This window comes from Salvelinus namaycush, chromosome 8, assembly GCF_016432855.1.
Source record: "Salvelinus namaycush isolate Seneca chromosome 8, SaNama_1.0, whole genome shotgun sequence".
In the NCBI taxonomy this organism is placed as follows: Eukaryota; Metazoa; Chordata; class Actinopteri; order Salmoniformes; family Salmonidae; genus Salvelinus; species Salvelinus namaycush.
This window is the reverse complement of record NC_052314.1, coordinates 26,734,251-26,878,429: the sequence shown is the minus strand read 5'-3', so window position 1 is coordinate 26,878,429 and position 144,179 is coordinate 26,734,251. Positions and strand designations below refer to the sequence as shown.

At 42.5% G+C, this 144,179-nt stretch overlaps 2 protein-coding genes across 3 annotated transcripts; both read left to right on the top strand.

Annotated features, from left to right (window-relative positions):
* The first annotated feature begins 32,958 nt into the window (after window positions 1-32,958).
* Window positions 32,959-44,531, top strand: LOC120052568 (protein NDNF-like). Of its 2 annotated transcripts, none has more exons than XM_038999551.1 (4): window positions 32,959-33,273; window positions 40,117-40,314; window positions 40,764-40,888; window positions 42,404-44,531. In XM_038999551.1, the coding sequence occupies exons 2-4, from the start codon at window positions 40,121-40,123 to the stop codon at window positions 43,795-43,797; spliced, it is 1,713 nt and encodes a 570-aa protein (XP_038855479.1). In that variant the 5' UTR covers window positions 32,959-33,273; window positions 40,117-40,120; the 3' UTR covers window positions 43,798-44,531. The 2 variants fall into 2 exon arrangements, with proteins under 2 accessions (XP_038855479.1, XP_038855478.1); XM_038999550.1 differs by lacking the exon at window positions 32,959-33,273 and adding an exon at window positions 33,611-33,975.
* Window positions 44,532-56,953: 12,422 nt separating this feature from the next.
* Window positions 56,954-121,392, top strand: LOC120052567 (PR domain zinc finger protein 5-like). Its single transcript, XM_038999549.1, has 16 exons — window positions 56,954-57,204; window positions 57,967-58,050; window positions 59,801-59,923; window positions 61,637-61,805; window positions 61,941-62,118; window positions 62,762-62,860; window positions 62,996-63,117; window positions 67,121-67,200; window positions 69,597-69,681; window positions 69,790-69,947; window positions 73,556-73,649; window positions 86,306-86,466; window positions 93,501-93,594; window positions 109,546-109,631; window positions 118,022-118,126; window positions 121,113-121,392. The coding sequence occupies exons 1-16, from the start codon at window positions 57,106-57,108 to the stop codon at window positions 121,275-121,277; spliced, it is 1,902 nt and encodes a 633-aa protein (XP_038855477.1). The 5' UTR covers window positions 56,954-57,105; the 3' UTR covers window positions 121,278-121,392.
* The last annotated feature ends 22,787 nt before the right edge of the window (window positions 121,393-144,179 follow it).

The window sequence follows — 144,179 nt, the reverse complement described above, 5'->3', positions numbered from 1 at the left end:
TTGATTGCCCCCCATCTATCTTCAGAGCTCGTGCTGCTAGGTTACCTAAACTGTGACATGCTTAACACCCCGGCCATCCTACAATCTGAGCTAGATGCCCTCAATCTCACACAAATTATCAATGAACCCACCAGGTACAACCCCAAATCCGTAAACACGGGCTCCCTCATAGATATCATCCTAACCAACTTGCCCTCCAAATACACTTCTGCTGTTTTCAACCAGGATCTCAGCGATCACTGCATCATTGCCTGCATCCGTAATGGGTCTGCGGTCAAACGACCACCCCTCATCACTGTCAAATGCCCCCTAAAACACTTCAGCGAGCAGACCTTTCTAATCGACCTGGCCCGGGTATCCTGGAAGGATATTGACCTCATCCCGTTAGTAGAGGATGCCTGGTTATTCTTTAAAAGTGCCTTCCTCACCATCTTAAATAAGCATGCCCCATTCAAAAAAATTAGAACCAGGAACAGATATAGCCCTTGGGTCTAGACCTGACTGCCCTAGACCAGCACAAAAACATCCTGTGGCGTTCTGCATTAGCATCGAATAACCCCCGTGATATGGAACATTTCAGGGAAGTTAGAAACAAATACACACAGGCAGTTAGGAAAGCTAAGGCTAGCTTTTTCAAACAGAAATTTGCATCCTGTAGCACAAACTCCAAAAAGTTCTGGGACACTGTAAAGTTCATGGAAAATAAGAGCACCTCCTCCCAGCTGCCCACTGCACTGAGGCTAGGAAACACTGTCACCACCGATAAATCCACTATATTTGAGAATTTCAATAAGCATTTTTCTACGGCTGGCCATGCTTTCCACCTGGCTACCCCTACCCCGATCAACAGCCCTCCACCCCCCACAGCAACTCGCCCAAGCCTCCTCTATTTCTCCTTCACTCAAATCCAGATAGCTGATGTTCTGAAAGAGCTGCAAAATCTGGACCCCTACAAATCAGCCGGGCAAGACAATCTGGACTCTCTCTTTCTAAAATGATTTGCCGAAATTGATGCAACCCCTATTACTAGCCTGTTCAACCTCTCTTTCGTATCGTCTGAGATTCCCATAGATTGGAAAGCTGCCGCGGTCATCCCGCTCTTCAAAGGGGGAGACACTCTAGACCCAAACTGCTACAGACCTATATCTATCCTACCCTGCCTTTCTAAGGTCTTCAAAAGCCAAGTTAACAAACAGATCACCGACCAATTCGAATCCCACCGTACCTTCTCCGCTATGCAATCTGGTTTCAGAGCTGGTCATGGGTGCACCTCAGCCACACTCAAGGTCCTAAATGATATCATAACCGCCATCGATAAGAGAAAATACTGTGCAGCTGTATTCATCGACCTGGCCAAGGCTTTCGACTCTGTCAATCACATTCTTATCGGCAGACTCAACAACCTTGGTTTCTCAAATGACTGCCTCGCCTGGTTCACCAACTACTTCTCAGACAGAGTTCAGTGTGTCAAATTGGAGGGCCTGTTGTCCGGACCTCTCTATGGGGGTGCCACAGGGTTCAATTCCCGGGCCGACTCTCTTCTCTGTATACATCAATGAGGTCGCTCTTGCTGCTGGTGATTCTTTGATCCACCTCTACGCAGACGACACCATTCTGTATACCTCTGGCCCTTCTTTGGACACTGTGTTAACTAACCTCCAGACGAGCTTCAATGCCATACAACTCTCCTTCCATGGCCTCCAACTGCTCTTAAATGCAAGTAAAACTAAATGCATGCTCTTCAACCGATCGCTGCCCGCACACGCCACCCCGACTAGCATCACTACTCTGGACGGTTCTGACTTAGAATATGTGGACAACTACAAATACCTAGGTGTCTGGTTAGACTGTAATCTCTCCTTCCAGATTCACATGAAACATCTCCAATCCAAAATGAAATCTAGAATTGGCTTCCTATTTCGCAAAAAAAGCCTCCTTCACTCAGGCCGCCAAACATACCCTCGTAAAACTGACTATCCTACCGATCCTCGACTTCGACGATGTCATTTACAAAACAGCCTCCAACACTCTACTCAGAAAACTGGATGTAGTCTATCACAGAGCCATCCGTTTTGTCACCAAAGCCCCATATACTACCCACCACTGCGACCTGTATGCTCTCGTCGACTGGCCCTCGCTACATATTCGTCGCCAAACCCACTGGCTCCAGGTCATCTATAAGTCTTTGCTAGGTAAATCCCCGCCTTATCTCAGCTCACTGGTCACCATAGCAACACCCACCCGTAGCAGGTGATCCAGCAGGTATATTTCACTGGTCATCCCCAAAGCCAACACTTACTTTGGCCGCCTTTCCTTCCAGTTCTCTGCTGCCAATGACTGGAACGAATTGAAAAAATCACTGAAGCTGGAGTCTTATATCTCCCTCTCTAACTTTAAGCATCAGCTGTCAGAGCAGCTTACCGATCACTGCACCTGTACACAGCCAATCTGGAAATAGCCCACCCAACTACCTCATCCCTATATTGTTACTTATCCTCTTGCTTTTTTGCACCCCAGTATCTCTACTTGCACATCATCATCTGTACATCTATCACTCCAGTGTTAATGTTAAATTGTAATTATTTAGCCTCTATGGCCTATTTATTGCCTTACCTCCCTACTCTTCTACATTTGCACACCCTGTACATAGATTGTTCTATTGTGTTATTGACTGTACGTTTGTTTATGTGTAACTCTGTGTTGTTTTTGTCGCACTGCTTTGCTTTATCTTGGCCAGGTCGCAGTTGTAAATGAGAACTTGTTCTCAACTGGCCTACCTGGTTAAATAAAGGTGGGAAAAAAATAATAAAAAAATAAACAGAATTTGATTCCCATAACAAAGTAACTTTGACATAATTTAATCTTTGACTGCCCTCTTGTGTTTGTTAGTGTGTATTACACTCCAACATGCATTTTGGGTTTAGTGAGGAGTGCATTTTACTACTCTGGCCAGAAGAGGGAGGTCTTTGCTTTCATGACATTTGGTTGTTTTCTCATATTTCTGACACCTGGAAGTCATTGAAATCTTGGAGTGCAAGTTTTTTTTACACAGTAACTCTTTGATTGTGTCATAGGAAGATATGATGTACAGACAACACAGCATGTGACTTCATACAGTTTGTAGGGTAAAGGTAATTTTTATAGCATTTTCATGTATTTACTGTGCTTCCGTTTAGTGTAGTCCTGACAGCGATTAAATTATATTTTCCATGAACCTTTTTCAGTCTGTGTTTGAGTAGTCTGTTCCTTTCTACCCATTCATATATTCTTTCAACTCTTCTTTGGCATGCTTGTCTAGACTGTAATGTTGATGTTTGATGTCTCTCAGAGAGGGCTTTATGGGGATTTCCTGTACAGCCCCTCTTTGGGAAGGACTGAAAAACCTCTGGCTGAAAAATCTGGAACATCCAATGTTTTTGTTTGACATTTTCCCTGACTATGACAGGGCAAATCTAATAAAAACTGAACTGATCTCCCCGGGATCTCTGATATTTTAATGATAGTAACATCCCAGCTAGCACATAATGTTCGGAGAACCATATGTTTCTTAGAGCTTGGTGAGACTGTGGTTGTCCTATGGTTATTTTGCATACAACCTTCCCACAACTTTCTGGATAGTTGTTGCTTGGCTTTGGAACATTCTCAGCACATTTAAGGAACTTGACCAAAAACGTTATTTTCTTGGTATTTCATTACTTTAACAGAACATTTCCTTGAAGTTCAAACGTGGTTACATTTCATTTCAAATTTGGTCATGTTCTAGGAACATTCTCCAACCTGTTTGACATTAGGAATGTTAAGAAAGAACCCACTGGGCACAAACGTCAATTCAATGTATATTCCACGTTGGTTCAACATATTTTCATTGAAATGACCTGGAAACAACGTTGATTCAACTAGTACGTGTGCCCAGTGGGAATGTTCTTCTGTGGGAATTTTAGTATATCGGTATGTTTCCTACAGGTTTCCTCATGGTTATATTAAAGTCATGTTCTCAAATTGTTCAGAGGACGTTCAGACAACTTTCACTAAAAACCACAAGAGAACTTTAGTAACGTTCTAAGAATGTTATTAAAAAACATATACATCCCGTTCTCAGCATCAGTGTCGACCTGTCATTCAGGGCAGGTGGGGCAGAGCCTGTTTTGTATGTTATTCTGGCATTAATTCATGTCACATATCAGTTTGCAAACAGTGTAAGAAAAAAAAGATTGAGTTATTAATAAAGCCGCATACATACATGGTCTCTTTCTTGAGTAAGGCAGCTCCGAAATGCAGGTGTTCCAGCCTAGCTCAGTGATTTCTGTGGCGGCATGGCAGCCAGCGGAATATACAGAGCGTAGGCATGGGTAATCTTCTCTAGTTGCGCTGTGATTTGGAACTCACATGTGAAAAGGTTAAAGCAAGTTTTCTGCAGTTCTACTCATTTTGCCATGGGGCAGAGAGAAAATATGCATTTTTTTAAACAAATTTTATCACAATTTATATGGCAATGTAAACGATCCCGGATAAAATGTATACATTTACAATGAGGGAAAGAAGTAGCATTTCGCCCCATCCTAAATTGGTTTAGATATGATTCTTCTCCCCACTGGCTGAGTATAGAGAGACATAAGGTTTTCTCCTATTGCTCCTGAAAGGACTGATCTTTATAATATATAAACACCTTTTGGAATGTTCATATTCTGAGCTAGCCATTAAAACAGTTTGGCCCACAATCTAATTGAATCTGAACCACATTTTAACTGAAACATAACATGGAAAAATATGACCTTGCCATCCTGTAATCCGAACCATCAATTTATACATTTTAAGTTTGTTCACAGACTGTATTTAACACACCAACAAAAATAATGACGATGAAATTGGACTCAACTCCCAACTGTTCACTGTGTCACCTAAATCAGGTAGATTCATTCCTTCATACATTGATGGAGTGCCCTGCAGTTAAATACTTCTATGGCAAAAGTTACAAAATTCATTTCGAAGTGCATTAATTTAAAGATGAAATGCTTTCCATCTGCTCATCTGCCTGAACGTGCCTTAGGCATGCTGCAAGGAGGCATGAGGACTGCAGATGTGGCCAGGGCAATAAATTGCAATGCCTGTACTGTGAGACGCCTAAGACAGCACTACAGGGAGACAGGACGGACAGCTGATCGTCCTCGTAGTGGCAGACCACGTGTAACAACACCTGCACTGGATCGGTACATCCGAACATCACACCTGTGGGACAGGTACAGGATGGCAACAACAACTGCCCGAGTTACACCAGGAACGCACAAATCCCTCCATCAGTGCTCAGACTGTCCGCAATCTATTCTATCGCGCCCAGAAACCTGCTCCTTTTACTCTCTGCTCCAAACGCACTAGACGACCAGTCCTGATAGCCTTTAGCCGATACCCTTATCCTACTCCTCCTCTGTTCCTCTGTTCCTTTGGTGATGTAGAGGTTAATCCAGGCCCCGCAGCTCCACTCCTACTCCCCAGGTGCTCTCATTTGTTGACTTCTGTAACGGTAAAAGCCTTGGTTTCATGCATGTTAATTAGAAGCCTCCTCTCTAAGTTTGTTTTATTCACTGCTTTAGCACACTCTGCCAACCCGGATGTCCTAGCTGTGTCTGAATCCTGGCTTAGGAAGACCACCAAAAACCCAGAAATTTCCATTCCTAAGTATAAAATTTTCCGACAAGATAGAACTGCCAAAGGGAGAGGTGTTGCAATCTACTGCAGATATAGCCTGCAGAGTTCTGTCTTACTATCCAGGTCTGTACCCAAACAATTCGAGCTTCTACTTTTAAAAATATACCTTTCCAGAAACAAGTCTCTCACCGTTGCCGCTTGCTATAGACCATCCTCTGCCCACAACTGTGCCCTGGACACCATATGTGAATTGATTGCCCCCCATCTATCTTCAGAGCTCGTGCTGCTAGGTTACCTAAACTGTGACATGCTTAACACCCCGGCCATCCTACAATCTGAGCTAGATGCCCTCAATCTCACACAAATTATCAATGAACCCACCAGGTACAACCCCAAATCCGTAAACACGGGCTCCCTCATAGATATCATCCTAACCAACTTGCCCTCCAAATACACTTCTGCTGTTTTCAACCAGGATCTCAGCGATCACTGCATCATTGCCTGCATCCGTAATGGGTCTGCGGTCAAACGACCACCCCTCATCACTTCAGCGAGCAGACCTTTCTAATCGACCTGGCCCGGGTATCCTGGAAGGATATTGACCTCATCCCGTTAGTAGAGGATGCCTGGTTATTCTTTAAAAGTGCCTTCCTCACCATCTTAAATAAGCATGCCCCATTCAAAAAAATTAGAACCAGGAACAGATATAGCCCTTGGGTCTAGACCTGACTGCCCTAGACCAGCACAAAAACATCCTGTGGCGTTCTGCATTAGCATCGAATAACCCCCGTGATATGGAACATTTCAGGGAAGTTAGAAACAAATACACACAGGCAGTTAGGAAAGCTAAGGCTAGCTTTTTCAAACAGAAATTTGCATCCTGTAGCACAAACTCCAAAAAGTTCTGGGACACTGTAAAGTTCATGGAAAATAAGAGCACCTCCTCCCAGCTGCCCACTGCACTGAGGCTAGGAAACACTGTCACCACCAATAAATCCACTATATTTGAGAATTTCAATAAGCATTTTTCTACGGCTGGCCATGCTTTCCACCTGGCTACCCCTACCCCGATCAACAGCCCTCCACCCCCCACAGCAACTCGCCCAAGCCTCCTCTATTTCTCCTTCACCCAAATCCAGATAGCTGATGTTCTGAAAGAGCTGCAAAATCTGGACCCCTACAAATCAGCCGGGCAAGACAATCTGGACCCTCTCTTTCTAAAATGATCTGCCGAAATTGTTGCAACCCCTATTACTAGCCTGTTCAACCTCTCTTTCGTATCGTCTGAGATTCCCATAGATTGGAAAGCTGCCGCGGTCATCCCGCTCTTCAAAGGGGGAGACACTCTAGACCCAAACTGCTACCAGACCTATATCTATCCTACCCTGCCTTTCTAAGGTCTTCAAAAGCCAAGTTAACAAACAGATCACCGACCAATTCGAATCCCACCGTACCTTCTCCGCTATGCAATCTGGTTTCAGAGCTGGTCATGGGTGCACCTCAGCCACACTCAAGGTCCTAAATGATATCATAACCGCCATCGATAAGAGAAAATACTGTGCAGCTGTATTCATCGACCTGGCCAAGGCTTTCGACTCTGTAGATTTATATTAGAAGTGCCCAATCAAGAAGACTCAAGGTTATTGGCCACAGATAAAATGACGTCAAATCACGTTATATCTACCGTAGCTTTGATTGGACTGATCATCTTACTTTCAAAATCTTAGCTAGCAGCCATCATCATGAATCACGTCGACAATCTACTGGCAAATCATTTTCAATCCTTATCATATGACATAAACATTACACAAAAAGAAAGCTAGAAATTGCAAATTCAACAATGAGTGGTTTGGAAGGAATCAATGGCTATCTGCAAGCGTTGCAAAGCAACTTGCTTGCTATTCGGTGGAGAGGATATGTGGTCCAAGTCTGGTTCTAAGGATTTAAAACATCTGACTGAAATGGTATATTTACCAAGCTTAAAAGGATAAAACATTCACTTGCAACATCATGGGCCAGAAAAGGTTGAATAGATTGGCCATGCTGCCAATCCAGCATGACTTCTGCAGTGTTCAAAACAACTGGGAATCTCAGACTTCAGTGAGTTCAAGACAACTGGGAAAATAGGTTTTGAACAGTCATCCAACTCAGACTTCCAAGCCGGGAACTTCGGCCTCTTTCTAGAGCTCCGACCTGAAGATCACTGACGTCATGATTCAACCTTTTTTTCCCAGACTTCTCAGCTTTCTTGAAAGCACCTTTGGTGACAAAATTTGCAGACAAGAAGGACCACCGCGCCACCTTCCTGTTCAAGTGAGCACAGCACAACAACAATGAATCCAAAAATGTTTTGTATACTGCTGCATAAATTAACTCATGTGCTTGTCATTCACGAGGAGGGGATACTATATAATTTTGTAGGGTCTGTAACCATGTTTGCCAGTGACAGCCATTCAAATATTTGTTTTCAACAAAAAGTTCAGTAACAGACCCATGTAATTCCAATTGATATTGTGAGGGTTGTTTTGTTTGTGCAATGAGTTGTCTGTGCATCTGTATATTGTCTATAAAAGTGGATCCTTGTGATTGTATTTTCCTTCCTTTTTAGACTACGTAGGCATAATAAAATACTTCAAATGGTAGGCTAACCGCATCTCTCTCTCTCTCTCTCTCTCTGTGTGGTGACTTAAAGAAGAGTAAAGTTAAGGCCTCAGCCAGGGGTGGAAGTAGCGAATTACAACTACTCACGTTCCTGTAATTGAGTAGCTTTTCTGTGTACTTGTACTTTTTTGAGTATTTTTCAAAGGCTGTACTTTTACTTTGAATAAAGTAAAGTACTTAAGTACATTTTCAAAACCATCCTTTACAGAGTACAATCTAGAAAAATTATACACATCATCATGGCAAGCACATAAAGTTTGCGCCTTTTGTAGCAGCTAGAACTGTTCACTTGTTTGTCAGTGACAAGTAACATGACCAGATGGACCAATACAATTCAATTTCACGCATCGCGCTAAAACGGCCCAATCACAGCTGTGTATGCAAACCAAATGATGATCGGTAGCAGGATTTTCTAACAGTAAAAAAAAGGTAGCTAAATGCTATGAAAAAAAAGGTTTCCTAATCAACTTGAAAAATAAGACAATACAGACACACACAGAGACAGAGCCAGTGGCCGAGTCTTCTGAAGACCATGAGGAAGGAAATCCCTGGCCGCATCTCAAAGAACACTTCAGCTTCAAACAGAGAAGAGGTGACAGTGTAGTTATGGAATGTAAGCTCTGCTTAGCAAAGATGGTGGAGGTGGCTGCCTATAAAAAGTCTGTGTCATATTGAGGAAACATGTAATGGTACGAAAAGTAAAGTTATAAATATATTTTATTGCCATGAATGGCGTTTGTTGTGTAGGCTATGTAATGTAGCTAACAAAGTGTTGCTACTAGCCAGTTGCATTCAATCTGTAGCATAATGCTAACGTTAGCTAGCTCATCCTGTTGCTAGCCAGTTAGAAGCTAACCCTGACCAACGTCTTTACAGCTGAAGGAACTATAAGCTGTAGTGCGGGCTACTACCGCATTGACATTATTGTGGCTAGTAGTTAGTTAGCCATCCCAATAATGTAAGTTGTTGGGGATAGCTAAAAGTGAAATTAAGGAACTTGTGAAGATAAAATAAATAAATAATTTTGAGACATGGGATTTTTCGGTATGTGCATTGTCTTTTTTTTGCTTGCTTATTACCTGGCTATATCTGGTTGGATCACTGAGGTTCGAATAATAGCCCAAAATCATGCTTGGTAAAACTATAGTTCTTATAACTGGAGAAAAGAAGAAAGAACAATATTCCCCAACATCTGTATGTATTTGGACAGTGACATTATTCAAAACATGCTGTAATTTCTAAATGGTTCATTTGATATGAATAAAAACTCCTTCTTATAGGTCTGCACTTTAACCCCGTTGTCATTGTATCTTTTAAAATCCAATGTGCTGGACTACAGAGCCAAAACAAAAATGTTGTCATTGCCCAAATACTTACAGATTGCACTTTATGATTTTTAATAGATAAAAAAAGTTGGTTGAAAATACACTTGCACTTACGAGCTTAGATTGCTCTCGAATTAATCAGGTCTCTGCATATAAATACTTAGGGATATGGTTGGATGATAAACTCTTTTAAAATGCATGTTGACGAACTTTGTAAACGGCAAAAAATCAAGCTTGGCTTCCTCTATAGAAACAGGACATGTTTGTCCTCTACAAATAGAAGACAAATTGTGCAAGCTACTTTTATGTCTGTTATAGATTATGGGGATATTATCTACATGCATGCTACGGCATCCACACTTAAATCGCTGGATGCTACTTATCATTGCACGCTTAGGTTTATTATGGGTGCTAGCTACAGAACTCACCACTGTGTTTTATATCAAAATGTGGGTTGGACTTCGCTGTCCATGAGACGAGAACAACATGCTCTAGTGTTTGTCTATGAAGCACTTCTGAATAAAGTTCCTTCTTATTTATCATCACTCATCAACATTAGAATTAGAATTCCTAAAACCAGGTCTCAAACATGGATTACACTTGAGGCCCATGCGATTTCCAGAGTTGGGTATGGCTGCCTTTTCCTGTTATGCTCCTTGCCTATGGAATAGCCTGCAGACTAAACTTAAACGTGAGACTCTTGTCCCCCTTGCCCATTTTAAATATTTATTGGAGGATTTTTATTTTTGTATTGCTTGTAACTGTTTCGGGTAATGCAAGTTATTGTGCTGTTAGGGGAATAACCAATGTGTAAATGTAACAATCTGCTGCTGTATTTTTTGTGTTATCTGTGATCGTTTTGTTTGTCTTGTGTAATTTCTTAATAATTGTACCTAAACTGTATGTGTAAACATATACATGTAAAGGAGACCTTGGTCTCAGTCTGTGTTCCTTGTTGAAATAAAGGTATATAAAAAATGTGCTGGTTTAAGTTATTTTGTATAAAACCAAACTGGTCAGGCTATGTACATTTTGCCCAGATTGACACAATAATTTTGTCCACAGAGGAAACATCCATTAAAGATGACAAACTACAATATGCTCACCTCTGCATCCACAAACAAACAAACCAAGGAACTATCAAACACCTCTTCAACTTGCAAGCAAGCAAAGATGTCTGAAATGATGGCAGTGGGAGGAGCCAGGTGCGTCTCACAGGCAACCGTTGACAAGTTTGTCATTAATTTGATCTGTGAGGGCCAACAGCTATTCTCTGTGGTCGAACAACCAGCTTTTAAAGAGTTGGTAACCACCCTGCATCCTCAATGCAAAGTCATCTCCAGACCTACTGTTTGTTCAAGTATACATGAAGCTGCCAATCACATGAAGAAGACAGTTATGGCACACCTTGGCAGGGTAAATTATGTTGCCACCACCACTGATTGTTGGACAGCTCATCAAAGGAGTTACATCGGGGTCATATGTCACTGGATAGCTGAAGAAACTCTGGTGAGACGTTCTGCTGCACTTGCTTGCAAGAGATTGAGAGGTTCCCACACATTTGATGTGCTTGCAGGTGCCCTCGATGACATCCATTGTGCAAACAGGATCAGGGGGAAAGTGGTAAGATCCACAACAGACAGTGGATCAAACTTCATCAAAGCATTCAATGTTTTTGGTGAGCAGAGCCAGGCAGTCGAGTCAGCAGACCGAGACTCAGATGCTGAAGAGCCAGCAGAGCAGGTTGAATACCAAGACACCTATTCCGTCCTGGAATTTGACAGTGGCCTAGAATATCAACTCCCTCAGCATCAATGGTGTGCATGTCACCTGCTGAACCTCATTGCAACAACAGATTCTGCGTTAGCAGAAACAAATAGTGAAAGCTACAAAAGGTTGTCCAGGTGGTCTTTTGCCAAATGCCAAGCCATGTGGAATAAAACGGGGCGGTCAACCTTAGCTGCTGAAGTTGTAGAGAATGATTGCAAACTGCAGTTGATCCGTCCAAATCAAACAAGTTGGAACTCAACTTACCTGGTTGTGGAGAGGATCACACGTATCATACAAGAGAAGGGGGAGGATGCCATAAGAAATGTGTGAGAAGTATTAGAAGTGAAAATGTGAGTAGCAATTCTTTGAATCAATGTAATGCTTTCCTATTACAGTAATATTTATTGTCCATCAAATGTTAGAATTCTGAGAGGTATTACATTTACCTTACCTTGTCTTTCAGGCTGAGCCTGGCAGAAATGTCCTTCTTAAATGAGTACTGCAAAGTGATGAAGCCTTTGGTCTCAGCTTTGTGCATTCTACAGTCTTAGACCAACATGCATATGGGGTGGCTGCTGCCAGTGATCTTCTTACTAAAAACAAAACTTCAAAGTCTGGAAGCATCTTGCCAAATGTGCCTACCACTTATCAGAGCCATTCAGAACAGTCTCCAAAAGCGCTTTGGCGAAATGATGGAGGAGCCACAGCTTATTGCTGCTGCAATCCTTCTGCCAAAGTTCAAGACGTCTTGAAAGCTGATGTCATCACAGCCGGTATGATTTCTTTACTCCAATAGTTTTTAACTTCATTGTCCATATGATGATATCTTTTGGTCTTTAAGTCTTTTCTTTAATTGTTTTTTGTTATGTTTTTCTTTTTTAAATTATTTAAGTTGCATTACAGGTGCTGGACAATCACCTTTGCGGATAACTATGTTTGGGTACAGCCAGACATGGACTCACCTCAACATTAGAGAATTTGTTAGGTCTGAATGTATTTGAACAACTCAAATCAATCTCAGTATCTTAGAATAACAAGTGTGGAAGTCTGTGTTAGAGCCATTGCAATGCCAATACTATGATTGTGTTGCCAGCCACAAACAACAGAGTTTGCTGAAACACTGAATATGTGAATGTTGTGTTGTTTCCAGTGTACAGGTTTGGCGTACCTGAAGAATCATCTTGACCCAATCACACAGGACGAGACTGAGCATCTAAGGCAGAATTCATCTGATGAAGAGAATTTCTTCTCATCACTGACAACCAAACGGTCAGAAGGTACAGGGGAGCTGGATGGGTATCTTGCTAGTCCATCGGACAAAATGGATTTACTTCATTTGTTTCCGTACATAAAGAAGTTTTCCCTCAAACTCAACACAGGCCTGCCTGCATCTGCCGCCTGTGAGCGTCTTTTTAGCTGTGCTGGACTGCTCTTCACTGCAATGCGAGCCAGGATAGACTCAATTAACTTAGAAAATTAGCTCCTACTGAAACTGAAAGGCAAATTCAGAAAGAAGTGAAGTGAGTTAAGGGTTCGATAGGTAGTTCCACAAAAAATATGCCTTTTGAACATTTCTTTGAACATTTGTATATATGTGAAGTTGAAGATTTAATATTAAAATAAGCTGTGCTGGATCTTATCTTGTTGGTTATTTTCTGGTGTTTTATGGAACATTTAGCCTGTCAAGCATTACATGAAACAATATTACATATACAGTAGTATATAGATAAATTATATTCATTTGTTTGTGAAGCTTGAACTTCCATTCTTGTAAAAGGAGAATAAAAATAACCATCAAAATTGAAATAGCTAAATATTTTAGAAGTAACTTAGTAACTTTTACACTGAGTACTTTTTAAATGTGCTACTTTTTACTTTAGTAGTTTTTTACACCAGTACTTTTACTTCTACTTGATTACAATTTCATTAAAGTAACAGTACTTCTACAGTACTCTTTACAGTACTCTTTCCACCCCTGGCCTCAACATCTTGCTAAGTTTATCTGAACTAACATCTATCTGAATTTCTGTTGATGTACATTTTGAAAGTGCTGAAGGAATACGTTGTTGCAGCTCATTTGCTTGCATTTGCTTATACTTAATGATATAAGAACAAACATCATGAATTTACTGAACATAAATGTAAAAATGTTTGTGTATGGTTCAAAAGTCAAAACTCCTGTTGGCGTTCGTTGTTATAGAAGGACAATGCAGTTCTTATCGAATTACACAAATCCACAAGGAATCAGTTCAAGCCACATTTGTTGAAGCAAGTCAGCCATATCAGCTATGGTTTTAAAAAGTCAGTAAATGAGGCTGAACGAACTGTTTTGCTGCCAGACGAAGCTCCGCTGATAGCCAGGTGTAGCGGTGGTAAGGATTCACTCCATGGTGCTGAAAGGAAAGCCTAAGAAAATGAATTTCCATGTGCTCTATCTGTGCTTGGAATTCAAGAAAGTTAACCCAAAATGAGCAAGCAATGTCAAAAGTCCTAGTGAAACATTCAGTGAAAGTTTTAAGGACGTTATTCACAAACCTCCAAATAACCTATAATTTCCGTTCTCAGAGCGTTAATAAATCCTCCCAGGAAACGTTCAAACAACCAGAGTAAAATTGTCACGATCGTCGTTGTAAGCATACTCAGACCAAAACGCAGTGTGATATCGGTTCGACATATTTTATTTATAAGTGAACCGCACAAAAAAACAATAAAGAATACACGACACGTGAAGCTCATGCAGTGCTCACAGGCAACTACACAGAAACAAGATCCCACAAAACACAGTAGCGAAATGGCTGCCTAAATATGATCCCCAATCAGAGACAACGATAAACAGCTGCCTCTGATTGGGAACCATACCAGGCCAACATAAACACACTAGATAAACACACTAGATCACCCACCCTAGTCACACCCCGACCTAACCAAAATAGAGAATAAAAAAGGCTCTCTATGGTCAGGGCATGACAAAAATGCTCTCAGAACAGACAAAATGTTCATTTCTGTTCTCATATCGTTTAAAAAACATTACGTTTTTCCAAAGAACCCCAAAAAATGTGCCAGCTGGGATACTAACTTTTCTTCAAACAGCCAGTAGAATCTGGGTGCTTCAAATTAACAGTCCAGTATTTTTCTCATAGATTCTCAGAGAACTTTGCATAAGTACACTGTGTAGCTTTCTCCTCATGATGCATAGTGTTATTTCTCGTGGGTTTCATAACCACGTCTTCAATAATACAAAACAATTCAATAATAATGAGACGGGAGACAGGAATTCAGTCCAACCATTTATATGGAACGTGCCCATCGACTACACATACAAACCCACATGATGCTCTGTGCCCCCCCAATATACCACATCTCCTCCCCTACTAGTTAAATTGACCCCATTAAAAAAAACAGTCCTTTGCAGTATGGACAGTGTAGGACACAGGATCAGTTTGAGCAGTGACTGTAGCAGGAACCCACTTTGGTCTGTTGAGGTAGTTCCTAGCTAAAGTTTGTGGTCATACGCACATCCTTAAAAACATAGGTGCTGGGCTAATGAAGAACACTAGTATAAAACAAGAAGGCCCGCACACTGTTAAAGCTCCCAATTCACAGCTTTATTGACAACGTTTCAATCCGACCTGACGAAGATCCGTTTCGGATCGAAACGTTGTCAATAAAGCAGTGAATTGGGAGCTTTAACAGTGTGCGGGCCTTCTTGTTCTATACTAGTAGTTCCTAGCTAAGACGGTTTCTCCAGGATTGAAAGCTCTGTCCTTTGCTCTTAGTTCACAACGTTTGACTTGACTCTACTGTTGATGTTGCACTGTCTCCTTTGCGATCGGAGGTTTGAGTTGGTCGAAGCTTGTGCGTAGCTCTCTTGTCATGAGTAGCGTTGCAGGTGAAGCCTTGGTGGTTGCGTGAGGTATGTTCCTGTAGGATAACAGGAAGCTATTCAAGCGTTGGTGCAGTGTGCCTTCACCCTGAGATGCTTTTAATGGTCTGTATGAACCTCCCCCTCACCCGTTGGCAGATACGGTGTAGACCTGATATGCTGTAAACCATTCACCTTTATGAACTTGGCCATTTCTTGGGACACTAGCTGCGGTCCGTTGTCGCTAATGAGTTGGAGTGGCGATGCGAACCGACTAAACACTTCTCTTGATGGTTTTCTAAGCACTAGTAGATCTCATGATGGCAACCTATGGCCACTTAATATGAGCATCCACGACCACAAGAAACATTCTGTCTTTGAATGGACCTGCTAAGTCAACGTGTATGCTTTGCTACGCCTCCTACGGCCAATCCCATGGATGAAGAAGTGCAAGTTGAGGTACATTGCGAACCTTCTGACATGAGGAACATGTTTTTGCTTTCTCCTCAATGCTTCCATCCAGTCCAGGCCACCAGAAGTAGATTTGTGGGATTTCCTTCATGCGAACCATTGCACATGACCTGTGGAACACTGAATTTCCTCAGGGAAGGCGCAATGATAACTCTCCTCCTACACAGCAGGGAACCGGACTGTACTGACGGCTTAGTTGTCCTGAAAAGGTACATATTCAGTTCTGGAGCATCTCCAGTAGCTTTACCTTTGATGACAATGAAGATCATCAAGGACCTTAACCACTCTAGCCACGACCTGTTCACCCCGCTACCATATAGAAGGCAGAGAGTACAGGTGCATCAAAGCTGGGACTGAGAGACTGATAAACAGCTTCTATCTCCAGGCCATCAGAGTGTTAAACAGTCACCACTAGCAGGCCTCCGCCCAGTACCCCGCCCTGAACCTTAGACACTCGCCATGTCCGAATACCCATACTTGAATCCTAAATAGTACGACGTTTGATAATGCAAATATTTTTTTGTTTAATAGTACGAGACCTTTCGAAAATGTTTGATACTTTCAATGCCCGGATGTCATACTCATTTCGGCTTTGACAACAGCTGATCAATTAAATATGGGGATGCCTACCGAAATCAACGAATAGCGGGAAAAAACTAAATCGCCCATGACGCAATCTAAGTATGCAAAAATACAAAGTTTTATAGTATGTGAATTATCGAAAATCAAGTATGGTTTAAATGCCAGAATGTTATACTCATTTCAGCTCTTAATCTAGTAGGTTTCGATGCACACTTTACCACAATGCATTGGAAGAGGTGGGCTGTTCTCTTCAAGTAGCCAAACAACAAAACTACGCTACTTAATTGGGAGGATGCCGTATAGCGAAGCTTCTGCGGTGATGTATGCTAAGTAGAATTTGTTCTCCTTAAAGTGATCACGAGTAGGCTATTGCATCATAGGCTACATGTTTGAAAACAACAGTCTTTTTTTTTACCCAAAGTGTTTTTCTGTTTTCTCATTGAAAAGGGTTTCTTGTTCTCTCGGCCTTTGTCAGAGCTTTTAAACCAAATACTAAACCATCTTTTGATTTCTGAACGTGTCAGCACCAGAGACTCTGGATGTGGCTGTGTTATTGATGTGATGTTAATCAGGCCTTTTGATTTGAACATATGGATTGTTTTGGTTTTGTAGACTAGGCTTAGCAATGATCAGTGCTTCAGTTTATTATGTTGCTCTCCAGCGGTTCTAAATTTGCGATGCACCCGACTGTCCACGTTTTTCTGTGCAATAGCCTTTTGATTTGAACATTTGGTGCGTGTACTAGGCTATTTAATTTAATTTATGTATGTTACAGCACTTTGGTTTCAACATAATAAATATGTTGAAATGGAACCAAATGATCTGTTTCTGTCTTCAGTCCTTTTTAAATAGGCTAGATGGGCTATGGTATAGGTTGAATGTGATAGTCTGCCTATAACCAGCCTGAGTAGGTCCATAACTCCATTCCTGTTCTATTTAGAGTTTAGAGAAATTAATCGAATTGTAAATGAGCTATTATCAGGGTGTTTAATGGAATGCATGTCTGTTGAATTTTGAAAAACGTATCCTCACTCGGCTCCACCCCACCTACTCAGCCAGTCAGGAGACACTACTGTGTTGTGGCCGTGTCATGCTGCATACCTTTTACTAAACGGTACGTGCTAAATAGTATGCAATGATGAATACATAGTATGCAGTTTAAGTATGTAGTACGCTAGTACGGGTATTCGGACACGGCCACTGTCACTAGCCGGCTACCACCTGGTACTTTACCCTGCACCTTAGAGACTGCTGCCCTATGTACGTACATAGAGTAATTGAACACTGGTCACTTTAAGAATGTTTACATACTGTTTTACCCACTTTATATGTATATACCATATTCTAGTTATGGCTCATCCTATATAACTACTGTTATACACACATTTTCTATTCACATGCTGTCCATACTGTCTTTGCACACCATTCACATATATATTTATATATATCCGGAAGCTAATTTCCTGTAATTCTATCCATTTTGCCATGGGATTTGTACTGTGTATTTAAATACTGTATTCTTGACATAGCTCATTCTAATATTTCTACGACTGTACATTGCATTTTAGTTACAATGTTAATACACACCTCATATTTATTTATATATTGGATTCTTGAAATAGCTTACTCTAATATATCTACTGCTTTACATGTCATTCTTAGTATATGTTGTGTAAATGAATCCGGTGTATAAACGTATAGATGCATTCGGACTACTGTAACATAAGCATTTCGTTGCACCCGCTATAACATCTGATAAACTGTGTACAGTACCAATAAACTTTGATTTCATTTTGATTTAATATTAATTTCCATCACTGTAGATAACACCAGGTCGTTTCTGGTGTTTCTCCACACTTGTGATGAAGTGTCTGTTGCGTTTTCCATTTGTCTGAAGTAGAAGATGTCAGCTTGGGGTGACTCCGGCTTGACCACAGGTAGTGGTAACCTGAAAAGTGCATCTGCGTTGCAGTGCCGTTCTGACTTGCGGTAGTTGATGTCGTAGGTGTGTGCTGACAACAACAAAGCCAACCTTTGCATTCTGCTTGCAGCAAGTGACGGAATTCCAGTATGAGGTCCAAAGATGCTCGTCAGCAGACGATGATCAGTAAGAAGGGTGAACTTCCTCCCGTACAGATACTGGTGAAACTTATGCACTCCAAAAACTGTGCCTAGAGCTTCTTGTTCTATCTGTGCGTAGTTCCTTTCTGCTTTTTTCAATGTCCTCGATGCGAAAGCGATCGGCTTCTCTTCATCAGAAGGCATAATATGGGACACGACTCCTCCCACACCATAGGGACTAGCATCACAAGCTAGTTGGATGGGCAATGACAGGTCGAAGTGCATCTACCTCAATTTCACTAGTGTTTCCTTGGTTTTCACGAATACTTATTTGCATTGTTATGTCCATTTTCATGTTTTGTCCTGACAAAACACCTGATGCAGCAGCTTCAGCTTCGTTGCTGAGCTCAGAATGAAGCTTTCATTGTAATTGAGTAACCCCAGGAAAGAACGTAGTTGGCTGACGTTCTGAGGAGCTGGGATGTCCAAGATCGCCTTGACCTTGGATGGAGCCTTGTAAATGCCTGTACCATCGATGACGTGTCCCAGGTATTCAACCGATGATTGGAAGAATGCATGTTTGTCCTTACGAACTCGCAGTCCGTAGTCCTTCAGTCTCTGTATGGTAGCATCCATGTCCGAAGATAGCCCTCTTCGTCCTTCCCAGTAACGAGGATGTCATCCAGGTATCATTGTACTCCTGGCAATCCAGTCAAGAGCGCTGGCACACTTGTGATTCCAAACGGTAGACAACAGTACCCAAAGAGCCCCTTGTGTGTCACAATGGTCAGCAGCTCTTTTTACTTTTCATCTGCAAGTAGGCTTGGCAGAGGTCGATTTTGCGGAACTTTTGACCCCAGCAAAACCCGTGAAAGGTATTTGATGGGAGGTAGCGGATACTGCTCAGCGGACAACACACGGTTAACTGTGACTTTAAAGTCTCCACATATCCTGATTCCACCATCCTTCTTAAGGACTGGTACGATGGGGGTTGCCCATTCACTCACACTGACCGGCTCCAGTACTTTGTTCTTGACTAAAGCGTCCAAGTCAGCCTCGACTTTTGGTCTGATAGCATGAGGTATGGGTCGTGCTTTCATAAACTTTGGTTTGCTGTCTGGGTTAATGCTAAGCTTCACTGTAATGTATTTCATGCTACCCAGCTCTCCGTTAAAGACTTGTTTCTTTAAGATGGCGGGTAGGCCTGTGTCTCCATTTGTCATTGTACGCACTGATAACCAGTCTAGTGTGATTTTCTCCAGCTGCAAACGTCCCAGTAGTGATGGATAGTCTCCTTTCACGATGTAGAGTGGCAGCTTTTCAGTTTGTCCGTTTAACTGAACTGTGACCTCAGTGATGCCTCTCACAACGACAAGTCTTTAACTCGATGTGTGCCGGTTGAATTGGAAGTGGTTTAAATGTATTTTCTGCCCCCGTGTCAGTCTTTATAGACACTGGTTGCCCCTCTAGCAGGGGAGAGACATAGTAGCCGTGCGGCCCCCCAGCAAGTCAGTATATTCAGTGTGACTTCCTCGTCTGATGAGTCACTCACCTCTGTGTGCTCTTGCGCAACAGCATGAACATGTCTCTTTTTCTTTTGATGGACTGTCTCTTTCTTGTTTTCAGTCTTTAAAGTTTTCTCTAATCTCTTTTTGTTTCTGCAGGCTTGTTTGATGTGGCCCTTTTTACCACAGGCTCTGGAATCCATGTCCCTACACCATCATGTAGACAGACGCCTGATGTCCCGCTTTGTCACAGCGGAAGCATGTGCATTGATTTCCCTGTCTCTGATTTTCAGTTGCAACTCAACTGCTGAGCCTCCTTAGCAGCTAGTTTGATGGACACACAGACTTGAATGGCCTTCAATAGCTTCACTCCGTAGCCCACATATTAGTCTGTCTCTCATGGTGTCATGTAGAACATCATTAAACTCACAGTGCTTTGATAGTTTCTTTAATGCAACAAACATTGTCACTGATTCTCCCTCTGATTTATTCTGTGGAACCTAAACCTTTCAGCAATAACTAGTGGTTTTGGTGAAAAGTGTCCTTTCAGTATTTCCACAATATCCCCATATGCCTTATTACCTGGCCTGTCTGGCTGTAGCAGGCTGCGTAGTAAATTAAATGTCTTTGGACCATAACACAAAGAAATGTAGTCACAATTTTGTCCTCATCAATGTCATTTGCACAAAATATTCAAACTGTTATGTATATGAGCTCCATTGCTCAACACCTTCATCAAACTGTCCAATATTTCCAACAATTCCAGACATGTTTTGTTTCTCAATAGGCTCCTGATAGTCACCCACTTCAATATTGGCCTCCACCACGGCAACGTTCTGTTCTGACACAGAAACATCTTCCTCAGTCACGTTCCTGTGCTGTAGATCTGAGCGGTACTGTAGATCTCAGTTTGCTTTTGGACTCAAAGTGTACTTGACTCAGAAAAGGTTGGTGACCACTGTCCCAGACTGTAGGCTACCATTGAAAATAACAGTTTTAAACTTAGAAAACCGACTTCTTCCAGACAGAATAGTTCCCGAAGGTTCAGACTTACTCGTCGCCAGTCTTTTGTTATGTCTCGTGGGTTTCATAACCACGTCTTTATAACAATTCAATAATGATGAGACGGGAGATAAGAATTCAGTCCAGCCATTTATCTGGAACGTGATCATCGACAACATATACAAACCCCCATGATGCTCTGCGGCACAACCCCAAAACACCACACATACTGTATTGCATAACCCTCTGTGCTTTTTACTTCTACATGCTATATACAGTCAGTGCATGTCTGATACATACAGTCTGATACATCATTACTGTGCTAATGAATACATATAGACCTGTTAGTTGCATAGATCTGGAGAGTTTCATCCACACTCAGTGTAAGTTCTGTTTGCTTAGTTAGTACTGCTGTGTATGATTGTATAGTAAGTGCTCTTAAACAGGTTTCATGAGAAACCCAGATGAGGTGCTATAAAGAACACAGTACAGCAGATAAGCAAGGAGACTCCGAGGAGGCACTAAATATGATGCCAGAAAAACATTGAGATCTGGAAGAATGGTTTCCTTTTTCTCAAGTACTTTTCCGGTTTCTCCACAGCAGAGCTCACTTTAACGGCTAGTTACATTCCTGTCTCTATGCAGAGCGTGTTCTACAGCTTGTGTTGGGGGGCTTTGTGTCGGTCTGTGTTTATGTGTAGACCGTGGGGGCTATACGAGGTCGTATCTGTGTGTGTACACAGGGATTACGGCACCTGACAGCATGTGTGAGGGTACGGTCATAGTTTCTGTTTGAGCGTATATGAGTTGTTCTCTCTAAGCTTAGAGACTAATATTTGTGTTGAGTGTTTGTGCTGACCAGGTCTGGTCCTGCTGTTCCAGCTGTAGAGGCTGACCTGACCCGGTACAGTGGTCCAGCTGGAGATGATGCTGACCTGGTCCTGGTCCGGTCACTGGCAGCTGTTCTGATGGACGATAGAGGGAGGTCAGGGCCCTGTCAACCACCAGGGGGCACTGTTCCCTAGGCATACACTGCATGGGATCAGAGAGAGAGAGAGAGAGAGCATGGTCAGTGATGAAATCAGTGGAGGCTGCTGAGGGAAGGAGCCTACAAAAAAGGCTAATCAGAGAGTTAGATTACTTTGTTAAATATAAGTAATTCATCATCTGATACTGATACAGCCAAGTGTCTTCCTCCATTAAGACTGTCGATGTGGAACCTTTCACATATGGAAGGCTAAGTGTGGGTTTGAGTCTGGACTGCGATAAACTTCTTAACAATAACTGCAATACTGCCGTCTGTAGGATGATAACGAGAGTGCAACCTGTAATCCTACTCTATTAGTCTTCGTAATGCTTGTTCTCCAATCAATTAACCATAACGCATATGTGACATAGTATATGATCATAAAAATGCATGTGAAACATTGTAGGCTTACATTTAGGTGTACACCTCCATGTAATATAGCCTGTGCAACATGATTATGAGGCCATAGCAGTGTGTTTGTCTGCAAGGCTGAATAAAGAGATAGCTCCTTATTAAATGAATTCTTAATCTTCATTTTCAACCTGTTGGCTGTAGGCTACATCCCTTCTACATACTAAAATAATAAATGCAATTATACATTTCAAATGGGGAAAAAACTTGTGAGATTTCAACCCCTGCCACAATCCATGACAATTACGAGGAGCTAGGCACTCTACACAGAGAGCAATGTGACCAGTCAGTCAAAAACATGTGATGTAGTTTTCAGAAAGTGCTGTTTGACTTACAGTACCTGTCAAAGGTTTGGACACACCTACTCATTGAAGGGTTTTTCTTTATTTTTACTATTTACTACATTGTAGAATAATAGTGAAGACATCAAAACTATGAAATAACACAAATGAATCTCTCCAGAAATAAGTCTCTCACTGTTGCCGCTTGTTATAGACCCCCCTCAGCTCCCAGCTGTGCCCTGGACACCATATGTGAATTGATTGCCCCCCATCTATCTTCAGAGTTCGTTCTGTTAGGTGACCTAAACTGGGATATGCTTAACACCCCGGCCGTCCTACATTCTAAGCTAGATGCCCTCAATATCACACAAATTAGCAAGGAACCCACCAGGTACAACCCTAAATCCTTAAACATGGGCACCCTCATAGATAAAAGCTTTCCAGAACTTGCAAACTGCTTTTTATACTGTTCAACATACCTTGTGTCAATTGAAGCTTATCCTCAATACTGACGAAACTAAACTAATGGTGTTTTCTAAAGCAAGAAATAGACCTCTGAACCTTTCACCTATTACTACCTGTCAGGGCAAAGAGATTGAGGTTGTAACCTCATATAAATATCTTGGAATTTTAATTGATGACGGCCTCTCTTTTAAATTGCATATTCAACAACTTACAAAAAAATTTAAGCTGAAATTGGGAATTTATTTTAGGAATAAGGCCTGTTTTTCTTTTGAAGCCAGAAGGAGGCTAGTATCAGCTACATTTATGCCTTTACTAGACTATGGGGATATTTTATATATGAATGCTTCCACTTAGTGTTTGAGATCAATTGACACCCTTTACCATGGCACTTTGAGATTTATTTTAAACTGCAAAACCCTTACGCACCACTGCACTTTGTATACCAGGGTTGGCTGGCCTTCTCTAGTCACTCGTAGGCTCAGTCACTGGTATACTTTTATTTATAAAGCCATTTTGGGTTTACTACCTTTTTATTTGGGCATTTTTATTGTTCAGAAATGTGGTGGGTACTCTCTTCGTTGGCTGGACTTTATCCTGCTAACTGTTCCAAATGTCCGAACTGAATTTGGTAAAAGGGCTTTTATGTACTCTGCGACATCGTCTTGGAACGCCTTACAAAATACTTTTAAACTGGATGAACTTGTCCCGATTGGTATTTTTAAATCACTGATGAATGATCTTGAGACTGATTCCCTGACCTGTCAATGTTTTTAATTTGCTGTTTTTGATTTTTGTTGTACTCTTGGGAATTCTATGGTTTTTACTAGATTACTTGTAGTTTTTCATGTTGTTTGTCTGTAATTTTTGTAATGACTTGGTGCTGCCTATCTTGGCCAGGACGATCTTGAAAAAGAGATTTTAAATCTCAATGAGCCCTTCCTGGTTAAATAAAGGTTAAATAAATAAAATGTAAATAAAAATATTATCCTGACCAACTTGCCCTCCAAATACACTTCTGCTGTTTTCAATCAGGATCTCAGCGATTACTGCCTCATTGCCTGCATCCGTTATTGGTCCGCGGTCACTGTCAAACGCTCCCTAAAACACTTCTGCGAGCAGGCCTTTCTAATCGACCTGGCCCGGGTATCCTGGAAGGATATTGACCTCATCCCATCAGTGGAGGATGCCTGGTTGTTCTTCAAAAGTAATTTCTACACCATCTTAAATAAGCATTCCCCTTTCAAAAAATGTAGAACTAAGAACAGATATAGCCCTTGGTTCACTCCAGACCTGACTGTCCTCGACCAGCACAAAAACATCCTGTAGCATACTGCTCTAGCATCGAAAAGTCCCCGCGATATGCAACTTTTCAGGGAAGTCGGGAACTAATACACACAATCAAATAAGAAAGCAAAGGCTAGCTTTTTCAAACAAAAATTTACATCCTGTAGCTCTAACTCCAAAAAGTTCTGGGACACTGTAAAGTCCATGGAGAATAAGAGCTCCTCCTCCCAGCTTCCCACTGCACTGAGGCTAGGAAACACTGTCACCACCGATAAATCCACGATAATCGAGAATTTCCATAAGCAATTCTCTACGGCTGGCCATGCTTTCCTCCTGGCTACCCCGGGCCAAAACAGCGCTGCATCCCCTGCAGCAACTTGCCCAAGCCTCCCCATTTCTCATTCACCCAAATCCAGATAGCTGATGTTCTGAAAGAGCTGCAAAATCGGGACCCCTACAAATCAGCTGGGCTAGACAATCTGGACCCTCTCTTTCTAAAATTATCCGCCGAAATTGTTGCAACCCCTATTACTAGCCTGTTCAACCTTTCTTTAAGTATCATCTGAGATCCCCAAAGATTGGAAAGCTGCCGCGGTCATCCCCCTCTTCAAAAGGGTTGACACTCTAGACCCAAACTGTTACAGACCTATATCCATCCTGCCCTGCCTTTCCAAAGTCTTCGAAAGCCAAGTTAACAAACAGATCACTGACCATTTTGAATCCCACCGTACCTTCTCTGTGCAATCCGGTTTCCGAGCTGGTTACGGGTGCACCAGAGCCACGCTCAAGGTACTAAACGATATCATAACCGTCATCGATAAAAGACAGTACTGTGCAGACATCTTCATCGACCTGGCCAAGGCTTTCGACTCTGTCAATCACCACATTCTTATCGACAGACTCAACAACCTTGGTTTCTCAAATGAATGCCTCACCTGGTTCACCAACTACTTCTCAGATAGAGTTCAGTGTGTCAAATCGGAGGGCCTGTTGTCCAGACCTCTGGCAGTCTCTATGGGGGTGCCACAGGGTTCAATTCTTGGGCCGATACTTTTCTCTGTGTATATCAATGATGTCGCTCTTGCTGCGGGTGATTCCTTGATCCAACTCTACGCAGACGACACCTTTCTGTATACATCTGGCCCTTCTTTGGACATTGTGTTAACAAACCTCCAAACGAGCTTCAATGCCATACAACTCTCCTTCTGTGGCCTCCAACTCCTCTTAAACGCTAGTAAAACTAAATGCTCTTCAACCGAACGCTGCCCGCACGCACCCGCCCGCCCGACTAGCATCACTACTCGGGATGGTTCTGACTTAGAATATGTGGACAACTACAAATACCTAGGTGTCTGGCTAGACAGTAAACTCTCTTTCCAGACTCATATTAAGCATCTCCAATCCAAAATTAAATCTACAAACAGCTTCCTATGTATCAACAAAGCCCCCTTCAGTCACGCTGCCAAACATACCCTTGTAAAACTGACTATCCTACCGATCCTCGACTTGGAGGATGTCATTTACAAAATATCCTCCAACACTCTACTCAGAAAACTGGATGCAGTCTATCACAGTGCCATCTGTTTTGTCACCAAAGCCCCATATACCACCCACCACTGCGACCTGTATGCTCTCGTCGGCTGGCCCTCGCTACATATTCGTCGCCAAACCCACTGGCTCCAGGTCATCTATAAGTCTTTGCTAGGTAAAGCTCTGCCTTATCTCAGCTCACTGGTCACCATAACAACACCCACCCGTAGCACGCGCTCCAGCAGGTATATCTCACTGGTCATCCCCAAAGCCAACACCTGCTTTTTCTCTCTGCTGCCAAAAATTGCTGAAGTTGGAGACTTATATCTCCCTCACTAACTTTAAGCATCAGCTATCTGAGCAGCTTACCGATCGCTGCAGCTGTACATAGCCCATCTGTAAATAGCCCATCCAACTAACTACCTCATCCCCATATTGTTTTTATTGACTTTTTTGCTCTTTTGCACAGCAGTATTTCTACTTGCACATGATCATCTGCACATCTATCACTCCAGTGTTAATTTGCTAAATTGTAATTACTTTGCTACTATGGCCTGTTTATTGCCTTATCTCCTTACTCCATTTGCACACACTGTATATAGATGTTTATATTGTGTTATTGACTGTACTTTTGTTTATCCCATGTGTAACTCTGTGTTGTTGTTTTTTGTCGCACTGCTTTGCTTTATCTTGGCCAGGTCGCAGTTGTAAATGAGAACTTGTTCTCAACTGGCCTACCTGGTTAAATTAAGGTGAAATAAAATAAAAAATAATAATACAAAAAATATTATTATAAAAATATTACAGCTCAAATAAACAAAGATAAACAACCATCTTTAAGAATTTCCTGTCAATCCGGGAAAATTTCAAGAACTTTGAAAGTTTCTTCAAGTGCAGTTGCAAAAACCATCAAGCTCTATGATGAAACTGGCTCTCATGAGGACCGCCACAGGAAAGGAAGACCCAGAGTTACCTCTGCTGTATAGGATAAGTTCATTTGACTTACCAGCCTCAGAAATTGCAGCCCAAATAAATGCTTCACAGAGTTCAAGTAACAGACACATCTCAACATCAACTGTTCATAGTAGACTGCGTGAATCAGGCCTTCATTGTCAAATTGCTGCAAAGAAACCACTACTAAAGGACACCAATAATAAGAAGAGACTTGCTTGGGCCAACAAACACGAGCAATGAACATTAGACCGGTGGAAATCTGTCCTTTGGTCTGATGAGTCCAAATATGAGATTTTTGATTCCAACCAAAAAGGCGGAGGGATGATCTCCTCATGTGTGGTTCCCACCGTGAAGCATGGAGGAGGAAGTGTTGGGGTGCTTTGCTGGTGACACTGTCAGTGATATATTTAGAATTCAAGGCACACTTCTTTTAACCTTTATTTAACTAGGCAAGTCAGTTAAGAACAAATTCTTATTTACAATGACGGCCTACCCCAGCCAAACCCGGACGACACTGGGCCAATTGTGCGCCACCTTCTGGGACTCCCAATCACGGCCGGATGTGATACAGCCTGGATTCAAACCAGGGACTGTAGTGACACCTCTTGCACTGAGATGCAATGCCTTAGACCACGGCGCCACTCGGGAGCCCATTTAACCAGCATGGCTACCACAGAATTCTGCAGCGATACCCCATCCCATCCGGTTTGCACTTCGTGGGACTATCACTTATTTTTCAACACACCTCCAGGCTGTGTAAGGGCTATTTGACCAAGAAGGAGAGTGATGGAGTGGTGCATCAGGTGACCTGGACTCCACAATCACCCGACCTCAACCCAATTGAGATGGTTTGGGATGAGTTGGACTGCAGAGTGAAGGTGAAGGCAGCTAACAAGTGCTCAACATATGTGGGAACTCCTTCAAAACTGTTGGAAAAGCATTACTCATGAAGCTGGTTGAGACAATGCCAAGAGTGTGCAAAGCTGTCATCAAGGCAAAGGGTGGCTACTTTGAAGAATCTAAAATATAACATGTATTTTGATTTGTTTAACACTTTGTTTGTTACTACATGATTCCATATGTGTTATTTCACAGTTTTGATGTCTTCACTATTATTCTACAATGTAGAAAAGAGTAAAAATAAAGAAAAACCCTTGAATAAGTAGGTGTCCAAACTTTTGACTGGTACTGTATATTAAGGATGCTTCTATGAACAAGTGTTGAAACACGTCCAACTACGTCTACGATTTTAGTTGGCTGATATGGAATTTGTTACAGGAAATAATCACGGCCATCTGGTGAGGTTAGCATAGGGCTAAATCTGCAGGTTTATGTAATCGGAACAGCTAACATGTAGCCTTTGATCAAATGCCTCTACGTCGACGATTTAAATTGGCTGATTCTTAAACATAACCTTGATCTTTTTCTAGTGTTTGCATGTATGGCCCCCCAGTGTTTTCCTGTTAGCAGCTCTTCAGCGACACATTGTTTATTTGAACTTCATCTTAATTCTGTAAATGGGTGAGTTGTGTAACCATGCTGCTGTGCTGCCAGTGATGAAATGCTTCCACTGAGTGTGTCCTCCTGTGGCCTGGACGAGAGGCAGAGTAGGAAGTCAAGCTCTCCTCCACTCGTCTCACTCTGACTCTCCCCGGCTGTGTTTACAATGCACATACCATGCCTCTGGCTGCTGTGCTCTAGAGTTGCAGTAAAAAGGCCTGGACTAAACGCCTGTGTGTATACAGTATATTTGTGTGTGTGTGTGTCTGTGTGTGATTGTGAATCCAAACTTTGGGCTATGTTTATGTCTACTGTCCCCTGGGTATTTTGGGTACCACTGACATGCTGCTCCATTATTGGATAATAAGATGAAGTCGGCCGCTGACACACCGCGCTCTTATTGGATAAGAGGAAGTTAGACACTGACACGATATTCACTCTTCACCCTTGTCTTCTTTCGTCTGACTTCAATTGTAGCTTTTCGTCTTCTACCTCAGCCCCCCGCACCTCTCTGATTCAGAGGGGTTGGGTTAAATGCGGAAGACACATTTCAGTTGAAGGCATTCAGTTGTACAATTGACTAGGTATCCCCCTTTCCCCATGATCGAAATATAATTTTTAGAGAGAATGAGGGCGGGAAGGATAGACGCATTTTTCCAAACAATTAACCATTCATGTCACTAAAAAGTCCAGTGATGTTTATCTGTGTGTCGTGTATCTGAGCATCTTCGGCTGCGTTTAAACAGGCAGCCCAATTCTGATCTTTTTTCTACTAAATGGTCTTTTTCACATCAGATCTTTTCACATCAGATCTTTTTCAGAGCTGCTTGGATTGTTCAAAAGACCAATTAGAGAAACAATTGATGGATTGCTGACACAACCAGAGATATATTAAAACTGTTAGTCCAACAGAAGGGGCTCTCCACATAGTTTATGTTTTACAGGTGTCTTTCATCTGAGCGATATTTACTGAAAGACAAGTTGTGTTCAGATAAAGTTTACTTACTGCTATCATCCTCCCCTGCCTCTTTCCTTACCTTGAACTGTAGCCCCCTTTGCTTCTCTCCCACTCTGCTCTCTTCCTTGGAAACTTTGTAACAATATATTTTGCCAAATGTCTTTGAATGACTGGAAGAAGAAGTAGTGGCCATTGGAGGTCAGAGTTCAGCCTTTATGCCTAATCCGTCCCTGGTCCCTCTGGTCCTGTCACAAACACAACAGGACAACAGGAAGGGGGAACCATAAATGGTGAAAGCTGTTTACACAGCAACTGTTGCCATGGCACAAGCTCTTGTCTGTCCAGAGTAAATGATTAGCTGTGATGTGTAGTGGAGTGCTCTGTTAGCCAGCAGGGGACACTGGCCAGGGAACAGCCTCCTAGTTAGCATTCCACAGCTCTGAGGAGGAGACCCATAGATAACCTAGAGAGTGTATGTGTGTGTATCTCATAGTGTGTGTTTCTGATTTCGTATGTTTATGTTTTTTGTCTGGTGTCCATGTTTCTCCCTAACAATTATCTTATTGTATCTAGTGTGAATACACCCCCCCCCCCTCACCCCACACCACTAGCCACCACATCCACACACACTAAATACATTCCAGCCTGATAAGCTATTGCATTCCATCCTCCCTGCATTAATAGCTATGGGGAGTAGTTGAGAAGTGTGTAAGGGGAACATTTAAAAGAGGTAACAATCAGTCATTGCCGTACAGCATCCCCCAATGCTAACAGACTCCAGGTCAATGATAGCAATGACTCTCAGAGAGAACGCACCTCCACTCTGACAGGCTGACCAATCCAAGATTAGGTTTATGGAGTTGCATGCTGATGAATGTTAGGAGTGGGCTATAATACTGTATGGGCTGAAGCTGACTCAACATTACAGTAAGCATTTGAATGGAATGTATGTCTAGAAAAAGTACACCACTTTAACATAATGTTTTTAATCACAATTGGCTATAGGTAGTGTAATGCTAAAAGGTGTCTAATAGTTTACCGGTATGTGCTTGGAATGCTTTTGTCAGTGAATGTGTGTGAAAATGAGATACTAATCAGCCCTGCAATGGGGCTGAAGTACAGTGGAGAGAATTATGCCATGAACATTTTTCACCTCTTTATCCCCCTCAGTCCTTTTCCCATCTGTGGTAAAATGTCCTTACTGTGGATACTTTTCCAAATCTTTGTCATGTCAATAGCCAAACTGTTTTCTGTCTCTCTTTCTCTCTCTCTCTGAGAGTGAGAGCAAGAGATAATGTGTGTTTGAGATTGTCCCTCCCCAGAGTGGATTCCTTTTCATAGCTCAGAGGTGTAGCCCAGAGCAGATTGAATTTGGCACCAATTTGAATCTGGTCTGTGTGAGTGTATGTGTATGAGAGAGAGAGAAGGAGAGAGAGAGAAGGAGAGAGAGAGAGAGAGAGAGAGAGAGAGAGAGAGAGAGAGAGAGAGAGAGAGAGAGAGAGAGAGAGAGAAAAGCTGGTCCTGGGGCTCTGTTCACAAACACAAACCGAACCCACAGAGCCCCAGGACAGCAACACAATTAGATCCAACCAAATCATGAGAAACCAATTACTTGACACATTGGAAAAATAACAAAAAATACAGAGCAAACTAAAAATATATTTGGCCCTAAACAGAGAGTACACAGTGGAAGAATACCTGACCACTGTGACTGACCCAAAATTAAGGAAATCTTTCACTATGTACAGACTCAGTGAGCATAGCCTTGCTATTGAGAAAGGCCTTTGAATGCAGACCTGGCTCTCAAGAGAAGACAGGCTATGTGCACACCGCCCACAAAATGAGGTGGAAACTGAGCTACACTTCCTAACCTCCTGCCAAATGTATGACCATGTTAGAGACACATATTTCCCTCAGATTACACAGACCCACAAAGAATTTGAAAACAAATCCAATTTTGATGAACTCCTATATCTATTGGGTGAAATACCACAGTGTGCCATCACAGCAGCAAGATTTGTGACCTGTTGCTAATAGAAAAGGTCAACCAGTGAAGAACAAACACCACTGTAAATACAACCTATATTTATGTTTATTTATTTTCCCTTTTGTACTTGAACTATTTGGACATCATTACAACACTGTATATATACATAATATGACATTTGAAATGTTTTTATTCTTTTGGAACTTATAAGTGTAATGTTTACTGTTCATTTTTATTGTTTATTTCACTTTGGTTTATTATCTATTTCACTTGCTTTGGCAATGTAAACATATGTTTCCCATGCCAATAAAGCCCCTTAGATTGAAATTGAATTGAGAGAGCGAGAGAGAGCGAGAGAGACAGAGAGAGAGAGAGCGAGAGCGAGAGAGACAGAGAGAGGGAGAAGGGCTTTGCATTATGCGGAGTGATAGCAGGATGTGAGATGCAAGGTCAGGAAGTCAGGGGTCTGGAGCTCTACTTCAAGTTGCTCCCAAATAATTTATCAAACTTGACACAACCTTCCCTACAGGATCCAGACAGTCCGGACCATGCGAGGAGCCAGGAGTGGCCAGCACTTGCCCACCTACCACTGTGGCAGCATAGTCTGTCCGAATGACTCCAACGCATAAAACCCTGTGCGCTGACGAGACTACTTCGCCATGGCGGCAGCCATGTGCCTGGAGAACCGTTAGTTTACAGTGGACATAACAAGAGCCATGTCCATAAACTTCGTGTGTTTGATGTATTTGATACCATTCCGCTCCAGCCATTACCACGCGCGCGTTCTCCACAATTAAGGTGCCACCAATTTCCTGTGATAGAAAGTCCACTCGGTAATTCCCTAGCCAGCGCGCTAACCAGTGTAGGCTAGTGTGCGCGGATTTACGCCTCCAGAGAGACCACTGACGCTAGATGATGCTGTTGCACCAAGGCGTCTCACTCAATGGTTTTTAATTTAATTGCGGTATGTTTGTTAGGCCTACTTACTGTCTATACTGATACTATAATGTCGAACGAATATGCTTAATGCGAAATTACGCATATATATTTGTTTTTGGCTGAAAAATATATAATATATAGAATAGGCTACGCATATTGAATTAGTCTGCATTAAATTATATGATTAGGCTAGAGGTCAAATTGGAAATGTTTGATGGAAAATTATCTACATATTTAGGCCAACTGCTCTTTAACATAATGTTAAATAATTGCCACGTTCTCTCCTATCCAACGTTGCTTTCCTTTCCCTCTCCCCTTTAACGAGGTAGAGTATGCTAACCCTTTATATAGACTATGCATTGTTGCTACACTTGTTCCTGCTAATGCGTCAAGGGATTCGGGGTAATGAAACAACAGTTTTAAACCGTAACGCTCTTATCTATTTTCTGAACGGGGTGGGATAAAGGCATCATTTTACTCGGGCTACTCTGCTGAGCTCGGCAGCCCCCATAAAGTCGTAAATTATTTACAATTCACATCACTGACAGAACTCAGTCAAAGGCTCTTATCTTGGATAAATATTTACTTCCCTGGGTTATGGCCCGGGAACAGACAAAAGCATCTCTGTACCGCCGGCGTTTTCACACCTTTAGGCTACACGGAATAATGTAATGTAAGCAACAAAAACACATTCGGCCCAGTCGAATTGGTTTGGTGTAAACACTCCGGACAAACGAAAGCAACCCAGAGAAAACGCTCTTTATGGATACATTACACATAAATTACACACGACAGATGAAGGAATAAAATGGTGGTGCTTACACATCTATCTAGGCTCATGATAAAACTTGCTCACTGACAACACAGAAAATATAACCCGAGGGTTGCGTGACTTTGAAAAGGGTCCTACCCAAGTGTGCTCGTTTTCTGCGCGCATTACGACGTACGTAAACAGCTCACAGGGGATCCCCGCTCTTAAAATAACAGAGGCGAAGACACCAGATCTATACCTTGTTTTGCTCTAGGTTTACAGACACGTCTCTCAAGTATTTCTGGTAAGTTCAACCTTAGTGTTCGCCTTGTAGGGATATTACCTTATTCGATGGGAAAATGTTTTTAAAGTTTTATTTTAAATGCAAAGAAAAAAGGTTTAATACAATGTATGTAAAACGTGTGTAATTTTCATCCAATTTATACAAATTAGGTCTACTTCGTATGGCTATATCCATTCAAAGTAAATCCAAAGTAATGTATAAATATAGGTTTTTCATTCATAAAGTGATGTCAGTTTAAGTTCATGTCTGTGATAGGTCCGTTGCTGGTTCTGGCTGGTCTCTGGTTGGTTTTTTATTTGTTGGGGTTGTGATGTCCAGGAGGAGTGGGCTGGTTATCGGAGTGCACCTAGGGAGAGCGCAGAGACAGAAGTTCGCACCAGTTTGCCAGTCGGAGTCTCAATAGCAGCCGCGCGGCAGGGGACGGACGCGCAGCCAGAACTCAGGAAACCTACCCACTCAGATTCTGAAACAAGGCTCAACCCTCCAGAACTGCCACCAACTAACCAGACCTGTAATCCGATTGCCACCACACAAGAACTGACTCGAGGAATCTATTGGACAGTGAAAAGGACAACTGTTTTGCATTTTTTTTCTTAATTTTTAACATTTTTTATTGTGGTCTCATAATTGTTGCGCTGGTTAGGAAAAAGCAACATATCCATACAACTTTCCAACTATTTTCATCATCCCTAAAACTGAAAGGTAAGACGCTCATTCACAAAATATTTAAATGTATCCGTGGCTCATTAGATCTCTGTTTTATATAAATATCCCATGAAATAGCCTAAACTTATGAATGCCAAATCACATCGATTAAAAAGGCTGCTTTCGGGCAACATGCTTGCGTTTTTGTAGTAGCCTGGTCTACTCTATATGGTTTGTGGAGCGCTTTTTGAACATAATGAGACGGTTCCATACAAAAGAAAAACAGAGAGGGACTCTCCGATTAAAGAACGCTTGCCTTTGAAAATACTGCCAGATAGAGAGGAAAGGGTTTTGTGGTGTACAACTCCGGGAAGTTAAGGTTTTCAAACACATTTCAATCAAGCCCGGGCTCTCATGCTCTTTTAATTTGGTTCCCTTAGTTTGGCTGTGGCCACTATTTCACTTTGCACGGTTAATGTCGCGCAAAAAGGATGAACTTTTGAGGGAGATGAAAAGGACACGCGGAAGACAGTGTCCACGGGCTCGGGGCTCTGGATCTGAGGCGCGCTGCTTTGTGCTCTTAACTGGGTTCCCATGCTCCCAGGGGTGACGGAGCACCCTCCAAAGCCGCCAGACGCAAATCAGCAAGATGCGTTATCACCCCATTCTATAGTGCGTGGCATACATTCTCTTCACTTGCCCTTTTTTATAGTGGTGCTGCCGATGCAACATGCCACACATGTTGGGACATCTGTTTTTTTTTTTTTAAATGGGACATCAGTTTTTGTAATAGTTTTCCTCAACCCTGTGCGAGCCCCCGCACCTGCACTATAACCGCTATCCTGCTCTGATTACTCTCTCACACAAATATATTCACATTTGGAGACCCTTAAAAATCCTATTAAATTTAAAACAAACTACTGCATTTTTTTAAACAATTGATCATTGATCATATTAATCCTCTCTTATTAACTTTTTTTGGAAATATATTTATTTGAGTCGTAATAATATATTTTTTATTTATTAAACGTGTTATTCGTTTATAAATTATTTGTATAAATTAATGCATTTTACGTTATGAATTTTACGCAAGGAAATCAGAAGGGAAGGAATTCCAAGTTCGGTGCTTCTGTTATTCACCTCATCCATCCCTTGGTGAGACTTGTTTTTTTCCTCAGCTGCATTCCCCATTGGGCTCAGGAGTATAATGAGAGACAGACTCAGAATGGGAATTTGAATAACTGTATTTAGTAGCAGAGAGAAGCCACACTGCCTCCCGTACTTTCTCAGGAGAATGAATCATGAACAAAAAGTCTGAAAATGGGAAGGTCTGTGTTGCATACCGTAACTAAACCGTGATTTGCATATGAAAACTCTGGGCTGAAAGAATTCCGCCAGTGTTGCTACTGCAATTTATGCGTCCGGAGAAGTGACGAGCTGCAGTATATACAGTCTTCTTCTCGTTGCGTTTGCTTTGTGCGGACCGCTGGAGTGGGATGTCACGTCCAGAGTCGTTGCTGGAAGATTAAGGACATAGCGACAGGTTTTTATTCCCTTCATTAAACTATTCATTTTATCCACCCACACCCTCTCCCAGTGTCCAAAACATTCACTCTGCAAATCCCTCATTATGCCTCTTAAAATGGACACAAGCAGAGGCAGTGCCCTCAGACTGACGGATCTCTCTCCTGAAGAAGGGGTCTGTGCTCTCTGCCCAGCGGAACATAATGGATACATGACTGCCTCATTTCCCACGATGCTGGTCTATGCCCTTATCGTTGATATGCTGATGGGCAGAGAGTGGACCACTTCTTTCCCATGGGGCTTTTTGTGAGCTAATCTTGTGTGCGCTTCCCTTTAGTCATAATGACAGCAACGAAGTGCACATCAGTCAAAGGTGCGCCCCTCATTTGAATGGCTCATTTGTTGTGCAGTAATAGAAAGTGCCCTATGACCTGACCCGCTCCACCAAGTAACATTCCAGGATGCCGTGCTAACCACTGCCTCGCTCAGAGATGGACCATAAAACAGAACAAGAGAGAGGCAGGCAGGCAGGGATGGAAAATAGGCTCCCCTTCCTGAACACGCTATTGTGCCAGCAGCAGCAAAGTCTTTGAGTCTTTGTGGGCTGATGATGATGATGATGTGGGTGGTTTAGAGACAGAATATGAGTGATGATGTAGACTTATACACACTCTGAGGAATTTGACGGTTTAGAAGACATACACAAACAGAGAAACTCACATTGTGCACAGACAAAAGTTCTGCCCCTGGACAGGAGCCTAAACCACAGTCTCTACCAATTCATTAATGAGCTGTTTGGCTCTCCAAGAGCACCAGACGTGCTCTGGGTTTGGCTCTCTGTCAGAATGGGCCCAGGTTATGTGTGGTTGGTTCCATCTCAGGCTCTGAGCCCTCAGCCCTTGCCTGCCTGTCTGTCTGTATCCCCAATCCCCCGGTTGGCCCTGAATTGACAGCACAGCAGTGATGGAGTCTGCTACTGAAGACCTACCGACCGTAAATATGCCTTCAGAGCAGCTTTAAGAAATCAAACAAAGGCTCCAGGTCCTGTGAGCCCTGCCAGGCGTCTCGTTGGGGAGAATCTTAAATGTCTCTTTATTTGTGTTGAAATTAAAGTGTATTTGTTTCCTTCCCGTCCTGCTAATGAGCTCCATGTGGGAGCAGGCATGAGGTTTACCCGTCCTGACAGGGAGTCATGGAGCTGGGGGAGGGAGGATGGGGTTGGGACTGCGGCTGGATGGAGAGGGCAACCCAGAGAAGATATTGGAGGGATGGAGAGATGGAGGGGCGATGTGGTAGTGTAGGGGTAGTCGGAGGCCTGGTATATACCCTGGCAGGCAAAAACGCAGACACGCACACACAATCTTCTTTTACAGACAGATGATTATACATTCACGCGCACGCGCACACACACACACACACACACACACACACACACACACACACACACACACACACACACACACACACACACACACACACACACGCAGAGGCCCTCACACACACTCCACATGGGTCTTTCATGTTGGACAGTTGGAGGGCAGGACTATTGCAGGGCCGTGTGAATGACAGGCGTAAGCTGCTCCGTTGTGCATACATGTTCTCTGTCACTCAGGAACACTGATTAGGTGTGCTAGTCATCAGGCTGTGCTGGGCTAGCTTCACATTGACTGACTGACTTCTGGAATACCAGCTGACTCACTGACTCACCGTACAACTGATCTCAAACCGTACATACATATAGGGTGCGTTCGTAAATTCACACTGGCTATCTACTCCGATTTCAGAGCACTCTCGTCTGAGTGTGCCAGAGCGCAGAATAACTGATGAATTTATGAACGCTCAACACCCGTTGAATATGGCCGGTGTCGGTAAAAGTCTGCAAAAAAAGTGCAATTAAATTGTTGCCAGCAGCCCAGTTACATTCACCAACACTCTGGATAACATGAAAACAGCCTAACCAGCTCTGCTAGGGCGAGTAAAATGGTCAGAGTGAGGTGTTCTCTGATTTGTGTCTTGAAGTAGCTAGCAAGCTAGCCAACATTAGCCAGCTTGGGCGCTTGACTGCTGTTGTGAGATCAGAATGCTCAGATCAACCCTACTCCTCGGTCAGCGTGTCCAGTGTAGTGCGAAACGCTCTGACTTTACGAACGGACAATCTGACAATGCTATGAATTTACGAATGCCCAGAGCGCACTCCAGATTAAATTTACAAACACACCCATAAAAACATTCATAAACAAACATCTACATCCTACAACCAAACTGACCATACACAATGACTTCTTTATCATGTAATACATTTCATTTGTTTAATGTATGGATTGATTGAGACATAAAAATGGTATCCATGAGTTCATCTGACTCTGGGGAAGTAGATAAAGGGACCTCATTGCCAAAATCCATTGGGGTATCCCTTTAACATTGTTATTTGGCTAAGTTGTCATTCACATAGTTCTGGTAAAGGCAGGATATAGGCACAGGGTAAACACTGGTTCATTTGTTGTTGTCATAGGAATTCAGGAGGAACTAACCGTCATTGTAAAATCATATCATTTAGATGGTTATTACGTAGTTATTACTATGGGTTAAACAGTTGAACTGTGACATACCTTTATTTCCATCAATTACTATCTTAATTATGCTTTGTGCACCTAACCTGTTCAGTATTATCCCCTCCCCCTCCCCACCCCTCAAGCTGCCACAACTTACCATTTATTATGCATTAGACTTTTTCTTTAACAACCAAAAGAGCTTCAAGTTTTGAACAAAGTTCTAGTCGGAGTGAAACTGAAAAATAAATGAATATATAAATATACAAAAAACAGCAGCAAAACAAAGTTGACACGATTGTGGCCGGCTCTGCCTTCAAATTATCCTCCCCCCAAATTACTATCATACATTCTCCCTCACTCTAATTAAACATTAGGCTTTATTTGTTCCAGATGCAGCTTTTTTGAAGTTTTATTTTGGTAAAGGGAGCCTGTGAATGGTAGAGGCAGGCCTGCAGTCTCATGCATGCACAAACATTCCAGATTCCAGCCTGTATGACCCATACATACTGCCTGTGCTGCACCACACAACCTCAAGGTCTAGACATTAGCACAGTCAAATCCAACTGTTTTAATGGGCAGGTGTCATCTTTCAGTAGTGGCTCATACATGGGATTTGAGTCTGGATAGAGGAACGTAGCATTTAGTGGTAACGCTTCTCAGACTTGGGATACTGCAGCACTTTGACCAACTCAAACCCAAGCCATTAGTTTGAATCAGTAATATCACACGCGGTGGGCAAGTTGCTTACATTGGAAACAGCACATCAAGTGCATGTTGGGTTATGCCACAAATGTTTGCAAGCAAATATGCTGGACGATTCCACACTAATTAATAATTGAGAGCGCACATACCCCAAATCTGATGACATCAGTCCGGTAGTGTCATTATGTGGGCTTGGTGCAGCAGAGACTGGGGCCTCTTTGTTTTGGGGCTGAAGAGTGAGAGACAACTCTGTAGAGCTCTGTACATACCACCTCAGGACTGTCTCCAGTATTAATAGACATGTCTTTGTTCCGCCCGACACGCTTCTGAAGTGGAATAAGACAAGCAGAGATAAGGATCTCCTCTCTGTGAGTCAAATCTCAAAGTACCACTTAGAAGGCTTTCCTCCACCTCTCTGAAGTCTGGCTGAATGAGGGAAGGCTCAGCTCAGACACGAGAGGCATAAAGGGAAACATTTACACAGCTGTCAAGGGCTTTTCTCTGGCTTGTGTTTTAAAAGGAAGACAATGTAGTAATGAAGCCATGTTTGTAGCATGGAAGCATGTCCAGCTTTGGGTTCTCTGGTTTGACTTATCTGTCTCTCCAGAGGGAGGGAGGAATGATAGGATATCTGTGTGACAAGGACAGAAAGAGGGAGGGATGGAGATTGTATGTGTGTGCAAGAGACAAAGATGAGCTATATTTGCAACAGAAAAATAGATGGAGAGCTAGGGTGGAAAAGAAAGAGGGAGGGAGAAAAGGAGAGCAAGGAGGGAGAGAGAGGGGTCATTAAAAGGACACACTCTCACTTGCTGTAAATGGCAGTAAAGTATCTGGCTAATCTGCTATCATTATCCTGATTAAATCACCAGGGATTTGGCTTTCCCATCAGCTGCAATCAATGTGGCCAAATCAATAGACAGAGGATATCTGAGTGTTCCTGATCTTCAGTGAGCTGCAAAGACCTGTGTACTGAGCCACGTCCCATAGCCGTGGGGATATCTACTGAACAGTACAGTTTAGCGGCTGGTGCCAATCTCTTCTCCTCTTCTATCCCCTTCAATCTAGTTTCTCTGACCTTGGGGAACCTTTCTCACACTAGCCGCTGTATTCCTCTTGATCTTCTCCCTCTTTCTGATCCAAAGTGTCTTCTCTCTTTTTGTCTGCCTTCCACTTTCTCTCTTTTTTCCAAGATATGGGGCCTCTCTCTGTCCATCTCTGTCTCTCACTTTCTCTCTTTGGCAGCGTGTTACTGGTTTCCCTTCCATTCTGATAGACTTAACAGGCAAAACTGGAAGTACATTTTCAAGTTCCTCGTCCAAGTATTTATTGAAAGATGTTCAATATTCACTACTTTTGCTTTTCTAATGTGAATTCTACTTGTTCTGACGGTCCTGCATATCTGCTTTATGTGTTACAGGAGGATGGATTTTGGACCTCAGGGCTGGCCTCTGGCCCTGGCTCTACTGCTGGGGGTTGTAGTGGGCCAGAAGCTGCCCACGCGAGACGAGGGCCTGTTCCAGATGCAGATCAGAGACAAGACCCTGTTCCATGATTCCTCCGTCATCCCAGACGGAGCCGAGATCAGTGGATACTTGTTCAGGGACACGCCCAAAAGGTAAGGAGTTTAGGTCTATGTAAAGACAGCCGTCACTATCAACAACCATTACCAACATGTAGGTTTACTGCTCCAAACATGTACATGTACTGTATGTCTTATCTTACTAAATGCATGAGGCCAGGTTGTGTATCACTCAAAAACAGCGTCGTAGCCTTCCCACACTAAATAGCACTGTAGGCTCTGTATGACGACTTATGGCAAATGGATGCATGGGGAATATGGAATGCATTGTAATGTATACTAGGATGAGGAAATGCATTATAGATGAGAAAGAGATGTTCATGTGATTTAGGTCATGTCTGCTGATAGAGACCCATGTCATTAGCATTCCATAGAGTGACCATAGACTTAGTGTGTAGGGTGATTTCAGTAGTTAACCCTGCAGTTAACCCTGCATTCTGTTTGATCCCTGTCATTTACCTGGGCAATACTTGTTGTTTCTGAAGGTACTACTTTGTGGTGGAGGAGGACAACACCCCACTGTCTGTGACGGTGACACCATGTGATGCTCCTCTGGAGTGGAAGCTCACTCTGCAGGAGCTGCCTGAGGAGGCCAGTGGAGAGGGATCAGGTATTTACATAAATATGATTTACATAAATATGATTTATTTGTAAATTGGGCTATTACAATAATTACATTGTAAAACTTGTGAAATATATGTTTGATGTACAACACGTACATAAACAATCACCTCACTAATTTATCAGGATGAACATAAATTAACAACAACATAAACATTTGATTGATATAGTTTTGAATAAAACGAGAAAGACTTTGTACATTTTGTTGTGGTTGGGCCGTGTTTCTGGTCAGCTTTTTTGGTGTGGTTGTGATATGGTTATTAACTAACTAGTGACACAATGTCTGAACTGACCACACTGAAGTCTGAATTGACCACACCTCTGTAGTCTGTGAAAAGGGCACAGAGCTCTGAGTAGAACAGACTGCCCTTGGCTGGCTGGTTGGTTGGCTGGCAGACAAACACAGTGTATGAGTAAAGAGTTTAGAATGTGATTAAACCTTCCTCGTTCCTCCCCCATAAACATATTTATATAGCTAGGTACAATAACCCCCCTTGTCCATTCCTAACGTATACTCCCTTTGTCCTCCAAAGGGAAGACTCTCTCTCTCTCTCTCGCTCTTTCTCAACCCTCTCATTCTCACACACTCAGTCACTCTCTCTCCATCTGGACATTGTCTTAGAAACACAAGAAATCAATCAACTCCCTCAAGCCCAGTCCCATTAGAGCACAGACATGGACTGCAGCGGTGGTTTTAGAGTGTGCATAATGTGAGGGTGTGAAAGTACATGTGTGCACGTGTAGGACTATATGGGTGTGCATGTGTCTGTGCCAATGAATAAATGGGCTCCTTGCCTGATACCACCTGCTTTTTTGATGTTCACTCACTGTCCTAATAGATTATAGAATAGAGACTAAATACTGCAACACAGTTCATCTCCAATATGTGCTACATATGGCAGCTTAACATAGACCGAGCAGCCATTCACATAGGCTGAGTGGAGCACTAGCCATCAGGATTGCATTAGTTTCCAGTGTAAATACACAAATGCACAACCTCTCTGTCTGTTCATATGTTTGCTCCTCTCTCTGCTGAATGTCTCGGCCTCGGATCGGATCTTTCAGCATTAATTTAGAACACCGTTGAGCACACTCTCTGGTTGACAAGCATAATATTATGTTTCCTTGCTCAGCTGAAATAAGGCCTGCGACTGACTCCCTCATGGATAGGCTACAAGGTGCCTCTTTGTAGCATAGCTTCACAAGTTCCCAGGAAGGGCCAAGTGAATACCAGCCTGGGATTTTTGGGGATGTTTAGAGTGAAAACATGGTCGCTGGCTCGTGAGGGGCTAATCGTCCGTACGGCTCGGAGAGAGCTTTACCATGACCTCATCAGGATCAACACATTAAACGGGTCATTTTTAGCCACCTGTGGAAATTATTTTACTTCAGAGCCCGAAAAAAATTAAATAAACATTAGGGGAGGTTAGCAAAAAATATCTCAGGAGGTGATGGGTATGCTGTGATATGAAAGGAACTCATGTTAAGTTCGTGTGTTTTCCAGGTGAGCCAGAGCCCCTGGACCAGCAGAAGCAGCAGCAGGTGACAGTAGATGAGGGCACAGAGCTCTTCTCCTACAAGGGGAATGATGTGGAGTCCTACGTGGCCACCAGCTCTCCCTCTGGCCTCTATCAGCTGGAGATGCTCTCCACAGAGAAGGACAGCAACTTCAAGGTGTACGCTACCACCACCCCAGCGTCTGACCAGCCCTACCCCGAGCTGCCCTACGATCCCCGGGTGGACGTCACCGCCCTGGGCCGGACCACTGTCACCCTGGCCTGGAAGCCCACCCCTACGGGCGTTCTGATGGGCCAGCCCGTCCAGTACTGTGTGGTCATCAACAAGGAGCACAACTTCAAGAGCCTGTGTGCTGCCGAGGCTAAGATCAGCGCTGACGATGCCTTCATGGCCGCTCCAAAGCCAGGCCGGGACTTCAGCCCCTTCGACTTTGCTCACTTCGGCTTTGTCCCCTCAGACAATAACTTAAACCGAGGTCTCACCAGCAACAAGATCTCCCGCTCCTACACAGCCAAACCCAAAGCCTCTGACATTCAGAAAGTCTGCATTGGTAACAAGAATATCTTCACCGTGTCGGACCTGAAGCCGGACACTCAGTATTACTTTGACGTGTTCGCTGTGAACTCTGCCACCAACACCAGCACCGCCTATGTGGGCACCTTCGCCCGCACCAAGGCGGAGGCTCGGCAGAAGACGGTGGAACTGAAGGATGGCAAAGTGTCCGACGTCTTCATCAAGAGAAAGGGCAGTAAGTTCCTGCGCTTCGCCCCTGTCTCCTCCCACCAGAGGGTCACTCTGTTTGTACATGCCTGTCTGGACTCTGTTCAGGTGCAGGTTAGGCGTGATGGCAAGCTGCTGCTCTCCCAAAATGTGGAGGGTGTACGGCAGTTTCAGCTGCGAGGGAAGCCCAAGGCCAAGTACCTGATCCGTCTGCGAGGCAGTAGGAAAGGAGCGTCCACCCTGAAGGTGCTGGCCACCACAAAGCCCAGCAGCAAGCAGCCCTTCCCATCGCTACCCGAGGACACGCGCATCAAGGCCTTCGACAAGCTGCGTACCTGCTCCTCTGCTACTGTGGCCTGGCTGGGAACGCAGGACCGCAACAAGTTCTGCGTCTACAAAAAAGAGGTGTCCGAGAGCTACGGCGAGGAGCAGCGGCGCCGTGAGCAGAACCAGTGTGCCGGGCCTGAGACGCGCAGGAAGTCAGAGAAGGTCCTCTGCAAGTACTTCCACAGCCCAAACCTGCAGAAGGCCGTTACCACGGAAACCATCACAGGGCTGGAGCCGGGCAAGACCTATCTGCTGGACGTTTATGTTGTGGGCCACAGTGGTCACTCAGTCAAATACCAGAGCAAACTGGTGAAAACGAGGAAGTACTGCTAATAGACTGCACAGAATAAATCTATTATATATATATATATATTAAAAAAGTTTTATTTAACTCTAAGTGATATTCTACTAAGGAGTGTATACAGACTGACCACTCACACAGCTGATGAGCCTGTGGCAGAGACTTAACTGTTTGCAGAGGGAGATATCAACCTGTATATTTATGTTTACATTTCATTGTTGGCATGTTTTTGGGCGATCCATAGGTGAGAGGTGCTCACCTATGGATCGCCCTGTGCTTGGGGTCCCAGAATCTCGTTGCCAACAGGGAGACTTCAGAGCTTCAGAGAAGAGACTGTTTCATCTTGTGCATCTCTCTGTCGCTGCATGACTCTTGCGTTCCTCTGTCAAAATGGTTTGTTACTTCAGTTTCAATTTAAGTTGACCTGCAGAGATAAAATAGCTACCAGCCGTGTATAGTTCTCTCAGTGCATCATTTACATTTAGGAGAGATTTAAATTATTTTATACTTCGCCTCTTTTGATTTGATTGTTTGTTTTTATTGATCATGATGACTATTACTGTTATGAAGAAATAATTCAAATTCAATGAGGAAATTGTCATTGTGGAGACATTCCGTTGTGTAACTCAGCCAGTGTGCGCTCTAGAGCCTGTCTGTAAATGTGTTCTGTGCTGGAGGTCTGTGTGTTACCACTGTATCGCTGTGTGTGTCACATGTACAGAGTTGTCCTGCCAATATTCATGTACATAAACACTAAATATAGAACAAGTAATCCCTGTGTCACCCTGGGTGTCATGTTCTTCTGTGGGCTAGTTAACATCACATACTGTAGATATATGGAGGGTGTCAGGCAGCAGTGTATCAGCAGAAAGGAGAATAGGAGTGTTTATAGATTTTACATTAAGCCTACATTATGTCCACGTACGCATAACATGATCCTTGATTTAAATGATTACTGACATAAGAACAATTTCCCATGGACATACAGTACCAGAGTGAATGGGACTGCCAGAGTGAATTATTTGGATGAATGTATTTGAATGTTGGTAAATGTTGTCAAATGCCAAGAGTCAAAAGTTGCCAAAAGTACTCTCTACACCGGAACAACGTAGAACTAATGTCACATCAGTGTCTGCGATCGTTTCGTGTTTACATGTGTTTTAGGATGTAGGGTAACCGTTTTAACCACACATACAGTACACTTGCCACATATAAGAGAAGAGGAGGAGTTCAGCATGCACTGGCACACACCGACACAGACCCGATCACACACACATCCACACGTTGTAATTAAGAGTGGTCACAGTTGAGTGGAAAAGTCCTGACTGTTGTGGCTAAGACAAACAGCTGTTCCTTGTGACTCTCCATGTTTCCATCACAACTCGATTCTGAGCAGTAACGCGCCGGTTTCTCCACCACAACTCCCTGTCAATCAAACAACCCCGTTCAGAGGAAGCGTAGAGGAGGCTCCACCTGGCTTACATTAACCTGCTGTTGCCCTGGAATCATGTGGAGCTCCCAGAGAGCTGTGGGAATGTCATGGACAGGCCTGTAAACTCCTACTAATAAAGCCAGTAAGTAGGGACTGCTAGAGCTATGCTCTAAGGGTCAATACACTCATGAATAAGGTCTGAATGGAGGTAGATGGAGTTTTAATGAAGCCAAGGCCCTCCTTCGTTCTCTCTGTACTAGTCACTTAGGAGGTATAAGCCTGAAAAAAATACAAACTCACACTTCTTGATATACACACAGACAAACCACAGAGTAAGCCACACAGAAAAGCCTTTTTTCTGGAGCTCACAGACAGGAGATGCTGCTTTCTCTCTCTAGTTAATGTCACCTCTCCCAGATCATACTGACACCTACCCTCTTTCCATTTACTGTTTTATACCTTTATTTAACTAGGCAAGTCACTTAAGAACACATTCTTATTTTCAATCAACAGCCTAGGAACACTGGGTTAACTGCCTTGTTCAGGGGCAGAACAACAGATCTGTATCTTGTCAGCTCAGGGATTCAATCTTGCAACCTTTCGCTTACTAGTCCAACACTCTAACCGCTAGGCTACCTGCCGCCTGTAAGAAGCATCCTCACCCACTGAACACCGACCAACAACGGACATCCATGGACGTTGAAAAGTAGTTGAAATTTGGTCTGGACCATACAAATATGGTCTTGTTTGGGGGCAGAGCTTATTACAATAATAGCCAGTGAATGATATTAATTTCCATAATTATGCATTTTTGTATAGTTCAGATCAGGGACCCATGATGTAATTTCGTTACTTAATTACTTTACCAGATGTAAATCCAATTCACCTACTTGTAGTTCAAAAACCAAAATAAATGTTTCAAAGTCAAGAAGTCATGTCATAGCTGACACCCCATTCTTTCTGCAGACATCTTTGAGTCTCAATTCAGAGCCGATATCTAACTGAGTTTTTGGAAAATGTGGTCGCCTAAAAGACAGATGGAGATTGTACCCTAATTCTATCACTGGGCTCCTGACTGGTGCAGCGTCTAAGGCACTACATTTCAGTGCTAGTCACTACCGACTCTGGTTCAATTCCAGGCTGCATCACAACTGGCTGTGATTGGGAGTCCCATAGGGCGGAGAACAATTGGCCCAGCATTGTCTGGGTTAGGGTTTTTCTGGTGTATGCCGTCATTGCCTAGTTAAACAAAAAATACATCAAAAATCACCAAACTTTGCATCTGGACAGATATTCCAGTAAATGTGTATTTGTGACATTTTCTGTGTAAATTGTTCAAAGTCCTTCTGCATAGAGTTTTTTGGTTTGTTAAACTTTTAAATAGACAACGTTTTTTGTTTGGCATACATGTTTTATTAAAACATCAGAGTCAAAGTGTAACTCAGTCTGGTGGGCTGTGTATATTTGTTTTTTAACATAGTAATGCTTTGATCTGTGAGTTATGTATATATGCAGCTGAATGAAGAGTGGAGATATCCATAACACTGCAGGTATGGTAGAATGGCGAGACTTGTGCACTGGAGACCCAGCTTTGATCCTTGGCCAGGGTTAGCATGACTTGCCTGCCCCTCAAATTCACTATGCTGGTTTCGGGAAGTTACCTAGGCCAGTGTGAGGCATGGCAGACTGCTCTGGAGCAAGGGCCAGTTTAACAATCACAGGACTGCTAGTTGAGCACAACTGCAGCAGATAGACAAAAATATATTGTCAGGGAAACAATATATTTTTATGTTAGATGTATACTTACAAAAGATACATGGCAGTGTGTGAGCATGTACAGTCATTTTTTGCCGAAAAAATACCGGGAATAATTTATCATTTTATTTATATTTATCCCGAGAGTCTCGGAATGTACCGCATAAATCGGAAGTGCCCATTTTAAAGCGTTTACAATCAAGATATGGTCACTATGCCAGGGTTCTCCCAAAATTAGATTGTCCCTGCGCCACATTACCGGCTTGGCTGCTCCACTATGTAAAGATTTCACAGCTTTTAAGTAATCATAGAGTAACTGATCGCTAATGACATTGTTGTGAATAGCGAAACAGGCCTTTCATAAATTCCGAGCGTTATCATGTTCCTCAATCATTTCAGCGCATTTCAGCAGTAGGCCCTAGAGACAGAGCGTGCTCAGGACTCGGAGCGTGCACCCCGAGTAGGCTATAGCGTTTTCGAATCATACAAACTTTCTAATTGCAGTCAAACAAAAGTCAATTGAAAAAAGTTGCTAAACTTGCTACATAACCTCCAACGAATTACAGAATATCTTCTATTTGGCAAAATAGAGTTGATGTTTATACGGATAGCAGATCAGCTCATGAATAGCGGGGAGATGAATAGAGGAACTTGTTAAATGTCAAGGTATCTTAACGGGACCAACTCTTTTTTAAAGTCCATATCTACCTACTCTCGTAATGTTAGTTGATCACACATTGTCTACGGAAACTCTCATAAGGGCAGCAAAACGAGACAGCGGGGGAAATGTTATAGCGCTATTTTGACATGCATAGGCGAGACGTGCATTGATAATGCAACCTATGGATTACAGAATAAAGTTAGGAATTTTCATGCGAGACATGAGTCAGGATTTTGGGTTTCAGTGGGATTGGAAAAATAGGAAAATAGCCTAGGCTCTATATAAGGCTACTACATGAGTCACTACATAGATCATTCACTTGATTTAGGCTACATTATTTCATGCTAAATTATTTTGATCATTGATAGATGAGCAAACGAATACATGAGCTACCACTTCCACTTGTCCAGCCAGAGATCTTTTAACCAAATATACAGACAGAGATTCAGTTCAACAAATCACATTGATTGATTATCAGACAAGTCACAGGCTTTTGTTCGGGAGTAGAAGATCAACATCCAATTGTATAACATGCTAGAAAAATGTTCTGATTAGCTAGAATAAGAGCAGACTAGAATAAAGAAAATCATTAGCACTCATCTCAATTTAGCTAACATTTCTCCGTGCTAATTGTTACCAAATATCCAAAGGGAGATTCAGTGAAAACAAAAATCTGACACTGATTGATCTGATCAGTTCTGATTTATCTAGTCGGCCCATGCTTGTGTCAAAACAGTGCCGAAATAATCTAGGTGACCACACACGACTATTGCTTTACATTAGTATAACGGTTGGATACAATTTTGGGAGTTTCAGCATAAGTAAGAATTTGATAAATGCCTTCAATTGTATTAGCCTACATTATTCCAGTATTTTCATTCAGTTGATCATCACTAAGGTGAGTCTTCTGCTTTCTGCGCTTTTTCTAGGCCTAATGGGTGTTTTCTCATTTCCTCACTCCTCTACAGCCCACCTCAGGAGCTTTGTTCTCAAACCCAGTTATATCAATATAGCCTACTGTAGTGTTTTCTAAAAATCTGTCTTTTTATCGGGATTGGGAGCATTTAATTGATGTGATGTAGAACCAGGCCTGGGCTTGGGCTTTCAGTAAATCAGCTAGGCTAAAGGCTTCCATGCAACAATCTGTTTGGAAAATGTGCTATTTTCTTTTTTGAAAATCTGCTGCTGGCATGTTGTGTATTTTGTGGAATTGCATAGATTCGACATTGGGGGACACATTTTGTAATTTCGCAGGTCTTGTGATTTTATTTTTTCTGGAAATGTGAAGATTTGACACTCCAGGGATCCCGGTAATCGTTAATGTACAATTTGGGAGAGTTTGTGAAGGAGAAATAGCCACTAGAGTGGCAGGTATGCATACAGACCCACAGAGACAGACAGCCATGCACCTCACACACACACACACACACACACACACACACACACACACACACACACACACACACACACACACACACACACACACACACACACACACACACACACACACACACACACACACACACACACACACACACACACACACTAACACACAGCCTCTGTTCATGACACTCTCATGTGATTTGAAACTTAAGAAGAACATGGAACGCTTCTCAGAGATGATTATCCCTTTGGCAGAGAAAGCAGTGAAACTGTAGACTCTCTGATGACTGTTATAAGCTTTGTGGAGCAGAATGAGGCCAAGGCACCTAGGCTACTATCCAAGGCACCTAGGCTACTATCCAAGGCACCTAGGCTACTATCCAAGGCACCTAGGCTACTATCCAAGGCACCTAGGCTACTATCCAAGGCACCTAGGCTACTATCCAAGGCACCTAGGCTACTATCCAAGGCACCTAGGCTACTATCCAAGGCACCGAGGCTACTATCCAAGGCACCTAGGCTACTATCCAAGGCACCTAGGCTACTATGGGAAAATAAGATGTGGACTGAGTACGGGTTTAGTCAGACATTTCAGCTCCACACTGGGGCCAAATTAATATTTTTCTAGGATCTCAACACCATAACGTGGGCATTGCGATTTTCCAAGTTAGTGTAATACAAATCATATACACATGCACATGCGCACGAACACACACACACGCATACTGAGCCCTGGCAGGACAATACAGAGGGGTAGACTATGATGAACATGATTCTACTTTTGCGTCTCAGGGTATAGATCATTGTTGGGGTTCTGCTACAAACCAGCATAAGGTCAGGCAGGCGGAAGTCTGGGGCTGATGCCCAGAGCCATCCCTAGCACTCAGTGTCCTGTCCCAGGGCAGAGACCTGTGACCCCCTGTCTTCAAACGACCTCCATCTGCATACCCCAGCTGAAGGACTCAACTAATGTATGGCTGCTGTGATAATACACTAACACTGAATTCACTGTTTAACTGCCGGTCATTTACCATCTAGGAGTGTGTGTGTGTGTGTGTGTGTTTTAGTGTGTCTATGCATGTGTGCAATGTGTACTAAGTCTATTTTGGTTTTGTGTATATGTATGGAACGTGAGTTGTATGAGTGTGTGTGTGTGTGAGTGTGTGTGTGAGTGTGAGTGTGAGTCTGTGTGAGTGTGTGTGTGTGTGTGTGTGTGTGTGTGTGTGTGTGTGTGTGTGTGTGTGTGTGTGTGTGTGTGTGTGTGTGTGTGTGTGTGTGCGTGTGTGTGTGTGTGTGTGCGTGTGTGTGTGTGTGTGTGTGCTCATGAGTGTAATACATGAACATGAAAGGAAATATGTGTTTGTGTACACTTATTACAGTATGAATGCCTAGGAGGACCCTCGTAGGGGTGGTCCCTCGGTTCTCTGCTCACTCCTAAGTGCCTGTAATTTCTCACCCTTCATCAGTACTGTAATCTCTGTAGACGCCCTCTGAAGAACCTTCTCTAACAGGGTCCGTCGGGGACCAGGGGTTGACAAACGAAAACATAATTTATCCAGTGACCTCGGAGCTGCAGGAAATGGTTTGCTGGCTGTTTCACAATAGCCTTGAAATAGGGGGTTGGGGTGGTAGGGGACTGATGGGGTTTGTGAAACATGAAAGGTGTTCTGGCCTCTAAACCTACAGTATCAGGTTTGGGTATTTCAACAAAAATGCACACATACATTTGGAAAATCTTGTATGGAACCATTTGTGTGTTTGCCAAACTGAGGTTTCCCTGCAGTGAAAATATTTACTTAGAAAAAAAGAAACTGAAAGTGTTTATTTCAGTGCAATCTTCTGCCATGTCCTAAATGTGATTTATGTGCTTTTTGGCCCTCTGAGTCGTCATTGGCAGTACAGAGAGAGGATGGCTGGATCCTAGGTTCCATGGCACACTGCTCTTTGTGTTCTAAGTCCTAGTCCTGTTGTATTAGTGATCTTCTGGCCTTTTTATGATTCAGTATATGGTCTGATAGATGTTATGATATGACACTTTTGCTGATCTAACCTGAATTTAGCAGTCTGGGTAAATCCAACTTTGTTGCGACCTACTGAAGAAGGCACATTAACACAAGACCTGATGAAAAGCCCAAGGAAACCGGTGGCCATGTTATGATAGTGTTTCTGTCTGACTGTGTGTCTGACTGTGTATCTGAATGTGTGTGTGTGTGTGTGTGTGTGTGTGTGTGTGTGTGTGTGTGTGTGTGTGTGTGTGTGTGTGTGTGTGTGTGTGTGTGTGTGTGTGTGTGTGTGTGTGTGTGTGTGTGTGTGTGTGTGTGTGTGTGTATGGTTACTGGTCAACAGTAGATGACCAGGGTTGGTCTGGATCACCTAGGGGTAGTCATGAAAGCTGAGTGAAAGTTTATGGGTAGGAGGTTCTACAGGGGTCTATAGAAGGCATGGTGGAGAAAGGGTTCATGGCCTTTAATCGTCTTGGTCCTGACCCTCCAGACTGTGGCACTGACAGGGATGTCAGAAGGGGACAGGGGGGGACAGGAGGGGATCGGGGGCTGGGGGCACACAAAGAGCCTCTCAGTCCACTGGTCACTCCTGTCATCCAATAGGTCCGCCTAGACTTCCCCCTGACACTTTCCATAGGCCTACTGCTCTTCTATAATGTCAGTGGGGTCTTATAGCACACCTGGAACACTGGTTAGCGGTTAGACAACCTCAAATACAGAGGTGAACTGAAACAATACACAAACAGACGAGGAGAAACAGACAAGACTTTTAAAGAATACGAAGATTAGTTCCTTCAGGTCTCGTGTGATATAACGTCAGGGACAAGTTGGAGCCAATTTTGTTACCGTATCAACTGCATTTCCAGGTGGCATGTATAGTTTCAGCATAAACAACGTGTCCCCTTTGAATTTATGGCGATATTGTGAAAGTAAATATGATAGGCTACAACACACACACAGACACACACGCAGAGCATTGATTATTGATCATGCAGACAGCAGAGAAGAAAATGCTGTATTAAGACAGATTTAGACATTGCATATAATTTAACAGTTCCATTTCACATCACACTGTTGATAGAAAGACTGTATTTGCCTATAATTGACCGGTTTCTCACAATTATTAATTTCGGGAAAGAGGAGTGGGTTTGTGTGGGTAGTCTTGGTAAATCCCGGTAACCCGGTTCCCGCCAGCATGCCACGTTCACGTACTAGTCGGAACTAGGAACCTCTGAAATTTCTGACTCGTTAACTGGTTGAACGTGGCACGTGTATATCTACAACCAATTAGAAAGTTGGACATTTCAGAGGTTCCTAGTTCCAACCAGCACATGAATGCGGCATTAAACCCAAATGAGCACCAACATGTGAATTTCATTTTCCATCCTAAAATTAGGAATAAGCAAAGGCTTTCATTTCTGGTCAAACAGGAAAAGGGTCTTAGACCACATCTACCAGAAAAAGTCTTAAAATGTATTAGAAATACATCAAAACACAGTAATGTTGAAGTTAAGACCCCTGCCAACTAATTTCAACATTTCTATTTAATTTAGCAGAAATAATTTGCCTTCTGTAAGTTTAAAAAATATTGCATTGTATCTTGTCATCTTGTTACAAAAAACCTGCAAATCATTAAGATATTTTCTAAATTCCCTCCCTCATGAGTGAAGAATAACAACAGAATAATACCCAAAAATGCAATGGAGGATATTGCATTTTTCTACGTTTGTGTGACTAGGATACATCACAATGAATACATCACATATCTATAATTACGCATTTACAGTGCCTTCGGAAAGTATTCAGACCCCTTGACTCCACATTTTGTTACGTTACAGCTTTATTCTAAAACGGATTAAAAAACTAAAAATCCTCAGCAATCTACACACAATTCCCCATAATGACAAAGCAAAAGCTGTTTTTAGAATTGTTTGCAAATTTATATATATAAAAAAAGAAATACCTTATTTACGTAAGTATTCAGACCCTTTGCTATGAGACTCGAAATTGTCCTGTTTCCATTGATCATCCTTGAGATGTTTCTACAACCTGATTGGAGTCCACCTGTGGTAAATTCTTTTGATTGGACATGATTTGGAAAGGCACACACCTGTCTATATAAGGTCCCACAGTTGACAGGGCATGTCAGAGCAAAAACCAAGCCATGAGGTCGAAGGAATTGTCCGTAGAGCTCCGAGACAGGATTGTGTCGAGGCACAGATCTGGGGAAGTGTACCAAAAAATATCTGCAGCGTTGAAGGTCCCCAAGAACACAGTGGCCTCCAACATTCTTAAATGGAAGAAGTTTGGAACCACCAAGACTCTTCCTAAAGCTGGCTGCCCGGCCAAACGGAGCAATCGGGGGAGAAGGGCCTTGGTCAAGGAGGTGACCAAGAACCCAATGGTCACTCTGATGGAGCTTTAGAGTTCCTCTGTGGAGATGGGAGAACCTTCCAAAGGACACCCATCTCTGCAGCACTCCACCAATCAGGCCTTTATGGTAGAGTTTATGGTAGAGTTTATGGTAGAGTTTATGGTAGAGTTTGTGGTAGAGTTTATGGTAGAGTTTATGGTAGAGTTTATGGTAGAGTGGGCAGACGGAAAATTGTCACTTCAGCGTCATTCTGTTACCAATGAATTGCCCATATACTATGTGAGAAAAAACATTTGTAGTAATGAAATGTTTTGTTTTTGTGTCTTTGAAAGGAGACAAATACATAAAATAGACACGGTTTAAATTTGACACTGAAAGGGAAACAAACAATCACCAGCTTTACTAGGATTTGGACGATGGAGTCCAGAGTTCTGAGTCTTAAACAAATGTTCCTACCCATGGAAACTCATCCTCTTTCAAAGAAACAGAGCAGAGATTTATGCCAGTTCATTGACTCTCCAGTAAACAAGAACATCATGACGCAAAGGCAATGTGGTAACCTAGTCAACTCACACTGATCATGTGAGTCAATCATGGCAGTGTGGAACGCGGACCCATAATGCCACAGGAAGTCATTAAGATAAACAAGAGCTACAAACACTGTAAACAACACTATCACAATGCTGACACAACACTGATTGGAGAGAAAGGAGATTTGTTGAAGATGTGCATCCAACAACATATACAGTTCTTCAGACAGACAAACACACCAACAGAACCAGAGTATATGTATACTTGATTACACTCATCTCTATCCTGCGGGGTAAAAGTCAACAAATCAAGGTGGGTGATGTATTTCTCCCTCACTAATGGTCTGAGATTGAGTTTGAACTGAGACCTAATGTATTTGTGTATAGTCTCTCATCCACCTTTCACATGTGAAGTCACTTAGACAGTGTGATGTCTGCCTGCACAGATGGTTTCTAAATACAGAAAGGTATATTTTCTAGTTAATTGGCCGTAGTATCATACTCTGACCTAGATAGGCAGATAAGGAGGTACATGAGATCTACAACGTAGAAAAAGTGCAAGATGTTTAGCTAAGGATAGCAAATCCACCATATTAACATGCACGAATGTGCACACACACACACACACACACACACACACACACACACACACACACACACACACACACACACACACACACACACACACACACACACACACACACACACACACACACACACACACACACACACACACACACACACACACACACACACACACACACCAGAAGCCATAAAGAGAATATACAGACAATATTGGGACAACAATTGGATCAGAGTACCATAGTTCTTTGAAAAAGGTTATTTTAAAGCAGTGGAAACAAAATGCTGATTTTGGCTCAGTGTTGGCCCTAGAGCAGTAACTGATATTATGCTGTACACCCACCATCAGTGGGTTCCTAATGTTAGGCCAACACTTTTACATTTTATCATAAGGGGTTCATAAAACTGTCGTTATAACTGTCACAGAGGCATTACACAAACCATATCCAGGTAAGCTAGTTTGGTAGAGGTACGCCAAGTCAATTAGCATGAAACAGCTGCCATGACTGTTTATGCCATTATGTTACATTTATCTGAATTAATCATAGACAAAAGCAATGTCATGGTGGAAATGCAATTATTGTCATCAAGCTTTCAATTCGTCGGGTTTAATAGGCCTACACTGTTTATATGTTTATAGAAGGCATATTGTAAATATATATATACACACACACACAGTTGAAGTCGGAAGTTTACATACACTTAGGTTTTAGTCATTAAAACTCGTTTTTCAACCACTCCACACATTTCTTGTTAGCAAACTATAGTTTTGGCAAGTCGGTTAAGACATCTACTTTGTACATGACACAAGTAATTTTTCCAACAATTGTTTACAGACAGATTATTTCACTTATAATTCAGTGTATCACAATTCCAGTGGGTCAGAAGTTTACATACACTAAGTTGACTGTGCCTTTAAACAGCTTGGAAAATTCCAGAAAATGAAGTCATGGCTTTAGAAGCTTCTGATAGGCCAATTGACATAATTTAAGTCAATTGGAGGTGTACCTGTGGATGTATTTCAAGGCCTACCTTCAAACTCAGTGCCTCCTTGCTTGACATCATGGAAAAATCAAAAGAAATCAGCCAAGACCTCAGAAAAAAAGTTGTAGACCTCCACAAGTCTGGTTCATCCTTGGGAGCAATTTCCAAATGCCTGAAGGTACCAAGTTCATCTGTACAAACAATAGTATGCAAGTATAATCACCATGGGACCACGCTGCCATCATACCGCTCAGGAAGGAGATGTGTTCTGTCTCCTAGAGATAAATGTACTTTGGTGTGAAAAGTGCAAATCAATTCCAGAACAACAGCAAAGGACCTTGTGAAGATGCTGGAGGAAACAGGTACAAAAGTATCTGTATCCACAGTAAAACGAGTCCTATATCGGCATAACCTGAAATGCCGCTCAGCAAGGAAGAAGCCACTGCTTCAAAACCACCATAAAAAAAGCCAGTCTACGGTTTGCAACTGCACATGGGGACAAAGATCGTACCTTTTGGAGAAATGTCATCTGGTCTGATGAAACAAGAATATAACTGTTTTGGCCATAATGACCATCACTATGTTTGGAGGAAAAAGGGGGAGGCTTGCAAGCCGAAGAACACCATCCCAACCGTGAAGCACGGGGGTGGCAGCATCATGTTGTGGGGGTGCTTTGCTGCAGGAGGGACTGGTGCACTTCACAAAATAGATGGCATCATGAGGGAGGAAAATTATGTGGCTATATTGAAGCAACATCTCAAGACATCAGTCAGGAAGTTAAAGCTTGGTCGCAAATGGGTCTTCCAAATGGACAATGACCCCAAGCATACTTCCAGAGTTGTGGCAAAGTGACTTAAGGACAAGAAAGTCAAGGTATTGGAGTGGCCATCACAAAGCCCTGACCTCAATCCTGTAGAAAAATGTTGGGCAAAACTGAAAAAGCGTGTGCGAGCAAGGAGGCCTACAAATCTGACTCAGTTACACCAGTTCTGTCAGGAGGAATGGGCCAAAATTGACCCAACTTTTTATGGGAAGCTTGTGGAAGGCTACCCGAAACATTTGACCAAAGTTAAACAATTTAAAGGCAATGCTATCAAATACTAATTGAGTGTATGTAAACTTCTGACCCACTGGGAATGTGATGAAAGAAATAAAAGCTGAAATAAATCATTCTCTCTACTATTATTCTGACATTTCACATTCTTAAAATAAAGTGGTGATCCTAACTTATTAGGATTAAATGTCAGTAATTGTGAAAAACGGATTTTAAATGTATTTGGCTAAGGTGTATGTGAACTTCCGACTTCAACTTTATATACAGGGTAACCGTGATGACCTGCTTAACGTTAGTTTTGGCAGGCATTTGTGGTTACCGTTTGTCATCTAAAGGTAGGGGACAGAGGGACTTCAAAGTGCACGAGCATCCTTCACTAAATATGTAGCTCTTGGTAACAAACTTTCAACCAATCAGGACGCTCCGCCACAGTCTTGCAGCAAGAGTGGAAGTTGAACCTGGACCAAATTACGGAAAAACTACCCGCTGAAAACTATCTGCTCTGTGCGAAAACAGACAATATTCATTACTTTTGCCGGCGGCATTGTTTCGAATGATCACTTTAGGGATTCGTTTAGAGTAATGACAATGTTGGGTATGTATGTGCCAGATAGATTTTCTTTGAAATCATCTAAGGTCCAAGATGGAATCGGGCTTTACACGGCGAGACGAGTGAAAAAGGTTTGTTCTTTTGGCCAGGACAACTTTGTATGTTTTGGGTATGAATACATTTACCAACGTGCAAAACTAATTCGGTGAAATAGAGAAATAGGCAGTTTTCTGTTCGCATTTTGTGTTCTTTTGCGAGTCGCTTCCAAAACCTAAAGCCGTAGCCTACACGAAAGCTGCTCTGACGTAAAGTGCCACGTAGCTAGATACTGTAACTGTGATTTCAGTACTACTTTAGCTCACTCCACAATGCCCAGTCAGGACTCTCGTATGTTACACTTTAACACATTTGTTGATACATTATAACATTGCTTCATTGCATAATGCTGTCATTTAACTTTCACACTCAACATTAATCGGGTTTTATAGGCTATTCCACAATATTGTAGCAAAGTTGATATTGTAGCAATTTTTTAAAACTTAAAGTTCATTCATTATGTAATCTCACATTGTTCAAAACATTAAACGTGAAAGCTTCATTCATTTGGAACACATTGAACCCTCCCCCCTGTAGCGTGTTCTAACTAGTCTACTACTACTAGTGGGTCCAAAGTGAAATGCATAGGATGGATTCATGGACAATACTATTTATTATAATACTATATAGTCCTATACTGTTGTACAACTGCACATTTTTTGGGGGGCCTTTATTACATCGCACAATTTATATATGGTTACCTTCACATAGCCCCTGACAGTTCTGGAGAAGACCTCTAGTAAAAAAGAAAATGAATATCCTGTACCCTATTTCTGACAATGTGTGTTTTTTCCAAGGGGGAAAAGTTTGGCCCTTTCGCTGGAGAAAAGAAACTGCAGAGTGAGCTGGATGAGAGCACGGACACCAGACTGATGTGGGAGGTGATAGCACTGCAGTCACAGCACATATTTCTCTTCATAAGCACAATAGATAGATGATAAATGTACTATATACACTGAGTGTATAAAACATTAGGAACTCCTGCTCTTTCCATAACAAACACTGACCAGGTGAAAGCTACTGTATGATCCCTTATTGATGTCACCTGTTAAATCCATGTCAATCCGTGAAGATGAAGGGGAGGAGACAGGTTAAAGAAGGATTTTTAAGCATTCAGATGGGCCTTCGCGCTTCAGCAAACAAAGGAAATGAGGGTTGTTCAACAACAATGACAGAAATCATGAGAAGAGCTTACCAAGAACAACTTCCAAAAGGACTCATTTGAGGTTAAAAGGAGTTGGAGCACTCAACCCCCAAAAAGGCAGTGTTTAGCCCCTTAAGGATCAACAGTGTCTAAGGAGTACTGCCAGAATCACCTATGTATATTTTGACATGGCATTTTGATTAACGAGACACACCCTTTCTCTTATTATTTTGTGTTATTGTTTGCCATTTACCTTGAAACATATTATCATTATACTTGTTTTACATTGTTGTGTCTCAATGGGTCACTGGGATATAAATAGGAGCTACGTGCAATGGCCAGGTCACTGAGGAAGATGTCATCTTGACATCCAAACGTCAGTCACCTGTTCGCGTCCTGTACAATGGATTAAAGTGAGCAAAAATAAATCAATCTCTACCTTTTTTTGGTTGGGTGCTCCAACTCCTTTTTGCCTTGAATTAGTTTTTTTGGAAGTTTTTCTTGGTAAGCTCTTCTCAAAGATTTTTAAGCCTTGAGAAAATTGAGATATGGATTGTGTATGTGTGCCATTCAGAGGGTGAACGGGCAAGACAAAAGATTTAAGTGCCTTTGAACAAGGTATGGTAGTAGGTGCCAGGCGCACCGGTTTGAGTGTGTCAAGAACTGCAACGCTGCTGGGTTTTTCAAGCACAACAGTTTTCCGTCTGTATCAAGAATGGTCCACCATCCAACATCCAGCCAACTTGACAGAACTGTGGGAAGCTTTGGAGTCAACATGGGCCAGCATCCCTGTGGAACGCTTTCGACACCTTGTAGAGTCCATGCCCTGACAAATTGAGGCTGTTCTGAGGGCAACTCAATTATACACTCAGTGTATAATACAATGCATTATATTTATTTTCAGTGTAGGCCTACCATTACAATGAAAGGATAAATAGTTGAATAAATGCACTCTCTTGAATTCTGTGGCAGTTCAGATACAGCACGGGTGATGCCTAATCGGAGCAGCTAGTTTGATGCACATACTCTTCTTGACTGTAGAGTCTTGGTTTTCTAATGAGTCTTGGTTTGGCAAACTCCACCCATATGTTGTGCCTCTGTTAATCAAAGTGCAATTCTGTTTTATCCCCATCATGGGTTTTTGAATTGATTTGATATAAGGGACATGCTTAATAAAAATGTTGATCAGTGAGATTATGTGTATCTGTAACGGCATATCTATCAGCCATAAAGAATTCAGGTGTGGTTACATCTGAAATTACAGTATAATCATCTAGTAGCCTATAACTGTCATGTTATATTGGATAGAACCACATTGTTTTATATCACAGGTTTTTGTCATAGCAACTGTGATTTAGTTTATTAAAACTGCATGTCCAGATGAACAGAAAGCTAGATCAAGATGCTAAATCTGTATGGAAATAAGACATGAATGCGAGCCAACAGTATTTCATGTCCTTGATAGGCATGTTTGTTCTCTGTTGCAGGTCCGAGGTAGTAAAGGCGATGTGCTCTATGTTTTGGATGCCAGTAACCCTCGCCATGCCAACTGGCTGCGTTTTGTCCACCAGGCGCCATCGCAAGAAGAGAAGAACCTGGCAGCCATCCAGGTACAGCCCCACTCTGAAGATAGTAAGACCTTCAGACCTATCTCCACAGGGACAGACACAGGAAGAGCTCTGTGTGAGCACACATCTCAGAGAGAGAAGGGGGGAAGAGAGAGAGAGAGAGAGAGAAGATCGGAGAGAAAAAGATAGAAGAGAAGAGGGAAAGTTAGTTAGTGAGTTGAGATAGATAGTGGGAGTGAAGTGAAGATGGAGAATATGGATTTTCTTGTTTTGTCTGCCTGTGCAGATTGCACCATGTGCTGCTGATCAAGCCTGCCATATCAGAAGGAGATATGAAGGTGGTTTTGCTTGATGACTATAACATGAGGTGTCTTTCGTAGCTGTAAGTAACTCCCACTCAGTGTCTGAAATTACGATGAAAATCTTCTCTAATACCTTGTGCATCGCTTACATTCTAACAGATGAACATCCCTTCTAAATTGAACAAACCATGTCAGTCACTGTGATTAAGATCAGATTCATTATATCCATAATCCCACAAACACAGACAACCCATACACAATTAGATCTATTAGCCAAAGTCATGAACGCACACATCATGTATGTGGGAGGCAGGTAGCCTAGCGGTTAGAGCGTTGGACTTGTAACGAAAGGTTGCAAGATTGAATCCCTGAGCTGACAAGGTAAAAATCTGTCGTTCTGCCCCTGAACAAGGCAGTTAACCCAGTGTTCCTAGGCCGTCATTGAAAATAAGAATTTGTTCTTAACTGACTTTGCCTAGTTAATTAAAGGTAAAAAAAATGTGTCCCGGGCCTTAACTTAAACACAGAAACACCTTTCTTTTGCTGTCCTTGTGGGGACCAAACAAATGATTCCCATTCAAAATCCTATTTCCCCTAACCCCTATTTAAACCCATAACCCTAACTCCAAACCCTGAGCCTAATTGTAACCTTAAACCTAACCCCTAAGCCTAAAATATAATTTTTCCTTGTGGGGACCAGCAAAATGTCCCCACTTGTCAAATTTTCCTTTGTTTTACTATCCTTGTGAGAACTTCAAGGATAGTTAATCGAACACACTCTCTCTCTCGCTCTCTCTCTCAGACACACACACACACACACACACACACACACACACACACACACACACACACACACACACACACACACACACACAGTCACGGTTTGGCCTGGGAAATGTCAGCTCTCTAAGAACGTAATGGTTCACTAGAGGAAGAAGGGAAAACAACTGTAGAAGGAAGGGAAGAAGAACAGGACCTGTGGTCGTCTGGCTGAGGTTCTGTCATTAATTCCAGAGTGCTAAAATTGATTACTTATTCAAAGGTCATTCATGTGTGTTAGAGCTCTGTGTTACATCAAAAGTGACATTTATTGTGTTTTTCCCTGTTAAATTAATATATATGTGTATTTATAAATCCCTTAGCCAAAAGAAAATTACGCTTTGATTTCATTAGAGCATGACCTTTAGGTATATGGAAGTTAATGACGACATGTTAGGAGTTTGAGTGCTTGACCTCTGACCTTAATCAAGCCTTAGCAGACGAGTGTCTAGGTTCAATGAGTTCAACCAGCAGCTAACCCCTTTTTTCCTCTGTCTGTGTGTGTGTGTGTGTGTGTGTGTGTGTGTGTGTGTGTGTGTGTGTGTGTGTGTGTGTGTGTGTGTGTGTGTGTGTGTGTGTGTCTGTGTGTGTGTGTGTGTGTGTGTGTGTGTGTGTGTGTGTTCTGATCTCTCAGGACGGAGAGAATATCTTCTACCTGGCAGTGGACGACATTGAGACAGACACAGAAATGCTGATAGGCTACCTGGACAGTGATATGGAGGAAGAGGAAGAGGATGAGGAAGAGGAAATCATCAAAGAGGAAGATGAAGACAGCAAAGAGGCCAAACATCTTATTGAAATGGGTACATGCCTATCAAAGTTTTACACCAACCATGTTTATAAACCCTGTTTTGTCGGTCCAACAGTTTGCTTGAAGTGTGTAATATTTGCGCGCGTGTCCGTGTGTGTGTAATGTGTGTGTGTGTTTGTGTGTATAGAACTGGTGATCAAGAAGGAGGACCACCCGTGCCTGCTGTGTGAGAGTAGCTTCCCTAGCGAGGAGATCCTAGCAGCCCACCTCCAGAGCCTGCACCAGAGACCAATCACAGAGGAGAAAGAGTACAAGTGCAGGAACTGTGGCAAGAAGTTCCCCATCAAACAAGCCTTGCAGCGCCAGTGTGTAGCCTACATCATCTCTCTACTCTACTTACCTGACATTCTTTGAGTTACACAGAAGTATGCTACCAAATGGATCATATAGTGGAACTGACAGATTTGCACACACTCCAGTAAAATATGTATCCACCCGATTCAGCCTCTATTAGTTTCCTGTTAAAAAAAATATAAAAAATATCTAACCTTTTATTTAACTAGGCAAGTCAGTTAGGAACAAATGCTTCTTTAGGCAAAAGGCCTCCTGCGGGGAAGGGGGAAGGATCACACATCACGGGGGAAGGATCACACATCACATCACGACAAGCGAAACACCAGAACACTACATAAAGAGACACCTAAGACGACAACAACACAGCATGGCAGCAACACATGACAACATTGCATGGCAGCAACACAAGATGACAACAACATGGTAGCAACACAACATGACAGCAGCACAACATGGTACAAACATTATTGGGCACAGACAACAGCACAAAGGTCAAGAAGGTAGAGACAACAATACAGTAAGAGTGTCCATGATTGAATCTTTGAATGTAGGCCACTTGGATATTTTTTTTGTATAGTATTTTCTTCTACAGCATTTCTGTTAATATCTTTATTACCCCTGTCTGACTCTACGCCTCCTTTATCTTCCCCTTAGTGTTCTGCACTGTGCTGAGACCCTGGGTCATTCAGGAGACTCCTCCAGAGGCCACCACCAGTGTTCCCTCTGCCACATCACCTTCAGCTCAGAGTCCAGGTAGGCCTACATAACTAGAACACAAACCTACATAGTAGCATAACATGCACACAGGGTCTGCTATCTGTCTGAGTTGTTGTATGAGTTCCTATGTGTGTGTGTGAGTGACTGTGTCTGTATTCCCCGTGCGTGTAGTTATGACCAGCACAAGGAGGCGTGTAGAGGAGACGCCAGGTTCATCTGTAAGGCTGAGAGCTGTGGGAAGAGGTTCAAGAGCAAAGACGCTCTGAAGAAACACAAAGGGAACGTCCACACAGGTCGGTCTCCGTCTCACACATACGCAGGTAGTCAATATACAGTGGGGCAAAAAAGTATTTTGTCAGCCACCAATTGTGCAAGTTCTCCCACTTAAAAAGATGAGAGAGGCCTGTAATTTTCATCATAGGTACACTTCAACTATGACAGACAAAATGAGAAAAGAAAATCCAGAAAATCACATTGTAGGATTTTTAATTAATTAATTCTGCAAATTATGGTGGAAAATAAGTATTTGGTCACCTACAAACAAGCAAGATTTCTGGCTCTCACAGACCTGTAACTTCTTCTTTAAGAGGCTCCTCTGTCCTCCACTCGTTACCTGTATTAATGGCACCTGTTTGAACTTGTTATCAGTATAAAAGACACCTGTCCACAATCTCAAACAGTCACACTCCAAACTCCACTATGGCCAAGACCAAAGAGCTGTCAAAGGACACCAGAAACAAAATTGTAGACCTGCACCAGGCTGGGAAGACTGAATCTGCAATAGGTAAGCAGCTTGGTTTGAAGAAATCAACTGTGGGAGCAATTATTAGGAAATGGAAGACATACAAGGCCACTGATAATCTCCCTCGATCTGGGGCTCCACGCAAGATCTCACCCCGTGGGGTCAAAATGATCACAAGAACGGTGAGCAAAAATCCCAGAACCACACGGGGGGACCTAGTGAATGACCTGCAGAGAGCTGGGACCAAAGTAACAAAGCCTACCATCAGTAAAACACTACGCCGCCAGGGACTCAAATCCTGCAGTGCCAGACGTGTCCCCCTGCTTAAGCCAGTACATGTCCAGGCCCGTCTGAAGTTTGTTAGAGAGCATTTGGATGATCCAGAAGAAGATTGGGAGAATGTCATATGGTCAGATGAAACCAAAATAGAACTTTTTGGTAAAAACTCAACTCGTCGTGTTTGGAGGACAAAGAATGCTGAGTTGCATCCAAAGAACACCATACCTACTGTGAAGCATGGGGGTGGAAACATCATGCTTTGGGGCTGTTTTTCTGCAAAGGGACCAGGACGACTGATCCGTGTAAAGGACAGAATGAATGGGGCCATGTATCGTGAGATTTTGAGTGAAAACCTCCTTCCATCAGCAAGGGCATTGAAGACGAAACGTGGCTGGGTCTTTCAGCATGACAATGATCCCAAACACACCGCCCGGGCAAAGAAGGAGTGGCTTCGTAAGAAGCATTTCAAGGTCCTGGAGTGGCCTAGCCAGTCTCCAGATCTCAACCCCATAGAAAATCTTTGGAGGGAGTTGAAAGTCCGTGTTGCCCAGCAACAGCCCCAAAACATCACTGCTCTAGAGGAGATCTGCATGGAGGAATGGGCCAAAATACCAGCAACAGTGTGTGAAAACCTTGTGAAGACTTACAGAAAACGTTTGACCTCTGTCATTGCCAACAAAGAGTATATAACAAAGTATTGAGATAAACTTTTGTTATTGACCAAATACTTATTTTCCACCATAATTTGCAAATTAATTAATTAAAAATCCTACAATGTGATTTTCTGGATTTTTGTTCCTCATTTTGTCTGTCATAGTTGAAGTGTACCTATGATGGAAATTACAGGCCTCTCTCATCTTTTTAAGTGGGAGAACTTGCACAATTGGTGGCTGACTAAATACTTTTTTGCCCCACTGTATACAGACGCAGCCAACAATGATGATTAGTAGAAATACGTATCTGCCTTGATCTTTTAACTGGTCTGGTCAGTATCAGGAGTGTGTAGGCGAGGGGGGATGTGGTTTAGCTCTACAGATGTGGCACACGTGACTCATAAATAAATGATGAGAATGGGGGAGTTCAGGTTTTGTCACTATAATGAATTGAGCTTTAATTGTCCAGTAAATTTTTAGATGAGCCCAGTGGTGGCAGACGGCTTTTATTAGTGCCTTGTTTATGCTACGTCTTGGTTGCCCCGACAGTCGGAAGAGAACATTATTGGCACCCTTGATAAAGATGAGCAAAAAAGACTGTATAAAATAAATAATACAAATACTGAGCTACATTGTGTGCTAAAAAAAATTGCTAAATTATGTTATTTTATACTAATACAATTGCTCAGAGAAACCGATTTTGTTTAACAAGTAATACAAATTAAATAAAGATAGGGGTCAAAATTATTGGCATCACTGTTTTCAATAATACTCCAGCACACCCCCTTGTGAGGATGACACTGAGCCTTTTTCTAAAAATTTTCATGAGATTGGAGAACACATTGGGAGGGATCTTAGACCATTCCTCCATACAAATTCTTTCCAGATCTTTGATATCCTTCGTCTGCGTTTATGGACTTTTCTCTTCAAAAAAGTCCAGAGACTGAGATGGCCGTTGCAAAATGTAGATTTTTGTGTCAGTTAACGATTTCTTTGTGGATGCTTCTGCTTCAGTTTTTCGACGCCAAACCCACCACTGGTGTGCGTGGCCAAAAAGCTCTATTTTCATGTCAACTAACCATACCACCGGTTCAAATCCAAGTGCCAATGCCATTTATTGAACTCCAAGCGGTACTATGGCCAGATGACATGAAAATAGAGCTCTTTGGCCACGCACACCAGTGGTGGGTTTAGTGTCGAAAAACGGAAGCATATGCAGAAAGTACCTCATACCTACTGTCAAATATGGTGGTGGATCTTCAATGTTATCAGGCTATTTTGTGTCCGCTGATCCTGGGGCCCTTATTAAGGTCAATGGCATTTTGAACTTTACCAAGTACCAGGACATTTGAGCTAAAAACCTGGTTGCCTCTGCCAGGAGGCTGACACTTGGCCTTCCAGCAAGACAATAACCCTAAACACCCATCAATATCCACAAATAAATAGTTAATTAATCACACTATCAACATTTTTCAATGGCCAGCTCAATGGCCAGCTCCGGACTTGAACCCCATTGAAAACCTGTGGTCTGAATTGAAGAGGACAGTCCATAAGAGCAGACAGAAGGACCCCATTGAAAACCTGTGGTCTGAATTGAAGAGGACAGTCCATAAGAGCAGACAGAAGGACCCCATTGAAAACCTGTGGTCTGAATTGAAGAGGACAGTCCATAAGAGCAGACAGAAGGACCCCATTGAAAACCTGTGGTCTGAATTGAAGAGGACAGTTCATAAGAGCAGACAGAAGGACCCCATTGAAAACCTGTGGTCTGAATTGAAGAGGACAGTTCATAAGAGCAGACAGAAGGACCCCATTGAAAACCTGTGGTCTGAATTGAAGAGGACAGTCCATAAGAGCAGACAGAAGGACCCCATTGAAAACCTGTGGTCTGAATTGAAGAGGACAGTCCATAAGAGCAGACAGAAGGACCCCATTGAAAACCTGTGGTCTGAATTGAAGAGGACAGTCCATAAGAGCAGACAGAAGGACCCCATTGAAAACCTGTGGTCTGAATTGAAGAGGACAGTTCATAAGAGCAGACAGAAGGACCCCATTGAAAACCTGTGGTCTGAATTGAAGAGGACAGTCCATAAGACCAGACAAAGGATATCAACTATCTGGAAAGATTCTGTATGGAGGAATGGTCTTAAGATCCCTCCCAATGTTTGTTATAAAACATTTTAGAAAAGGCTGTGTTGTTATCCTCCCAAGGAGAGGGTGCTGGGGTACTGAAAACAGGGGTTGGCCAATAATTTTGACCCCTATCTTTTTAAAGGTTGTCAAAACAAAATCTCTTTCTCTGAGAGAAAGTATTAGTATAAAATAATAAAATTTTCCGATTTTTTTTGAACATACAGTCAAGGGTGCCAATAATGTTGGACCTGACTGTACATCTGGTGGTTCAACTTTGACCTCAAGTGATTATCTGATTCAATATGTGTGCTTGTCTGGCTGTGCTTCAGATGGAATTGGCTTTGCTATCAGGTGAGCGATGATGCTGTTCACTAACATGTGGAATGCCCTGACCGTTGTTGTCATTGCTAGCCACCACATTATCACACTGTAAATTGAGACATTTAGAGCAGGATTGGTCACTCTGCTTGTCCAATCATTGTGTTTCAGGAAGTTCCAGGCGGAAGCTTATGTGCACCATCTGCAACAGGAAATGCTCCTCCTTACTGAATCTCCAGGAACATCGTAAGGTCTGGCTCCTACCTACAACATCACGGTCTCACCTTCCTAACTGTCTCACTGTTACACTGTCTCTGGCCAACCCTTAGCCTGTATTCCTGGACACAGTTTGGTCCTTCAGAGATCTGGAACCTGTATGTTTTATTGGCCCCACCTATCCCTCTGGTATTAGGGTCCGGGGGTAGTGCTGATTTCACACTGGCCATGTCTCTTCCTTTAAGGTCTATTTCCTTCATATCCATCCATCTCTTTTTGTTCCATTCCTTTGTGTCCCTATCCCTTTCCTAATCCCATGCTCACCGTCTGCTCCTGTCTCACTCTTCTTCTCTCTCAGTAGGAGGTTGGCTTTATGCTAAATTTGTTACATTTTCAGACCGTGTGACAGTAGAGAAAAGTTGGTTTTTATTTCACAAGCTCATCCCCACAGACTCTCATGAAACTTAAGAGGCATGGCGAGTAGACAACAAGGCTAACCCTGGCGTCAGGATTCTTCCTCTCAGAGATTGACCTCTTTAGGGAAAAAAAATTACCGGAAAAATGACAGGACCACAAAACCATTATATGACATTACTTTTAGAGATTAATGGAGGTAAGGTATTCCCATCACAAACTATCTCACAGTGAGGCATTTTCATCTGCATGAAATGAAATATGTTTGCAGTGAGTTATTTGATTGTTTTGCGATTGGTTTGGCTTCCCATCCAAATGAGGGTTTGATATTTATGACCAGTGAACTCAGCTGGTGTTTGGGTAAGGCTTCATTTTCCCTGTCAACATCTATCCAATAGATTAATCAGAAGACATTACTATTACTCCACTCTAATGAACTGAACAGGGTCAGAAGTGATTCATCACGAACACACTTTATCAGCAACTGTTAATCACTAAGAAATGTTTAGATCGGTGGATTGATCTGTTGTAGAACTATCAACCAACCAACCAACCTGCCAGTCAATCAATCAGTTTTCATATTGTGTTTCTAAACTTCCACCTTATGTATTTGAGTGCGTTGCCATATTCTGACCTTTTTCATGCTGTCAAAAGCCAGTTCTATAAATTCTATATGTGGTACATGTGAACTTGAAGAAGTTTTTAGCAGGATTTGCTGTGTTAATGTCTTTGTCTTTGTGAGAGGCTCTTTCCTCATTGACAGTAGTCACAGAAAAATGGGATTTGATAGGAAGATGTGGGTCAGTCACAAACTTGAATTCAATGAGTGCTTCGTTCTTCCCTTGTATGATGTAGGTTACTCAGAAATGTTTTAAAAGTCATTGGAATAATCATTTTCTGAGGTTTAAAAAGCATTACGCAAAGAAAGAGGAAAAAATAGTTGGACCGAAGTTCTATGGAACAGAAGACATATTACTGCTGAACTTCAGACAAAGACACTTTAGAACGTAGCACAAGAGTGATCAAACTTTCCATAAAGACACGTTTGCACAAAAGCTTCTTAAACCAGCTATTGTGATAATTTGCCTGAACTGCTCAATCTTAGTTTTATTATAGAAGCTCTGAGCAGAGGAGCTATTCAGTCTTAGCATTTTGTAGCATTAGGCAGAAGAGCTATCAAATGTGCTATTGTTACAACCATGCTCAGAGCAGACGAGGGATTCAAACTTTTCAGCAGTTTAATTATATCTCTGTGTGCAGACGTAGTTGAGTAAGGAGTAAAAGTGTGACTGTGTGTCTCTGAATGTACTCTCCTACCTGCAAGTGTGGAAAAGGTCACACAGTGTCATGTATAGAACACAGAAGAATGTGCTCTCTTTCTGTGTCACCTCCAGGGTTGGGGTCAGTTAGGAATTTCTGACTGTAATTCAATTCAAACAATTCATTTGAAAGGATATGCCACAAATTAATCTGAAGAAAACACATACCATTTCAAATATGCGTTTGATTATAACTCAAAGATGTCAAACAGATTTTTTTGTTGTTGTCAAAAGATGTTAGATTGTTCACTTCCATACTGCAGTGTTTGATCTAATGCAAATGTATTTTTTCTGATATTTAAACACATTAAGGGAATTATTATTATTATAGACAACCCACAACATTATCTTAGAATATTTCCTTACCAATGTAATTATTTACATTTTTTTTTAGAAGAATGAGTTTTAAAAATCAAATGTTTCAACCTTACGCTACATGGTTTTGGTAACCATACATAATGTCAAAATAAAAATGTCTATGGTGATGTGTAGAATAAATAAGCCATTTGAATTTCATTGAGTTAAATTCTACTTCCTTTCATTGAAGTTGAATTACAATTCTGCTTCCTTGGAATTAAAGAGCAATTCGCAACTCAATTCAGAATTGACCTCAACACTGATCACTTCACACCACGATCTCTAACTCTTACTTAACCACCCTGTGTGTCTGGTCTTTTGGGTACTGTATGTATCTCTAGGTACACGAGATATTTGACTGTACTGCCTGCGATAAGAAATTCATCTCTACCAATCAGCTCAAGCGCCACATGATCACTCACTCAGGTAAGAGAGCACACGTCCACTCAGAGCTACACTCAGACATTGTATACTATCTCACTATCTCTCCCTCGCTCTCTCGCTCTCTCTGATTGTCTGTCTGTCTCTGGTTAGAGAAACGTCCGTACACCTGTGAGATCTGCAGTCGTTCGTTTAAGCGTCTGGACCAGGTGACGGCCCATAAGATCATCCACAGCGAAGACAAGCCCTACAAGTGTAAGCTGTGTGGGAAGGAGTTTGCCCACCGGAATGTCTACAAGAATCACAAGAAGGTGAGCAGAGAACAGGAAGGGTCTGAAATCTCCAGATTTAAATGGGTGGTTTTTAATATGCAAGTTATACTGATGGAGATAATGCTGAAACTTAGGCAATATTTTAAGTGATGGCATGTATAGCCTAGTATAAGCAAGCACATACAGTGCATTCGGAAAGTACTCAGACCCCTTTACTTGGTTTCCTCTATCGTAATCGCTCCTTTTTCACCCCAGCTGCCAAACTAACCCTGATTCAGATGACCATCCTACCCATGCTAGATTACGGAGACATAATTTATAGATTGGCAGGTAAGGGTGCTCTCGAGCGGCTCGATGGTCTTTACCATTCGGCCATCAGATTTCCCACCAATGCTCCTTATAGGACACATCACTGCACTCTATACTCCTCTGTAAACTGGTCATCTCTGTATACCTGTCGCAAGACCCACTGGTTGATGCTTATTTATAAAACCCTCTTAGACCTCACTCCCCCCTATCTGAGATACCTAATGCAGCCCTCATCCTCCACATACAACACCTGTTCTGCCAGTCACATTCTGTTAAAGGTCCCCAAAGCACACACATTGCTGGGTCGCTCCTCTTTTCAGTTCGCTGCAGCTAGCGACTGGAACGAGCTGCAACAAACACTCAAACTGGACAGTTTTATCTCCATCTCTTCATTCAAAGACTCAATCATGGACACTCTTACTGACTGTTGTGGCTGCTTTGCGTAATGTATTGCTGTCACTACCTTCTTGCCTTTGTGCTGTTGTCTGTGCCCAATAATGTTTGTACCATGTTTTGTGCTGCTGCCATGTTGTTCTGCTGCCATGTTGTGTTTGCTTAATGTTGTTGTCAGGTGGTGTTGATACCATGCTATGTTGTCTTAGGTCTCTCTTTATGTAGTGTTGTGGTGTCTCTCTTGTCGTGATGTGTGTTTTGTCCTATTTTTTTATCCTAGCCCCTGTCCCCGCAGGAGGCCTTTTGGTAGGCCGACATTGTGAAGAACTTGTTCTTAACTGACTTGCCCAGTTAAATAAAGGTTAAATAAATAAATAAATCCCATTTTCCACATGTTGTTATCTTACAAACTTATTCTAATATGTATGATAGTTTTTTCAATCTAAACACAATACCCTGTAAGAAACAGGTTTTTAAAATTTTTAGCAAATTTATTACAAATACAAAATAGTAATATCTTACTGACATAAGTATTCAGACCCTTTGCTCTGAGACTCGAAATTGAGCTCAGGTGCATCCTGTTTCCATTGATCATCCTTGAGATGTTTCTACAACTTGATTGGAGGCCACGTGTGGTAAATTCAATTGATTGGACATGATTTGGAAAGGCACACACCTGTCTATATAAGGTCCCACAGTTGACAGTGCTTGTCAGAGCAGAAACCAAGTCATGAGGTCGAAGGAATTGTCCTTAGAGCTCCGAGACAGGATTTTGTCGAGGCACAGATCTGGGGAAGGGTCCAAAAAAATTCTGCAGCGTCCCCAAGAACACAGTGGCCTCCATCATTCTTAAATGGAAGAAGTTTGGAACCACCAAGACTCTTCCTAGAGCTGGCCGCCCGGCCAAACTGAGCAATCAGGGGAGAAGGGCCTTGTTCAGGGAGGTGACCATGAACCCGATGGTCACTCTGACAGAGCTCCAGAGTTCCTCTGTGGAGATGGGAGAACCTTCCAGAAGGACAACCATCTCTGCAGCACTCCAGCAATCAGGCCTTTACGGTAGAGTGGCTAGATTTAAGCCACACCTCAGTAAAAGGCACATGACAGCCTGCTTGGAGTTTGCCAAAAGGCACCTAAAGACTCTCAGACCATGAGAAACAAGATTCTCTGGTTTGATGAAACCAAGATTGAACTCATGAAAGTCAAGCGTCACGTCTGGAGGAAACCTGGCACCATCCCTACTGTGAAGCATGGTGGTGGCAGCATTATGCTGTGGAGATGTTTTTCAGTGGCAGGGACTGGGAGACTCGTTAGGATCGAGGGAAAGATGAACGGAGCAAAGTACAGAGAGATCCTTGATGAACACCTTCTCCATTACGCTCAGGACCAAAGACTGTTGTGAAGGTTCACCTTCCAACAGGACAACGATCTTAAGCACAAGGCCAAGACTACGCAGGAATGGCTTCAGGACAAGTCTCTGAATGTCCTTGAGTGGCCCAGCCAGAGCCTGGACTTGAACCCAATTGAACATTTCTTGAGAGACCATAAAATAGCTGTGCGGCGACCCTCCCCATCCAACCTGACAGAGCTTGAGAGGATCTGCAAAGAAGAATGGGAGACACTCCCCAAATACAGGTTTGCCAAGCGTATAGCGTCATACCCAAGAAAACTCAAGGCTGTAATCACTGCCAAAGGTGCTTAAACAAAGTACTGAGTTTTTTTCAGTTTATACATTTGTAAAAACCTGTTTTTGGTTTGTCATTATGGGGCATTGTGTGTAGATTGATGAGGAAAAAACACAATTTAATACATTTTAGAATAAGGCTGTAATGTAACAAAATGTGGAAAAAGTAATGGGGTCTGAATACTTTCCGAATGCTCTGTACATACACATAAGCAAACACACAAGCATACTCTCACTGGTTCAGATCTAATATTATTATTGGTAGCCTAAAACCAGAGGTCTCTTCAGTTGTCTTTGGGGTTCTGTAGGGTCAGTGGCCTGTCTCCCCCCTGAAGACCCATGTTTACCTAAGGGAATACGGTGTCACTCAAACACAGGTCAGAGCGGGGGAACAGATAAACACAAGCACTTTGAACCTAAGCCCCTCAAGCTACTTGTCTTCATCAAGTCAACAAACCAAATCAGCCATGGAGCCTAACCCAAACTCTATCCCCAACACCAATGGTCACACATCTGATCCCACATCAACACAGACTGGAGACAGCGCTCAGATTGAACTAAGATGAGAAGTTTAGAGAACTGTTTAGATATATTTAGCGGGTGTCAGGGCTGTTAGCTCTGCTAGCTGTTCTCATGAACCGACCGCAAACATTAAATACTTATTCACTCTATATCAATACATTTAAATAGAAAAGAAGGAAACTGGTACATTATGTATATACCAAGATGTAGAGACCACAGGAGGTTGGTGGCACCTTAATTGGAGAGGACGGTCTCGTAGTAATGGCTGGAGCGGAATATGTGAAATGGTATCAAATACATCAAACACATGGTTTGATGCCATTACATTAGCTCTGTTCCAGCTATTATTAAGAGCTCTCAGCAGCCTCCACTGGTAAAGAGGAGTAGTGTTCAGTGATGCCGTGTACCTTAAAGGCATACCTCTGGATTTTAGCAATTGGATTTCAGACTCTTTTTTATACCTCTGGATTTCAGACTCTTTTTTCCCCTTCCCGTACACACACACCAGCCCCCATAGCCCAATATGCTAACTAGAGTTAGCTAGCATGCAGTCATTGCGAGAACACTAGTTAGCATTGGCTCATGAAACTACCTGAAACTTCTTTCATACACTAGACACAGAGACCTAAAAATTGTATCCACGAGTTCATCTGACTCTGGGGAAGTTGATAAAGGGCCTCATTTGCTAAAATCCTGAAGTATCCCTTTAACCATGAGTGCTTTCCTGTTCTTTCTCCAGACTCACTCAGAGGAAAGACCCTTCCAGTGTGAGGAGTGCAAAGCCCTGTTCCGCACCCCCTTCTCTTTACAGCGCCACCTACTCATCCACAACAGTAAGTATAAGTGTGTTTGTGTGTCTATCTCTGAGTGTAAGAGAGGGTTCATACTACCTTAACTGACTGTAGCCACTAGTACCTACATTCAAGGCCCCTACCAACACATAAGCATACGGTTCCCAAATCCCCATAGATGCTATAGCCCTTAGTTCAAACCTTTCTTTACCAGCAGATACTGAGGGCTTCCACAGCCTCCTTCTGGTCTTTTGTGGTCCTCCTAGCCCTGAGTGTCATAGTCCTGCAGACAGAGACAGTGGTCCTTGAGGACTGAGGAGCCCTGCAGACAGTTGGTCTTGGCAGGATGGAGTCCTGTATGGTCTCCCAGTCGAGACAGATGACACAGAGATTGTGAAGCTCAAGGCATTTCCTTCCTGTGTCTCTGGATACAGATCACTATTCACACAAATCAGTGGGATACTGGACCATGGGGGCTGGTATTATGAATCAGGTGCTTAAGTGTGTGTGTACGTGTGTATGGGGAAAAAAGAGAATGAGAGAAACAGCATGTATGAAGAAAGTGAGTGAAAATCCGTATATATACTGTACAGTACCAGTTAAAAGTTTGGACACACCTACTCATTCAAGGGTTTTCCTTTATTTTTACTATTTTCTACACTGTAGAATAATAGTGAAGACATCAAAACTATGAAATAACACATATGGAAACATGTAGTAACCAACAAAAATGTTAAACAAATCTAAATATATTTTTTATTTTATATTCTTCAAAGTAGCCACCCTTTTCCTTGGTGACAGCTTTGCACACTCCTGGTATTCTCTCAACCAGCTTCACCTGGAATGCTTTTCCAACAGTCTTGAAGGAGTTCCTATATATGCTGAGCACTTGTTGGCTGCTTTTCCCACACTCTGCGGTCCAACTCATCCCAAACCATCTCAACTGGGTTTAGGTTGGGTGATTGTGGAGGCCAGGTCATCTGATACAGCACTCCATCACTCTCCTTCTTGGTAAAATAGCCTTTCCACAGCCTGGAGGTGTTGGATCCTTGTCCTGATTAAAAACAAATGATAGTCCCACTAAGCGCAAACCGGATGGGATTGTGTATTGCTGCAGAATGCTGTGGTAGCCATGCTGGTTAAGCGTGCCTTGAATTCTAAATAAATAACAGACAGTGTCACCAGCAAAGCACCCCCACACCATCACACCTTCTCCTCCGTGCTTCACGGTTGGAACCACACATGCAGAGATCATCTGTTCACCTACTCTGTGTCTCACAAAGACACGGCGCGATTTCCAACGGTTTAATGTCCGTTGCTCGTGTTTCTTGGCCCAAGCAAGTCTCTTCCTATTTTTGGTGTCCTTTAGTGGTGGTTTCTTTGCAGCAATTCGACCATGAAGGCCTGATTCACGCAGTCTCCTCAGAATAGTTGATATTGATGTGTCTGTTAGCATTTATTTGGGCTGCAATTTCTGAGGCTGGTAACTCTAATGAATGTATCCTCTGCAGCAGAGGTAACTCTGGCTCTTCCTTTCCTGTGGCGGTCCTCATGAGAGCCAGTTTCAAAGTTCAAGTTCTTGAAAATTGACTGACCTTCATGTCTTAAAGTAATGATGGACTGTCGTTTCTTTTTGCTTATTTGAGCTGTTCTTGCCATAATATGGACTTGGTCTTTTACCAAATAGGGCTATCTTTTTTATACCACCCCTACCTTGTCACAACACAACTGATTGGCACAAATGCATAAAGAAGGAAAGAAATTCCACAAAATAACTTGTAACAAGGCACACCTGTTAATTGAAATGCATTGCAGGTGACTACCTCATGAAGCTGGTTGAGAGAATGCCAAGAGTGTGCAAAGCTGTTATCATGGCAAAGGGTGGCTGCTTTGAAGAATCTCAAATATAAAATAAATATATTTTGATTTGTTTAACACTTTTTTGGTTACTACATGACTCCATATGTGTTATTTCATAGTTTTGATGTCTTCACAATTATTCTATAATGTAGAAAATAGTAAAAAGAAAGAAAAACCCTTGAACGAGTAGGTGTGCCTAAACTTTTGACTGGTACTGTATACAGAGAGAGAGTAAATATCAGTGTATGTGTTCTGTGTGTTTATGAGATTTGTGTGTGCCCCTCACAGTGAGAAAATTAACCACAGCTGTCATAGCATTTTGACATGAAATAAAGTTGTTGATTTAAAATCAGTGGCTCACATAATAATAATAGATAGTAACAGCAGTGGTGAATGTGCGTGTGTGGAGAGTCAGTGCAGGCGGTTCTAAGGTGTAGGCGGGTAGACAGCTAGGTTCTAGCTGTTCAACAGTCTGATGGCCCGATGGTAGAAAAGAGACCTGATGTTATTTGCCTAGCTGGGGCAAGGCCCTCCCTCCCCACCCCTTCAGCAAATCAGATCATGCTGCCATTCTGCAGAAATTAAAGCAGGAAACACCCGTGGTAATGACTGTACAAAGCTGTTCTGGCCAATCAGAATATATGCTACAGAACTGTTTTGATCACGTGGACTGGGAAATGTTCCTGGTCGCCTCCGACAATAATGTCAACGAGTACACAGACTAAGTAACGTGGTTCATTAGGAAATTCATAGAAGACGTTGAGCCCAATAGTGACAATGGTACAAATCCCAAACAGAAAAGGCAGTACAGGGACAAAGTCGAATCGCAATTCAATGACTGACGCCGGATGCATGTGGCAAGGACTACTAACGATTATGGTTTATAAAGGGAAAACCAGCTGTGTGGCGAACCCCGGTGCCTCTCACTCAGACGAGCTACCCTGCTAACAGTTCTAGGGAAATACAGAGAATCTTGTTTCTCATGGTCTGAGAGTCCTTCGGGTGCCTTTTGGCAAACTCCAAGCGGGATGTCATGTGCCTTTTACTGAGGAGTGGCTTCCGTCTGGCCACTCTACCATAAAGGCCTGATTGGTGGAGTGTTGCAGAGTGGTTGTCCTTCTGGAAGGGAGCAGGTAGCTGACTGGTGGTGGCTATTCAGCAGCCTGATGGTCTGAGGGTAGAAACTATTGGCCAGTCTTTCAGGTTTTGGCATGATGTGTCTGAGTGATTAAAGCGGGGAGAACAGGGCATGGCTTGGGTGGCTGGGGTCCCTGATGATCTTCTTGGCCCTCCTGCAACACCTGGTGTTTTAGGTGTCCTGTAGGGGAGGTAGTGTACACCCAACAGTGCGTTTGGTTTCCTTACCAGGCTGTGATGCAGCCCGACAGTATGCTCTCGATGGTGCTCCTGTAGAACACTGTGAGGGTCCTCTGACACAGGCCAAATTTCTTCAGCATCCTAAGGTCGAAGAGTTGCTGTCGTGCTTTCTTCACCGCGGTGTCGGTATGGTTGGACTATTTCAGCTTCTGTGAGATGTGTGTGCAGAGGAATTTTAAGTTATTGACTGTTTCCACAGTGGGCCCGTTGATGAGGGTGGGGGCTTGTCCAACCTGGTTCCTCCTAAATTCCCCAGTTTCTCCAGGCAGAATGGGGCCATGGACTCATGCTGCTTATGCCAAATCCTGACACTGCCATCAACATGAGGCAACAGAAACAGGGATTTGTCAGATCAGGCAATATTTTTCCACTCCTCATTTGGCCAGTGTTGGTGATCGAGTTCCCACTGGAGCCGCTTCTTCTTGTTTTTAGCTGATAGGAGTGGAACCTGCTGTGGTCGTCTGCTGCAACAGCCCATCCGTGACAAGGACCAACGAGTCGTGCGTTCCGAGATGTTGTTCCGCACATCGGTTGTTTTGCGCCGTTTTTTGCCTGCTTGTGGCCCACCTGTTAGCTTGCACAATTGTTGCCATTCTCCTTCAACTTCTCATCAATGAGCTGTTTTCGCCAACAGGACTGCTGCTGTCTGGATGTTTTTTGTTTGTCGCACCATCCTCTGTAAACCCTGGACACTGTAGTGCGTGAAAAGCTCAGGAAGCCGGCCATAGCAGCGAACCATTTTAATGAATGGGGTGGTGTACCTAATAAACTGGCTAATGATTGTATATATGTGTCTGAGGAACTATGAGGAACAATATTTTATTTGGGACACATCCTTAAGCCTTACAGGTTGAATCTAGTAAAGTAGCATCAACTTCAATTTTCATGAACTTCAATTTTTTGGCTCTTCCCTGATGTGTTTATCTTTTTTCTTTGGAGTCTTGATGAACTCAGGCTGGGTTATTCTTTGTAGCAGTTTCCCCTCTGTAGTGGCTTGCGTTTATATCTGATATAGAATAACAGTAGAAGCTTTAATTTTTATTCATTTTAAATGTGAGGTTTGCAGGGTGTCCCCATATTGTGTCAGCATCCAAGGGACTACCAACTCAGGTCTACCGGCCGGCTTTCTCTCGGGGTAAACACTTTTGTCCCCTGAGACCACTGGGCATTCCCAAAACATATGTACATAGGTCCCGACTGAACCAAGACTGAACTGATTATCGAGATTATGGAAGCGGCGATATGGTGTATAATACAATTTAGGAATGAATTAATAAGTTAACTGGTGAGATTTTTTTTTTTAATGATGAGAAAACATTGTTCTATGTCACCTTCCAGTTCAACTGTTCTCCAAAACCTAGGAGTTCTGTTCCAGATGGAAGTGACCGCAGGTGTCGGACGAGTTAAGTTTGGAGTAGAGAGTGGAGACCCGTCCAACAGATTTGGGAGTATTCAAAAGAGTCTCAACCATGGGATGGGTGGCAACAAGGGAATCCCAGGGTACTGCGTGTGCTTTTAGATCCGAGCGGAGACTAAGCAACAACAAAAAAAGAAGTCACTGGGAGATTATATGATTCTTTGAGGTCTTGAAAAGTTCCAAGACCGAAATGATCAAAGATGTCACTGAAGGTGAAAATATTTCTACTAGACAATTGAGGAAAAACAAAGGGTTTGAGCCTGATAAGATTAGGTTATTGTTCCATAATGGAGAATGGCTGTGAAAAGGGAATGAGATCATGACATCATGAGATGTCTATTGGCCTGTCTCCACACTTCGACTGCATTAGCTATTATTGGACCCATTCAGAGACAGATGTTTGTTTAACCTTTTAACTTTAAGTGTTTGAGACTTGAACAGCCCTATCAAGATAATTTTGTGTTTAGAGTAGTTACGATGTAGAATATTGATTTCGCCTTCCTATAAGAGACCCATTTGACAGCCAATGATATCAATAGATTTCAGATTTTTTTTAAATAAGACAAGTGTACTCTTGTGACCCCCCCAAAAGACAAAGGGTGTTATGATTGTAATTAACAGGAAACTTCATATGAAGGTGGGGGTCTCTGGGGGAGACACTGAAGTATGGTATTATAATGCCTCTTGTAACGTTCGTTCTCCTCCTCGTCTGAGGAGGAGCATGGATCGGACCAAAACGCAGCTTGGGTAGAATACATGATGATTTATTTGAAGAAAGACGAAGACGGAAAAACTCTTAACAAACTACAAAACAATAAACGACGTAAACAGACCTGAACATGAGAACTTACAGACAACGAAGAACGCACGAACAGGAACAAACTAACAAACGAAACAGTCCCGTGTGGCACAAACACTGACACAGGAACAATCACCCACAAACAAACAGTGTGAACAGCCTACCTTAATATGGTTCTCAATCAGAGGAAACGTAAAACACCTGCCCCTGATTGAGAACCATATCAGGCTAATTGAAAAGAACCCAACATAGAAACACATAACATAGAATGCCCACCCAGCTCACGTCCTGACCATACTAAACAAAGACAAAATAAAGGAAATAAGGTCAGGAACGTGACACCTCTGTTGCTATTAATGGCACTAAATCATGTTTTTTGTCCTCCATTTATGCACCAAATTCTTTTGATGAATCGTTTTAGACTTCCCAAATTTTGACTGGCAATAAGGATTTCTTACAGGTTAATGCACAACCAGGGCTAGACCCACATTCATTATGGGAAGTAGCTAAGTGTTGCAAAAGAGAAATATTTGTAATTCCTTCTCATCACATCAGATTAAAAAACACAACCTTCAGATGTCTTCATTAGAGAGGGAAATAGCCCGTCTAGAGTTGATGCAAAAGTCTAACTATACTGAAGATGGGGCGGCAGGTAGCCTAGTGGTTAGAGCGTTGGACTAGTAACCGAAAGGTTGCACAATCAAATCCCTGAGCTGACAAGGTAAAAATCTGTCGTTCTGCCCCTGAACAAGGTAGTTAACCCGCTGTTCCTAGGCTGTCATTGAAAATAAGAATTTGTTCTTAACTGACTTGCCTAATTAAATAAAGGTAAAAAAAAAATGGGAAGATAGAACTCACCACATTTACAATTGAGCCTAAGATGGTGACTAGTTCTAGGGCTGAATTTATTAATTTGAAAACAAGACTATGAGAATGTGATAATGTGACTAATGAGAATGTGGATAGACTGAGTAGGCACAATGAAACTGAAGCAAACTGAAAAAAATGTCATCTATTGATGTCATTAGGAACAATAACGGTGAACTTTGTACCCTTCCCTCCCAAATTAATCATACTTTCACTACTTTTTATTCCAATCTGTTTACCTTGGAGTTTCCTGAAGACTCTAGGAAGAGGTTATCTTTGAAGATGTTATCTCTTTTAAGTTCCTTGGAACTTCCTTCCCTTTCTGTTAATCAAATCAGTCTATTAGATGCCCCCATCTCCTTGGCAGAACTGAAGACTGCCTTAGATTCAATGTCAAAATCCAAGTCGCCAGGGTTGGATGGTATCCCTCCTAAATTATTGTTGGCTGTGTGGGATTTAGTCTGATCTGTATTACTGGACTCAATCAGCCATTCGCTGGAGATTGGGAATTTCCATAGGGGACCAAAAACACCTCTTATTTCCTTGCTATTGAAAGGTGGAAAGGACCTGCTTGATTGTTTAAGCTACAGGCCCTTATCAATTTTGAACTTTGATTTTAAACTTTTTGTGAAGGTCTTGTCAAAAAGATTAGAGACTTGCATATCATCATTGGTTAATCCTGACCAATCAGGATTCATAAAGGGTTGGTTGGCCTCGGACAACATACGTACTATTCCATATTATAAACTCTGCTGTCCTGATTAGATATAGAGAAGGCATTTGATGGTGTGGAATAGGGGTATTCATGGACTGTTTTGGAACGTTTTGGTTTCGGTTGATCATTTATTAGTGTGATCCGCACCCTATATATCGACTCCACTGGCCGTATCCAGACTGGCCATTCTGCCGCCCCAGAGTTTGTCCTAAAAATATCCACAAGACAGGGTTGTCCTCTGAGTCCTGGCCTATTTGCCCTTTCATTAGAACCGCTAGCCCAGGCCATTAGGCAAAAATATTAACATATTGCCTATTAAGATCAAAGAAACAGTCCACCATATCTCCCTGTACACTGATGACATCTTACTATATTTGTCCGATGTCTTTCATTTTATACCACACGTACTTGACCTCTTTAAGGATTTGGCTTTTTCTATGGCTATAAAATGAAATGGTCCAAGTGTATCTTAATGCCTCTAAACCCCACAATTAAACAAGTCACATTACCCTCTTTACCTATCACTTTAGAATATAAGGGATTTACATACCTGGCCATTCAAATTCGATCCAATTTGCAACTCATGATGAATGAGAAGAAAAAATAATGATATTGGGAAAAAAAGGTTTTGGTTATAAAAATGAATGTCCTGTTTTCAATGCTTCCAGTTCCTCCCCCATCTTCATTCTTTAAGGACATGGATATCTTGAGGATAATGGGGAAACGTCAGAGAATTAGTCTCTCCAACTTACAATGCCCCAAAAAGTTTGGAGGGTTCTCTCTACCTTTAAACTCTGCTATGGGGCATTTCAGCTGAGGTCACTGAGTATTTGGCTTGACTCTTCATCTGATGTGCTTTGGTGGAAAATAGAGGAGTCCAAGTCTCACGTAATTAGAATACAGCACCTTCCTTATTCTGGGCTAAAGCATAAAACTGCCTAATCTTTTATGGAATATATTGTAAAAAAAAAATAATACATTGACTGTATAGTACCAAACCAAATCAATACTTGTCTGGGCACAACTTGTAATTTTCAAGAGTTATCTCCTATTTGGAATACAATTTAATTTAATTTGGCTCTATACCCTTTACATTCCCTCCTTGGTCTAAGCAAGGTAGTCATGTTTTGAAGGATACCTGCGAGAGGTTCGTTCCTTTCAAGATCTGAAAGAGTCATATTCTCTCCCTTATTTTTACTATTTATTGTTTTATTATTATTTATTTTTTTATCTCAGACTCTGTACAGCATTGAAAACCTATGGGGTACCATGGGACACTAAATCAGGCTCCCACTCTTTATTGAAATGATTTTCATGTCCAGGGAAAGACGGAATGGTGTCCTCACTGTATGATAGGTTAGTGACTCATAATATAAAAATCTGCCTGTTCTGAAGGTCTGGGAGAAGGACCTACAAATGCAGAGTTTTGAAGGGATTGGACTACGATATAGGGAAATATTTTTGCCTCTTCTAAGATCCTTGCCCATAACTGTATTCATTTTCAATTTACTAACAGGTTTTAGTTTACCCCAGAGCGAAAGTTCAAGATGAAGCCTATGGATACTGATTTATGTAATAAATGTACCCAATCTGAGGTGGGCAATTATATGTTTATGTTTTGGAGCTGTGTACCAGTGAAGTCTCTTTGGGTTCATTTAGTTAATATTTGAATAGTTATTCTTGGCAGGAGCCTACCTGTTTGCCCAGCCCTCCTCCTGCTGGGTTGCAGCCTTAGCATTCAGTTATCTTATGAAGAGAGGCGGATTGTTATGGCTGCAATAACAGCAGGAAGAAAAACGATTCTAATGAGTAGGTTTGAACCGGGTATTGCCCTTTGCAGATGTCGGTTGCTTATGAACTTGGACATTGCACAGCTGGAAAGATTCACTGCCAGACTGTGTGGGGCCAAGCCCGAAACTCTGGTCAATTGGTCACATGGTATCTCCCACTTGCAAGAGCTAATTTAACAACAATGTTTGGTCGTGCGGATGGAAGATAGCATTGCCCTGCTCGGTCTTTAATCTATTTTCCTATGTGGCTCTGGGTTGGTAGCCTTTGAGAATTACATTTAAATAGATCGATTTGAATTTGGAAATATTGAAACATATTTGTCTTTAATCTGTTTAGCCTTTTTTTAATTTGTATGTTTTTTTTGTGTTTTTACATTTTGTTTGTTTTCTCCCCATTGAACTGTACATATTTGCAGGTATTGTATCTTGAAATTGTACTTGTCTAGGAGATGCAAGAAAAACAAATATATCATTGTTCACAAAAATAAACCTGCAAAATTGCTGAAATAAGTGAATACTGAGATTAACTGACACAGACATGGAGTATATTTACATGCACACTAATAATTCGATAGTAAACTGATTATGGCAGTAGGCCGAGTATGGCATTACTCACGTTAACACCTTACTCTGCTTATCTTAATCGCCATAAGGTCATAATCGAAGTAAGCATATGCTGATTAAAACACCTGGGTTTCTAAACGTTCTTTCGAGTTGTTAGGACATGTAGACACCTTAATCAGAGTTGCAGAGGTGTATTTGATCTGCGCATGTGCTAGCACCAGCAGCGCGAGCCTCCCTATTTAACATTATTAGGGAAATCGTTATTTTTGCAAAGCATGTAGCGGTGCGTGGGTAAAATCACTGCAGTAGCTGTGCGTGGGTAAAATCACTGCAGTAGCGGTTCGTGGGTAAAATCACTGCAGTAGCGGTGCGTGGGTAAAATCACTGCAGTAGCGGTGCGTGGGTAAAATCACTGCAGTAGCGGTGCGTGGGTAAAATCACTGCAGTAGCGGTGCGTGGGTAAAATCACTGCAGTAGCGGTGCGTGGGTAAAATCACTGCAGTAGCGGTGCGTGGGTAAAATCACTGCAGTAGCGGTGCGTGGGTAAAATCACTGCAGTAGCGGTGCATGGGTAAAGTCACTGCAGTAGCGGTGCGTGGGTAAAATCACTGCAGTAGCGGTGCGTGGGTAAAATCACTGCAGTAGCGGTGCGTGGGTAAAATCACTGCATAAAGGCAGAGACAATAATATATATATTTTACCTTTATTTAACTAGGCAAGTCAGTTAAGAACAAATTATTTTTTACAATGATAGCCTAACCCGGCCAAACCCAGACGACGCTGGCCAATTGTGCGCCGCCCTATGGGACTCACAGTCACGGCCAGATGTAATGCAGCCTGGATTCAAACCAGGGACTGCAGTGAAGCATCTTGCACTGAGATTCAGTGCCTTAGACCGCTGCGCCACTCCAAAGCCCGAAATAAGAAGACACAGTGGCAGAATTAATTCAACCACACCTTTGTTTCATCACAAAACCGGAGAGCAACATCTATTCTGTGAAGTCCACAAAGCATATAGCATGTAACAAACAGTTACATGACCTACAGCCTGGTCAAGAAAGTTCATGTTTCCTACATCTTCAGACTACTACACTTCTATTGATTTAGAACCACGGAGAGTTACTGAAAGTCACAAAGGAAACAGGAGCTGCCTCCACTATTTCAGCACTATTTCAACATCAAAACACCTATGCTTAGTCTAATACAGTGACAACTAAAAGCTACCAAAAACCATTTAGTCCAATCAACGTAAGCTAAATATGATGTGGCTTTCCATGGTTCTGATTTGTGTGTGTTGTGTGTGTGTGTGCGTGCACGTTTGTGCAGTAGAAAAGCATGATGACTCACCCTACTTGTAGAGAAACGCCAATGCCATCCTCCTCTCTTTCATGTTGACGAAACAGTCTATGACTGTAATAGAGTAGTCTTTTATTTTTTGTTGTCCTAGCCTACCTGGCTAAAATGCTTGCTCGCTAGCTTAACTTCCTTTCATGAGCAACGTTAGCTAGTTAACATTAGTATTTGTCACGTTCCTGACCTGTTTTCTGTTGTTTGGTATGTGTTTATTGGTCAGGGCGTGAGTTTTGGGTGGGCAGTCTATGTTTTCTGTTTCTATGTTGGTTTTGGGTTGCCTGGTATGGCTCTCAATTAGAGGCAGGTGTTTGACGTTTCCTCTGATTGAGAGTCATATTAAGGTAGGTTGTTCTCACTGTTTGTTTGTGGGTGATTGTCTCCTGTGTCTGTGTTTGTCGCGCCACACGGGACTGTCTCGGTTTGTTTGTACGTTCGTTCTTTTGTGTAGTCATTTTCCTGTTCGTGAGTTCTTCGTTTTATGTAAGTTCGCATGTTCAGGTCTGTCTACTCCGTTTTGTTATTTTGTTAGTTATTCAAGTTAGTTCGTTTTTGTCTTGTCAAATAAATCATTATGAATTCACACCCCGCTGCACTTTGGTCGAATCACTACTCCTCCTCTTCGTATGAAGAGGAGGAGGAATTCCGTTACAGTATTCTACATCTAGCTACATATTGAACATATATTGAACATACATATTTTATTATGGGAGGCCAAATACTCGCTGGCTTCCCTTGCATTCACTACTGCGGGCGGCAACAATGTCATACTCTTTATGACCAGACCGCATCAGATAGATGGCCTACACGTACAGAGACAGAGAGGCTCTGTTTCGCTCGCTCTGATGCTTTCTCCGGTGAGATACATTCAGCCTCTTGCGAATTGAAGGACAATTATGACAACACAGAGACAACATTTCTTGGTAAATTCTTTTGGGGAAACCTGGCTTCCCTTGGCATCAATGAATACACGCCACTGACCGTATGCATGTGACCAATACACTTTGATTTGATTTTACCTTTAAAGTAGGGTCAAATGTCACTCTGTGTTAATCCCTCCACAGAATACCCCTTCATCTCATAATCAGTCATGTTTGTGAATGACTTAAAACCTCAGCATTAATGAAGTCTGTGTTTGGTTGAGTACCTGACTTTAATAGTAATGTAGGGAATGGTTTTATTTGACTACTAGAGCATTAATGGACACAGGCCTCTACTTGTGTCCTACTTTATTGTGCTGACCATCATGTTCATTCTTCGTAATGGGAGAATGAACACACGCTTGGGGCCAAGGCTCACTCTGCCAAGCATACACGCTCTCCAAACCACTCGATGGAAACCAACCCACTGATCCCTCTATAATGGAAAAAGGCACTTTTCAACAAAAGCCTCTGTTGTGTGGAGTCACTGAGTTAAGGCGTAAATAATAACACCATGCTATAGTCTATATGGCTCTGGTTTGAGAACTGCTGACAGTTGTGCTTTTGTTTAATGTCAGAGTGATGTCTGGTGTTTTTAATGTTTTTAAGTGAATGAAAAATGTAAGTGTTGGTTGGTGTTTTTTATTGCTGTGAAATAAGAGACCCATTCGAAGAGCAAGCAGCTCTATATGATCAGCGTCCGTCTGTTTCTGTCCTCTCCTTCAGTCTGGGTTGCTATGGATGCAAGATCATTTTAGAAAAAGGGTACAAGGTAAAAGTAAAAAAATAAGTACAGTCCAGATCATTTGTAAAGAAAATTGCAGGGAGCAGTAATGTAACACACAATGTTCTTTAGCCCATACAATTGGCCTGGAGAAATTGTTTTCAGGCCTACTGTGAGTGATGGTTATGCTTTCACAGATACAACAATGGATCCCTCTCTTTCTTGTCATTCTCCCCAGAAAATAAGAGGGTGCAGAAATGAGAGAAAGTTGCTCTTTCTTTACTGTGTTGGGTTGGTCTTTTGTCATTTCTGAAGGTGAGAGGACATTCAAGTGTGACCAGTGTGACGCCACGTTCAAGAGAAAAGACACGCTCAACGTGCACATCCAGGTGGTGCACGACGGACACAAGAAGTACAAATGTGACCTGTGTGAGAAGGCCTTCGTCACCCCCTCTGTTCTCAAGAGCCACAAGAAGGTGAGTTCAGCCAGTCTTACGTACTGTAGAGCCCAGTCCAGACATTGTCAGTCTCTCCTAGAGCAAATCCTCTTTCAAAATAATGTGTTTTTTCCTACATTTCGTATGTAAGAATGTCCTTCAAATGTTAAAGGATAGGTTCACCCATTTTGAATGTTATATTGTTTTTTTGTATCTCTGAGTGATGTTCTATCGATTCCCTGGGTCATTTCATGTTTTCATGTGTATCTGAGTTATAGGGGTTCAAGCAGGTAGAAATATGGCCAGTATTACATACCACCATGGTAAAGTCTCTATTACTACACTGGAAGTTAATAAGAATATGACTTTTATATAGCGAAAAACATCTATCATACATGTCAAATTTCAATACTGGCTGATGTCTTCTCTCAAATGAGCCATTGAACATACTTTTTAGATATTATTTTTTATAGTTTTTATTTAACTAGGCAAGTCAGTTAAGAACAAATTCTTATTTTCAATGATGGCCAAGGAACAGTGGGTTAACGGCTCGTTCAGGGGCAGAAAGACAGATTTTTACCTTGTCAGCGCAGTTACAAGTCCAACGCTCTAACCACTAGGCTACCTGCCGCCCTGGAGATAGAAAGGAGATAGAATTAAAAAACAAATCAGATTTTGATAAACTCCCATATCTATTGGGTGAAATACCAGTGTGCAATCACAGCAACAAAATTTATGACCTGTTACCACAAGAAAAGGGCAACCAGTGAAAAACAAACACCATTCTAAATACAACCTATATTTATGTTCATTTATTTTCCATTTTGTACTTTATCTATTTGCACATCATTACAAAACGGTATATAGACATATGACATTTGAAATGTCTTTATTCTTTTGGAACATTTGTGTTTACTGTAAAAAATGTTATGGTTTATTTCACTTTGGTTTATTATCTATTTTACTTGCGTTGGCATTGTAAACATATGTTTCCCATGCCAATAAAGCCCCTTAAATTGAAGAATTCAATAAATCAAGGAACGTATAACGCCCCACCCAGCAGACTGTTGACCAATCGCGTTCACGTTGTCATGCTGCGTCACGCGGTTGCTCAGCTAATCGTCACACAATAACATTCTCAAAGTCGGTGTATATGTTGAGAAACGTGCCTATTGTCACGATTCCAAAGCTGTACGATACTACAAACGGCGAGTTAATTATCTCCAACCTCAGAAAAGACTCCTTGAAGGAGGGCGGTCCTTGTCCCAGAATTGTCCAGAATGCACCGGTGTCCCCATTGACGTAACACGGGCAACATTCCCATCTCCTCAAAATTATATCTGCCGTTGCGAATGTTAGACTCCACTCTGAGGCACATCGATATGCAGATTGAACATGGTGAGATTGTAGACTCCTAAACTGATAGTCCAGTTTGTTTAGGCGATTGTACAGCTAACCACGTCACATGCTGATATTGTCTTTGGTTTTATTGTGTAGCTACGTTTGCTAACTTACTAGCTAGCCAGCTCATAGAGAGAGCATTGCATTGTGGATTTTGTTGTCGACTTGAGCTGCAACAGATTTCCACGATGAATTTCCATGTTGCTACCAACCTTATTTATAACGCCAAAAGGAAACATTTGTTCACAAAAAATGTTGTTCTCACATATTAGTGTTAACACTGTAAATTAAAATGAGTGGTTTTGGGTGGATTTTTCCTTTAAAGAAAAGTAAAGGAAATTTACATTGATGTTTTCTTGTGATCTCTCTTGTATGCTGGACCGGAACTAGGCTACAGTATATAGTCATCCTCCACCATTGTTCCCCATGCAGCCCAAGAATCATCCGGTCTCTGTTTGTCAATTACACATGGCATTTAGTACATTAGCTCCACAGGGTTTCAAAGCACAGGACAGATTCCCAGAGCAGATTACCAGCCTCAATCTGACATTGTCTGCTTGGTTTATGGATCAGATTGAGACCAAACAGTTTCTTGGCACACGGCAAAAGAAACAAATCAAACATAACATGGCTTTAGTACAGTAGGACTGAAAACAGACAGGCACATGAGTTGTCTCTCGTCGGTCGGTGTTCAGAGACTGGAGACTGCTGAGAGAGTGCTCGGTTCTGGCAGTGATTAAAGACAGGTAGCTAAGCTCAGAAACCTGGCTGGGACTGAACACCAGGTCCGGGTCCCAAATGGCACCCTATTTCCTTTGTAGTGCACAACTTTTAACCCAGGGCCCTGGTCAAAAGAGCCTAAACCTCTGGTTAAAAGTAGTGCACTAAATATGGAAAATGGTGCCATCTGGGACACAACCCAGAACTCTGACTGGGGATCTGGGGAAAACATGGAGTACATAGTGCTCTGTGTGCTGTAGTATACTATACAGAGGACAGTCTTTATCCTCCATTTCCTATTCCACTCATGGCAAGAGACTATGGATCGTCTTGTTCCTCTCATCTGCGTTTGTTTTCCTCCAGGTGCTTTTGTCAGTGTGCTGTCTGGGTGTCCTCTCCGCTGCCAGGTTGATCTGAAAATGAACAGTAATGATGTGTTTCTCTGGCAGCCCTAGTTTAGTCTTCCTCTCAGAACACCCTTAAATTGCCGTAATCATTCTTCTTAAAGGCAGAGATGTGTGTACATGGAGCATTTGTTTTCTCTGTATCTGCTGTGCGGTGTGTGTGCAATACCTGTACAGTACCTGTACATTGTTTATTCTGCACTGCATTTGTTTGTGTTTGTTTTGTGTGTGAAAAAATGATGGAGGTGTTAGCCAAGTTATTAATGTCACATCCGTACTATTCATATTAAAAGGATGATGTAATGGTTATGTATAACCCCAATACTTTCCCAAGGTCTGTTTTGGAACATAATGTTCCCCAGTGAAAAATATGAAGCCTTTTATGAAGTAAGAATACAAAAAACAAACCAAACAACTGTACATTGAGGCATCTGGGAGACATCTGTCTGTGTTTGTGTGTCTCTGAGAGAGGGAGAGTGAGGGAAAGGGTTTATGTAACCTAATGCCGATAGCGTGGGGGTGATGGGGGGATGGAGAGAAGAGGATGGTGGAAAGGAAAGGTTGTATTCCTGTCTGTATTGTTGTACTGCTGTTTAAACTGTCACACAGAATTTGAGCTTCTAATAGTTGTGTTTTATTCTGGGGAATTTACATCAGGCCAGCAGCAGAATTCCCATACTTACCTTTCAGCAGGAAGAAAGATAAATAAATAAATAATGAGAGAGAGGAAGTCAAGGAGAATGAAGGAGGAGAGAGGGAGGGTGAGAGACATTTAGCCTTGCTGAGGGGTGCAGCACGCTCCTCTTTTTGCGCACATTTTCTGCTGTGTATACATACAGTGCCCGTCAATGGACCTCCGAGAAAAGACTGACCTGAGTGTGTTTGAGAAGCGAGGACAGGAGGAGGGAGAGGGCAGGTCGAGGAGGGGAAGAGGAATGCAGGCAGAGCAGATCCCTCTGGTCTCCACCCTGCTCCTCACCCTCAACCTCCTGGCTCTTTGACTCTAATGATAGGCCTGCTGAATCGTTTGGATTCTTTAATCCAGCTTTCCGCAGAGAGACTGAAACCACCCTAAAGTCAGCCTGTAGAGTTCCAATTGGAGAGCTGGAGAGTTCTCACTGGAGAGCTGTAGAGTTCAGAGCCTGTAGAGTTTCCATTGGAGAGCTGTAGAATTCAGAGCGTGTAGAGTTCCAATTGGAGAGCTGTACAGTTCATATGAACACCAGTGTTTAGTAGCAGTGTCTAGCTCTATCAGCAGCATGCAGATTCCTGCCTAGCACCAGGGAGGTCTGGTCCCTCAGTGGGCACTCCCAGTGCTGAACAGATCTCTGGTTAAATGACTGACATCAAATATTTGTCAGAAGACCACCCTTGAATACACCCTGAAAGGGGGTCGGCTTTGAGGCTTTGTAGCTTTTGAGTGACAATATATATTAAACAACTTTATGCAGAGTTAAGCTGATGCTCCAGATACTCAACTAGTCTGAAGAAGGCCAGTTGTATTGCATCTTTAATCAGTACAACCGTTTTCAGCTGTGCTAAAATAATTGCAAAAGGGTTTTTCAATGATCAATTAGCCTTTTAAAATGCTAAACTTGGATTAGCTAACACAACATGCCATTGGACACAAGAGTGAGGGTTGCTGATAACGGGCCTATGTACAGCTATGTAGATATTCCATTCGTTTCCATCTACAACAGCTACAATAGTCATTTACAACATTAACAATGTCTACACTGTATTTCTGATAAATTTGATGTTATTTTAATAGACAAAAAAATTAGCTTCTCTTTCAAAAACAAGGACATTTCTAAGTGATCCCAAACTTTTGAACAGTAGCATACATATTACATTTACATTACATTTAAGTCATTTAGCAGACGCTCTTATCCAAAGCGACTTACAAGTACATACATTCATACTTTTTTTGTACTGGTCCCCCGTGGGAATCGAACCCACAACCCTGGCGTTGCAAGCGCCATGCTCTACCAACTGAGCCACACGGGACCTGAACAACCTCATACCACTGCACATAGACTTGGTACTCCTTGTATATAGCGTCGTTATTGTTACTTGATATTTCCTTATTTCCTAATCTTTTCATACATCTTAACTCTGCATTGTTGGGAAAGAGCTCATAAGTTAGCCCTGCATTCGCCGCATGAATAAATGTTTTATTTGATTTGACAATTCATTTTGCAGGAGCAACCTCTGCCTCATAAACCTTATATTCGTGAGGAGGAAGAATGAGATATTTATCTTATGTAGCCTAGGTTTTTGTATCATACTTTTATTCTGAAACTATATTGTCATTATTACTGACAGTACCCCTTTAAGACTTTTATTGTGAGGCTCTTCATTATTCACAGAATCACATGCGCATATTGAGAGGGAAAGAGAAGAGTTTTGGATGTTGATAGAATTGCTACTTTACTTGGCTGTGGTCTTGTTATGTCACGATCGTCTATAGGTGAAAGAGAGGACCAAGGCGCAGCGTGAGAGAAATGCATTCTTCTTTTTAATAACGAAGAACACTTAACAAACAATACAAAATGAACGTGACCGCTATAATACTGAGCGCAAACATGCAACATCACATAGACAATTACCCACAATAGCCTAATGCCTATGGCTGCCTTAAATATGGCTCCCAATCAGAGACAACATTAAACAGCTGTCTCTGATTGAGAACCAAACCAGGCAACCATAGACTTTCCTAAACATCTATACTGAACACAACCCCTTATACAATACAACCACCCAAGACGAGACAAATACACACAAACATCCCCCCTGTCACACCCTGACCTAACTAAAATAATACAGAAAACAAAGATAACTAAGGCCAGGGCGTGACATGTTATCAGAGAACTATTACAAGATAAAGTACTTTACCAATTGTAACCGTGAGTTATAAGACCCACTAGTCCTCCGGAGGAGATTGAATATAATATCGACAATCCAGAAATTAAGGTTACACTTATATTTGTATAGGGCCCACATGCCAATGTAATTAACTCGGCCTCTGTGTAGCTGTATAGAAAAATATCAACAATCAATATTCCCTAATTAGCTGGAGTGTACAGGCTTTGCCTACTGCCTACAGTGGATCCATACAGATCATTAGAGCTTCAATCTGTTTCATAACCAGGGAAATGGAACGCCATTATCTTTTACACACTATTTTTTATGTGAAACAGAGTACAGTCCTGTATACTCTTCTTCACTATTTTACATTGTTTGTACTTCAGGATATATTTTGTTGATGTGACTGTTCTGTGGACCATGGACATGCTGTATAGATGTGTAATTGATCACGTTGTGTATTGCAATTGGGTACTTGAATGCCAGCTCATTAGCAGAAAAAGTGAGTGGTCTGCGACTTTGTGAAAGAGAACAATGTGTGTGTATATATATATATATATATATATATATATATATATATATATATATATATATATATGTGTGTATGTGTGTGTGTGTGTGTGTGCGCGCGTCACAGCAAGAAAGAACTTGAATGCCAGCTCATTTGAAGAGCCTCAGCACATTCCTCTTTATTAAGATGATCTGTGGCTTGACCTTGTCTGCCCTAAAAAAAAGTATGTTTGCACATTGTATACGTGTGTGTGTGTGTGTGTGTGTGTGTGTGTGTGTGTCACACCTCATCTCTCCCTGTACAGGGTTGGGAGGTTCAGTTGAGAGCACTCTTAGTACCCTCCTACTCTTTTCTCTTGGGATAATACTCAGGGAACCCAGTTTTGTGTGTGTGTGTGTGTGTGTGTGTGTGTGTGTGTAAGAGAGTGGACCTAAACCCATTTTTGATTTAAAGCTCTCCATTTGAGTGACTGAAGGAGCATTTTGTTCTGTTGTGGTATGCAGAAAGCTCCTCGTTGCTGTAGCCACAGCTCCCAGGACTTGAACCTAACCTGGAGAAAGGAGGCACTCGCAATGACATAAAGAACTCCACAATAACAGTTAATCTTCATAAAAACCTGAATGGTTACCATGGGCTACAATTAGTTTGTTTCTTCAAAGGAATAACATTCATTCCAAGTTCACATGATCAATTTTGTAACTAAATAAAATATGTCAACATAAGTTGGAAAGGAAATATGATAGGATAGGTTACCATAACAAACAGTTGCAAAAATGTTGGGATGTGATAAGTTAACATTCAGCTTGTTCATATCGAACTGCTAAAAGCTTTTTTGTTTTTGTATTTTAATTTTGTGATATCTAATTATGATCTTGTCTCGTCGCTGCAACTCCCCAACGGGCTCGGGAGAGGTGAAGGCAGCTTATCCAACACTTTATTTAAAAAACGTTGTAAATGGCATATAACCATAGGGCATTTAACTGGAATGGAACCTTTCAAAGTTTCTTTGTTTAGTATCCAAGAGTTTTAGCAGAGCTCATAGTATTCAAGTGGTGGGTATGCTCTAGCAGTGATCATCATGTGCTTTGTAATGAGGGAAAGATGTACCACTGAATGTTACAATTGTCTTTCCTAAATACCAACAATATGTTTTCTGATCTTTGCCGTACCAGACGCACACAGGGGAAAAGGAGAAGATCTGCCCATACTGCGGACAGAAGTTTGCCAGCAACGGCACTTTGAGGGTCCACATCCGCAGCCATACAGGTCAGTGGCCCTGCCATAACAAGACAAGTTCAAATATATTATCATTTTTTAGTTAAATTCATCAACTGTCATTGAACGTCACATAAAACGGTGTAAGATAAACACCAATCTAGTCTACCAGATCCACACAAGGCCAGTCTGCTCCCCCAGAGCCCAGAAGGGTAACAGTATCCCAGAGTGGATGTTCATTAAATTGCCTTTAACTGGAGAGCCACACATTCCAGTCTGTTTCCTTACCAACAGACTAGTGCAGAGACCTGGCACAGTCACACACACTCCATCTACCCCCTACTCCCTCCCTCCTTTTCTTTCTGTTTCTCTACATCTACTTGTCTGTTTGGCACTTGCCTTTCTCCCACTTAGAGACTCTCTCCCCTACCTATCTTTCCTGCTCTCTCCCTATCCTCCTCTTGCCCTCCCTGTATTTGAGATTGAATCCTCACTCCAGTCCACTCATCTTGTTTTCATGCCACAGATACATCAGCTGAAATCATCTCAAACTAAGTAGCTCCCAACAAACAATGGTTGTTTTCTTTCCCCAATCCCTTCATCTCGGGAATGTGTTTGCAGCTTTAGTACTAACGATTTTCCCCAGGCTTTTCTGCCATTGAGATCCAAAGTACACAATCAGTGCTATCACATCCTCACTAGGGCATCTATCACTATCACAACCATCACTGCTATCACATCCTCACTAGGGCATCTATCACTATCACAACCATCACTGCTATCACTGACCACCATCCCATTTAATTAACCGTGTCTCATCTTCCAATCATAGCTACCTAATCAGGGCTCTAGACTATGATTAAGCAATCAAAATGCCTTTTGACAGTTTTAATGAGCTTGCTCATATATTTATTAGCCTAATACCTAGTCCTACCTATTTTGTTAAGGACTTAGTCTAACACCATCTTATTGCCAGCTCAGATCAACTCATCCTCTAGGTTCCAAAAGCATAAAATAAAGAGTGTGGGGGGGATTGTCTGCATACGTGCATACATATGTACAGTGCCTTCGGAAAGTATTCAGACCCCTTGACCTTTTCCTCATCAATCTACACACAATACCTCATAATGACAAAGCAAAAACAGTTTTTTAGAAATAAAAAACGAAAATGTCACATTTACAGTATTCAGACTCAGTACTTTGTTGAAGCACCTTTGGCAGCGATTACAGCCTCGAGTCTTCTTGGGTATGATGCTACAAGCTTGACACACCTGTATTTGGGGAGTGTCTCCCATTCTTCCCATCCTCTCAAGCTCTGTCAGGTTGGATGGGGAGAGTTGCTGCACAGCTATTTTCAGGTCTCTCCAGAAATGTTCGATCGGGTTCAAGTCCGGGTTCTGGCTGGACCACTCAAGGACATTCAGAGACTTGTCCCGAAGCCACTCCTGCATTGTCTTGGCTGTGTGCTTAAGGTCATTGTCCTGATAGAAGGTGAACCTTCACCCCAGTCTGAGGTCCTGAGCTCTCTGGAGCAGGTTTTCATCAAGGATCTCTCTGTACTCTGCTCTGTTCATCTTTCTCTCGATCCTGACTAGTCTCCCAGTCCCTGATGCTGAAAGAAATCCCCACAGCATGATGCTGCCACCACCATGCTTCACCATAGGGATGGTGCCAGGTTTCCTCCAGACGTGACGCTTGGCATTTAGGCCAGAGTTCAATCTTGGTTTCATCAGACCAGAGAATCTTGTTTCTCATGTTCTGAGAGACTTTAGGTGCCTTTTGGCAATCTCCAAGCGGGCTGTCATGTGCCTTTTATTGAGGAGTGGCTACCGTCTGGCCACTGTACCATAAAGGCCTGATTGGTGGAGTGCTGCAGAGATGGTTGTCCTTCTGGAAGGTTCTCCCATCTCCACAGAGGAACTCTAGCACTTTGTCAGTGATCATCGGGTTCTCAACTCTCTGGTCAAGGCCCTTTCCCCTGATTGCTCAGTTTGGCTGAGCGGCCAGCTGTAGCAAGAGTCTTGGTGGTTTCAAACATCTCCTATTTAAGAATGATGGAGGCCACTGTGTTCTTGGGAAACTTTAATGCTGCAGAAAATGTTGTGATACCCTTCCCCAGATCTGTGCCTCAACACAATACTGTCTCGGAGCTCTATGGACAATTCCTTTGACCTCATGGCTTGTTTTTTTATATAGACAGGTGTGTGCCTTTCCAAATCATGTCCAATCAATTGAATTTACCACAGGTGAACACCAATCAAGTTGTAGAAACATCTCAGGGATGATCAATTGAAACAGGATGCACCTGAGCTCAATTTCGAGTCTCATAGCAAAAGGTCTGAATACTTATGTAAATAAGATATTTCAGTTTTTTTTTTTATTAGCAAATAATCTAAAAAACAGTTTTCGCTTTGTCATTGTGGGATATTGTGTGTAGATTGATGAGGGTAAAAAAATAAAAAATAAATCAATTTTAGAATAAGGCTATAACGTAACAAAATGTGGAAATGAATACTTTCCAAGTGCACTGTATGTGCTTGTGTGTGTGGCAGTGTGGGACATGGCTGAGTCTGATTGATTGTATTTATATCTAAACAAAAGAGCGGGCCATGGGGGAATGCAGGGGGAAGGGTGGGAGCGGAGGGGACACCTCAAAGAAAGAAAGGAGGAAGGAGAGAAAAGACCACTCCAAAGAAAGCATCCAGCAGGATGACCCTTGACCCTGACTGGCTGTAAATCTGTCCTCTCATTCTATAGCCCAGAACTCACTCGCCCTAGCTTTTGTTGTTTCTTGAGTAAAGAAAAATAAGATTGAGGAAAAGTGTGAGTAGTTCCCATAAAAAACATTGACAATGCTCATTTTGTTCTCTCACATTGATGAGTAATTGGTTGGGCATACAGTTCTTTCCAGAGTAATTTGAAGTGTTAGTTAGTGTAGCATAATACATTGAATATACATTGGATGCTTAGTATGGGCTTACAAAGGATTCTGTATGAACTGAATCAGTGGTGGGGGTATTTTAATTGGGGTAGAGTCCAGTGGCGGTCGGTGCCATTTAAGATGAGGGAGGACACATTTTTTTTCATGAGCATGGCCTTATTTCTATTACAGCATGTTGGATGACTGTCTTTCATATTCCATTCACCCAGTTAAATGTAACATTGATAGGTTTAGGCTACTACATGATACTCAAATTTTCCCTGTACCCATCATGAGGTTGCTACAACCTAGCCTATGAATGAAAGTTTACAATGTAGGGGCACAGGTCGAGAGAAATTTGAGTAATCAAGGTGACAGACATTGACACATTCAATACCGCCTTGCACACTCTTGCCTGCATCTAGCTGATCTAGGGTGTAATTATTAGTCCCAACAGTTGACAACGAGAGTGTCTATTGGACAAATTCAGGTTTTTGTTCTGTTTGCTTCTGTTTAGGAAAAAAATATATACAGAATCGGCGGATTGAATACACCCCTGATCTCATGCAAATACAGTTCACTTTCATAGCAGCCACATACATACAATACAGAATGATCGTTGTAGAATTTCTTCTCGCATCTACGCACTCTCCTCATCTCAGCTTTCCCTTCACTTGTGGAATTCAGTGCAGAATACATCAGTTGTCTGTGACCAAGCGAAAAAACCTTTCCAAGCCAAACGTTCATATCATAACCGCTAACCGCTACACACAGCCTACATCGTTGTCACCATATTATGTCATAGCCAACATAGCTACTAGAACTAATGCGTTAATAAACCCGCTACAATCATGCAGTACAGTGTACAGTCACAAAGGCGTTTAGCAGTTACACCGGCGGGCCCGGTTGGCAATACATCTATAAAACTAAACGCTTACCTTGATTTGGAAGAGTTCCAGTGTTGGATAGCCAGCTAGCCAACATAGTATCCCTCTCTGTTTGAGCCAAGTGTTTGAGTAGGTTAAACAAGCTAGCTGCATTCTCTTGCTAAGTATGTGAAAGTAAAAATTCAAAAAACTATGAAATACAGCTAGCTTTCTCCATCTCTCGCTTCTCCTTCATTTTTGAAGAAATTAATTTGTTCAAAACTGTTCAAAAATTATCTCTCTTTGAGTCAACTACTCATCACATTTTATGCACTGCAGTGCTACCTAGCTGTAGCTTATGCTTTCAGTACCAGATTAATTTTCTGATCATTTGATTGGGTGGACAACATGCTGCAAGAGCTCTGGTTGAAGGACGTCCTCCGGAAGTTGTCATAATTACTGTGTAAGTCTATGGAAGGAGGTGAGAACCACAAGCCTCCTAGGTTTTGTATTGAAGTCAATGTAACCAGAGCAGGACGGAAACTAGCTGTCCTCCGGCTACACCATGGTGTTGCCCTACAGAGTGCTGTTGAGGCTACTGTAGACCTTCTTTGCAAAACAGTGTGTTTTAATCAATTATTTGGTGACGTGAATATATGTTTTATCTAAAACTATCTTACATTTTTCTGAAATTCCCTGAGGAGGATGGTCCTCCCCTTCCTCCCATGAGGAGCCTCCACTGGTAGAGTGTCTCTTCTAGTTGTTTGACTTCCCTGCAGGGAGGAAGATGGAGGATTGACTAGTAAATTGCTAGATGTCTGGTTGGCTTTGTTAACCTGTTTGGGCTGCAGGGGCAGTATTGAGTAGCCAGATAAAAGGTGCCCATTTCAAACGGCCTCGTACTCAATTCTTGCTCGTACAATATGCATATTATTATTACTATTGGATAGAAAACACTCTCTAGTTTCTAAAACCGTTTGAATTATATCTGTGAGTCAAACAGAACTCATTTGGCACAAACTTCCTGACCAGGAAGTGGAAAGTCTGAAATCGAGGCTCTGTTCTACTTCCTGCCTATAAATGGGCATGATACGTATTAGTATACATGCACTTCATAGACCTTCCCCTGGATGTCAAGAGGCGGTGAGAGAAGAAATTGAGTGTTTATCTTGGTCTGAAGTGGAATACAAGCTCTTTGTATGACGTGTCCCCCATTTCCTGTTTTCTGGAGAGCGCGAGGAGGTACCTGGATTTGCCTTCTGTTTAGCTGCCGTTATAGGCGACTACTATCTCCGGCTTTGATTTTATTTGATACATGTGACCATATCATCGTAAAGTATGTTTTTTCAATATAGTTTAATCAGATTATTGAAATTTTTTCGGGAGTTTTGCCGTGTTCCGTTCTCTGACTTTGTTGACGATGGAGAGATTCGTGCCACTTGGCTAGTGTGCTTGCTAAATCGAGAGGGAAAGTGGCCGTTCTAAATCCAAACAACGATTGTTCCCGACAAAGGACCCCTTGTCCAACATTCTGATGAAAGATCAGCAAAAGTAAGAAACATTTTATGATGCTATTTCATATATCTGTCCTACATGTGAACTCGTCGTCGGCGCCCAACTTTTGGGTACTCTAGCTATACCGAAGCTGGATGTCGTAATGAAGTTATTTTTTAGAATTCTAACACTGCGATTTCATTAAGAACTAATGGATCTATCATTTCCTATACAACATGTATTTTTTAGTTATGTTTATGAATAGCTATTTGGTCAGAATATGTGTGTCAGAAAAAGTGTCAGAAAAAAATCCGGACGTTATGGGAAAAAGTAGCTAAGTTAGCACAATGTATAACCATTGATTTCAGCTCTAAATATGCACATTTTCGAACAAAACATAAGTGTATGTATAACCTGATGTTATAGGACTGTCATCTGATGAAGAATATCAAGGTTAGTCAAAAATTATATATCCTTTACTGTTTTGTCACGATCGCTAACTTTTACTGCTGGGAAATGGCTTGTGTTTCTGGCTATTGTGCTAAGCTAATATAACGCTATACAGTGATCCCTCGCCACTTCGCGGTTCACTTATCGCGGATTCGCTATTTCGCGGATTTTCATAATGCATTTTTTTTTTTTTTTTGGTGCATTGTGCTCTGCATTCTGATTCGCTAAAAACTCACTCCCGCTTCTTGTATCAAAACATGCTACGAATTGTGCTATCATTTTGTCGTCTCGTGCAGTTATGTGTACGTACATAAAACAGCTTGGCAAATTTACATTAAGTTGGCCAAATTATCTTGTAATTTCGAACATCTCCTAAACCCATAATGTCGACGAAACGGCCTACACGTGAGTCACTGTATTTGTATACATGTAATAGTTGCTAATTGTAAAAAAAAAAAAAGTTTTCTATTTCGCGGATTTCACTTATCGCGGGTCATTTTCGGAACGTAACCCCCGCGATAAACGAGGGATTACTGTATTGTGTTTTCGCTGTAAAACACTTAGAAAATCTGAAATATTGTCTGGATTCACAAGATGCCTGTCTTTCATTTGCTGTACACTATGTATTTTTCAGAAATGTTTTATGATGAGTATTTAGGTATTTGGCGTTGGTGTCTGTAATTATTCTGTCTGCTTTCGGTGCAATTTCTGATTGTAGCTGCAATGTAAACTATGATTTATACCTGAAATATGCAAATTTTTCGAACAAAACATAGATTTATTGAATAACATGTTATAAGACTGTCATCTGATGAAGTTGTTTGTTGGTTAGTTTGGTTGGTTCTTGGTTAGTTAGGTTGGCTTTGTGCATGCTACCTGTGCTGTGAAAAATGTCTGTCCTTTTTTGTATTTGGTGGTGAGCTAACATAAATATACGTGCTGTTTTCGCTGTAAAACATTTTAAAAATCGGACATGTTGGCTGGATTCACAAGATGTGTACCTTTCATATGCTGTATTGGACTTGTTAATGTGTGAAAGTTAAATATAAAAAAAAATATATCTTTTGAATTTCGCGCCATGCACTTGAGCTGGCTGTTGTCATAAGTGTACCGACACCGGGCTGCAGCCATAAGAAGTTAAGTACAGTTAAAAATCAAGGTTCTGAAAGACTAGTGTTGTCTCAGTACTCCACTAGGTATGGTTTTGTCCATGTGGCTGCTAGTTCTGTAAATAAACCTTTAACAGGGCTCCTCTTCCTGTCAATAATCTCTTTTAAAGGAAGCCTCCAGCTGAGGTTAAAGGTCTGTGTGTTGACAGTCTCTCTGGATGGTACAAAGTTAAACGCCTGGTATTGTTTGTTTTTACAGTGTCCCCACACAGGAACAGCACAGCTTCACTTATTTACCTGGTAAACACTAATCACACAGGATGCTTTGTAAGGTTTTTCTCACAGCGATTTTCCGTGTGCGGTCACTCGACACTCTGGTCATCAATGTTTCACTGGTCATGAGGAAATTGTCTATATGTTTGGCCATCACATTCATTTGGGATGTGGATTGGCTAACACATGGTAACGTGGGATTTAGCTGATTGATTCCCACACCTTATACTAGCCAGACGGACAGGGTGGGACTTCTCCCGAGAGAGTACCGACGATGTCAAGGCATCCTGGCGAGTGGCGACATCATTCACCTTAGAGAGGAGGGAACCTTCCCTGCCACTCACAATCAAACTCCATGTCTGGAACTCCAATTATAACTTATTTCGTTCTAAACTAAAGCAAAGAGGGGGACTCCCTTATATACTCATTAACAGGTGATTCCAGAGAGTATGACTCTTCCAGAGAGTCCCACCCTTATTTGATGATTAATGTTGGCATAAGACTGGTGTAAATGCAAATGACCATAACTAGATCATAGGTCAGTGTGACAGTTTTCTACAGTGTGCAGTGATGATATATGACAGTCCTGGGGTTGACCAAGGTGCTTACGCCCAAGGAAGTGTTCACAGAACCCAGTGCCCACTGAGTGTTACTGACATCATAGCACATGTCATAGTTTGTCGCTCACAAATTGTCACTATTATAGAATCACCCAGTTCAACTATTTAGTGTCTCTAAACAGAGAAGTTCTTTGTGTGATATTTTGGATTCAGTTTATGTAAATGTAACATTTAGGGTTCCTAATGTATGACTGGCTCATATTACGTACAGTAAAACAGTGAACTTTGCAGTTATTGTTCAAACAGGCGTCATTGAAATCGAGATAAATTGGCAGTTTGGTTTAAAAACCCTGTGTCCTCCGTGTAAGACATGAGTAGAGTAAAACGGTTGAGTCATTCCACCTTTGACCCATCACTCTGCATGATGTGTGTAAAGATATTGTACTGCATGTCATTATAAAGACAGTGAAGCAGATGTCTTTAGTTTCCCTCGAAACGGCCAGAAAAGACTGAGTAGTGGTGTGTCTAATGGACTGAAGACGATCGGTAATTCTAAGGGACATGTACTCTGCTGGAGACCAGTGTCTTCACAGTTGTTAAGTATGCAGTAGTCTCTCTGGGCACAACGGGATTCAGATGCAATCCAAATGTACATCTGGAAGACCTCTAGGAACACTGACGGACCACTTAGCTAGTAGCTATACTAGCTGCTAGTTAACTTTAGGAGCTGGATTTGCCTGTCTTTGCAATTTGTTTGTTTGCGCTCTTTAGCATTTAGCTAAAAGCATCCATGAGAATTCGCTATTACTTTTACCTTGTGTGCTATGCCGGTAATACCGTAAATCCCGGGATGGCAGAAGAACGATATGACGGTTTGAAAATCTGGTTACCGCCCATGCCTAGTACAGTCTGTCACAGAGACTCTCTCCTTCTCTCCTCCTCTTCACCTCTCTCACACTGAGACCTACTGAGGGGTAGTTTCCACTGAACAAGTTGTGTGGTGAGGGTTGTTTCAAAAGTGTGGGTCATTATTGTGTGTGTGGGTGTGTGGTAGAGGGCAGGGTGTGAAGTTCTCTGATACAGGTTGTCTTACATGGGCTAGTTTTAAGAGAAACGTTTCAGGAAGTAAATCAATCTTTGTAGGCCCAGGTCATAATAGAAAGGTCAAGTGTAAAGTTGTTGGGCATTTCTGGGGCTGATCAAAGTCAAATCGCTTATCGGCTCAAATGGATCGATATCACATTACCACAGTGGCCCCTGTCGGCATGCAGAGCGAGAGAGAGAGGGGCCGAGGAGGGCCAATGTCTGGCTGGACTGGAGGAAGCCAGGAATTAATTTCTGATGGACAGCGCTAATGTCTTTCAGACCAGGGCCTGGAGCTACAAAGCGTTCTCCGTAACACGAATGCTGTGTGGCAGGCATGCGACGAGCAAGACCATCTGTTTACCAGACACTCACGCACACACAAGCACACACACAGGCACACTGTCAGAGGTGCCAAACGGATCGATTAGCAGACAAGGGGTGTGAGGAGCACAGTGGGGGGGTGGGTGGCAGGAAGACTCAGGGTCACAGGGAGATGGTGTCCCATTTCAGCGCATGCTAAATCAGTTACCATCTCCACCACACAAAGCCCAGCCTCCTCACACAATCCCCAAACCATCTCACTCAATCTAGATAATAAGTGGATGGTTTCCAATTACGGTAGTGTTCAACTGAAAGGACATAGCGCCTCTCATATGAACCATACCAGCTCAAGGAAATGATTCCTGAAATGATTGCTATTGTTTCTGGTCCGTGTTTGTATCCTGTAAAGGATTGAGCTGATCTTTTTGGACTATTCTGGATGTCAGGCGTGTGTTAGAGAGAACTGGTCTGGTTTGATGTGAGCGGTGCCAAAGAGTTGGGGTTGTGTGTCAGTCAGCTGTGGATGAAGCATAATGTTACTGAACATGTACGTACGTTTGATTGTAGCGAGCACATTGTACTGCTGTAACAATGGTGAGGACTACTGCCCGAGCTCTCTATTTGCAGGGTGTGGGTGTCTGTACAGTGTATCAGTATATCAGCCTAGTCCTCTGCTCTTACCCAGAGGGATGCACTCTAAGCCGCAGAGCAGAGCACACTGTGCCGACCATATTAGAACACACTAATGCCTTCTCCAAGGCCTTAGCCTGATACCCTACCATGCTACATAACAGACAGATTCTCTCTCCTCCGTCTCTATGCACATCTGGGATTCAGATTTTCCTGTTTGTCAACAAAGGCCTCCTAGAGACTGAAATTGAGCAGAAGGATTTTTGGGGGGTTGGGATTTTGAGCTGCCGTCTCTGCACGTTTCTGAATGCGTGATCATTCTGTACTGTACGAGGCCTGTTGTTATCCCTTTACAAGCTATATGTTGGATGGATGAAACAGGACAGTACTGCTCTGTCCCTCCCTGGTCCTGGTTAGCTCCCTTGTGGAGATGTCTGGTGTGACAATTCTACCTCGGTGGCCACTGCTGGTTTACGAGGACAGCAAAGTGATGGCTAGCCTAACTTTGATTGGCAAACATTTACTGGGTTGGAAGAAATGGTCAGACACAAATTGAAAACAAACCAATAGAATCCCATCCTTGAGTTAGAGAGGACTTAAACAGATTGGAAATGTTTTTCCTCCCCTGAAAATGAGTGAATTTGTAAAGGATGCACCCTCGCTGACTGTTCCACTCTCAGAGAGTCTGCTAATAGACAATCCCCTACAATAATGTAGTGTTTAACCCAAAACCACATCATCTCGTACAGTACATGATGGATTTGAGTTGAGCTTGTGTCAGTGGGGAATTAGCCCCAAACAGAGCTAAATGTTTATTATGGGTGATTATTTCTCTGCTGATGTTCTCTCTCTCTCTCTCTCTCTCTCTCTCTCTCTCTCTCTCTCTCTCTCTCTCTCTCTCTCTCTCTCTGTCTCTCTGTCTCTCTGTCTCTCTGTCTCTCTCTCTCTCTGGGTGGTTGTGGTTCCTCTGATTGAATAGGCATCTCTGCATGTTAACTCCCTGTCTCCCCGGGACACTCAGCTCATTAACCTTATTACATACAGGAGCAAAACATCTCCTCCATCAATTCCTCCTCTATCTAATTAAAACACTCTCGCTTTTTCCTCTTCAAATTTTTGTCAGTGAAGAGGTATTAGACTACAACAAAGTGTAGGAGGAATTAGATTGTGGTACCCACAAGGACGGACACACACACACACACACACACACACACACACACACACACACACACACACACACACACACACACACACACACACACACACACACACACACAATCCCTTAAGGTGGTGTTTTATTAAGTTACAATTTTGCTGTTACACTTCTCCCCCTGGAGCTGTTCTATTTACACTGGCAGGAACAGCTCTTATTCTAAGGGGACTCATTTTGTCCAAAATACCCTGATTCTATTAACCCAGAAATGAGCCAAAAGAGTCTTGTCTTGAGTTTCATACATTGGTGTTACCTGGTCGTGACTGTTGTGGTCTAGTTAACTATAATTTACTGTGATTCTCTGTGAAAGGAATTTAATTCTCCTGACTTCAATTGTTTAGAAGCAGTAAAATACAGTGCCTTCAGAAAGCATTCACACCCCTTGACTTTTTCTTCATTTTGTTGCGTTACAGCCTGAATTTAGATTTTGTTTGTCTCTGGCCTCCACACAATACACCATAATGTCAAAGTGGAAGTATGTTTTTTGACATTTTTACAAATGAATTAAAGATGAAAAGCTTAAATGTCAATAAGTATTCAACCCCTTTGTTATGGCAAGCCTAAATAAGTTCAGGAGTAAACATTTACTTAACAAGTCGCATAATAAGGTGCATGGACTTACTCTGTATGAATAATAGTGATTAACATGATTTTTGAATGACTACCTCATCTCTGTACCCCACGCATACAAATTATCTGTAAGGTCCCTCAGTCTGGCAGTGCATATCAAACACAGATTCAACCACAAAGACCAGGAAGGTTTTCCAATGCATCGCAAAGAAGGACATCAATTGTTAAATGGATTTTTAAAAAGCAGACATTGAATATCCCTTTGAGCATGGTGAAGTTATGAATTACACTTTGGATGGTGTATCAATACACCCAGTCACTACAAAGATACAGGCGTCCTTCCTAACACAGTTGCCGGAGAGGAAGGAAACGTCTCAGGGATTTCACCATGAGGCCAATGGTAACTTTAAATCAGTTACAGAGTTTAATGGCTGTGATAGGAGAAAACTGAGGATGGATCAACAACATTGTAGTTACTCCACAATACTAACCTAATTGACAGAGTGAAAAGGATGAAGCCTGTACAGAATAGAAAAATATTCTAAAACATGCATCCTGTTTGCAACGAGGCACTAACAGTAACACTGCAGAAAATGTTAGGTTTGGGGCAAATCCAATTCATCACATTACTACAGTTGTACCACTCTCTGTATTTTCAAGCATAGTGGTGGCTACATCATGTTATGGGTATGCTTGTAATCATTAAGGACTGGGGAGTTTTTCATAAAATAAAAAACAGAATGGAGCTAAGCACAGACAAAATCCTAGAGGAAAACCTGGTTCAGTCTGCTTTCCACCAGACACTGGGAGATGAATTCACATTTCAGCAGGAAAATAACAAGGCCAAATCTACACTGGAGTTGCTTACCAAGAAGACAGTGAATGTTCCTGAGTGGCCGAGTTCAGATTTTGACTTAAAAATACTTGAAAATCTATGGCAATACCTTAAATTGGTTATTTAGCAATGATCAACAACCAATGTGACAGTGCTTCAAGAATTTTGAACAGAATAATGGGCAAATGTTGCTCAATCCAGGTGTGGAAAGCTCTTAGAGACTTACCCAGAAAGACTCACAGCTGTAATTGCTGCCAAAGGTGCTTTTACAAAGTATTGACTCAGGATTGTGAACACTTACGTGAATTAGATATTTCTGTGTTTCATTTTCATTAAATGTTTGAACATTTGTTAAAACATGTTTTTACATTGTCATTCTGATGTATTGTGTGTAGATTTTGAATTCGGGCTTTACTCAACACTTTCTGAAGGCACTGTAGCCATGGTGGAACCCCAAAATACTACCTTACAAGTATTGCACTCTATTTTCCTTTGGAAGGGGTATTTTCACTGCGGTTATATGAGTTACCTCATATTCCATATATAGGTTGGTAATCAGTGCTGGTTGTGCTATCTGGGCTGAGGATCAGCTCTGGGGTAAATAGATCCACGTGTCTGCTGGCTGTTTGACTGACAGCCTGTCACATCCTCTTTGCCATCGTACAGAGCTTGCTCAGATAGGATCTCTGGGAGTTAGGCTGGCCTGTCTTTGATCCACTGGGCCCGGGCTCAGCTCAGCCGGGCCTGCCTGACTATGGGTTGTAGTGTGTTCTTACTTTGGAGCTATGTTTTTTCATGAGACAAGCGGTACTACTGATTGTGAGGCCTTTTCTCTCACTAGAAAGAACACATGGATTAGTGTGACAAATAATCAATCATTATTTCCTCACATAAAACTATAGGCAGATTTGTGAGTGTGTACCATTTAATTTGATTCGAATAAGATAAAAGCAGGGTTTCCTAAACTCGATCCTCGAGACCCCAAGGGGTGCACGTTTAGTTATTCGCCCTAGAACTACACAGCTGATAATTTGAATCAGCTGTGTAGTGTTAGGGCAAAAACCAAATGTGCACCCTTTGGGGTCCCGAGGTCCAAGTTTGGGAAACGCTGGATAAAAGGATATTTGATTCTGAGAAGGTTTGTGGGAGTTCTGTTTGCTTTTCTTCATCATTGCCCAGTGAGGATCTTCTCAGAACACACCTACATTATAATAACCTCGACCCAAACCTAACAACCATAGAATCTCTTCATAATTGTTGTTCCTGTGAGGACCTAGAGCCTGGAGAAGGGTTTCCCTGCATAGAAAAGCATCAGAGCACAACCAGAGGCAGCATGGCTAGAGGGAGAAAAGGGCCTTGAGAAGAACCAGATTCATGCTCAGTACAGGTCCGCGGACCAACTTACTATTGAGAGTTAGAATAGTAGAATGAATCCACAAGATGCAATTTCAAAATGTGGCTGTGCATCAGCAGTTGTTCTCTTATGTCAGTTACTGACATTCACTCACTCATGTCACCTAACATGGTTTAGATTGGTAAATTAGTCTAGCCACCTATCTAAACTTGTAATCGATTTTGTTAGTCACTCTCACTCAGATATCCTATTAAAAACTACAAACATTTCTCTCTTCCCCATGGCAAAATGAGTAGAATTGTATGAAATTAGTTCAAACTGCAATGTATTCTCTATGCCCAGTGTTTCATTTGTAAATTGGGAGGTGCCGGAACAAAAAGTTTGTAGCCTAGGGTCCGGGAAGATTTTGACATTTTTTATGTATTTATACATAATTTTACATGACTGCAGACTTTGGCAGAATCTTTTTCAATACCAAAAAAATTATTGAAATGACAGGCCACTTTGACACTGAAACTGAGATCATTAAAAACGTCTTGAATCCATCAATAGCCTAGGCCTAGGTGTGTGGAGACACATATTGTACAATATGAGGAGGAAATTATAGTCCTAAAAAAGCTTTCCAGTTTAACCGAATCATCCAATGACGCGCAGCTCACTCATCAGCGATGGCTGATGCCCTTGTGTCAAAAGCCTCTCTGTTGTTTTCCTTTGCAAAACAATGCTGTTTGCTCAATAGGCCTATTTGGAAGTTGATAACATATTTGGTAGCCTAAAGGCAGATTAGTCTTCTCTTTTCAGCAGGAGCCATTTGCTTTCCAATCTGTGTTTTCCCACGATTGTATTTGCAATATTGCGAAAGCCCTGTTTTGGCTGCATGCTATTCACTGACAGATTTGACACGTGTTCCCAACTGTAGGCATGGCCTGTTATTGGGCTACACACAATCCACAGCTAGACACATTAAAAAAAAAAAAAAAGCTATTGTTCTTCTGTGACTAAATTATAGGCCTACTCCAGGTGTAGTCTTCTGAATTATTACATTTCTTTCTGAACAGACAGCAGTAATTCTATAACTTCTTGGCAAATGTATTTCAATTGATCAGGGCTGCTGCCGGAACCTCCAGAACCCTTCCCGTGGCTATGAGTACATAAATGCAACGCTGGAGAGATGAGTTGCAGGCTAATGTCTATCAGAGCAGAGAGAGGGAGAGCGATCATAGAAAGTAAATGTCATTCTAGTTCTGTGAGAGATACAGGCATGCTTCTCTCTCTCCTCACAGCAATGGACATGCATTTGTCTATAGGCTACAATGTTGTGCAAACCAAAAACCTGGGCCGGACTAACTCAAATCAATTCTTAGAATATCAGGCACGTTTTCACAACGTTTTTTAGTGGGAAGGGGAATTACAGAGGAGGCAACTCAAATTAACCCTGATTGCTTTTATTACATTTTTTACATTGCAAACAGTGAAGAAAAAAAAATTATGCCATGAGGGGTACCAGATCCTGGCAAATGAGTTCCGGAATGAAACAGTCCAAAACTGAGAGGTGCCAGATCCTGTTCCGGCAGGATCCGGCTCAAATTAAGCACTGTCTACGCCCCATGGCAAAATGTGTAGAATTCCAGGAAATGAAGTGTATAAAACGTTTTTTTCTTTGCTATCAAGAAGGGGGCTGTTCAAATGTTTTGCTCGCAAGGGCCCCCAAAAGGCTAGGACCGGCTCTGACTGCATGTGGGTATGGATGTGGGTACGCAGACCCATGAGCCACTGCGGCCCTCATGATGAGTTCAGATTTTTTGTGGCCCCCATCAGTGTCAGAGTGCAGTGTAGTGCATCGGTGCATGGCAGCGCCAGCAGCTCTAGTTTAGGGGCAGGGGTGGCATAAACATGAAGATCTCCCCTCCCGTCTCTCTGCGGCGCTGCATCAGAGCTGGAGGCCTGGCCGGCAGGAAACAGATAACTTTGATCAGGGTCTGCATGTGGCCAGCCGCAGTGCAAAAATTTGGATTTTCCCCCTACATTTTCTTCATGCCTCCAATTCCTCTGAGCTTAGATCTGCTCTGTTTGAAGATTACCGTGGTCATAGTAGTTTTAGGTGAACGTGTGTGTGTGTATGTATGTCTAGTGTTTGATCATCGTGTAGTATTTTGTGTTTCAAAGAGTTTTTTGCACACTGCCTAGTGTGTAGACAAATGTGCGCTTATCTAAACTACTTAAGAGCATCTGCACACTGTATTTGTAATCTGCTCTGTATTGATTTTGATGTTTCCTTCTCGCAGATGTGTGTTGATCCTTCTGTTGATGCTTCTCTCTAGGTGAGCGGCCATACCAGTGTCCTTACTGTGACAAAGCATTCAGCAAGAATGATGGACTGAAGATGCACATTCGCACACACACTCGGGTAAGTCTCTTTTCCACACCCACTTCTACCACACACTCTCTCCTCTCTTTGTTCCAGGCACAGTTTGGGGTGTTGGTGTTTCTCTGCCACATGGAAATGGTTTGATTTCCCTTTACCTCCTTCTCCTCCTCTTTCCATCCTCACACCCCTACGTGTGTGTGTGTGTGTGTATTCACACATGTATGTCTCTGTATGTATTTGAGTGTAAAAACCAGTCATGAAAGCCAAGGAATAGTGATGGGGGAAAATGTATACAGTTACAAATCGCAATATAAGGTTTGTACAATATTATATCAATATTTGACTCCCAAGTCCCCAGTTTCTTTTTTGCTACTGTAGGTAGTGTTATCTAGCGCTAGTCGGCTGTACCTGAGCCAAAACTCTGATATTTTTCATTCTATAGCTTGTTCTCCATCTTCTTTTTAAATAGTGAGCCAACATGTTTTCAGCGCTTTTATTTAATGACTGATCAAAACTCATTTACTCATTGCTCTCTCTTGTCTCTCTGTAGTAGACATTGTGAGCAATATGTTTGGAACATCAAATCGCAATCGCAGTATAGAATCTAGGGCTGACCCCATTTAGTCGACTGGTCGGTAGAAATGGTAAGATAAATTGGTGTAACCTACAAAGTTGGTGTAGCCTATTACCAGCAACTTCAGGAGTGTAATGGCAGAATCTGCGAAGGCCAGCAGCAGCGGGAGGAGGGGGGTCGGGAATATACACTGCTCAAAAAAATAAAGGGAACACTTAAACAACACAATGTAACTCCAAGTCAATCACACTTCTGTGAAATCAAACTGTCCACTTAGGAAGCAACACTGATTGACAATACATTTCACATGCTGTTGTGCAAATGGAATAGACAAAAGGTGGAAATTATAGGCAATTAGCAAGACACCCCCAATAAAGGAATGGTTCTGCAGGTGGTGACCACAGACCACTTCTCAGTTCCTATGCTTCCTGGCTGATGTTTTGGTCACTTTTGAATGCTGGCGGTGCTTTCACTCTAGTGGTAGCATGAGACGGAGTCTACAACCCACACAAGTGGCTCAGGTAGTGCAGTTCATCCAGGATGGCACATCAATGCGAGCTGTGGCAAAAAGGTTTGCTGTGTCTGTCAGCGTAGTGTCCAGAGCATGGAGGCGCTACCAGGAGACATGCCAGTACATCAGGAGACGTGGAGGAGGCCGTAGGAGGGCAAAACCCAGCAGCAGGACCGCTACCTCCGCCTTTGTGCAAGGAGGTGCACTGCCAGAGCCCTGCAAAATGACCTCCAGCAGGCCACAAATGTGCATGTGTCTGCTCAAACGGTCAGAAACAGACTCCATGAGGGTGGTATGAGGGCCCGACGTCCACAGGTGGGGGTTGTGCTTACAGCCCAACACCGTGCAGGACGTTTGGCATTTGCCAGAGAACACCAAGATTGGCAAATTCGCCACTGGCGCCCTGTGCTCTTCACAGATGAAAGCAGGTTCACACTGAGCACATGAGCACATGTGACAGACGTGACAGAGTCTGGAGACGCCGTGGAGAACGTTCTGCTGCCTGCAACATCCTCCAGCATGACTGGTTTGGCGGTGGGTCAGTCATGGTATGGGGTGGCATTTCTTTGTGGGGCCGCACAGCCCTCCATGTGCTCGCCAGAGGTAGCCTGACTGCCATTAGGTACCGAGATGAGATCCTCAGACCCCTTGTGAGACCATATGCTGACACATGCACATTTGTGGCCTGCTGGAGGTCATTTTGCAGGGCTCTGGCAGTGCACCTCCTTGCACAAAGGCGGAGGTAGCGGTCCTGCTGCTGGGTTGTTGCCCTCCTACGGCCTCCTCCACGTCTCCTGATGTACTGGCATGTCTCCTGGTAGCGCCTCCATGCTCTGGACACTACGCTGACAGACACAGCAAACCTTTTTGCCACAGCTCGCATTGATGTGCCATCCTGGATGAACTGCACTACCTGAGCCACTTGTGTGGGTTGTAGACTCCGTCTCATGCTACCACTAGAGTGAAAGCACCGCCAGCATTCAAAAGTGACCAAAACATCAGCCAGGAAGCATAGGAACTGAGAAGTGGTCTGTGGTCACCACCTGCAGAACCATTCCTTTATTGGGGGTGTCTTACTAATTGCCTATAATTTCCACCTTTTGTCTATTCCATTTGCACAACAGCATGTGAAATTTATTGTCAATCAGTGTTGCTTCCTACGTGGACAGTTTGATTTCACAGAAGTGTGATTGACTTGGAGTTACATTGTGTTGTTTAAGTGTTCCCTTTATTTTTTTGAGCAGTGTATATTTTTTCTGGTTAGGCTATCTTGATCTCTGGCTCCCTCTTGAGTCATTTGTGTGTCTTAATTATTTAATCAAACAGCGTGCTTAAAGCATCAGACAAGTTTAGTACTTATAGTTGATTTTATAAAAACACATAGGGTGTGTCTATATATGGAAAAATACATATTTAAACATTTTGACCAATTGATTGGTTGAAAGAAAAAATGACTCGATTGACTAATATTTTTTTGAGGGGTCAGTGACAGCCCTAATCGAATCACAATACATATCGTATCGTATTGTGAGGTCCCTGGCAATTCCCAACCCTACCAAGGAATAACAGTAACATTCTGGATATGTTTTCGTTGAGAGCTGTTTTTGCTGCCGGATGTTTTTAACCTCCAAATGAGCTAGGAAATAACTTCTTACTACGACATGACTTATGGTGTACATGAAATATCCTTAATCATACTTTTCTGTTTTTATGTAGGAAAATCTACACATGCTACTGTGTTTATATTTGCAATTGTGTGTGTCTAAGATACACTACATGACCTAAAGTGTGTGGACACCTGCTTGTCGAACATCTCATTCCAAAATCATGGGCATTAATATGGAGTTGGTCCCCCCTTTGCTGCTATAACAGCCTCCACTCTTCTGGAAAGACTTTCCACGAGATGTTGGAACATTGCTGTGAGGACTTGCTTCCATTCAGCCACAAGAGCATTAGTGAGGTCGGGCGTTGACCACAGATTTGGAAGCACAGAATCGTCAAGAATGTACAGTTGAAGTCGGAAGTTTACATACACTTTGGTTGGAGTCATTAAAACTCGTTTTTCAACCACTCCACACATTTCTTGTTAACAAACTATAGTTTTGTCAAGTCGGTTAGAACATCTACTTTGTGCATGACACAAGGAATTTTACAAACAATTGTTTGCAGACAGATTATTTCACTTATAATTCACTGTATCACAATTCCAGCGTGTCAGAAGTTTACATACACTAAGTTGACTGTGCCTTTAAACAGCTTGGGAAATTCCAGAAAATGATGTCATGGCTTTAGAAGCTTCTGATAGGCTAATTGACATAATTTGAGTCAATTGGAGGTGTACCTGTGGATGTATTTCAAGGCCTACCTTCAAACTCAGTGCCTCTTTGCTTGACATCATGGGAAAATCAAAAGAAATTAGCCAAGACCTCAGAATAAAAATTGTAGAAGTCCACAAGTCTGGTTCATCCTTGGGAGCAATTTCCAAATGCCTGAAGGTACCAAGTTCATCTGTACAAACAATAGTACGCAAGTATAAACACCATGGGACCACGCAGCCGTCATACCGCTCAGGAAGGAGACGGGCTCTGTCTCCTAGAGATGAACGTACTTTGGTGCGAAAAGTGCAAATCATTCACAGAACAACAGCAAAGGACCTTGTGAAGATGCTGGAGGAAACAGGTACAAAAGTATCTATATCCACAGTAAAACGAGTCCTATATCGACATAACCTGAAAGGCCGCTCAGCAAGGAAGAAGCCACTGCTCCAAAACCGCCATAAAAAAGCCAGACTATGGTTTGCAACTGCACATGGGAACAAAGATGGTACTTTTTGGAGAAATGTCCTCTGGTCTGATGAAACAAAAATTTAACTGTTTGGTCATAATGACCATCGTTATGTTTGGAGGAAAAAGAGGGAGGCTTGCAAGCCAAAGAACATCATTCCAACCGTGAAGCACGGGGGTGGCAGCATCACATTGTGGGGGTGCTTTGTTGTAGGAGGGACTGGTGCACTTCACAAAATAGATGGCATCATGAGGGAGGAAAATGATATGGACATATTGAAGCAACATCTCAAGACATCAGTCAGGAAGTTAAAGTTTGGTTGCAAATGGGTTTTCCAAATGGTCAATGACCCCATGCATACTTCCAAAGTTGTGGCAAAATGGCTTAAGGACAACAAAGTCAAGGTATTGAAGTGGCCATCACAAAGCCCTGACCTCAATCCTATAGAAAATTTGTATGCAGAACTGAAAAAGCGTGTGCGAGCAAGGAGGCCTACAAACCTGATTCAGTTACACCAGCTCTGTCAGGAGGAATGGGCCAAAATTCACCCAACTTATTGTGGGAAGCTTGTGGAAGGCTACCTGAAACGTTTGACCCTAGTTAAACAATATAAAGGCAAAACTAAATCATTCTCTACTATTATTCTGACATTTCACATTCTTAAAATAAAGTGGTGATCCTAACTGACATAAGACAGGGAATTTTTACTAGGATTAAATGTCAGGAATTGTGAAAAACTGAGTTTAAATGTATTTGGCTTTGGTGTATGTAAACTTCCGTCTTCAACTGTATGCTGTAGCGTTAATATTTTCCTTCACTGGAACTAAGAGGCCTAGCCTGAACCATGAAAAACAGCCCCAGACCGTTATTCCTCCACCACCAAACTTTACTGTTGGCACTATGCATTCGGGCAGGTAGCATTGTCTTGGCATTGGCCAAACACAGATTAGTCCGTCAGGCTACCAGATTGTGAAGCGTGATTCATCACTCCAGAGAACGCATATCCACTGCTCCAGAGTCCAATGACGGCAAGCTTTACAGCACTCCAGCCGACGCTGGGCATTGACGTGGTGATCTTAGGCTTGTGTGCGGTTGCTCGGCCATGGAAACCCATTTCATGAAGCTCCCGATGAACAGTTCTTGTGCTGACGTTGCTTCCAGACGCAGTTTGGAACTTGGTAGTGAGTGTTGCAACCGAGGACAGATGATTTTTATGCGCTACGCGCTTCAGCACTCAGGCGTTCCCGTTCTGTGAGCTTGTGTGGCTTACCACTTTACCCTTTGAGCCGTTGTTGCTCCTAGACGGTTCCACTTCACAATAACAGCACTTACAGTTGACTGGGGCAGCTTTAGCAGGGCTGACATTTGACGAACTGACTTGTTGGAAAGGTGGCATCCTATGACGGTGCCACGTTGAAAGTCACTGAGCTCTTCAGTAAGGCCATTCTACTGCCAATGTTTGTCTATGGAGATTTCATGGCTGTGCGCTCAATTTTATACACCTGTCAGCAATGGGTGTGGCTGAAATAGCCAATTCCACTAATTTGAAGGGATGTCCACATACTTTTGTGTATATTTGGTGTACCAGTCCCAGGTGTCCATAAATGCTTATCTGCCCATCTCCAGTGCTACGCTTTAGTTGATCTGCTCCATGCTCAGCCAAGCTGTAGAACGTAACACCCAGGAATAGAGGTTCACACACCTCTGCCAGGCAGCCAGGAATAGAGAGGAGTCCTGTCTTGCCAGCCAACGTCTCGCTCTGCAAACATGAAAGCTGGAGGACCTTTTTTTCCATGAGGAGATTCCAGGACACTCATGTAGGCTTCTCCCACAGTGATTTTTTTTTTTTTAAGTCTGGGGAGGATAATGATTACTACTTAGAGCTGTATATGGTGGACTAGAATACATCCACATGTAATAGCGATCTCACAGCATACACTGAGCACAGTCTGAGAAGTTTTGAAAGTTTTGAAAGACTGTGATTGGGTTCCTGACTGTACATTGTGAGGACATGACAGGTGTCGTTAGTGTTGATACGATGAGCATGTAAATGTACACTGACTCAGAGCTTGGACCAAGCTGCTCAGGGTGGGGAGAGGAAGAGCATGGTCACCCTGGTCTCTCATGAGGTCATTTCCTGCCCGTGCCTCTGCACTACTTCTCTACCCACTGAAGTTCTCCACCTAATCACCGCTTTCCATGAGGTGTGTGTGTGTGTGTGTGTGTGTGTGTGTGTGTGTGTGTGTGTGTGTGTGTGTGTGTGTGTGTGTGTGTGTGTGTGTGTGTGTGTGTGTGTGTGTGTGTGTGTGTGTGTGTGTGTGTGTGTGTGTGTGTGTGTGTGTGTGTGTGTGTGTGTGTGTGTGTGGGGCCATGGTACTGTATATTTATGCCCTGTCGGTTTTGTTGACACGTTTCAAGTACATTTCCTGTTTGCTCAAGCACACATCATTACGTTGCACTCTATGAACCTGGACTGCAGGTACAGTATAAAGCTTCTGGCCTAAAACGGTACAGTGGAAACAGGCAGCTGGCGGCACAGGGACACTCCTATCAGCTCCTATTCTCTAGCGAGGACTTGATGAAACATTCATGTTTGAATTGAGACATGGCTTTGTGTGTCCCCGGCTCTGTCTTTGCTCAGAGCACCGTGACTGCAGTAGTGAAATATGGGCTGAGCTGACACACAGCAGAGAGCTGGACGATGAAGTCACCCCTCAGCAGAACAAATGCCATTTGGCTGAAGGAGCTCCAGCTCAGTGTTAATGTATAGTTTAGAGATGGATCTGTTTAGAGTTGTGTGTTTATCCCACATAGCAAACCATCGGCAACTACAATAGAACACATGTGATTCGTATAAAGCGTCTGACATGTTGCCTGGTCAGAGATTTTTTATTAATCTCTTTAAGTTTCTCTGATGGTGACAAGAGTGATCTGACTGTAAACACACTGATTAAAATTCCACTGGTTCCCTCTGTGGGGGTGCCTGTTTGATTTTGTTTGACTTTGGCCCAGAGTTCTGAAGTTCCATCAGAATCTTCCAAGCTCCTCTGTTTTCAGTTTGGAAACCCCTGAATGGGTTTTACTGTAACACTTTTTCATTGGTCAGTTATAGCTGGTTCCTATTGGTCCAATATAGCAGTCTCTGATTGGTTCATCACAGCATTAAGTTTAGATGGGTATTAGCAATACGGCAGTTGCTCCACCTTGCCCTCTAGTAGGTTAGGCGGAATCATCACCATATTGCTAATTACCTCCAATTCTTTCAAAGCTATAAGAAATGCCTAGGGGTATATGGACAAGGGTTTGATTTTGTATTGGATTACAGAGGATATGTTGGTTTAGAGATGACCATTGACCACACGTTTGATATGAAATGTGATCCTCCTGGATCTCTTAGAGTACATAAACAGAGCCCTATCCCTCCATTCATAACCCTGCTGGCTCCTGACTGGACAGATTCAGAGATGAGCCAATCAGAGGGTCAGGTTGAATGTCACAAGGGTGAACATCTGCTGAAGAGCAGATACAGATGTTACTGGGGTCACAGTGATGCATTCTGGGTCCTCCACATCACCCCTATACATCTGTGTGTTTTCTTGACCTCTGAACTTGAACCTTTTTTGGTTTTTTGTATGTCATTCAGGAGGAAGTTTTCCCCTGAGTGTGAAAGTGATGCTTTATTAGAAAAGTGATACCAGTTAAACTAGCAGGTTTATCTGGCGGTTTACAATACACAAACCGTCACTTATGTTCTGGTTTGGTCTCCACACCCAAGTTTCTCACACACCCACACACACTGTTAGGCGTCTCTCGTTTTCTTTCTCACTCACACTCATGCAGACACACTCACTCATACACACACTCACAGACATATGCATTGAACCTGATCTTTACCTCCGGTTGTATCCTGTGTCATTGGCCACTCCTTGTCCCGCCCACATGATAGCTATTTTCCCAGGACCCTTACTTCCTGTATTCACCCAGTTCCCATGACAACTGAGCCCTAAATGGGTAGAGACTTTGCTATCAGTGAGTCTTGTCAAAAAGAGCCACAGAGAGACTGTCCACCCAGAAAATCACGCACACACACACAAAACACACACACCCACAGAGCGATAGGAGCTTTTGAGTGACACCCAGACAGGCCTCTGAAAGGCACAGAGGAAATGTTCTTTGGTAAACTGATGAGGTGTGGAGAAGAGGGTGATATTCTACAGCCCCAGTGAGCCGGCGCACTTGTACATGTTCAAAGGGCTTTTCTGTGCCGTGTTTTCTTACGCTTTAGAGGGATCCATGTGTTCCTTATGGCCCCATACGCTGGCCATTTCCTCCCTACTGCAGGGGCTGTACAATCTCTCATTTCATATCTTCATAAACTCACTAGGGGGGCGGTGGGGTTTGAAGTGAGAGGATATGAGGGTGTGTGTGTGATTGTGGGTGTCCATTGTGTGAGAGTCCATGTCTCTGTTTGAGTACAGTATTTGTGTATAGTATACGGGTTGGCTGTGTGTTGAGAGGTGATCTGTCTGTAAGTGTGCGTTTGTTTGTGTGTCCCTGCAGGAGAAGCCATATAAATGCAGTGAATGTAACAAGGCCTTCAGTCAGAAGAGAGGTCTGGACGAACACATGAGGACCCACACCGGAGAGAAACCCTTCCAGTGTGATGTGAGTTCTGGGCCTTTGAAGTTGCACTATGCAGAAATCGCTCCCCCGTTTCCTGATTGCTCAGTAAAAGACACATAACCAAAACTTAAGAATGGGAAGCATAGAAATGGCACACATAGAACATATCTACCACTTCTTAGACTGCTTTCAAGTAGAATTATAGATCTATAAATCACATTTCAATGTGAATTTGGTCAGGTGGCACCAAAAGTTACATATTTCCACTTTAACCATAACTCCAAATGGTGTGGGGATACAGTACCAGTCAATTTTCTTTTATTTTTACTATTTTCTACATTGTAGAATAATAGTGAAGACATCAAAACTGTGAAGTAACACATATGGAATCATGTAGTAACCAAAAAAGTGTTAAACAAATCAAAATATATTTTATATTTGAGATTCTTCAAAGTACCCACCCTTTGCCTTGATGACAGCTCTGCACATTCTCTCAACCAGCTTCACCTGGAATGCTTTTCCAAAAGTCTTGAAGGAGTTCCCACATATGCTGAGCACGTGTTAGCTGCTTTTCCTTCACTCTGCGGTCCAATTCATCCCAAAATCATCTCAAATGGGTTGAGGTCGGGTGATTGTGGAGGCCATGTCATCTGATGCAGCACCATCACTCTCCTTCTTGGTCAAATAGCGCTTCCACAGCCTGGAGGTGTGTTGGGTCATTGTCCTGTTGAAAAACAAATGATAGTCCCACTAAGCGCAAACCAGATGGGATGGCGTATCGCTGCAGAATGCTGTGTTAGCCATGCTGGTTGTGTGCCATCTAAATAAAGAAATTCAAAATAAATCACAGACAGTGTCACAAGCAAAGCACCCCCACACCATCACACCTCATCCTCCATAGGAACCACACATGCGGAAATCCGTTCACCTACTCTGCGTCTCACAAAGACACGGCGGTTGGAACCAAAAATCTCAAATTTGGACTCATCAGACCAAAGGACAGATTTCCACCGATCTAATGTCCATAGCTTGTGTTTCTTGGCCCAAGAAAGTCTCTTATTCTTATTGGTGTCCTTTAGTTGTGGTTTCTTTGCGGCAATTCGACCATGAAGGCCTGATTCGCGCGGTCTCCTCTGTACAGTTGGTGTTGAGATGCCGGTTACTACCACTCTGTGAAGCATTTATTTGGGCTGCAATCTGAGGTGCTGTTAACTCTAATGAACTTATCCTCTGCACTTTAAGAAACTTTCAAAGTTCTTGAAATGTTCCGTATTGACTGACTTTCATGTATTCAAGTAATGATGGACTGTCGTTTCTCTTTGCTTATTTCAGCTGTTCTTGCCATAATATGGACTTGGTCTTTTACCAAATAGGGCTATCTTCTGTATACCACCCTACCTTGTCACAACACAACTGATTGGCTCAAATGCATTAAGAAGGAAAGACATTCCACAAATTAACTTTTAACAAGGCACACCTGTTAATTGAAATGCATTCCAGGTGACTATCTCATGAAGCTGGTTGAGAGAATGCCAAGAGTGTGCAAAGCTGTCAAGGCAAAGGGTGGCAATTTTGAACAATCTCAAATCTCAAATATATTTTTATTTGTTTAACACTTTTTTGGTTACTACATGATTCCATATGTGTTATTTCATAGTTTTAATGTCTTCACTATTATTCTACAATGTAGAAAATATAAAAAAAATAAAGAAAAACCCTGGAATGAGTGGGTGTGTCCAAACTTTTGACTGGCACTGATTGTATGTGTACATATGTGTGTGTCCGTGCTTTTGTGTCCACGCTTATGTATGTGTGCTTGTGTGTGCATGTACTCTGCTCAGCCAGACTGTGGCACGGGGCCAGATGTGGGCTAAAACTCAATATGAGGAAGATAAAGATCTCTCTCCTCTGGAGAGGTCTAGTCGACTGATCTCACGTAAACACATTGAGAAGATCAGAGGGAGAAATTACCCTCTGTTTATAATACCGCAGGAGTAATAATGATTCTCAGAGAGAAACACGCGACCACGGGTCCTGCTGATGCTCTGGAAGGATCTTTTAAGACCTGTTAAAGTCTCTGGATCCCCCTCACTTTCCTCTTACCATGTCTGGAAATTGAAAACATCTTTCCTTCCACTGTTTTTATTCTGTTTTATGGAAGACCCACAACTGTGTCTTTTTAAATTACTAGAGTTTTACATCTGAAAGCCAATCAAATTGGCTGTTTCCTTAACCCTCAGAACCCTCTGACATGATGGGTCTTTTAAGCCCAGACTGGCTGGGTTAGCACTAGGGGGTTCAGGAAACGAAGGACAGTACTGTTATCAGTTAAGGCCATCTCTTTATTGTAATCATTTCAAGGATGTGTTTGAATTCAATTCATGAAATGCATTGTTTCACTATTGAAGGCTTTGAGTGCAAATCTTTTGTATTTTGTATCTCCAGCCGTCTGTTATGACGTGCATCCTAAATGGTGATTAAACCTGGTTGATGATGTGATCACAGAAACACACACTCTGTCACAGAAAGGTTTACCGCTTGTGAACTTTAGGGGACTTCTCTACTGTTTGCATTTTGAATGGATGATATTTAAGTGTGAAGAAGACATGCTGGGAAGCCTGAGTCCGGGTGTTGAACTGCTGCACCCATGCCAATGCAGGATTAAGGTGACTGGTAGTGTGAAATGGAGTCGTTTGTCGGGTGTGAAAGTGATCATTTGTGATGGATGTTATGTTTAATTTATTCCCTCTTTATGTCGGGAAAATATGATTTCTATCTAAGCCTTCTCTCGTATGATTTCCAGTACAAAGTAAATGTGGTTCAGTCAGCTGGCTGTAGCCATAATAGGGATTGTAAAGCTTAATATTGCTCTGCAGCATACTTCTTTAGTTTAGGACTGAATGAATTCAGTAAGATCCATCAGAGAGCTGCTATAACAGAGATGTGTATGTACTGTAGTTAAGGTCTAATCCGTTCTAATCTCTAACAGAGCTAACTAACACACTTCTGTTTGCTCTGCTCTCTGTAGGTGTGTGATCTGTCGTTCAGTCTGAAGAAGATGCTGAGCAGGCACAAGCTGACCCACAACCCCAACAGGCCCATGGCAGAATGCTCGCTGTGCCATAAGAAGTTCACCAGGAATGACTACCTCAAAGTGCACATGGAGAATGTTCACGGGGAGACAGAGGGCTAGAACCCATCTACTGTATATGATACTACTGAAGATAAACTACAGTGAGCTCCAAAAGTATTGGCACATTGACACATTTGTGGGTTTTTGGTTCTGTACTCCAGCTCTTTGGATTTGAAATGATACAATGACTATGAGGTTAAAGTGCAGACTGTCAGCTTTATTTTGAAGGTATTTTCATCCATATCAAAATTACAGCACTTTTTGTATAGTCCCCCCATTTTAGGGGACCAAATGTATTGGGACAAATCCACTTACAGTATGTGTATTAAAGTAGTAAAAAGTTAAGTATTGTGTGCCATATTCATAGCGCATAATGACTACAGGAAGTTTGTGACTACAAATTTGTCGGATGCATTTTCTGTTTGTTTTGGTTGTGTTTCAGATTATTTTGTGCCCTATAGAAATGAACGGTAAATAATGTATTAGAAACATATTCTATTCTTATTTACAATAAAAGTGACTACAAAATGACACTATTTACCATTCATTTCTATTGGGCACAAAATAATCTGAAACACAACCAAAATAAACAGCAAATGCATCCAACAAGTTTGTAGAGTCACAATCTTGATGTAGTCGTTGTGTGCTATGAATATGGGACCAAATACTTCACTTTTGGCTACATACAAGTGAATTTGTCCCAGTACTTTTGTTCCCCTAAAATGGGGGGACTATACAAAAGGTGCTGTAATTTCTAAACGCTTCACCCGAAATGGATGAAAATACCCTCACATTATAGCTGACTGTCTGCACTTTAACCTCACAGTCACTGTATTAATTCAAATCCAAAGTGCTGGAGTGCAGAGCCAAAGCAACAAAACATTTCACTGTCCCAACACTTTTGGAGTTCACTGTATATTTACAGTGTTAAACGTACAGGATGGCATGCTATGCATTTCAGATGTAGCAATAAGCAGTCTTTTCTTTTTCCGATTAAATATATACAAATGCAAAATATGGAAAAGATTAGATTTCAATATCGGAACATATCCTGCACATAGGAATTATGGAGTATGGAGTACATATTCAATTCACAGGGGGTTTGGATGAGGCGCAAGACCCACGCTGTTCTGATCTGCTTCCAAACCGCCCTTCTCTTCCTGTTTATACTTTACATTCAATTGAGTTTTAATAGAAAAGTTTGGGAGTGGCATGTCCAGACAATTCAGCGCAATACAATAACTAGCCTCGCTCCAAAAGTCTCTTTCCTACTTATCAGCTTCTCGGTTCCCATCTTATGCCAGCCGTACAGTGCCTTACTCTGTTACAGCTATATGCTTGTGACCAGGTAACACACTTTCCAAAGAGTTTGAAAGACAAAGATGTTTACCAAACACAGCCAGCCTACTCCCTTCCTCCAGCCCACGCATTGTCTGGAAACGCAATGAATTCCTTCTTACTGTTGTCAAAGTTACTGTTACTGTTTGTCAAAAGAAGAGCAACAATTGTTCATAATACTGTATTTCATGTTTGCTAAGACTGTTTTATATGGTTATTTCATATACTGAGGGACCAAGCAGTTTCTTTCTGTTTATACTCCTGTTTTTTAAATCCTGTATGTTAAATGGATAATGTATTTAATGGATGGTGCAATTTTGTATGTTTGTCTGTTCTTTTTATATGGCCAGACCATAGCCTTCCTGTGTTCCACAGACTGTTACACATTCCGTCTCTTTTACTATTCATCTCAAACTGTGAACATTTCACATCACACTTCCCTGTTTTGAACTATGTACTTCATAAAAACCTCATTACTTACCAAACAGCCATTTACTCTGTTAATTCTAAGTATGTGTCGATTAACTGTTGACGTTGGGGTATTTCGGAAAACACTTGAGAGTTGATTAAATTTGCTCGCTTTATTGTTGTTAATTTAACCCTTATTCTTGGTTTGGCTGGCAGTCTGCTGGGAGCCTAATTGAAGTGTTTTTTTCCCCCAGTGGCCACAGTCACCACTGATCACCGCTGCCTGATCTCTACAGTTCCCACTTTGCCTGATCTAAAGCAACCCACTAAAGAGGCTATCTGATGGTTGCTCTACTCTCTTCTCTCTGCTCTCGCTATAAAGGGACTCACTCGGACTCATTTCTCACACTCATCCACTGCTGAAGCTCCTGATAGGCTCAAAGGTGTTTTGAAGGGTTTACTGCGTCTGTGAGAATTTCCTGAATGGCAGCTGGATGCTGGATCAGACTCCCAGAGCTGGGAGTCTCTAAGCTTGTCATCAAACAGTCTGTTAAGAGTGGGTATAAATCCTGTCATGTTTGACAGTCAGTCTCCGCAAACACATACTCTGGTTTATAAAACCAATGCATTCGGCATGTTTATTTTCTGTGTTTGGGTGCTTGTTTGTGTTTTAATGTTGTTGCAAAATCCATCAATAAATCAGATGTATTAAACTGGTAACACCTATCCTCCCCAGAGACTGATTAGGCATATGCTACTCTTGCGCGCGAAACACATGGGAGACGGTGGATATGGAAGCGACATGTACATGCGCCTCTACAGGAGCGTCTCCATTCAAAGTCCCAGTGTCCCTGAGAACTGGGCGGCTGGCTGTTCTGCAGGATTCTCAGATCAGATGTGGCCATGTTAACCTCCACTCCCTCTGAAGCTGGGTTCACCACATGGCCGTCCGTGCCGGGCGTGGTTCAGCCAGCACACAGGTCCCTGCACCCACTCTGCCTACTGGGCCGGCTGTGCTCGCTGTCTGTCTGCTCTTAGTGGGCAGGCCTCAGGGCTGAGCTGACGCTCTCAAACACAGTGTCATTTTTTTTTCATGTTGTAAACAAAGTATGGGGGCTTTTCTCAACCGTGGAATAACCCTTTCCACACCTCAACGGAAAGAGGGTTGATGGCTCTAAAAGATGTTGGCTTTTCCCTTACCAGTGTGTGTTTTCATGGGACAGCCCCCCATCTCCACATACAGAGCTGTAGTATCATGCACACCGGGGCTTCCAGCGAGTCAATGTGTTTCTAATTACATGTTTTTACTGGAAGCCCCAGTTTCCTGCTCTGCCTCCCCATCTGTGAGTGTGACCAGACTGGGCCCAGACCAGACCAGCGTCCACCCACAGCTCCCCACGCCAGCTACGCCCACCGCCATGGAGTGTCATTACCACGGCAGCTGGGGTTTACAGCAAAACCACCGTCACGTCGGGAATCACACGGACAATGTTGTCTCGCCACGCTGTTTGGCCTCCGTTGCCGTGGTAACGGATCGTCCGGAACACTTCCGTGACCAAGGGAATGCGGAGTTGTTGGGTGCCCGCGTGCAGGGTTCCATCCATGTGCATTTTGTGTAGGGAGGGTGTGTGGGTCTATTCTGGGCCTCTGTACCAACATTCCTAGACATTCCTTTAAAGCTGAGGGCCTGCATCCATGGAAACTGAGGGAGTGGCACATGGGTACCAAAAAACCCTGGTGCCCAAAACCACTTAGATGTCAAGAACTTGACAGTCAGTAAGACAACACCAGCAGAAAAGAGAGTCGTAGAAAAGTGTAGTAAAGATAATTGAGTGTTGTAGGTGGAGAAAGATGAAATATCTCTAGTTTGACCTCAAAGACTCTGCTGGTCAAAGAAAGCACTGCAGTGGAATACTCAACACAATTGTATCTGTCCTTGTTCTGTATGTATGTGTGTGTGTGTGTGTGTGTGTGTGTGTGTGTGTGTGTGTGTGTGTGTGTGTGTGTGTGTGTGTGTGCGCGTGCACATATTAAATGAGGAGATGGTCTAACCTCATCTCCAGTCTCCCAGACTGCATGGAAAAGGAGGGGTCTATCAGGTCAGGTAGACAGGGATGATTTAATTAGTAGCAAATTGGGAAAGGCATTATCCCCCAATTCCCAGCCTCATACACGCACCAACATAAACGCTTCCTGAAGATTCAAAACATGAGAAATGCATTTTAGAAAATGGTATCCTCCTCTAACAGTATTCAGCCCAGTATCACAAGCAAGATGCATCAATCAATCAAATGTACTTTATAAAGCCCTTTTTACATCCATTCATAGATGACCAGCAGGGTTAGATTATAACCATGGTGGCTGTAGAGGGTGCAACAGTTCAACACCTCAAATATCAGTTGGCTTTTCATAGTCAGGAAAAAGTGAGAAAGGAACAGTGGTGTTCTCACATTGTTATAGAAGATGCAGATTTGGAGGTCAGACATTGTGTTCTTATTGTTTACCCTGTAAATGCCAGGATGTGGGACTTGATTTGAACACGATGCCTCAGACTCCAGGCTGAGGCTGAAGCTCGTGAGAAACGCCGTGAATGTAACAATGTACAGAGAACAAAGCTGGACAGGCATTGTCCCGAAACAGAATGTTCAGTTCAAGAATGTCAGCTTCTTTTATATGACTGTTTTTCCAGTTCTGTCAAATACACTGTTCCTTCTGAGCAGTACGTGTATTTCAGGCCTGGGCTCTGAAATACAGGCTCTAACCAATATCTGATGAATGTGTTGAGGTTTCTCTTGATCCAACAAACACTCTTCCCCTCTTTTTCTCACAGCGGAGAGAGTGGGATGATGAAAGAGGAGAATTGGACAGAGGTCTAGAGGCAGGATGAGAGAAAAGTAAAATACCACAGAAAACATGGATGTTGATAATGAATGTCTAAAGAGTAAAAGGCATCAGTCAGTAAGTCCACCTCTATAGCCCCAGCGGTCTTCAGTCCTGTCATCGGGTGCATTGCGTGTGCCTTCACTCTGCAGTGTCATTAGTGACCACAGCCCTGTCTGCACCTTACAAGCCATGACTGGGAGAGACTTGGGGAATGTCGTCAAGCACATTATTATACCTAAAGAAAAGGAGATCCTCCTCTGCCTCCTCTGCCCTATTCATTTTAAACTGAAACAGATATCAGGTGTGTTCTTCAGGATGAGATCCTTGTGTAGAGAACTTGTACAGTATACAGATAAAATGACCAGAGTTCAACTTCACACCTCACATAACAACTATGGGCGATTCCACGGCAGCAGGAGCAGAAAATATTTGTGATATCTCAGAATGTTCGGCCAATTCTCACATAGAAACTTCATTGAGAAGAATTGTGTTTGAAATGCTTTGACACCAAGATGTTGTCTGTGTCATGTACAGTTAACATATCATAGGGTCTTACAGGAGGCTTGTATACAGTAGGTCTAGAAAGGGCCTAAAATGGCATGATTTTCCCCAAAAAATGGTTAGTGGTGCAAATGTAAAAACATGTCAAACATTCTTCCTCCCAATTAAGTTTCTATGTGAGAATTGGCAGAACAATCTGAGATACCAAAAAATATTTTCCGCTGCCATGGAATTGCCCCTAAGAGCATTTAACTTTTCTCCATCCAAAATGTTCTTGACAAAAACTCACTTTAACAGAAAACCCTATCAAATTCTGACCGGTTGCCAAGGTTCAATGTAGCTCACGAAACTAGAAACAAATGTCAAGAGCCACCGCATAATCTAATTCAACACATCATTTTTTATTAGTTTGGGAATGTTTGGGAAGGCTGTTGCTGTGTAATGGCTGTCTCTCCTCTCCCCAAACCAGAGCCATCTTTACAAAATCCCATTTCCTTCCCACAATGTTCACTGATAGCTGTTCTGGGAATTAGGTGATTTGCGATGACAGAGAAGTCTTAATTGGTCTAGTCAAAACATTTGTGCGGATGTGATGAGAGTTCCACCATATTTCTTCTCTTTCGCATTTTCTACTCATCCCTTTACCTGCCTCCTCCCTCTCCTTCAGTCTTCCCTCTCTCTTTCTTTTCCTCTGCCCTCCTAAACACGTCTTTTAGGGTTCGGCTACATTGAAGCGCCCAGCACAAATCTCCCAAGAGCACACTGGAGCTCATGAACCAGTTAAGACAAGATGCCAAGGGTAATGACACGCAAAGAAATGTTTCAACGCCAGAATGCACAGAGAGACATACACTGAGGCCCAAGGGCTCACCCACACAGACATGCACAATAGCACTGGTAAATGTAGCCATTGACTGACTCACACCATTTGTGCTTTGATACATTATCAACACAGGAGCGCAGAACCACAAGTAAATACATGTAATGATATGTAATATCAGTAAACAGCAGGGAGCTGAATGTTAACACTGACATAAGGCTGTAGTTGTCACTTTGCAGGATGAAGCTCTGTTTTAGATTTGTGTTTGTGTTTGAAAGTGAGCTGGTTGTACAGAGTCCCACTTGTGGGAGAGATGGAGAAACCAAACACCAGACTGAAGGTCTGTTTCCCGTCAGAGCAGGGAGAGGAGCAACCCTGGGATACACACCTTTAATGTGCTGACTTAGCCTGCACTGAAAACATACACACACACACACACACACACACACACACCGACACACACACACACACACACACACACACACACACACACACACACACACACACACACACACACACACACACACACACACACACACACACACACACACACACACACACACACACACACACACACACCCAGAGCTGTGACTTAGACACTGAGAATGACATGCAGTGTCTCTGTCCTTTTCACAGCTATGTGAGGTGAGACAGGGCCTCTGTCTGAGCTCTTTACATTAGACACGCTGAACCTGCTACTCCCAGACCACACACACAGGCAGACACACACACATACGTGCACTGAATGGTAATTCCCCCAGCATACAGGGACATTATGCAAGGGGAGTGACTCTGCTGCCAGAATGAACAGCTGCCTGGGCCAAAACACATCTATCTTTCACAGGAAGTTATTGGTCAAACAAATGTAATTAATCCAGTGTTTCTGTCCTTTTTGTTTGAGCCATTTGACCGTGACTGCATCTTTCTAACACACTCTAACACACCCATATACACACTGTCCACACACTCAAACACAGTTCACATGATTCAAACACACACACACACACACACACACACACACACACACACACACACACACACACACACACACACACACACACACACACACACACACACACACACACACACACACACACACACACACACAGGTAGCCTAGCGGATAAGAGCGTTGGGCCAGTAACCGTAACTGGTTTGAATCCCCGAGCCGGCAAGATGGAAAAATCGGAAGATACATTTCAGTTGAATGTATTCAGTTGCGCAACTGACTAGGTGTCCCCTTTCCCTATATACACACCCAGCTACTGTAGAGTGGAGACAGAAGAGCAAGGCCGGGGTCCTGCTTCATAAAAGGTGGCTCACTCCCATATGCATTGTGGTTTCAGTGCTTTGCAAACCCAGACTGCCTATGTTGCACTGAGAGCAGTTTATCTGAACACATACATACTCTCACGTGTATTTACTTAGTGGTGTTTCTTCTGGGGACATCAAGGGTGACATTATGACACTATGATGGCAGAAAATATTGGTAGTATTGTCACATTAGATGTGAATTGCCCATACCTAATATTCTACTTTGGCCGCCATATTGAATTCGGTCATATCCATGGTGGCCCCTGGACATAATTCAAATGATATGAGCTCAAGATGCCAAAGCCACTGAGAAACTTTCAACAGTAAATGGCTGGCACCTGTCTATTACACTCCAACCAGTGGAAGCTGCTGAGCGGAGGACAGCTTAAATTTGATGTATTTGATACCATTCCACTCCAACCATTACCACAATCCCCTTCTCCCCAATGAAGGTGCCACCAACTTCCTGGGACTCAAACTAAAGATGACTAAAACAGTACTACAAAAGACAGCACTGTAACAGTACGTTGCCACAGTAAAAACAAAAGCAGCACACATGTACAGTACAGATGTCCTATCTTCATTTGCCCAGTTTCTTACAGCAGGAAAATAATCCAGCAGCAACAGAAAATGTGAATTATTATGTGGATTATAATTCATTCACATTTTTGTTGATGCATTTTTATTTAGGATAAATCAGGTCTGACATTTTAACGTGGAAATTACAATTTTAGAAGCCTTTTTAAACCTTGAATACGCTACAATTTGCATTTCCTCCTGCACAGGAAAATGATCTGCGACAACAGTGATCAAATTAAGATAGTGCATCTGTATGAGATCAGATACTGCTCTCCCTCACTGCCTCTGTGCTGCCCGGTGATTTACGGAGGCATGTGTTCATGTTCACATGTTGGTAAGCTGCTTAAATAAGGAAGTGTATTAGATACCTGCTCCCGGAGCGAGCGGTGGTCTGGGAGCCATCAGCCTTGATCCCATAACTCAAGAGCCCAGCCCTGGACAGTCCTGTCAGCCTGAAGGATGAAACACAGACAGAGAGAGAGAGGCTGACCTGGGGACAGAGTGGCCGTGCCCTTCAACCAACCAACCATCCATTATTCCCTTGTTATAAATACAAACCTGGCTGTCCACACTCTGCAACTGGAAGAACCAGGCTTCTGTGTACTGTAAGCCACAGTCAATAGCTGATAGCATCATGTGCATCATCTTTGCAAGGAAGAAAGTGATCACACACAACGGAGCACAATGATAGGATTAAAAAGAGGCACAGAAACATGACATGCCCTACTGTTGTTTGTGTTCATCGGACAGATAGACTACAACCGGACATTGAATCTAAACAACCATTGAATCTGAAAACGAATGAAAGACACCCTGATCCTATCCTCAGGTTCCATTGTGTGTGACTGAGACTGTTTACCTCTATGTCCTTGAGATAGTCTTTGATGTGTGGGGTAGACCAGGGCTCTGTGTCTAAACTCCAAACCTCTCTCGATCTGCTTCAATAACACACAATGGTGTGTGTAGGACTTTCCACTTGTTTCTCCCCGTGAATGTGGGCAACCCGCATATTTAACCTCTGCAGCAAACCTTTACAATCACTGATCTCACATCTCACATCTCTTTATCCTGCCGGTTAGTTTAAACTGATACCATCACCAGTTCACTCATGCACAACACAACTGTGGACCGCTCACGCTGAGGTGCGCTATACCACTCTGTAAGAACCATTGTGCTCCGAGTCATTTCAAACGGCGTGTTCTTCACAGCCAATGAGCAGTGAGCGTCTCCTCCCAAGCTCCATTAAGCAGGAGCAGAGTTATTTATCGGTTCTGAGCGTCGCTGGCCACAGGTGCAGTTTGACGTACAGACCAGGGCTCCAGGGGCGGCCGGGCGGCCCACCAAACACTGGGGTCTCAGAGGGGAGAGGTATTAGGGGAAGGGCTGTACAGTAGGCCTACAACACTGTGGGGTCCAATGGTCGGGTCACTGACCTCACTGTGACCTCAGGGCTCGAGGATTGAAGGCCTATAGTCTATGTGGAGTAGTTGGGCTGAAGATGTTTACTGTAAAATGGATGATACAAGATGCGATAGATAAGCACATCAGCACCCGCAATCTAACTTGCTTGAGGCGCTTTTCTAGTAACCTCACATGTACTCCCATAAACAAACGTACATCACTCAAAACCCATCTGCAATCTAAAGGAAAGATCTATGAATCTTTAGACTAATGAAATATAATCTGCTCAGGTAAACAATCCAATCATCGAATCAAAAATAGTCCACGATGCACTGGCAAGATACAAAGCTTGTGTGGCGTTTAATTAATGTTTTACTTGGGTGGAGGCAGTCCAAGGTGGGCTTGAAGCTGCATGCCGTTTCCTTTGGTTCTTCTGGGTGGAACGCCCCACTGCTTAACAACAGATACTTTAGTGATTTATAACATTCAGTAAGTCATTTTCATTTCCAATAAATCTCTCACTCCATCATTTTTCACAGCAACATACGTTTGTGTAGGATGGAGTTGTAAGGCTTTTTAAAGCTGCTGTGAAAAGTCATAACTTATCTGCGGACATACATATTGTTCCATTTGCGTTCGATACTTTTCATGTGTCCTCGCTGCGTCTGAGATAACTCAACACTTAATGTCCCAAGAGCACATTTGTTAAGGATTACCGTTCATTTAACAGATTTTTGAAATCGTTTCTCATCTTCAAAGCTTTGCCAGTTAGTTTCAGTAGCCTCTGCTCTCGGCCTCTACTGCTCTGGAAGTCAAAACCACTTTAATTGTAGTTTATGATTATGCCATTGAACTTTAAAGACAATACGTAACTCTAGACACCAACATTAAAACATGCAGCTTTCATTTATCTACCTGTTTGGGAGAGAGATGGGGAACTGGCTGCTTCAGAGACGTCTTGTTTACAGTTGGACCATCATGGTGATAGAGCCGAGAGCACCCTCTACCCCAGGTCACCTCTAACGCTTTTGACTCTCCCTCTTTGTTCTGTGATCTGAAATGTGTTCCAGTTTGAGTTTCATTAAAAGCATGTCCTGAAATTGGATCCATCCCTTTGTACACCAGCTAGTCCAAGAGGAACAGTGTGCAATCTAACTGGAAGCAGACTGGCCTCATCTCGGCGGATGTGTGGACGTTGTTACATTCGTGTTGTGTGTGTGTGTGTGTGTGTGTGTGTGTGTGTGTGTGTGTGTGTGTGTGTGTGTGTGTGTGCGTGCGTGCGTGCGTGCGTGCGTGCGTGCGTGCGTGCGTGCGTGCGTGCGTGCGTGTGTGTGTGTGTGAGAGTATGTGCGTGTGTGTGTGTCCATGCGTGTGTGAGTATGTCTCAGTACCTGGGAGTCAATCTGGACCAAAGTGTCACTTTCTCCTGTGAAACAATATCCTAGTCTTACACAGCCTGACGGCTGCACATTTATTCAGTGTGCATGACATCATCATAGTACATTGCACCCCTCAGACACATGAATGGTTATTTCACTTGCTCATCTGGCCAAGGAAACACCTTGACAGAGTACAGCACACTTACCATCCACTTTCCACAGGAACCAAGGGCCCAAACAGCTCACTGTCAGAACTAACTGGCCCAGGGTGACACTGACAACAGTGTACAAGACTCACTGTACCCACTGCTATTGCTATGTTGTATGTAGGTAAGATTTGCATTTACTTAGGTTGCTGCCACACCTGTACAATGCAAATGGCATCAAAGGGTTGTTTCTCCATAAATTTTGTTTTAGATGCCTTTTTAGGGTGCAGACCAAATTTCAAAAAATGCCCATACCTTTGAATTTTTTACATTCCGTACTTTTAAATTCCGGCCTGAGAAATCCCCTCAGAATAAACCAGGTGTGAACGCATCCTTACAAGAAAGGACATATAGCCTAAATGGCATAGTAGGAATGATTTAAATCCTGTCTTATTGGACAACCAAATCCTTGAGCTGGTGTACTATGTGTGTCCCGACTACTTGAACTTCAACACAATGAGGTCTTGGTTTGCCCCTACACATAATCGCAGGAGTTTCACAGTCCCAGCCTATAGGAAAGCAGAGAAATGTCTATGAGAATGCCTATGTAGCAGACCCACAGAAGAGCTTCCAGATGTGACAGGTCAGCATCAATGACACCCAATGAAGGGGGGATGAGTGACATGCTCTCAAAGTGGATTGAAACATCACTCAGGCAGAGAGAGAAAAAGAATCGCCTCTTCAGTGCCAACCTGTGTGTGTATCTATCAACACAAGGGCATGTTTCAGTTTATGCGTGTGAAAGTGGCAGTGCTTTTCTGTATGCTTATGAACATGTCTTTGCGTGTTAAGGAAGTGTGTGTCTGTTTGCATGTGTACTTTTTAGTTTGCATACATACACTACAGTAGATGTGCTTGTGAGTAGCACGTCTTGCTCTAAGCGGCTCAAATGGAATGTATAATCAGACAGGGGAATCCCAGATAGAGGACTAAAGAGAAGGAATGCTGAATTCCTGAGCATGAGAACAGGTCCAGACCAGACAGCCAGTCCCTGTGATGGAACAGTTCCACTGGGGCTCACACACTCGGGTAGAGGATTAGCACATTTCACCTACCCAGGGTATAACCTCCTCAGCCAGAAGGTCAACACCAAGACATACGCCTCCATTACGGCTCAAAGGTATCATTCAGGGCACACGTCCATTCTGGCTCAAATGGCATTAGGGAAAGGATTAGGACCTGCAGTTTCATGCTGGGCACAAAGTTACTCTCCCAACAGCCAGGCGGGGCAGGCAGCTAGCCATATGTCAGCCAGATGCTGCTGGCCTTACTCCCCTTCAAAGAAACAATTAGGGACAATTATCGCAACATATAAATTAATTTCATCCATGATTAAAATGTTTGGTGAAGGGGGGAGCTGGACTGCACTGCCAGGTGGTTGTAATCTTGAAGTCAGTCGTAGTGGGGCTTCAAAAAAATTGATGGAGAGAAAGAAAAAAGCTGCCAAGCTGTTTATTCAGGCACTTGTGCGTCTGGTCAAGTGTACCCCCCCTGCGCTCCACGTTCACCCCACCAGCAAAGGCATCTGTCCTCTAGCTAATACTGCTTTAATAATGGAGGTCATTCATTTTAATAGTGCCTCATTTCAAACTCCAATAATTAGGGCATGTAGTGCTCTCATCTGGGTGGTAGTGTTGCGGCAGGGCTAGCTCTCCAAATAAACAGTCCCCCTGCGAGCAGCGGGCGTCTCAACCACGCCGTAATCCACCCAGTTGCCCAGTTCACGGTCACAGAAAGGGGAAAACTCAGCCCTGCTCCTCGAGAGAGAAATCTAAACCATGTTAGGGAGATGAAAACCACATTTTGGTAAGTGGCAAGAAGGAGGAGGACGGGGTGGCTGGAGCTCGGTGCACTCAGGATAACAGAACAATCAAGTGTAATTGTGTTTGAAATGTGGAGAACACAGGAGGAACCGCCAAACGATACAATGAAAGTCTGATGTCAGCCCCCTTCCACCCAGAGTACATTATTATCGTCCACAACTCTATCCATCTCCAGCAACACACAAGCCAAGTAGAGCCCCCCCGGCCAAATCCTCCCCTAACCTGGATGACGCTGGGCCAATTGTGCACCGCCCTATGGGAATCCCGATCACGGGGATCGAGATTCCTACAGCCCGGGATTATCCTACAGCCCGGGATCGAACCCATAGTAGACCACTGCACCACTCAGGAGGCCTATTATGATAGATTTCTATTGTAAATCATGCCAGGTTCACAAGTGAGGAAATAATGTCAGGGAAGATCAAATAATTACTATTATCAACAGTTTTATGGTTATTAGTGATTTTTGCTGGTATTCTCTGTTTGACTTCAACATACATCTGTTAATCCTCGGACTTGAAACCATCTTCCCATTGCTAAGTGTCTCCCGAGCTGTAGGATAATTTATGTGTTTACGCCTCAGATAAAGAGATCCATCTCTGAGGTGTGTCACCTACCCAGCATGCCTTGCCGTTTCCTGGCGTCAGTCTGCATAACGTTGATGCACGATCTGTGAAGAGCAGAATTGCTTTATCTCCCGCGTGGTGACACGGGATGGTCGTTTTATCTCCTGTGCAGGAAGCATGTGATGCTCCACCATCGCTCCTGGCCTGTCTGCCCGGAGAGGGCCTGATGAAAGCACAGGGCCACATGGACAGTGCACATCCATCAGACCTACAGCCTGTCAGACCAACAGGCCCAACAGGGGCACAGGAGAGTCATACTCTGCCCCTGGGAGCACCAAGGTTCCTGGCCAGGTTCAATGAGGCTTTATCTCACCGACGCTACACACAGACATACGCCCACATACTAGTCCACGTAAGCAAAAAGGTACATACAACATATGCTCACACAGGGAAGTTCACACTTGAATTCTGCCTGTGACACATGTTAAACACTTCCTACTGTATATATTTGTACTTGGAAGTGCACATTCACTCACACCCCATGTGGTGGACGGAGGAAGACATTCTTCCCTGTTCAAAGAGGGATTTCCCCTCCTGCTAATGGTTCTACATCTCTACAAGCGAACTCCACTGGGACACTGTTCATACAATGCTGGATGATAGAGAACACAGACGATAAAAAGTCATTATTGGATGGGCGGTTTGTCTATTATTGAAAATGCTGAGGCACGCTCATATGCAATGCACACAGACACACATCACAGTCACATAATATCAGTCATATGGTTGACAATGACTTCCTGGGTACACCAATAGAAACAACATGAGACAAAGACATGGAAATGTTTGGTGTTCTCTTACATTCCGCTGAGTGACTAAGGGGCTTTGAAGTGGCTTTCCAGGGCTGATGATGGGCATGTAGCCCAGACACACAAAGCAAATGTTTCAATTTTCACAAAACAACCCTTCATCCTCCACAGACAAAAAGGCAACAATGCTGCATCAATTGCTGAGACAATTGCACAAGCCCTCACACCAGAATTTATTTCAACAAGCACTTTATGAGTTCCATAAGTTATCCTAAGGGCTTGGTGACGCACAGGTCTGTGATCGCGCAATTATTTTCTCTCTCTTTCTCTCTCTGTTTACTGATTGTTTCCAAACACTGAAGGGGAAGTCCAGCTGGAGACTGTAAAAATAAACTCTCCATGTTTTAAAATGGGGAGATTAGCCCTTTTTTATGGGTTTCCTTTCATGTTCATGTCCCTGTGTGTCCAACCTGGTGAGGGAGAGCAGGTTCAGAACAGAACAGAGAGAGGAAGGTGATGTGCTCAGTATGCCAGAATGGGAATGTGTAGGAGTGAGGTTTTTGAAGTGATGAAAAACACTAATTGGCAAGGGAGCAGAGAAAGCCCTGCATGCTGCCAGATGTTTCGGTAAACACATTTCTGTGTTCTGTGTGTTCTGCAGGTCCGGAGTGAGGTGTCGGAGGCCTACACATGTAGAACCAGAAACACTCGCAGCAGTCCAGGACCAGCTCCTGATGCCATTTTTAGCTTGCTGTGGGCACAGGGCAAACCTTGCTTCCTGCCTCTCTACACGGCTGGGTTACATGTTGCATCACATTTAGTCTGACTGGTCAGCTATAATACGGTACCTGTATGTTATTGACTTCTGGATGTCCATAAGGTACACTGAAGCTATACTAATTCCATTACAGTGCTTCCTTGTTTTAGTGGCATGGTTAAACAAAGGATGTTGATGGATTCAAAACGGGGTAATTTATCCCAATCTCAATCTTAATCGTAATCTTTCAACATGGCGATTATCTTCAGGTTGACTTGTTCTGCTTCACAAAGCCCTTATCTGCTCTGTCTTCTCGGTATAAACAGGTGAACACAGAGAAAGACTTCCTTTCATAAACTGTGTACATGATGTCAGTTGGGGAAGCACAGTGACATCCAGAATCATATCATTGACTACAGGAGGGTTTGGGGCTCTCCTGTCTTAATCTCAATGGCCTCCTCTGTTTTCACCTATCATGAATGGTTTGTATGTTGAACGATAAGATGATTTTTCACGTCCTCGGCTAGGCCTATATTGCACAGCTCCGGCTTTAATCACGTGTAGTATACTGTATCATTTATACATTCGTTCACCTATATTACTGCATATAAGACATAATTACACTGCCATATCACTTACATTAACTTCGTAGACTTAATAAATACTGGGGCAGTTTATAAGAACATGACTTTGAAGATTAGGTTTCATTTACCGTGTTCATCAAGTGCTAAACAAAAAGTGTTTGGCTTAATTGAGTTTGTAAGGAGCAAGTTCTTGTCGTAGCTGTCCCCCGGTTTTCAACAGACTGTCATTTCTCTGTAACACATTATGAAACCCATTACTCTTCACTCATCACTCTGGGAGGAGAAGACATGGATAAAAGTGGCTCAAACTGAAGCGCCTGTGAAGGTAATTACAGTAAGCTCTGTTTAATAAGCAGAGTACGTATCATGTGTCTCAGTTGAGCCGCTATAAGTGGAGAGAGGAACCTTCAGAAGCCCTGAAATGCCTGATGTTTATGTATAAATGTATACTGCTGCATGCCAATGCTGAAGTGAGGAACTGTCTTACTCTATGGTGCCATGTAACAATCTTCTTTGGCTGTGATCGGATCGCCTGTTTAGGTTATGTTGGCTGTGTTCGGCTGCCATGTTGGATGTGTCTGGTGCAGATGGGAATGGGAAAAATCATGATATGATTTCAGGCTTATGATTGTGAGTGCTGTAAGAAAAATGCATACAATTACAACATAAGACATTCTCTCCTGTCTAATTGGACAAAGACGCTGATGTCTAACACACATGATGAGATTTTTATCAAGCGCTGAATTACTGAGAGAACTAATTGAATATTGATGAACACATAGTTGGGGTTAAATATCAAATGGCCCATGAGGAGTCAGTGGTGTCAAAATACATTTCATGTCTCCGATGTTTTTTAAATTAATCTCAGTTTAAGGAACTGTATTGTGTCCTTCCATGGCTTCCTGTTTCACTGGGGTATAAAAATGAGGCAACACGCATGAACAATCCTTTTGTCATCCATCACCATGGGGAAAGGCAAGGAACTCCCAAATGAAAAGAGACAAATGGTGGTCGACTTTCAGAAATCAGCCAATCGGTACAAAAAAACACTAATCACTATTAGGGCAACAACGAAGAAGTTTAAAACCACTGGAACAGTGGTAAACTTGCCTGGTAAATGACCCAAGTGTATCTTGTCCCCATGCACAATGAGGAAGATGGTTCGGGAGGCAAAGAAAAGTCCAAGGGCCACAGTTGCAGAATTACGGAACTTGGACGAATGTTGCGGTCACCAAGTCTTCAAATCTGAAGATAGACGCCACCTCCGTGAGAGCACCCAACAAATGTAAACGCCAGGAGATTGCTAAACAGCATTGGCAGTTGGATCGCTATGACAAAAATAGAGCTCTTTGGCCAGGCTCACCAGTGATTGGTTGGACCTCGAAAGAAGGATGCATATGCAGAAAAGAACCTCACACCTGCTGTAAATATGGTGGTGGATCTTTTATGTTATGGGGCTGTTTTGCTTCTACTGGTCCAGGGGCCCTTGTTAACTCTAGAAAGGCCTCGTTTCACTCCTCTTCCTGCCAATGAGGAATAATTTTGACTCTAACATTCTAACAGTCTAATAAATATATTTAATGAATGCTATTGGAAAAACAATAATTTGGTTGTGTTCATGAAGGTCTTGAGTATCATTACTATACAAACAAAGTTACTGTTTAAAATAATACAAAAGCATTTTCATTACTTTTGTAATGCCCGGGGTGTAGTGGAGGAAAGAGTCAGACGCAGGAGACAGAGAGTTCAGAGTAGCGTAACTTTTAATCACCACAAAGGTGAAACACGACGCCACTCCAACCAAATGTCCCAACACACAAGGGGAACAAAATAGTTCCGAAAATACAACTACCACGAACCGTGACATACACGAATGTACAAACAGTACACAAAACAATCCCGCACACCCAACAGGCGGGCCTGTTGGGTAATAAAGCCCTACTAATCACCCTAACTAAAAACAGGTGTAACCAATAAACAAATAGGGAGGGGGAGGAAAAAGTCAGTGGCAGCTAGTAGGCCGGTGACGACGACCGCCGAGAGCCACCCAAACAGGAAGGGGAGCCACCTTCGGTAGGAGTCGTGACAACTTTATGTTACTGTAGCCATGTGCATCACGTTTTCCAAGAATAACCACTTTTCCAATAACCACATTTCTGAAGCTGGTAACTCTAATGAACGTATCCTCTGCAGCAGAGGTAACTCTGGGTCTTCCTTTCCTGTGGCGGTCCTCATGAGAGCCAGTTTCATCATAACGCTTGATGATTTTTGCGACTGCACATGAAGAAACGTTGAAAGTTCTTGAAATGTTCCAGATTGACTGACCTTCATGTCTTAAAGTAATGATGGACTGTCATTTCTCTTTGCTTATTTGAGCTCTTCTTGCCATAATATGGACTTGGTCTTTCACCAAAAGGCGATATTCTGTATACCACCCCTACCTTGTCACAACACAAATTATTGGCTCAAACGCATTAAGAAGGAAATACATTCCACAAATTAACTTTTAACAAGGCACACCTGTTAATTGAAATGCATTCCAGCTGACTACCTCATGAAGCTGGTTGAGAGAATGCCAAGAGTATGCAAAGCTGTCAAGGCAAAGGGTTTGCTACTTTGAAGAATCAAGTATAAAAAAAGAAAGTATATTTTGATTTGTTAAACACTTTTTTGGTTACTACATGATTCCATGTGTTATTTCATAGTTTTGAAGTAGAAAAAAGTACAAAGAAAGAAAAACCCTGTAATGAGTAGGTGTGTCCAAACTTTTGAGGTTGGATGGGGAGCGTTGCTGCACAGCTATCAGGTCTCTCCAGAGATATTATATCGGGTTCAGGTTCGGGCTCTGACTGGGCCACTCAAGGACATTCAGAGACTTGTCCTGAAGCCATTCCTGCGTTGTCTTGGCTGTGTGCTTAGGGTCGTTGTTTGAAGGTGAACCTTCGCTCCAGTCTGAGGTCCTGAGCACTCTAGAGCAGGTTTTCATCAAGGATCTCTCTGTATTTTGTTCAGCTTTGCCTCGATCCTGACAAGTCTCCCAGTCCATGCCGCTGAAAATTATCCCCACAGCATGATGCTGCCACCACCATGCTTCACCATAGGAATGGTGCCAGATTTCCTCTAGACGTGATGCTTGGCATTCAGGCCAAAGAGCTCAATCTTGGTTTCATCAGACCAGAGAATCTTGTTTCTCATGGTCTGAGTCTTTAGGTGCCTTTTGGCAAACTCCAAGCGGGCTGTCATGTGCATTTTACTGAGGAGAGTCTTCCGTCTGGGCACTCTACCATGAAGGCCAGATTGGTGGAGTGCTGCAGAGATGTTTGTCCATCTGGAAAGTTATCCTATCTCCACAGACAAACTCTAGAGCTTTGGGTTCTTGGTCACCTCCCTGACCAAGGCCTGTCTCCCCCGATTACTCAGTTTGGCCAGGTGGCCAGCTCTAGGAAGAGTCTTGGTGGTTCCAAACTTCTTCCAATTTAGAATGATGGAAGCCACTGTGTTCTTGGAGACCTTCAATGCTGCAGACATTTTTTTAGTACCATTCCCTAGATCTGTGCCTTGACACAATCCTGTCTCGGAGCTCTATGGACAATTTCTTCGACCTCAAGGCTTGGTTTTTACTCTGATAAGCACTGTCAACTGTGGGACCTTATATAGACAGGTGTGTGCCTTTCCAAATCATGTCCAATCAATTGAATTTACCACAGGTGGAGTCCAATCAAGTTGTAGAGACATCTCAAGGTTGATCTATGGAAACAGGATGCACCTGAGCTAAATTTTGAGTCTCATAGAAAAGGTTCTGAATACTTAAGTTTAAAATGTATTTTTTTATTACTTTTTAAATCCATTTTAGAACAAGGCTGTAACGTAACAACACTTGGAAAAGTTCAAGAGGTCTGAATAACACACCTACTCATTTCAGGGTTTTTCTTTATTTGCACTGTTTTCTACATTGTAGAATAATAGTGAAGACATCAAAACAATGAAATAACACATATGGAATCATGTGGTAACCAAAAAGGTGTTAAACGAATCTAAATATATTTTTGAGATTCTTCAAAGTAGAAAACCCTTTGCCTTGATTTGTATGGCAAGAACAGCTCAAATAAGCAAAGAGAAATGACAGTCCATCATTATTTTAAGACATGAAGATGAATCAATCTGGAAAATGTCAAGAACTTTGAAAGTTTCTTCAAGTGCAGTCGCAAAAACCATCAAGCTCTATGATGAAACTGGCTCTCATGAGGACCGCCACAGGAAAGGAAGACCTAGAGTTACCTCTGCTGCAGAGGATACATTCATTAGAGTTAGCAGCATCAGAAATTGCAGCCCAATAAATGCTTCACAGAGTTCAAGTAACAGACACATCTCAACATAAACTGTTCAGAGGGACTGTGTAAAACTGGCCTTGATGGTCAAATTACTGAAAAAGAAACCACTACTAAAGGACACCAATAAAAAGAAGAGACTTGCTTGGGCTAAGAAACACGAGCAATGGACATTAGACCGCTGGAAATCAGGTTTGTGAGACGCAGAGTAGTAAACAATTGATCTGCACATGTGGGGTTCCCACCGTGAAGCACGGAGGATGAGGTGTGATGGTGTGGGGGTGCTTTGCTGGTGACACTGTCTGTGATTTATTTAGAATTCAAGTCACACTTAACCAGCATGGCTACCACAGCATTCTGCAGCGTACACCATCCCATCTGGATTGCGCTAAGTGGGACTATCATTTTTTTTTTCAACAGGACAATGACCCAACACACCTCCAGGCTGTATAAGGTCTATTTGACATGAAGGAGAGTGATGGAGGGCTGCATCAGATGACCTGGCCTCCACAGTCACCCGATCTCAACCCAATTGAGATGATTTGGGATGAGTTGGACCGCAGAGTGAAGGAAAAGCAGCTAACAAGTGCTCAGCATATGTGGGAACTTATGAAGACTGTTGGAAAAGCATTCCAGGCGAAGCTGGTTGAGAGAATGCCAAGAGTGTGCAAAGCTGTCATCAAGGCAGATGGTGGCTACTTAGAAGAGTCTAAAATGTAAAATATATTTTGATTTGTTTAACACTTGTTTGGCTACTACATGATTCCATATGTGTTATTTCATCATTTTGATGTCTTCACATTCTACAATGTAGAAAATAGTAAAAATAAAGAAAAACCCTTGAATGAGTAGGTGTTCTAAAACTTTTGGCTGGTACTGTATATATCAGTTTAATATATATACTGTATATATTTATTTATATATATATTCTCCGGACTCCGGATATTTCTACATTTCTTAATTCCATTCTTTTACTTTTTAGATTCATGTGGGTTGTTGTGAATTGTTAGATACTACTGCACTGTTGGAGCTAGGAACACAAGTATTTCACTACACCAGCAATAACATCTGCTAAATATGTGTATGTGACCAATAACATTTGATTTGATTTGCTCAAACTACTGAAAACAAGGCTACCAAAATGTTTTAAACCTACCTTTTAGATATTTGTATATATTTATTTTAAACAAAATATTTTTCTCTGAGCAATAGTATTAGTATTAAATAATCAAATTGTCTAATTGTTTGAGCACACAATGTAGCTCAGTATTTGTCTTATTTATTTGATACAATCTTTTTTGCTCTTCTTTATCAAGGGTGCCAATAATTTTGGACCTGACTGTACATTATCGGACCTGCTCTGATACACACATGCAGCTATTGAAAAGTAACCCAAATCCATTCTGGCTCATCTTGCAAATCATTGTGTTACTCCATAAAACCCTCCACAGAGAGATTGCATTTACAAGTGTTGCTGGAGTGTGGAAAAGAGCTTGTGAGATCTATAAATATAAAATGGGTGATTTCACTTTTATAAAAAAACACCCAAGAAACAGCTGTAGATTTATGAGTAAGGCAGGTCTGTAAAACAGAGCTAACTATCAGCAGAGACGATGGGAATCACACGTGTTTACGCACTCTTCACCCCTGAAGCAAGATAAAGAGAGAGAATGTGTGTGTGTGTGTGTGTGTGTGTGTGCGTGCGTGCGTGCGTGCGTGCGTGCGTGCGTGCGTGCGTGCGTGCGTGTGTGCGTGTGTGTGTGTGTGTGCGCGTGTGTGTGCGTGCGTGCGTGTGTTTGTGTGTTTGTGTTTGTGCATGCCTGGGCCCATGTGACTGCATGTATTATAGTGTGTAATGCCACAAGTTCCTGTCCATTATAAAATAACAATATTACGAAACCAGAAAACAATACATATTTTGGGGTTACTCTTCTTGTTCGATACAGATATCACATAGTGTATGTCATCAGTTTGTCATTACGTCAGATATACTGCATGCGGTCTATACAGTGATCTGGTTTTCTAGTTTACAGAGAAAGGTAGCCTTCTACATCCTTATCCTGATAACAATACCACATTGTCTAACGTAAACTGGTGAGAAGCTGAGGTCATTTCTATTAACGTCATGCTTTCCACATCGACTCTGTGCAAGTAGTACATCCTACCACACTACTGATCCAAAGTCACATTAACAATAACTACTGGTCGTTAAAAACATAGAAACACAAATATACACCTCACCTCATCACCAGTAAATGGGGGCTTCCCAGGATGACAAAAGCACAAAGGCCTTTTAAACATTGACAGATCAGCTGCTTGCGGAGAACATAGAACATAGACGTTTCTTTAATCAGATGGTATCAGAAAGCTGTTTTCCCATTTTCTCTTTTTTTATCTGATTCTGCATTATTTTCACAACTGTCATCGCTCATCAAGAGTTAGACCAGACCAAAGCCCATGCTGTAGCTCACTACAACAATTGTAAACATTCCGGCATCAATATTCTACAGAATACTGTATTTCAATTGATGTCTGACATACAATCTCCATGGTAGTTAGGTACTTCAGGGAATAAGTCTGGTATTTCAGATCGCTTGCCCAGCTAGCCAATTATAAATAAACACCTGGTTTCTTGTGATGGAAATCTCTATGTGTGGGGCTCTGGGGAATAGCCAGAGACAGTCAGACAGCCTTTATAAACTTCACAGAGACCAGATGCTTTAAACAGCAAAACTTGCCCATCAACTTGCCCTAATCATTATCAGATTAGTCACTATGGGAGGCTATGATATTATAGCTCTATGGACAAAAACAATCATCACACACTTCTCGATTCAACGTTGTTTCCATGTCATTTCACAAAAAAAGATGTTGAAACAATGTAGAATAGACGTTGAATTGACGTCTGTGCTCCGTGGGTGTTGTTGAACGATTCCCTTAAACACAGGGATGTACTAGCCTTAAAGGAACGTACCAGCCTTAAAGAATGCAGTCTTCTCACAGTCATACGGGACAGAAGTTATGTCTGCGGCCTGTTCCAGGTTGCTGTGCTGTCGTCTATCTATGGGTTAGTTCAGTTCTTAGAGCTTTGTCCTCTTCAAGGGGAGATGAAGGATTCTAGTCTTGAGCAATAGCCTGAAACTCTGAGCTCTAATCTGGGCCTGTTGATTGACATTGTCTTCAGTGGGTTTGTTTGTTTAAGGTCCCCCGTTGGCGTCTGTCATCAAGTCACCTCTCATACATCTCATTAAGTTGCCCTCTGTCCCTC

Bases quoted from the DNA above. Each gene is read 5' to 3' on its own strand.
- LOC120052568 (XM_038999551.1), top strand. From the start codon at position 40,121: ATGGATTTTGGACCTCAGGGCTGGCCTCTGGCCCTGGCTCTACTGCTG. The intron at 40,315-40,763 runs GTAAGGAGTTTA...TTGTTTCTGAAG, and splicing joins TTCAGGGACACGCCCAAAAG to GTACTACTTTGTGGTGGAGG. The intron at 40,889-42,403 runs GTATTTACATAA...TGTGTTTTCCAG, and splicing joins GGCCAGTGGAGAGGGATCAG to GTGAGCCAGAGCCCCTGGAC.
- LOC120052567 (XM_038999549.1), top strand. From the start codon at position 57,106: ATGACAATGTTGGGTATGTATGTGCCAGATAGATTTTCTTTGAAATCA. The intron at 67,201-69,596 runs GTCTGGCTCCTA...ATGTATCTCTAG, and splicing joins ATCTCCAGGAACATCGTAAG to GTACACGAGATATTTGACTG. The intron at 73,650-86,305 runs GTAAGTATAAGT...TCATTTCTGAAG, and splicing joins CCACCTACTCATCCACAACA to GTGAGAGGACATTCAAGTGT.